At 42.3% G+C, this 144179-nt stretch overlaps 2 protein-coding genes across 2 annotated transcripts; one reads left to right on the top strand and one right to left on the bottom strand.

The window, feature by feature from the left end:
• The first annotated feature begins 26824 nt into the window (after positions 1-26824).
• LOC124802665 (apolipoprotein D-like) lies at positions 26825-51653 on the top strand. The gene is made up of 6 exons (XM_047263579.1): positions 26825-26869; positions 36604-36732; positions 36890-37020; positions 43246-43334; positions 49662-49757; positions 51363-51653. The coding sequence occupies exons 2-6, from the start codon at positions 36610-36612 to the stop codon at positions 51491-51493; spliced, it is 570 nt and encodes a 189-aa protein (XP_047119535.1). The 5' UTR covers positions 26825-26869; positions 36604-36609; the 3' UTR covers positions 51494-51653.
• A 17800-nt stretch (positions 51654-69453) lies between these two features.
• Positions 69454-119259, bottom strand: LOC124789958 (lazarillo protein-like). Its single transcript, XM_047257493.1, has 6 exons — positions 119217-119259; positions 110548-110721; positions 91669-91799; positions 81888-81976; positions 79877-79972; positions 69454-70350 (listed from the first exon to the last, which is right to left on the bottom strand). Exons 2-6 carry the CDS (start codon positions 110677-110679, stop codon positions 70220-70222), a joined length of 579 nt encoding a protein of 192 aa, XP_047113449.1. The 5' UTR covers positions 110680-110721; positions 119217-119259; the 3' UTR covers positions 69454-70219.
• Positions 119260-144179: the final 24920 nt, after the last annotated feature.

The raw sequence follows: 144179 nt of genomic DNA, 5'->3' as shown, positions 1-144179 counted from the left end.
ATGAGAGTCGCTTTTGCCTTGGTGCCAATGATGGTCGTATGCGTGTTTGGCGCCGTGCAGGTGAGCGCCACAATCAGGACTGCATACGACCGAGGCACACAGGGCCAACACCCGGCATCATGGCGTGGGGAGCGATCTCTTACACTGGCCGTACACCACTGGTGATCGTCGAGGGGACACTGAATAGTGCACGGTACATCCAAACTGTCATCGAACCCATCGTTCTACCATTCCTAGACCGGCAAGGGAACTTGCTGTTCCAACAGGACAATGCACGTCCGCATGTATCCCGTGCCACCCAACGTGCTCTAGAAGGTGTAAGTCAACTACCCTGGCCAGCAAGATCTCCGGATCTGTCCCCCATTGAGCATGTTTGGGACTGGATGAAGCGTCGTCTCACGCGGTCTGCACGTCCAGCACGAACGCTGGTCCAACTGAGGCGCCAGGTGGAAATGGCATGGCAAGCCGTTCCACAGGACTACATCCAGCATCTCTACGATCGTCTCCATGGGAGAATAGCAGCCTGCATTGCTGCGAAAGGTGGATATACACTGTACTAGTGCCGACATTGTGCATGCTCTGTTGCCTGTGTCTATGTGCCTGTGGTTCTGTCAGTGTGATCATGTGATGTATCTGACCCCAGGAATGTGTCAATAAAGTTTCCCCTTCCTGGGACAATGAATTCACGGTGTTCTTATTTCAATTTCCAGGAGTGTATTACTGTCGTCTGCAAAGAGAATTTTTTCCCGCGACTACCACTATTTGGAAAGTCATTGATGTATATCTGGAACAGTATTGTTCCTAACACGCTATCCTTGGAACTTCTATATTAACATAAACTTAGTGAGATTTAAAAATATGCCTTTGACACAATCATCTTTGTTAAGAGGATCAAGTTCCACCTTCTTGAATTCTGCTATTGCTGATTCTTTACGTCTGTCGCTTCAGAAACCAAACGATGATTTACTTAAATTGTGGGTTACGAGTGGTCATGAAACTTCTGAATTGCTGTAGCTTATTTGAAAACAAAAAAAAAAAAAAAAAGAAAAAGGTCACTACAACAAAGACGTGTGGCCCATAATAGCACCCGTTTGTTACGTTCTAAAAGGACCTAAATGATGATAGTCAACATTTTTAAAAAGCTGCTGATTTTTTTACTGTTTTTTTCCTCTTTATATCTAAACGACAACAGGAAGATGCAAGGAACTAGGTGCTAAATTCCAGGAACTTGTTTCACGCAACGTTCTTAAACACGTTATATTTCTCTCTCCACATAAACAATACGAAAGGCTCTTGTAGGCACAATCACAGAGATTATCTATGTCTGACACTAACGGACAAATAACAGCACGTGATAAGAGGTCCTCCTAAAGTACATAAGGTCCATGAAAAAGAACCATAATGAGGCAAAGTTCTTAAATTTCGGTCATGGATACGAAAAGAATTATAGGAAGGTACTGATTCCTCACGACCTACCAAACGATGTGAATGAGAATGTTTCAGGTATAACGAAGACGTTCCAACAAAAATTTCCAAAAGGCAGTGTATTACCTACAGGTATTGTGTACAACGAAGTTCCTATGAACTGTAAAGAATGAAGCCATTGAAACTATACAAAGCCTTGAAAAATAATAACTCAGCAGGCTACGATCAAGTACCAGTGGGTGTGCTAAAACAATGCATATAGAATAAAGAAGATCCCTTAACAAAGTTAATAAATTAATCCTGCACATCAGGGGAATTTCCAGAGTATTTAAAAGAGGTAAGACTTGAAACTGAGGAAAGGTAATGCGGATGACAAGAATATTACTGGCCCATTTCCTTGATGTCACCTTTCTGAAAAACAGTAGAATTAATTGTGAAAGGCAGATTAATGATTAAATGAACAACTATAAACTTTAAACACTAGGAGTACCACATCGGTCATTTTTAACCCATGTGGGTTTGTTAAGGGCCCTACCCCCTCCCCAAATATCACAGGTCCAAACGCTCTCGTGACTTTTAATCGCATATGGCATTGTACAACTCACCAAAATGCCATCCTCATCTTACATCTGAAATATCACTTGGGTCATGTTTGACTCATTCGAAGTTTAATGAAATTTGATGTCAATAACATCGGTTTACAGACACTAAATAGTTTCTGGCCGTGCCTCGACGTTATTCACGAGATCTTGGAGTGTATTACGATGATTTAGGACAAAATAGCCAGATTTTCAGAAATATGCGGTCAGCTTAGGTCTGATTCTATGTCATCGAGGAGATAACGGAAGGAAACTCATAAATTTTGCCTTGCTTCGGAAATATGGAATCTATTTACTGACAATTGCATTCCCTGCCAGGCGAAAACATGACGAGCAGCTGTATTCTTGCAAGTGCAGGTGCCCATTCGAATAGTGCATGCCGAGTAAACTGGATAAGTATGGGATAAAACTCTGCCTTTTGCGTGGTGCTGACAAGCGCTACTCCCTGAACGAATTCTCCTTCCGTGACAAACATAAAACTAGAGATCCAAGCAATGATCTTCGTCACCATGTAGTCATGAATTTGACACAACCAGTCATCAAATTTGGTCATAACTTCACGACTGACAACTTCTTCACTTCCGTTAAACTGCGGGGTGAGCTGAAGCAAAAAGGAACAAGTTTAGCTGGCACTCTGCAGAGATCACTCAAAACGGTCCTTCCTGCTGCGGGAAGCGGAACGACGCATTGGATGCAATACACGTGTACAAGTCGAGTGACATTCTTCTCACAGTTAACCAAGGCAAAAAAAGTCTTTGTTCTGAGTAACATGTATTCTGGATGTCAGGTGAACGAGAACACTGAGAAGAAACTTCCAAAAACAGTGAAATTTTATAAGTAAAGTAAGAGTGGAGTCAATATAGTTGACCAAATGACCAGACTCTTCAGTGTCCGATGACATACCTTTTACGACATTCTTGATCTTGCCATGATCAATGCTCACACAATTTTTGATTTACTTACTCTAAGAAGATTTCACAGCGAGATTTTATCCTCAGAGTAGTAGATGAGATTGCTGGCCCCTACAAACCACAGATTGGAGCCGATGTCCGGGTGCAGGCATTCAGTACCGGTTGTGGCAAACCTGGAAATAGAAAGCTTTGTCAAATTCAGGTTTCCTTCAGAGAATAAGAGGGAGGTAAAACATCAGACATTTGTTTCAAGTGCAACAAGTTTGTGTGGAAAAGATGCCAAGTCAAAGCTCTTGTCAAATGTCTGAACTATGAGCCCATTCCAGCTTAGACAATTTTGTCCACTCCTTTGTTGCTAAATAGTTCCAAATATTTATAGCTCTAGAATCTAACAGCTTGTTAATATGTCCTTCTTCCTTGATTGCAAGGTAGGATTCGACCACTAGCAATGACTGCAGCGTTCCTTAGATTTTCGGCCTCAGTTCTGCTCTTATGGTCTTATACCTTAAGGCCAGCTTCCTGACAGACAGGACACTTGTGATTTATTTGTCACCTTTGATCTGGTTTTGTTATTCACCAAGATCTCCTTTCACATTCTTTCTCTCTTATCGGCAAGAGTTTTGTTAGAGAATCTACAACTTTGTTTAAACATGTTCGGACATGACGTACCTTTTATTATTTAACAACGATTTTTGAACAAACTCACAGTGTCGACACAGGTAATTCCTTGTCATCCTCAGTGGCCAGTTTATTTATGCAGCACTTCGAATAAGAGACGCTGGAGTTTGCTACTGTAAAACTCACGGTATTTTAGAGATACATTGGTAACAATCTTGTAATGTAGCCCGATGGTGAGAATAAAACACGAATTTTCAAGTTATCGATATTTTGTCCGTGGAAAATATCTGTTTACTACTGAAATCTAAAACCAGAAATTTCTTCCATTCTTTAATGTTTTGCTTTTGTCGCCAATATAACGCACCTTGGAAAAGTGACGCCCATATGATACTTGTGTAGGGGGAGGCGACAGCTGAGGGTATGGAGTATTTTTGAATATTTTGGAAGACAGATGACGTCATTTAAGTAGCCATAAAAACGTTCCAGTTCCGATCCTGTTAAAACCTGCCTAATACCCGGCTTTTCAATCATTTTTTTGAACGAAAAACACCGAACTGCACTATATTTTTGCTTTCCCTGATAGTTGGTTGGGGGGAGGGGGAGCGAAGGGGAGAGAGAGGGGGAGGTATGGGTGCCCTTGCCTTGTAACATTCGCAAACCGACTGATACGTACTACTACATATATGCAAATAGGTGTCGAAGACGATGGGTGTACTTAAAATCAATAGCGTTAAGAGTTATTGTCTTAGTGGCAGGCACAAGCAAACCAATTCACAGTGTGTTGAGCGATGGAGGAGGGTGGGGGGAAGGACGGTCAAATAATCTAGTTCACAGCTTGTATATGAGAATGAGGGAGGGGCTCGCAGTCCTATTTACTGGTTTCGTATAATGCGGGTTAGACATGCATCTTGCAGCAATACCGTTAAGCAAATGTATTCAGTATTTCGATACTGTCTGAGTCAGTGCAATGCAGTAGTAGAAAGAAAACGTTTCGGTAATATTAAAAATCGTAAATATGGGTCCTTCTTCTTAAAAACAATTTCTTTCATTTAGATACAATCTAGTTACATACGAGCGCTGTATTTTGGCAGATCACTAACATGCAGTATGCTCCAATCTCCATCACCTTCGAAGGTCATTTTTCACTGTTCCTCTTTCCATCCAGATTTGAGCCTAGAAAGTGATGAGGAATGGATGAACGCAAATTTTTTTAGATACCTTGATTTTTTTGAGACACCTTTGGAATAAAGAGAAAATAGAACAATTTTTGGTGGAGAAAATGTAAATGATCTGGAATCATTCAACCTTATGCTTTTCCAAATTTTCTCATTTAAGTATGCATCTGTCACTTCCTGCAATGTAACAAAAATCATTTCCTGCATTAGAGAACGTCCCGGTAGACAAATGTATGAGCCTAAATGAGGAGAATTTGGTTTATTATTTATTTATCACGTGGCTTTTACTGACAGGGGTCTCCGAAAAGATGCTAGGCTTGTCTGCGATGCAGCTCTTTTCATTTAAACAGAGGGCTGCATCTTCAAGAGAATTTGGAAAGAAAGAACGGTATTAGAAAGGAAATGGCTATGGCTTACATTAAGGGACCAACCTCAGCATTTGCCTAAACTGAAAATGGGAAACCAAGAAAACTATTTTCAAGGATTCAAACCATCTCGCCTTCCGAATCCATGTATTGCTAGCTCAGCGGCTCAACACGGAGAGCTACCCGAAGTCGGTGGAGAATTTGGGAAATTTTTTTTTAAAGACATTATCTTTACGCCAGTGACTATTATAAATTTTTATTACACTATTGCAATTTCGTCCTTAGGCCATTATCAAGTGCCGATATTTTGGCTAAGGAACTATAGAAAGTTCACATACACCTTACGCTCTCCACAAAACCTTTCCCATTGTTCCGTATCGGAACTGGTTTTCATAAATGATTACCGCTCGAGTGACCAGATTGGCCGATATTTTGCCGTTTGGGCTACTAATGACATAGTCCTATGTCCTTTTTTTAAAGAAATGTCAGGAACACGATTTGGGCGATATTTTTGTTGATCAGTGCAACACAGATGTATCCAGGTTTTTATAGTAGTGCGTACATATTTTGACTTATCATAATTCTAGCGAATGAATGAAAATCAGTTTTCCTCTTCATTCTTGTTACAAAATTACTTATATTTCAAAATAGCACTTAGCACAAAAACAACAGACAGTAGTGCTCAAATTAAATTCATCTCCACGTAAGAACTGAATTGATTAAATAAACAACAATGAGCTGAATCAAAGCAGATAGTGCTTTTGATGTGTAGACCGTTTAGATCCATCATTGGCCTTACCGACTATTACTAATGCGGATCTCTGTTTCGTCGAATGATTGAAAATCATATTGTCTTTCAGTTTTATTACACGGCAACTAGGTCGTATGTAATTTTCATTTAAGTGATTTGGGGGTGGGTAGTTCTGGATCTACGGACCCCCTCCCCCCCGCCCCTTTGGCTGCGTCCTTCACAACAGTTTAGATTTACTGTTGACCACACTAACAACTGACCATTGAAACCCGATAATAATAATAATAATAATAATAATAATAATAATAATTAGTATTAATCTTGATTTTTTAATAACTGCCATACAAACCCTATACATCGCATCTTAATTGAAAAAAGAAAATGGTAACTTCTTTGAAAAAGAAGAAGGTACTGCGCTTTTGTTTCTTTTTGGACTCCAAAAATTTTATAAATGCTTTCCGAACATAGCTTTCCCTTCCAAAGTTCGGAAAACCATGTCTTACACGACATCCATAAAATATACGAGGCCTGTTCAGAAAGTAAGCTCCGATTGATTGCCAAATTGAAACCACAGTGAACATCAGAAATGTTTTACTTCTAACAATTAGCTACACCTTTCAGCTACTTCTCTACGTAGTCGCCGTTCTGACTTAGACTTCTGTCATAGCGTTGTACCAACTTTTCAATAGCCTCATCATAGAAGGCAGCCGCCAGTGCTTTCCGCCAATTCTCCACGCTGGCCTACACCTCGTTGTCTGTGTCAAAATGTTGTCTTCAAAGACAGCGGTTCATGTGACCAGAGATGAAACTCAGGGGGAGACAATTGCGGACTGTATTGTGGGTAATCTAACATTTCCATTTGTAAACGATGCAGGAGCATCTTCATTGCCCCTGCAGAATGCGGCTGAGAATTGTCTTGAAGAAGAAACAGCACGACAGTTATGTAATGTTAGCTGCATAGCTTCAGGCGAAATTTCTCACCAGGCCCTCGTACTTGGCGGCAGACACTATTTTCTAGACATCTTTACGCACTCACTGCGAGCTCAGAAATGAGAAGAGCGACGTGATGCTAACTGGGGTTATACTAGAGACACTACCCAACACATCTGTGCAAAGCTTTATCGGATTTTCATAGTCGTTTCCATTTCGCGACCGATCGGAGCTTACTTTCTGAACGCCCCTCGTATTTTCCCTGCACTGTCTTGATGAAAATGGAGGATTAGTAGTGGGTGTGTTTCGACTGTGATTGTTGATGTGACGATATGACTACGCGACGGTCAGAGTGTTGTAATTTTTATACACTTATGGTATGTGAAGTTCAGAGCTCAAATATTAGTCTACAAAAGCAGTTCAGTGCAACTCTAAAAAATTCTCGCGAAAATCGACCTTGAAGTATCTGTAATTCAGTAAAGCTGGATCAGTACGGAGGTAGCCCTTGTTGCTTTGTGCTAGAATCTTGTGTGCAACGTGGGCAGCCTGGGGTCGATTCTCTGCTGATGCAAATTTTTAAACAAAGGTGAAAATTCTGCCAGTGTTCCCGTGAAGTGTATAATACAAATATAAGAAAAAAATGATTTGTGATATTTTCTTAATTTAAACAATCTTTTACAAAAGATCAGTGACTAAGAATTGATATTTGCTGCGAAAAATAGAATTATGTGTGTGAAGGTAATAAGGAAACAGAAAAAAGTGACAATTAGATATGTCTTAAGTAACATATATTTGATGACTTTTATATTTAGATAAAGTAGATATTCTAACTGAATGAAAAAAAAACGAAAGAAAGACGGAAATGAGACTCGAACTAGAGATTGTCAGTCTCAAATCCAGCACCAGCCAGGAATCGAACCCACGCCTTCCACTTCACAGACGAGCATTCTGCCACAGAGCCACGTCCTCCGTCGAAAATGTTATAGCTACAGCGAATGGAAACCTCTCAGGAAACTTGAAAGTCGATTCTCCAGATTTTTTTTCAGTTACCACATTGACACCCAGCGAGTCAAAGCCTTTCGGATGCTGACGATACTGGAACTGTTATAATCAGAATGAGCAGGTGAATAACTTCCTTAGAAAGCTACTTAACCCTACTTAGATAGAGGACTTATTTAGGAGGACGTAGAAAGGTAGTATAGTCGATTTAAAATGGTTGAATGACCTACCAAAGTCATTCAGAAAGAGATAGAATTTGAAAGACACCTTTCTTAAATCTTCGTTCATGAGACAATTCTTCATGAACGGATGGTTTTTCTGCACGGTCCAATCTCGCTGGTATTTTTCTTCACTGTGTGATATTAGCATTTTTCAGATTGAGGTTCTTAGAATAATCTTTGGATTTCTCTGGCGGCATATCAAAGGCTTCAACAGTCCTAAGTTTCGCAAGAGCTCCTTCAAGAACGTCTACAGAACGTTTCAATCTGACTGCATTGAAATTCGGATTCTGCAGAGCTCTTGCCAGTTTTTCGCATGCACATACTTCCAAAGTGTTTGCCATATATGAAATAATCTGAAACTTTTCGATCCGCTTCGTTTCCCCACATGACTGGCGCGTCTTTCTTCTGTTGTGTATTAACAGTTCTTTGGCTGCTCTTGAAGAAGGATTTCATTCACACAGTTGTCCTACCCAGACATATGAGCTGTACGGTCGAGAAAATGGGCGCATAGGAACTCAGTTCCTGGTGAGAGTCTTAAAGAGATGTTATTTGTTGCCAACATTTTTGCCTTAGACTCCGACGGAATGTATAAACCCATTAACAGTTCCTTTACTTTGAGCGCCTCACGATCGACGGACCCTGCAGAGCAAATAAACTGGTATGGCCAGCCACATCCGCCGTTGACTCTTCAGTAATACCGTAAAATGGAGGTTTTTTCATATGCTGCAGAATGCCTGAAGAGAACCCTAATTTCCAAAATACCGTTTTGAATCACTGGCGCCAGGCAAGTGTCGCCTACATCGTTCGTCCGCTAATCGAGAAGTGTTATCAGGTTTCCAATGAATGTTTCATGACCTCTCAGTACGTTTCCTGTTCGATTCAGGAAACTGAGTGAACTGACAACTACTACTGAAGCGGTTCTAACTTTCTCCTGATCGGCCTGCAGATGTCACGAGAGTTGGTCGATCACAGGTGGGGTTTCCTCGCGTTATTGGGTAACTGAAACATATTGTCGATGACAATGGTCGTTTCCGCATGTTTTAAACATTTCTGTAGCTTTTTCCATTTCTAGAAACCTTCTTTTTTTTAAAAAAAAAAAAGCATATTTCTGAACTTTTTATTCCTTACTGTGTGGACAGACCTTTTGCAGTCTTAGCAGGAAACGCCGTCACTCTGTTCTACATAATCTAAATACAGATAAGATACAAACTATTCCGATTTACAAGACGTCTCGACTTACCATCTGAGGTCATCAGTTCCCAAGATTTAGAACTACTTAAACCTAACTAGCTTAAGGACACCACACACAGCCACACTCGAGGCAGGATTCGAACCTGCGATCGTAGCAGCAGTGCGGTTCCGGACTGAAACACCTTGAACCACTCGACCAAAGCGGCCAGCCTCATTTCTGCAGAGGAACTTAGAACAAGAGGCAATGTAGTTGGAAATATAAGTCGTTTAAAATGTCTGGATGTAATAACTTAGTGTGAATTAGTTATAAGCAAAAACTGCTGGAGAGCAGCATAATTTTTGTCGATGGCTCTGCCTTAGATCAGGTGCATCTGTAACAGAATTTTGCGGGCTAGAGAGCAAAAACCGTGTCTTGCCCAACTCCCAGACTTGAAGCGTGGGGCGAGTGTCCCCGAGGCGATGTCCCAATCTCCACCCCCACTCCCTCGTCCCCACTCCCTTCCATCTCTCCTGGTTGATACGTATTTGGTTGAAATTTTGGTTCATTGGGCGTACGCAGGACGTGAGAAAAGTAATGAGACTGAAACACTGCAGGCGATCTGGCAACGCTGTGTTGTTCTACTCAAGTAGAGCGGTGTGTTCATCCCTTCCAGATGCTCATCACGAGTTTCAGCTCCGTACGGGCATAGAGCGATTTTTGAGAGTGTCATAAGGGAAGTTGCATTTTGGTTGTGTGTTTCGAAAATAGAACTGCGAAATTTAGAACAAAGTTATCCCATCACGTTTCGTATTACACTTGGAGTATCCACGAGTGTGGCACTTCAAAAGTTGACACAGGGCTATGGGAAATATTCCATATCAAGAGCACAAGTTTTCCGCTGGCGCTAAACATTTTTAGAAGGTCGAGAACAAACTGAAGATGAACCTCAGCGAGATATTCAACTTCAAAAACGGACGAAAACGTCGAACGCGTGTGTGCTCTTTGGGGATCAGACCAACGTTTAACAACAAGCATGACAGATAGCATGTTAAATGAAAGACTTGCATTTTACAGAAGTTTTGCTTATGAGAAAATCGTACCGAAAATCCTCACAGCTGAGCAGGACAATAGAAGAAACGTGTGCGTTAATCTTCTTGAGGCGTTAGCCAGTGACCACTAATGGTTCAATCAAGTGATCACTAGTGATGAATCCTAGATTTTGCAGGACGATCCTGAGACAAAGAGGCAAACTAAGCAATAGGACACTGAGACATCTCCTCGACCGAGGACCAAAGATCAAAATAATGCTGATGTGCTTTTTTGACAGTAGGGGTATCGCACGTAAAGAATTTGTTCCTCCAGCACTGACTGTCAACTAAGTGTTTTACGAAGATGTTTTTGAAAAGCTCAGTAAAAGTGTGAATCGAGTGAGTCCAAATATTGCGGACAAGTGGATACTGCTTCATGAAAACGTCCCATGTCACATGGCTACTTCAGTCGTGAATTTTTGATATCAAAAGGCGTTCCCGTTGTTCACAGCCGGCCTATTCCCCTGACCTGTGTCCTTGAGACTTTTTTATTTTCTCGAAATAGAAAAATGTCTAGAGAGGACTCATTTTGGGATTCTGAAGAACATAGAAGATAGTGTGGACGGCATGTTGAAGGTCCCACTAGTTGAAGCGTCTTGGCGCAGCTACCAAGGATGGGAACAAGTACTCCGGCAGCGTATAACTGCCGAAGAGGACTCTTTTGAAGGGGAAAATATTGTTGTTTGAAGAAAAGATTGAAACTTTGGTGGATAAAAAATCAGTCTCATTACTTTTTCACACACCTCATATGTCACTGCTGAAGACAGCACTCTACAGGATGAGCCTTGAATTTTTTTTTTTTTGAAAAAGGTAGGTTCTCTCCACAACAGATACGCAACACGCTAAAGGATAAAATCTTAGGTGGACTTAAGAAATGACGATGGCTTTCCTGTAACCTTTCTGCAAAGCATTCCGTAACTGAACGTGCCCTTAAAATGGTTCAAATGGGTCTGAGCACTATGGGACTCAACTTCTGAGGTCATTAGTCCCCTAGAACTTAGAACTAGTTAAACCTAACTAACCTAAAGACATCACACACATCCATGCCCGAGGCAGGATTCGAACCTGCGACCGTAGCGGTCTAGCGGTTCCAGACTGCAGCGCCTAGAACCGCACGGCCACTTCGGCCGGCGAACGTGCCCTTCCCAAATTTATTGTATCATGAAAATCATCAACTATAAAAACTGCTGTTTTGTTTTCTACGTGATAGTAGTATCTATATATGAAATTTGATATTCTGTCGTGTTGTGTAATCGTTTTAATTTCCATGTGTATGCTTCCCAGTCTCTGCTGAGTCCTCTTTTTCATATTTAATTTTGACTGTATACTATGTTAAGAAACCTGAGCTATGTGGAAACTGTGAAACAACGTAAAGTCATTGTTCAAATTATTTTTATTGTGGTAGCTCTGTATATATGATTTTATGTTCGCACCAACCTGTTTGCAATGTGGTTCAATAAACTCAAGCACAACAAATTAATAAAAAATGAATACAAATAAACATAATAAAACAGAAAAAAATGTTACCCTCACTTCATCATTCTGGAACTTGGCGGTGAAGAAAACAGTGGAAATGAAGTTGGTTCAAATGGCTCTGAGCACTATGCGACTTAACTTCTGAGGTCATCAGTCGCCTAGAACTTAGAACTAAATAAACCTAACCAACCTAAGGACATCACACACGTCCATGCCCGAGGCAGGATTCGAACCTGCGACCGTAGCGGTCGCTCGGCTCCAGACTGTAGCGCCCAGAACCGCACGGCCACTCCGGCCGGCGAAATGAAGTTGGATAAGGATTTAATTAATATAGCTCTTTGAGTATGGACAAAAAAAGAAATCTGCCACTTTCTTTATTATCTCTCACTGACGTCGCTACAATGCAGCTCCTATTGATGCACTGATATATCAACGCGAATTAAGCGTCTAACGATGGATTCGGTTTGCCGTCGAACAACGTTTCTGGCCTTTGTGCATAATGTTGTTTCGAGAATAGTGAAACGACTCTCATGTTTAAAACAACGGATGCGAGTGCTGTGGGTGCGGTCTGCCAGTTCACTCGAAAGAAGACCGAGAGGTTTATGCTTGAAATATCAGTTGAAGCCTAGGAGCTTCTGAAACGGAATTTCTGCAGCTGCACGCCCGAAATCTAGTACGTGATCAATACGCCGCGAAAATAGGAAGACGCAATTATTCTAGTGGCTTGCTGTCGATGGGGCAGCGGAGAAATGTGCGAGGGTTGTCATTAAGTTTTAATTATCACACCGAAAAAAATAAATTTACGTAATTAATGTTTTCTTCGTTTGCAGGTATTTTTTGTGCATTTCCGGCACACACTGGATCCCCCCTCTCGCAAATCACAATATTGTAGTATGACCCAGAGGATCCAAATCAAAATGATATAGTATCAAAAAATGGAGTAATTTGTGTCCTGCAGCTGAAGTGGGACAACTCTGCAACAGTACGCGGTTGAGCTGATGTAAGCTTACGGACACAATGCACGGTCGTATGACACGATAATAAGACGGCGCAGACGCTTACAGTTCGGTCAGAGAAGTCTGGGTGGCGAAGACCGAAATGGCAGACGATTTCTGTGTGACGATTTGGGTATCAGAGGAGATGTGGGAACACTGATGCTTGAAGACCGCTGTAGCGCAATCGAAGAGATCGTGACAAACGGAAAAATTAGTCACATGAATCAGTTTTTAACATATTGCACGACATTTTGACAAACCATTAACTGACACCCAATCAGAAATCACTCCGTACCGAGGCAGCAGATAAAATTAGATAAAATGTTGCAAGTTTCCCAGATGATCCAGATAACTTCTTTATCCGCACTTTTTTTTATTTTTTATTTTATTTTTTAAATTTTTTTTATTTTTTATTTTATTTTATTTATTTAGTTATTTATTTATTTTGCTGTCATGGCGTTGTGCTAACAGATTATGCTCGTAAGGAGAAAAACGTCGCTGGCACATACTATCAAAATCTGCTGACGAGATTACAGATGGCTGTCAAAATGAAATATTGCGGAAAATTCTCCAACTCCCATTGTACAGTTTACCTCACTGCATTCCTTTTACATGGCATCCGGCGATGTCTTCCTCTTTCCTTGGATGTGCAAACCATTTCGTGGCATTCATCTTTAAAAAAACGATTACTAGGTGCTTTTACGGATGAAACTTTTCCTCAACAGCCAAAATGCGGATCTCCAAACAAGGTCTCCACCAAGTTATCCACGTTGGGAAAAATGTGTCACATTGAAATGCGAATATACAGAGTGAATTTTACGGTCTCTGAGGGACAGGTTGCTTTCTTCAAAACTAGAAACAAAGTTCAGACAAAAATGTGACCAAAAATCCTTCGTTTTAGAGTTACTAATGAAATTTGGCCTTCAACAGCTTTCCAGGAATAACCCAATAACTTCGCTAATCTACGCATCAGTTTGCACGACGAAAGTGCTCCGGTCAAACATGGGCGTGTACACATTTCGTGAGCTGGTAGACACCATTTTTATGTAGGGCCGCACGAATGGTACGAACACGAGGCTGCACGGCTGTATCAGACGCCGTTTCCAGACCGAAGACAGCCGAGTCATCCAATCTCCAGTGCTGTGTATCATCATGTTGCTGAGATAGGATCTGAAGCACCATAGACTACGGATCGAGGAAGACCACATGTTACTGGTGCGTCTGACCAGGAAGAACGCGTTCTACACGCTTCCGAAGAAGAGCCTGGTATCTGGGCAAGATAAGCAGCCCTGGCACGTGGCATATCACTAAGTTCAGCACAAAGGATACTTCACGAGCAACTCACGTATCCGTATCATCTCCTACGTGTGCAAGCCCTTACGCCTGCCGATCACCCACCAAGGGATAACTTTTACGAATGGTTTGTTTCACAAAGTGGCATTACAATGTTTGTCTCTTCAGTTCTATTTACAGCCGAGGCATAGTTCGGAAGAGGTGGAATAACATATTTCCACAACTCACACATACACTCCTGGAAATTGAAATAAGAACACCGTGAATTCATTGTCCCAGGAAGGGGAAACTTTATTGACACATTCCTGGGGTCAGATACATCACATGATCACACTGACAGAACCACAGGCACATAGACACAGGCAACAGAGCATGCACAATGTCGGCACTAGTACAGTGTATATCCACCTTTCGCAGCAATGCAGGCTGCTATTCTCCCATGGAGACGATCGTAGAGATGCTGGATGTAGTCCTGTGGAACGGCTTGCCATACCATTTCCACCTGGCGCCTCAGTTGGACCAGCGTTCGTGCTGGACGTGCAGACCGCGTGAGACGACGCTTCATCCAGTCCCAAACATGCTCAATGGGGGACAGATCCGGAGATCTTGCTGGCCAGGGTAGTTGACTTACACCTTCTAGAGCACGTTGGGTGGCACGGGATACATGCGGACGTGCATTGTCCTGTTGGAACAGCAAGTTCCCTTGCCGGTCTAGGAATGGTAGAACGATGGGTTCGATGACAGTTTGGATGTACCGTGCACTATTCAGTGTCCCCTCGACGATCACCAGTGGTGTACGGCCAGTGTAGGAGATCGCTCCCCACGCCATGATGCCGGGTGTTGGCCCTGTGTGCCTCGGTCGTATGCAGTCCTGATTGTGGCGCTCACCTGCACGGCGCCAAACACGCATACGACCATCATTGGCACCAAGGCAGAAGCGACTCTCATCGCTGAAGACGACACGTCTCCATTCGTCCCTCCATTCACGCCTGTCGCGACACCACTGGAGGCGGGCTGCACGATGTTGGGGCGTGAGCGGAAGACGGCCTAACGGTGTGCGGGACCGTAGCCCAGCTTCATGGAGACGGTTGCGAATGGTCCTCGCCGATACCCCAGGAGCAACAGTGTCCCTAATTTGCTGGGAAGTGGCGGTGCGGTCCTCTACGGCACTGCGTAGGATCCTACGGTCTTGGCGTGCATCCGTGCGTCGCTGTGGTCCGGTCCCAGGTCGACGGGCACGTGCACCTTCCGCCGACCACTGGCGACAACATCGATGAACTGTGGAGACCTCACGCCCCACGTGTTGAGCAATTCGGCGGTACGTCCACCCGGCCTCCCGCATGCCCACTATACGCCCTCGCTCAAAGTCCGTCAACTGCACATACGGTTCACGTCCACGCTGTCGCGGCATGCTACCAGTGTTAAAGACTGCGATGGAGCTCCGTATGCCACGGCAAACTGGCTGACACTGACGGCGGCGGTGCATAAATGCTGCGCAGCTAGCGCCATTCGACGGCCAACACCGCGGTTCCTGGTGTGTCCGCTGTGCCGTGCGTGTGATCATTGCTTGTACAGCCCTCTCGCAGTGTCCGGAGCAAGTATGGTGGGTCTGACACACCGGTGTCAATGTGTTCTTTTTTCCATTTCCAGGAGTGTATGTGCTGATCGCAGTCCTCATGCTACAGTAAAGGCTAGAAATCGGTATCAGTTTAACACCAATGTGAGGTGTGGAATAGTAGATGACTGTCTGGCAGGGTCACACGCTCTGCTACTCGTCTAACAGGTGCTGTCTACAGGGACTTTACTCAGAACAACCTCCAAGTTCTACTAGAAAGCGTGCCACTGGAAACAAGAGGAAACATGTGATCCATGCTTGATCGAGCTCTAACACATTTTAGTTTCAGTGTTCGAGATACTTTGGTAGGTATCTACCATGACAGGTGGGTAGGTAGAGGAAGACCAGTTGCATGGCTTGCATGATCCCCCAACATTATCTCTAAGGACACCTTAGACAATTGGTGTATGCAGCAGACCACTAGAACGCAGGAACTCTTCATCGACGTATCATGGAAGCTGGAAAACCATTTTAAACCGCCAGGGAGTATTTGAAAGTATGCGAGAATCCGTGGTTCGATGAGCTCATGCCTGTTTAGAAGCAAGAGGGAGACATTTCGAGCATTTAATAAGCGTTTCGAAATTGCCTGTCTGTCTACTGACTTGACAGAAAATCCTAAGAAGTTTTGATCTTATGTTAAATCAGTTAACTCATCGAAGGCATCAGGTCAGACAGTCTGTGGCTATAGTGGCGGTGAATCGGAGAAAGACAAAGAAATTGTCTTGATACTAAAAGCCCTTTTTTTCCAAAACTATTTTGTAAAGAAAGATCACACGGTAGTGCTTCTTTTAAACCGTCTCGAGAACGACAAAATGGCTGCTACAGAAATAAATGAGAATGGGATAGAAAAGCAATTGAAGTCGCTCAACAGAGGGAAGGCCACTGCACCAAACGGGATACCAGTACGATTCTACATAGCTATGAGAAAACACTTGCCAGTCTTCTAGCAACAGTGTACCGTAGGCCTTTGGAAGAGCTCAGTGTTCCTGGCGATTGAAAAAAATAAATAAACAAGCGCAGCACATTACCGTTCTCAAGGAGGACCATCGAACAGACACACAAAACTGTAGGCCTAAGTCTCTGACGTCAGTCATTTGTAGAATTTAGTAACGTGTTTTACGCTCACGTATTACAAAATTTCTGGAGGGCGAAAATCTCTTCTGTAGGAACCAACATGCATCGCGAAAACAGCGATCGTGTGAAACATATCTCGTCCTGTTCGTCCGCGGGATCCAGAAATCAGCAGATACAGGCGCCCAGGTAGACACCGTTTTAATTGACTTCCGGAAGACATTCGATACAGTTTCGCACAGCCGCCTAGTGAATAAAATACGAGCGTATGGAATATCGCACCAACTGTGTGACTGGGTTGATGGGTTTCTAGAAAAACGAACACAGCATATGTTCTGAACGGAGAGATGTCTTTAAACGTAAAAGCAAGTTCTGGCGAGTTACAGTGGAGTGTTATAGGAGCATTACTTTTCATATATATGACCTAGCAGATAACGTCGGAAGTTCTATGGCGCATTTCGCGGGTGATTCCGTTGTGTGCGGAGAAGTTGTGACGTTAAAAAATTGTGGTGAAATTCAGGAAAACCTGCAGAGGATCGACGGCTGGTGCAGGGAGTGGCAACTGACTGTCAACATTAGCAAATGCAGCATATTGAGAATATGTAGACAGAAAGACCCTTGGAAACTTCCTGGTAAATTAAATCCGTGTGCCGTACCGAGACACGAATTCGGGACCTTTGCCTTTCGCGGGCAAATGCTCTACCATCTGAGCTACCCAAGCACGTCTCACGACCCGTCCTCACAGCTTCAATTCTGCCAGTACCTCGTTTCCTACCCTCCAAACCCCAGATGGTAGAGCACTTGCCCGCGAAAGTCAAAGATCCCGAGTTCGAGTCTCAGTCCGGCACACAGTTTTAATCTGCCAGGAAGTTTCATATCGACGCACACTCCGCTGCAGAGTGAGAATCTCATTCTGGAAACATCCCCCAGGCTGTCGCTAAGCCATGTCTGCGCAATATCCTTTCTCCCAGGAGTGCTAGTTCTTCAAGATTCGCAGAAAAGCTTATGTGATGTTTGGAAGGTAGGAGACAAGGTACTGGCAGAATTGAAGCTGTGAGGACGGGTCTTGAGTCGTGCTTGGGTAGCTCAGATGGTAGAGCACTTGCCTGCGAAAGGCAAAGGTCCCGAGTTCGAGTCTCTGTCAGGCACACAGTTTTAATCTGCCAGGAAGTTTCATATAGGCGCACACTCCGCTGCAGAGTGAAAATCTCATTCTAGAAAGACCCTTTACTGTCTGATTACACAACTGCAACAATTATTGGCTGCTGTTACTTCCATAAAATACCTAGGAGTATAGGTGCGGCGCGATTTGGGATGGAACGAGCACATAAAATTAATCGCGAGTAAAGCATTGAAAGAATCTTCAGGAATTCCTACCAACAAAGTAAGTATCTTATAAAACACTCGTTCGACGAATAGTTGAATATTTCTCGTCAGTATGGGATCTGTGTGGGACAGAAGTGGTAGAGGAAATAAAAAAGATTCAAAGAAGAGTGGCGCGCTTCGTTTCAGGTTCATTTAGTAAGCACGAAAGCTTCACAGAGACGATCACCCAACTCCAATGCCAGACGCTGCAGAGCAGTGTTCTCTAGATAATGGTGTAGTTTTTTTGTTAAAGTTCCAAAAGCGTACGTTCCCAGAAGAGTCAACAAATACATTGCTTTCTCCTTCGCATGACTCGCAAAAGGACCATGAAGGTAAAATTCCAGAGATTCGAGGCCACACGGAGGCTTACCGGCAATCCTTCTTCCCACGAACTACTTGCGACCTGAACAGGAACGAGGGGAAGTGATAGTGTTGTACAAAATACCGTCTGCTACACTCCGCAGTGTGGTTTGCCGAGTATAGACGCAGATGTAGATGTGTGTGTTCATGAGCTCCACTCACCGAAATTGCAAACTTTCATTAATAACTCGAAAACGAAGAACTTTCCGACGTATGTTTCTATGTAATTTTTTTCTTGCTATGACGCACGGAACGTGTCTCCAAAGCTTGTATAGAGAAGAACAAACACTGTCACCGAGTTTCATGGTCTCAGCTTGATTTTTGGAGGTGGTAGTCTAAACTTTATGAAGCCCTTCATATACACAGGCCATTCTAAACTGCTGCATTCAAACACTTGCTTTCACTTGCAGAAGACTTGATTCACTGTTTACTTTGGAGGTTGTAATTCGTGATTTTCTTACAACTGTTCCGCCTTAACGATGTACAAACTATGTTTCTGTTATTGCCTGGCTACCGTCGGCATCATTAGAGGTAGAAGCAATATTAATCTTAGAATTATTACCTGTCTTAAGATCGCGCAGGCATTCTCCTTTGGCACTTCCAGCTAGGACCACAGTAGTGATGAGGACTGCGCTGTGGTCTCACTGTCAACGGAAGTTACTCGATGCTGTCAGCGAAATCACAGACAACTTTACGCACGATTTTTATTGTTGTTTCATGCGCTGTCTGTGCGTGCTGAAACTGTCATTTTCTCTTCGAGAAACGGAGCTGTTGTCGTGCTTAAATACTGAGATCCATTTCTAAAGAAGGCCCGCTTTAAAGTAAATATTTTTCGTTTATGAGTGAAAAACAAACTAATCCCATTCTCTTCCACTAACATTTCGTTACCGTGTACGGTTTTCAGATTATTACCCCTTCGTCGGCTAAGAACTGACTAAGATCCAGAAGATAGTGTAAAAGCAGCTTTGCAAACTAAAGGTAACTGCACAGAATCACACGTTACGCTATTCCGCAGGAACTGTCGTATGTTGGTTTATTCGGCATTGCCAGTAATTATGCACCACTGTGGCATATTTTAGAGTAAATAGTAAGCATATTCTTCCCGTTATACACTATGTTCCAAAGCATTGGCGATAAATATCAAGAGATGACAGACCATTTCATGGGGCACAAGTTTTGTTAGAGACAAAATGTTCGCTGACACTTCCTAGAGACACTAGGCATCTTTCAGTGTTCGCCCACCCTGGGACGATATTTCACCGAACTTTCTGTCTCAACTAATCAAGTGTGTTGCATCTGCATGCTACCTACACCAGTAAAACGATATAGTGATTTTTCTAAAAACATCCTGAAGAATGGTCATCTCTAAGCGGAGAGAGATACACCGCTCAATCGCATTAATGGGACCACCACGTGTGTTCGACGTCGTCGTGCAATAACGAGTCACAGACGGCAGGTGTCAGCATTAGCATTGGAGTGTATATAAAGTGTCGGGCGGACGCGGGGAATATTTTAGCCGCTTCATATGTGGAACCGGAGCGATTTATCTGACGACCAAAAGGACATGATCGTTGCCTGTCAGGCCAAGGGTGCAAGTACTTCCGAAACGGCAAAGTTTGTAAACCTTTCACATGACACCGTATAGCGTTCATCGCAAAATGGCGCTATCGAGAACTGGCACCGAGACAACGGTGGTGCACCACAGTCCACAGATGCCAGGGGAAACAACAGCTGTTGTAAGAACGAACAGACGTGCAACTGTAGAGCAACTGACCACCCAGATGGACCAAGGGCTACCAACATTGTCTCCTCAATGACGGTTCACCTAACATTGCTGCGTATGGGCCTTTGCAGCAGGCTCCTGGTTCATGCACCCATGCTGACTGCTGTTCATGGTCGACGACGGCTGTAATATGCATCCCCCTGCCGCAACTGGACGTCCAGGTGACCTTTTCAAATGAGTCACGTTTTATGCACCATTGGACAGATGGCCGTTGGCATATATGGCACTGCACCAATCGTTTGTAAGGATCCAGGCAGGAGGAGGGAGCGTTATGGGCTGGGGAATGTTTTCATGGTGTTCTCTGGGCGATCTCGTCATTCTGGAAGGCACAATGGATCAACACACGTCTGCATCTATCCTTGGGGGCCATGATCACCCCCAACATGCAGTTTGTTTTTTCCTCAACACGATGGCGTCTACTAGCAGGACAATGCACCGAGTCAACGGGTTACACAGCTCGCACTGTACTTTGTGGCTTGAAGAGAACCAGGATGAATTTACCGTACTCCCAGGGCCACAAGATCTCATAGTCCCTGGGACCACCTCGATCGGGCTGTTCGCGCCTTGGCTCCTCAACTGATAAAGCTAGCGTAGCCAGCCAAGGCACCCGAGTTTGCATGGCTCCACATCCCTGTTGGTACTTTCTAAAACGTCACTGACTCTCTTCTTGCATGTCCGCACTGCAAACCATGGCTATTCAGGCTTCTGACAGGTGGCCACATGAATGTCACTGGACCATGTAATGTAGAAGCTTGTTCTACCACCTCTCATGCAAGACAAATGACTGGCTTGTAGGCAACACTCATTACATCCAAACACAGCAGAGTGCTCACACCCTGCCACCTCTGAGGTGCCTAATCATGTGGAAACATATTCACCATACCACTCCGGAATGGAATGCCATAAATCATGGAACTTTCAGTATACCAGCTAGTTTGTCTACCCACTTGTGGGAACAGTGTCAATACTTTTAACTTTATGAAAGTAAGATAATCGAGTTACCGATCTCTACAAAATGACGAAATGTAATAAATACTATTCTGGTTTTAAGTAGGCAAAATTTTCAAATGCTAATAATGTAATTTTAGAAATGGGGCTCCCCTCCAAATAAAGCTACACCCTGTAGTGAGAAAAATACACTCTTGTTTACTCACACTTATTGCTGAAATCTGCAGCGTTGTCTGTATCAATTTACTCACAGAATAATTCAAGTGCTTATCTACTCAGTCTCAATTGATTCTCAACTGGCCTATATCACACTACTGCTGGAACATAAATTTGTGGCGTTCTTTTCTCCATTGAAATATTTTACAACATACAAGTTTTATCAATTATATCCATCTTATGTAGCACAACACACATAAGGTAAAAACAATTCTGCATTTGAGCATTGTTTATCTTTCCAAATTACCTGTTTTACTAATCGTATTTTGAATAAGGTTCTCATCACGAGATATTTTGCAACCTTGTTTGTCGAATTTTCGTAATATTGTTGAAATTTGGCAATGGATAACTTGATGTTATAAATAATACAAAAATACCAATTTTTCAGTACAGAGATTGTGATGCACTCGTTGTCTAATTGTGTGATTTATCTACTGTCTAATGCAATGCCTTACACGTTTCACATTGCATGTTTGCTGCTCCCTTATTTTTGTCTGTGCCTGATGGTGCAATATTTTCAAGGGAAGGTAATACTAGAAGGAAAATATAAATGAATTTCATTACATGTACGTCAGTGTGTGAAATTACTGCGAAATAATTACATGTATTTTTCTTGGTTATAGAACTTGAAAGCAAGATCCTGCCTTCCGGAAACATGTTGGATTTTTAAATGAAATAAATCTCACTTTTGTATATCTGGAGTCTCATTATCTCCATACTGAAATCGTGGTACAGTTGTATAACGACCTCACAACAGAGAATACCAACTTTTGTTTATAAAGACATAAAGAAACAGTATTTTTAAAAATATGCCATTTACATAGTTGAATAACTACATCAAATATTTCGACATATAAAAAATCTAGATGACAATTCTTAATCTTAATTATGCAAATTACTTGCTAATCTTATTCCTAATTCTTTTTAATCTGCTTTATCATTGCACCCTAGCGCCGTTGTCCGGAATTTCCTCTTAGTGTTAGCAACTACATAAATTTTAATTGTTTCAATAATCCATTTCCAAAAGCTGTTTAAATGATTATACGAATTTGAGGCCAATTTTATTGATAACGAGATTTCACGATCACTGCACTACTTTTATGTGATTACTTAGTGGTCATGATACTTTTATGACACATGCTAGCTATCAAAATTTGTTTCACCTTCAGCAGTGCTTAAGCAGATTCGCTCATTGTCTCTGTTGGATTATAGGTACCTTTAGTTCCATAGAAACCATAGTGAGGATATCCTAAAGGATGGTGAAATTGTCAGAAAAATGTCTAATACTGTTTACAGAAAAATTGATACGTTTATGTTTATTTCAAACATCCTAACTTATATGCTGTTATACTTAAATGCTACTGTCAAAAGAAAATTGTCTATAATGCCTATTTACTCAGACTGCTTTACTGTGATGAAAAAGTGCAAAAGCCAGATACTACAAGAAACTCATGAGATACTTTTTGCAATATAGAGATCAATGGCTTATAGTAACAAGTTCACCAGTGAAGTAGAAGGAGTTGGAAAATAATAAAGCATTTAGTTTCCTCTTGAAGTGTTCTTTATAAAGGGCTAAAATTTTTACAGAGAAGTGTATTCTTAACTGATGGGCACCATTCTAGATCAAAGCTATTAACCCTTGAGGTATTCAAGTTATATCCGATGTTTACTAGAATATTTTTCTAGCTTTGGTCCGTATTACCTCCTTCAACATACGGAAAGTAAAGACCTTGCAGGAGAAGAGATCCACTGTCAGTGATATTTGAACGCTTTTCACTTACAACTTTCGATTAGTTTGTTTACGGACCAGGGTCCATTTCCCAAAATTGTCAAGTTTACGCTTCTCCGTCAACCATGAAAGATTATAAGTCCATCACGGAATCACCTTTTATATGTTTTGTGAACAGTAATGATCCTATAACACGCCCTTGGGTTACGTTCAAATTTACGTTTACCACTGATGATCTCCCTCCATTAATGATCTTTAATAATAGATCTCCGTGATTTAGATGTTAATACTTTCTATACGGTCTTACCAAGATGGCAAATAATTGCCTGTTTGGAACAATAAGTGATAGATCGATATTGTGAAGACACACCAAAGGTTGAGAGGGGTTAGTGAAGAAGAGTTGGTCAGAAGGTTAGAAACCATTTGTGAGCGTCCACCCAAATGTCAAAAACAGCGCTTTATCCTCTAAATTAGTTTTTTTATTAATAAATAGTTACTAATCAATGATAATGTCAAAATTTACTGTCAGTTTACCCAAGAGACATTCCAGTATCAACTTGAATTTTCTTTCTTTTTTTGGCCTGATGGAACCACCTGCTCTTTGCATATTAACTTGCACTTCCCGCTAAACCTCACGACCAAGACCATAGAGAAAGGTCTAACTGTCTCTTGTCCACACCTGGTACAGCTGGTGTTTGGTCTGTATGGGACGTACTTTTCATTCTTGCACCTCTGCTTTGAAATGTTGCTCCTAAAGGTTCTGACATCGAGCGAATGAATGTGAGAAAATAACATCTGAATGAAGCAAAATAAAATAAATGAAATCTTGTGACAAAAGTGTCATAATACAGGGTGATTCAAAAAGGATACCACAACTTTAGGAATTTAAAACTCTGCAACGACAAAAGGCAGAGCTAAGCACTATCTGTCGGCGAATTAAGGGAGCTATAAAGTTTCATTTAGTTGTACATTTGTTCGCTTGAGGCGCTGTTGACTAGGCGTCAGCGTCAGTTGATGCTAAGATGGCGACAGCTCAACAGAAAGCTTTTTGTGTTATTGAGTACGGCAGAAGTGAATCGACGACAGTTGTTCAGCGTGCATTTCGAACGAAGTATGGTGTTAAACCTCCTGATAGGTGGTGTATTAAACGTTGGTATAAACAGTTTACAGAGAATGGGTGTTTGTGCAAAGGGAAAAGTTCTGGACGGCCGAGAACGAGTGATGAAAATGTAGCACGCATCCAGCAAGCATTTGTTCGCAGCCCAGGAAAATCGACTCGCAGAGCTAGCAGAGAGCTGCAAATTCCACAATCAACTGTATGGAGAGTCCTACGAAAAAGGTTAGTTATGAAACCTTATCGTCTGAAATTGGTTCAAGCACTGTCTGCAGCTGATAAGATTAAAAGAATCGATTTCTGTGATTTTATCCTTGCTCAAATGGAAACAGATGAATCTTTCGTTTCAAAGATTGTGTTTAGTGATGAAGCAACTTTCCACACTAACGGGAAAGTCAACCGTCACAATGTCTGTAAATGGGGCACTGAGAATCCGCGGGAAACAACTCAGTATGAACGTGACTCGCCTAAGGTGAACGTTTTCTGTGCCATTTCAGCCAATAAAGTTTTTGGTCCCTTTTTCTTCGAAGGTGCTACTGTAACTGGACTACAGTATCTGGAGATGTTAGAGAATTGGCTGTTCCCTCAGCTCAAACAAGAAGCACAACAATTCATATTTCAGCAGGATGGAGTGCCACCACATTGGCACTTATCTGTCCGTAACTACCTGAACGTCAACTACCCGAGGCGATGGATCGGCCGCCAGGCAGCCCGTGACAGAGCACTTCATCACTGGCCTCCAAGAAGCCCTGATCTTACCCCCTGCGATTTTTTCTTATGGGGGTATGTTAAGGATATGGTGTTTCGGCCACCTCTCCCAGCCACCATTGATGATTTGAAACGAGAAATAACAGCAGCTATCCAAACTGTTACGCCTGATATGCTACAGAGAGTATGGAACGAGTTGGAGTATCGGGTTGATATTGCTCGTGTGTCTGGAGGGGGCCATATTGAACATCTCTGAACTTGTTTTTGAGTGAAAAAAAAACCTTTTTAAATACTCTTTGTAATGATGTATAACAGAAGGTTATATTATGTTTCTTTCATTAAATACACATTTTTAAAGTTGTGGTATTCTTTTTGAATCACCCTGTAATTCAGAATGCTGTGAGTCCCTCTTGCTGACTTTTACTATTATCGTCGGCCGCTAAACAATTTATTTCACACTGCTAGTTATACTGTAATCAAAAACCTAGCTTAAAGGTTTTAGCGGACTTGAGAACTTCTTAAGAGACCAGTTGTTTAATGCATCATAACAGCCATGTTTTCCCGTCCACAATTCTGAGAAACTATCTGATGGATTCATTAGTAGATTTACCACTCCAATTACCAAAATGTCCTTGGCTATATCCCGACGCCTCGTGATATTAAAATATTTGCCCCTGGTCTTTTACCTGAGAGATGACAATATTTAATAAGAGCGATCTCCCATTCTTCGGCACTGCAGAATTTTTACAGGTTTCCTTATGTTATAGTCGATGTTGATTTACTTATCTCCAGAATTTTATCTGGTCTTGGTGCTTAGTTCAATAGATATGACAGAAACAGCATTACGATCTGTCTTTTTTAAGATGTGTAACGATAGCCTGAAAGTGCAGCATTAGATTTCTTTCCTCTTTCTTCTATCACAGTCTTCGACCCTGAAGAAAAGGGTGAACTATTCAAAGACTGAGGAGAGCATTTACATTGCTTTTCACTATTTTCCTCCATTGTAGACGTCCATTTACTTTTGTTTCTTGGCGATTGAATCTTTGTGGACGAGAGCTACCATGTGTTGCTTCTTCCAGATACGATTGTGACATTCAATACGATGTAGCATTAAATGTCTAGACGTACAGTCTGTTTGAGACTACAGCGATCACTTAATATGCTTTTACAATAAGTTTATAGTCCTAGAAGACCGCAATTTTAAATACCAAATAATACTGTGATATTATATGTCCTTACATATTGCCTGCTGCAGACTACAACCATCACTTATAGTTGTACAACCAATTTATTGTGTTCCTAGATAGAATTTTATATACCTTCGTGGTCAGTTTCGGCTACGAAATATGGCTCTGAGGTTGACTTTTATAGTTTTCGGGTTTATTGAGCTGGTTAGTGAAAATCCTAACGACATTTCACCCATGGAAGAATGAATAGTGTTGGAAAGGGAGTGAGATGTAACTTTAATCAAAAGTAACTGCTTTCAGTATCAAGTCGTTAAACTGTTCTGATGAGGTTTCAATCCTATTGAATGATTGAGATTGGGGGAGGGGTGTAGATAGGAAGGATATGACGTAAAAACAATCGAAAACGATGAATATTAGTGTTAGATTAATATTAGGCACGGTTGATTGGCTGGTGGGTAATCAGCTAGCTACAGAATAATTTGCCGAAGGACGAATCCGCCCTGACTGCGAAGGTGACCGACCTCGACAGAAGTTGAGAAACGTACGAAGCCAAACATGTTTTGGCATGGTTCGCACGCAATGCTTTGCTTTCTTTATCGCCAGGTGTGAGTGATCTCCCTCCAGGCCGTTGCCATTGGAGGCGAAGCTGAGCCGTGTGCGTCATATCAACTCCAAGTCTTATCATATAAAAGGGCGCCCCCGCGACTCACTGGCAGATTTTCAGTGGCCACGGTTATCCGCTGATCTGTTTCACAGGTGAGTTGACAGGCCGATAACCACTCAGCAATCTACTTAAGTAATTAACTGAGCTTATAAATAACTCTGATTTTAGAACGGAGGATTATAGACCTTTGCCCGAAGGTAGCTAATAGTAGAGAAATTCGTCGCTAAAAATACTGTTCTGCAAGTCTCTATATCTACATCAATATTCGGTAATCTACCTGTCGGTGTGTGGCGGAAGGTATTTCCTTCCCTGTTCCACTCACGAATGGCTCGTGGGATGGATGATTGTCGGTAAACCTCTGTGTCAGGTGTAATTTATCGAATTTTCTTATCATGGTCATTTTGTTAGATGTATATGGGAGGAAGTGATACACTCTCGAAATTTTAACAGTAAACCTCTCCGTGATGCGCAACGCCTCTCTTGTTGCGTCTGACACTGGAGTTTGTCGAGCATCTCTATAACTCTCTCGCGTCGACAATACAATCCAGTGACGAAATGCACCGCTTCCTTGTGTCTTCTCTACCTCTTCCAGCAGTCCTACCTGTTCAGGATCTCAGATTAATGAAAAATACTCAAGAATCGGTCGAACAAGCGTTTGGTAATCCAGTTATTTCGTGGATGAGACACGCTTCCTTAAGATTCTACCTTTGAATCCCAGTCTGGCATCTGCTTTTACTACTATTTATTTTACGTGTCGTTCCACTTAATGTCTCTCTGGCTAGTTAATCCTGGGCATTTTACGATAGATACTGCTTCCAGCATTTTGTCATAGCTGTATAGTAGTGGACTTCTTCTCCTACGTATGCTCGATTTATTACATTTATTAACATTCAGGTGCAACTGCCAGAGCCTCCACCATTCATCAGTCCTCTGAGGCCATTCTGCAAATCGATACTGTCTTCTGGCGTTGCTACTTTCTTGTACACACGCCAACTGCAGCATCTGCGAACACTCTTAAAGAGCTTCCAAGGTTTTCCACTAGATAATTTATCACATCGTAAACAGTAATGATTGTGTATCACACTTCCTTGTGGCACTCTAGAAATTACGTTCACGTCGGTCGATTTTGTTCTGTTAAGAGAGTCGTAATGATGATTTTACGAAAGTCCAAAGCCTCTTAGAGTTTTTAGTCAGATCGGTTGCCAAAATTTTACTTTCAAAGTCATTTAACCCTTACGGTCCGTGCAATCATTATGTATATCTCGACAAGACAGTCTTAAGAACTTTACGTAAAAATGTGACTTTTAAATCTGTACGTCATTAAGTGTCACTCACAACATTTGTGTCCCTATCGACTGAGCAGCTTCGCGAGCAGACAGCCTCATAGTGACGCGCTTTTCCCGGAAATCCTGTCCACTTTCTCCAACCTACGCTCACACACAGTTAAGCTTTGAATTCTCCTACTTATCAGATAAGGAAGCTAAAACACAGCAACCAAACTACATCCAGAAAGAATAAATATATCTGTGCGGAATGGGAGTGGCATCCGTCACGTTGGTAACAAATGGTTAGCTTTATGTTCAGTGCGATGCTTCTAAATAACTGTTGCAGTATATATGTTAGGAACGGTAGATTCTTGTGTATATTTAGATTCACGTGAATAAAAAGGGGACCAGTGATGTGAATCTTGAAAAGCCCGCGCTACACGTGGGAGACCAAGGTCGGTGTTCCTACACATCTGTCAAACAGCGTGGATTTTCAACTGAACAGTAGTGCATACTACGAAGATTTATTGGCGCAAGATTAATCCATAAAGTAAATCTTGCATCATTAAAGCCGCATCACTTTTCAGTTTTCGTAGACATCGTTCGGAGAACTATAACCAATTTTGAGGGTAAGTGTCGTGATGTTGTAAATGAAGCGAAATGCGGAAGTGGTCAAAAGCATTTGAACGCACACTGGTGTGCAAGACTTAATGACGAAAGTAGCTTCCGCGTCATGTAACACTGCCAAGTAACACAGCTCGATGATACTTGAACTAGACACAGAAAGAATTGCTACAGTACTGTACGGAAGGTAAGTGAAAGAAATACACAGCGAGACGAACAGAAAAGACACTTTTGTACAAGGCAGGACGTGGTTCTTAACGAGGTGTGACATAACCACGAGCGACGGAGCGTTCTGTACAACGTGCTGCCGGCCGGTGTGGCCGAGCGGTTCTAGGCGTTTCAGTCCGGAACTGTGCTGCTGCTACGGTCGCAGGTTCGAACCCTGCCTCGGGCATGGATTCCGTGATGTCCTTAGGTTGGTTAGGTTTAAGTAGTTCTATGTCTAGGGGACTGATAACCTCAGATGTTAAGTCCCATAGTGCTGAGAGCCATTTGTACAACGCGCTCCCATACCGGCCACAACGGTGGTAAGGAGTTCTTGTGATACGGTGTTTCATTCCTCCACCAGAGCGACCGGAAGGTCGTTGGTGCATTTGGAGATGTTGCAGTACGTCCCCCCCAAAGCATCCTACACATTCTAGGTGAGATTCATATCGGGAAATGACCAAGCCAGTCCATTCGCCGAGGTTCCTGCATGTGCGCTTTTTGGTGCGGTTACGCAAAGTCATCCGTAAAAATGAAGTCCCCATAGGAAAGGAGTACAGTGTCACAATAACGTCGACTGGTGTGTGACTGGTTTTCGAAGATTTAGATGCCAGCACGGCCACGCAATTATGTCTCCCCACACCATGATACCAGGACTACTTAATGATCATGTTCGACAGTGTTCCTGGGTTCATTACGTGTTCTCACCTATCGTCATGTGACGACACGTCCAGTATCCCTACCCAGACTCTCAGCAGAGAAGAGCACGGGATCCCATTCCTCTGTGGTCCAGTCCCTATGCTCGTGGTACTACCGCTAAAGTGGCGCCGATGCACGGGTACCAACGGTACACAATCTACAGGTCGTCGGGCAAAGAGACCACACACCTGCAGCTGCCGCGCCACTTTGGAGCGTGATATTGCGTGACTTACAGTCCTGGTAAAAGTGGTGCAGTTGTACTCGGTGTTTGACGTACGTCCTTTTTCATCTGGTGCTGCAACTAACCGTGGTCAACCACCTCCTGTCCATCGAGCAGCAGTGCCCGAGATAGGGAACGCTCCCAGTGCATCTGAAACAATGGCTCTGAGCGATATCAAACACTTGGCTACACTCGTCACACTTCAAACTTCTTCCAGTTTCCCTACGATTCTTCCCCGTGTGAAGTCATACCAATTTTGTCTCCAAGCACTGTTGTAACCAAGAACACTATCACAGTGCACTGTAACTGCTCGTTGATTGGCACACAACGTCTTTCCAGTTCCTTCAATTTCCTCGTGTTTCGAGGCCAGCCCGATTTGGCGATATAGTCACGCAAAACTGTGACGTCCCACTTCCTGAGCACGTCGGGGAGACCTCCGGCAAAATGCTCCCGCACTTTCAATCATTTCCACCCAGTAGTTAATATGTTATGCTGCTTTATCTAGCTCGTCCTAATGTTTTCCAGAGCAGTGTAGCATTCGTAGAATACTCATTGTGCTCATTCGACTCGCACTTTCAAGCTGCCTCGCACTGACACGTGGGTTGTACGTTAAGGTTGCTAAAGTGTTAGATGAATTTCTCTCATCACTTACTGCTGTATTTTTTTTTTATTCTTTGAAATTCCAGTGTGTTGGAAATGTATCACAATCTTTGCGAAGATAGATCGTTACGACATGGCACGTTCATCAGATATTTCGGGTCACAACTACAGTGCTATACCAACGATTTGGTGACATTCGCCTCAAACGAAAACCACACGCACTGTTTTGACAAGTGTATACACTGTGGAAGTCAGAACAGCTTGAAGAGCTACTATTTCACTGATAGCCACAACAACAGGGCAACAAGCTGATTGATTTCAAGCTCATTGGTAAACACTCGAACCGTAACCGGGTAACGTGTTTGTTTAAATTTGGTACAGCTGGGCAGGCGGTTGAGGGATCTCTTCTCCTGACAGCTAGACAGTTCTTTTTCGATGCTCTTATCTTATTATTACGTGATCACGCTCCGTACATGATAAGCCTTTTAAATCCTCTTCGAAGGTTCTCTGTAATTCTGCAGAAAAGAATATACTTTCATAATAAAATTAAGAAGACATCGGATCCATAGTTTGGCAGGTATACACATTATATTTACTTGCTTACGTCAGAACACAATACACTAGTCACACTCTCTGCTATAACTTAGTGGAAAACGCATCTCGATGAATTTAATAGCCCTGGGGGTAGTTGGGGTGCCCTGTGGTTTTACTTACCACTGTATACTGATAACTATAAGTACTGGAAGGGTTTATGGAAGTTCGCGTGCAAGTATGGCTCCTTCGATCGAAAAATATAAGATTTAAATTTCGTCAGCCAGATATTACAAGCAGAAACAAGCTATGTGGAAATTTGGAAATTTGTGGTAAGGTCTTATGGGACCAAACTGTTGGGGCCATCGCTCCCTAAGCTTACACACTACTTAATCTAACTTAAACTAACCTACGCTGAGGACGGAAAACACAAACACGCCGGTGGAAGGACTCGAACCTCCGACGGGGGGACAACTATACGGAAGTGACTGTTTTACAGAAGAGTTACGTAGTCGTTTTGGCAACATGAAATCTTATTTAGGTAGTTTTAATACTCAGGTATCTTTCATATTTCTACATGAAAGACACGTTTTCCAGTTGTGTATATGGCATAGAATTTTAGATAAGTCATTACCCTTCTCAGTAACTATTGCTAAACCTTCCACGAAAGCTGCAAAGTCGTCAACCTAGGGCTATTCGAGAATCGACCTTCCACACCCACATCCGTACTCAAGTCTATAGATGTACTGCGCATACCACTTTACGGTATGCGGCGGTGGGCACATCGTGTACCATTGCCACCTCCCCTCTTTACTATCGAGGTTTTCTCATCCCCTTAATTTATTCTCAGTCGTAACGATCGCAGAGTGACGTACGTTACCCAACAACCGGTAGAACCTGAGTTTGCCAACTGCCCTCTTCGTAGTGGATTATATTTCGCCGACCTGTGTGCCTGAGCGGTTCTAGACGCTTCAGTCTGGAACCGCGCGACCGCTACGGTTGCAGGTTCGAATCCTGTCTCGGACATGGATGTGTGTGATGTCCTTAGGTTAGAGGTTAGTTAGGTTTAAGTAGTTCAAAGTTCTAGGGGACTGATGACCTCAGATGTTAAGTCCCATAGTGCTCAGAGCCATTTGATTCTATTTCCTTAGGAATAGTTCAGTGTATCAGTCTAGCATCTGCTCTTCTTGTAAATAATTTTACAGTGTCGTCCCTCTTTAAATAGATCCACACAACCTTAGATATTTAACAGCTGTGATAATCTTTTCATCGCTATCTTTTTTTATGGAAGCAGCTGGTATCTGCGGTTTTTGGTCTTTTGGTGTTTTTATTAGTATGGTCAATACTTCGTAATATGTACATGACCTGTGTATGAACAATCAACGTGTTCAATTGGAAAACGAGAGTTCTGAGTACATCAATGGTGCTGTCAGAGAAATTTCTCTGGTGAAAGGGCTTGAACGGAGTCCACCAAGCTTTCAAATGGACATAGAGGTTTCATTACGTGTCACTCATTTTAGATAACAGTTTTTCATACGGAACACACGAAAATTTATTTCTTAACCAGGATGCTGTGTGAAGAATCAAATCCTGGTCTATGCTGTTGTCCTGTATGTTGACAACATTCTTGCATTTAGTTTGTTACGAGAAAAAGTTGTAAGGAGTAGTATTCATATGAAAATTTCTAGCATTATTTCTGAGTCAACTGGAACTTCAGCCGTTCATAACAAGACAAATACATGTAAAACTGTTTCTCAATCCAACGGTACTGAAGTTGAGATAGGCACATAACCATCGTGCGTGTCTCTGGAGACTAACAGCACTACAGGAAGTGTTCATTTGTGAGGAATGTTGGAGGGAGATTGTGGATTCCAGTGTTCCGTCAAGGACGTGATACTTACAGACGAAGAACACTCTCATTATGGTTGAGAATGGGTAAAGAAAGCCAGCCGTGTTGTTTAGGGCTCAGTGGATTTAAACCCACCCCTATGTCTTAACTCTGGCATCATTCGCCAGAGGTGTGATAATGTTCGGTTCGGAAGTAAATGGTTGAAAATTTGGTGGTGAAGTTGAGGGCGTTGACCATACTCAGCCGAAGAGAGGAGGAGATGTCATGAAACAAACTTTTGTAAGACCAAACTTTGGGCCAATGATAGTATGTGAATTTAATTACAAGGTCTGCCTCTTTGAATCAACGGTAGGACAGTAATGATGATGATTAGTATGCCGACAGAGCGCAGCACACGCTGTGCAGTGGCCGGCGACGCAGGTGCTTCCATCAGCGGCGATTCAACGCCATGTGGCCTCATATAGCCGCGACAGCGTGTGTTGTGCGTTGTGGTGCGACTCAGATACCCTATGCTATACAGAAGGCTGCAGCCTGGTGAAGTAATGGTAGTAATGTATTGTCCCCGAGTCGACGGCCGGCGAGCTGCTTTCGAGGCCAGTGCTGGCCAGTTGAGACGGCAGCTACAGATCCCGCGGTGTTTGGGCGGACTGCCCTGACGCAGAACGGTCCGTGAACAGCATTCCAGATGGTGGTCAAGTGAAACGGCCCCGTGACGATAGAGCTGCAGTACTAACAGAAGTGACTTTAGTATAAAATGGCTCGGTATTGTTCGCTTTCGGCCTGTGTTTGTTTGGGCTTTGCTATCCCTTCTGGCACGTATAGCAAACAAATCAGTGGCCGCCGGAGCTGGAAGGTGTAGGGAATCCACTGCTTGTGTACCGCTGTCTCAACTGTTACCGAACCCTACCACACCGACTCGATTCACAACATTGTGAAAGCTGTGTTGTATTGTATGAAACATAACACCCGCATTTGCCTTCGGTTGGTGCTGCTGCAGTTCACTTCCAACCTTGCGCATTTGTGACCAAATGTGGTCGGTGCACTACACAGACAACAATCCAGTACAGTTTATCTCATAACCAAAGTGCCCGTTTACTCGGTTTCAACTGACAATACTAATCGAAAGTGACAATGAAGATGTTCTATTAAAGCATCACCGTTTAAAATTGTTGTCATAGCTGGTAACTGCAAAAATTTCAATACTTGTTGAATAGAACACGGAAAAAGGACAAAAAAGCTCGTACAGTATTTTCTTTGTGACCACCAGCATGTACCTCCAGTACTTGCTTAATATTTGCAAAAGGTACTGAAAGTGTCTCAAAACAAGAACCTACACAAAATTTGACAAGGTAATCTGTGTCCCGAGTCCATTCAGTATCTTTTCTTTTTGGGACGTCCTGATGTGATACTGCGCCACTCTTATTGAAAAAGTAGCCCTTGTCGGGATCAACGATGTATAGAATGGGATAGAGGATGTCTTACTTCCGTCTACATTGCTACAGTGAAGATATCACAGAGATATCAAATAGAAATGGGCCAGAAGGGCCAGAAATACTTTATATTGCTCACTATAAAAGAAATATCTTTGATGGTAGCAGTCAAAACTTTCAGCCATAATTTGATCAAGAACCCAGTTCAGGTGGCAGAATGACACCAGGAGTCTCAGAAGAGTGCACGGCGGAGGGTAATAGAGAACGAAGAGCTCACTACAGGAATCACTGTCGATGCAGAACTCGTATTTTTGGTGCACTTCGAATAGTTTATGGTATATTCACTATCTTACACTACTTGATTCTTAACACACTATATGAATATCAATTCCGTGTCTACCCGTGTTGTTTCTCTTGAGCGTACACACGTGACTGCTTTTATAAGGCTCCTTCGACGTCAGAACGCATTAAACTGCCATAATGATTAGAATTCTATAAGCAGTTAGCGCCAGTTTTCAATGTAACTTGCTTACTGTTTTTGATTTCTTTGTTTAGCGCCATGTTGGACACTGCTTTAAGACAACAGAGTTCAGCAACAAAGAATATTTTCAGAAGACAAGAGTGTCTTCGATGACGTTAGTTGGCGAGTCTGTATAACGACACATGTGTTATGGAAAATGCACATTCAGTAAAGGGTACAACACATAGAAAAAACTGTTAAATTAATAGTGGAAACGCTAATACATTTTTAGAAAATTTCGCAGCTTATACAGAGCCGGCTCGAGAATATTTTGCTATACAAGCGACATACATATTGTCTACAATCCCATGTCCCTTCCCTCAGAGATTTGCACCACTCACCCCTCTTCCCCTATCAGATATTGTGCTCCTTCAACAATGACTCTTCGTTGATGGGTCGTTACACTTGCTTGTCAGATTCGTGGTTGATGACAGTGACTGGACTAAAAGTGACAGCTGCGTTCAAAAATTTAGCGTAAGACAGAAGAACGAGCATGTCCTGTCCAGATTGTGTGACACAATGTGCCACTTTCCTTTCTCAGTCGGCTGCAAGAAGAGGTTGCTAGTGATAAACCGTATGTTTTGAAACTTAAGTTGACGTTTTTATCCCGTGGATAGCCTTCCATTCCTTGCTACAGTGCAGTAGGTCCACTTAATTGATTTATAGGGGTGTAATTCACTAAAGTGGGAGAGTTAGTAAAAAAAAACATATTCGTCTTGGCATGAAAAGTAGTTACACATTTTGCTTACCCAGTCAACTTAATTTAAGTTTCGTATATCTCTTCCAAACCATTTGAGGCCAATACTGCGATGGTTTTCTGGATACGTCTTCGCTGAATTAACAACAGATCATTACAAGACTTTGTAAGATGAAGTACTTTCTCATATTATATGTTTATTTATTGTTTTGGCCTACTAAGGGCCACATGAAATAACTTCCGTCTTCTTTCTTTTCTCCTATCTTTCCTGCCAGCAGTTTTTCATTCCTTATCTACGTTTTTCTCTTCCTTTTCAAGTCTATAAAAGTCCTGTCTTTTTTTGTTTTCTCTGGGAAGTCTTTGAAACGTTTTACTTTTACTCGAACTTTTCTCTTTTTCCTATTTCTTCCTTCGCTATTTCCATTCCCAGCAGATGTGCTTTAACTTCTTTGGCCCACATTATTGATATTTTTGGGTTTCTGTCAAAAAAGTTAAAAATTCTTTTTTCATCTCGCCTTTTTTCTCTTCCTCGATGTGTCAAACATTCGTTATATTTATTCATAAACTTTTTTATTGCTTCTGAACTTCCATATCCCATTGGCATATTTTGCTCGCACAATTTTCCTGATTATTTTCCTGTCCTTCTTTCCTGTTTAACCTGATTGTTTGGTTGTATTCAACGCAAACTTTCTGATGCATTAAGGTATTTTGGTCTGATGACAGTGTAGCAGCGCCAGAGTTTTGCATTTATGGAAACAGATATTATAAAGGATTTTTTTTTAATTGGAGTGCCATTAATCGGAATACTACCTCCATTTTCTTTGGCCTATTTGTCTAAAGCATTTGGTTACATTATTTCTTCTAGATATTTGAATCTGGTATCCTATTTTATTCCTCCATAAACAGTTTCCATTTATTTCGGCGCCTCCCTCGTGTCTGTTAGATACACTGTTTTTTTTCCAAAAGTTATACATTCTCGTTGTTGTTATCGTCATTATGTTATTTATTATGTGTTATTTAGTGTTTCGCAGTTGATTGTTGTTCTGATTCTTCTTTTACAACTTTCTGCATACGCTACGACTTGTATTATGACCATATAGTAGTCATGTAGACATCCACTGAAACAACAATTAAATGAAGTTACATTGTCTCGGTAACCAGACAAAATATAACGTTGTTTCTTACAGAAATCAATGACTTCAGCAGTTTCTTTCGTAACCGTTCTGGCTCTGATAGCGACACCGTCGCTGGCCCAGATCGGCAGTACCGGACCCTGTCCCAACGTCACACTCGTCTCAAACTTCGACGCAGCTGCTGTGAGTACTGTAGTTTTGCTGTTAAGTTATTTTCGTCATAAAGAGTTGTACTGAGATTGTAATGATGCCAGTCATAAATTCTTAGTGTAACCTGGAATTTTGGCGGATAAAACATTCTTTGCTGCTTAGAATAACGAACTCTTACTCTCTCCCGCAGTACCTGGGGAAATGGTACGAGCAGTACCGCTTCTTCGCCATCTTCGAGGGGGACGGCGAGTGTGTGACCGCCACATACACTGACAATGGGGACGGCACCGTTGGAGTCGAAAACGCCATGATTGACCCAGAGTGAGTCGATATTTTCACACCGACAAGGGCAGCGAGTTAAGCGAACCAGTTCACATCCTTGTGGTCGACACATACATTTGGTGGACTTTTCCTGATCGTTGACAGAAGGGGGAGAGGAGAATGTAGGCGCAGGCTGTGCCTGGTACACAGACTTTTGTCAGGATGGGACTGGTGAAGTTGTGAAGAGATCCACCTACTCAACCAGGGCTAGCAGTAAAGTTGTTCTTTTTTCTTCGAACTGACATCTAAAAAAGAAGCAATGATACACGAACAAACAAACACTTAGAAAAAGTATATTTGTGTCATCAGCTCTACAGATAAGTTTATTCTCCACCGGTTTCGATTGTTCCAATGATCTTCACGGGACAAAACTGTAGATACAAAACAGACGAACATAGAATAAACAAAAGTATGATAGAAAATGGAGACATTAAAAAAAGTCATTTTAAAACTATGGTACTTACACATCCTACGTCAATAGATTAAACGTACACTTTTGTCGAATATGGCCGCAGCTCGTGGTCTTGCGGTAGCGTTCTCGCATAAGGAGCACGGAGTCCCGGTTTCGATTCCCGGCGGGGTCAGGTATTTTTCTCTGCCTCGTGATGACTGGGTGTTGTGTGTTCTTCATCATCATTTCATTATCATTGACTCGCAAGTAGCCGAAGTAGCGTCAACTAAAAGAACTTCCAATACTTCCCCGCATGGGGGCTCCCGGCCAACGGTGCCATACGATCATTTTTTTTTTTTGTCAAATATGACACAACCAATGAACAACATTATAATTGTCATAATAGCCTGACTTAACATAGTCGTTATAGATGTGCTATGCCTTGGCATAATTACAGCAATGCTGTAACTGTCAGAGGTACAAATACTACATGATCATCAAGTTCAAACACATACGAAGTATAAACACGTAAAATGTTACAAATGTTATTTGGTCTAGTCGAAGATTACAGTAACAGACATCCAGAAATAAACCGGCGACTTTTCTCTGAACAACAACATAAATATGTAACCTATTATAATACGACATATAGACTTTGGTTATACAGAAATTGTAAAGAAGGTATTTATCTGGACTAAACACTGTGAAAGAAGTCAATATAAAGGGCTGTTGTCGAATAGAACATTAAAAATTATTATGCTATGTGATGATTGCAGATGAAGTTATTATGTATATAGATCGATAAAGGCAACAAAAGTATGAGAAGCTTTCTGACCATGCGTCTTTAGTAATTATTCATAATAAAATCCAGAATAAACATACAATGATTGTACAGCTGATGGCACATGTATATTTTTTTCAAATTATCTAACAGCTGTAGACAGTCGCCCACAAAACGCCCTATAAGCGCTTAAAAGTATATTGAATACGGAGAGTGGAAACTATCGTTCACCGTGAGATCAGAATTCTTTTGTCCATTTTGAAACAAACAAACAGACAGCACAAAGTGATACTGCGTAATGGCTGCTAAAATAACGGTACGGTATAGTTATTGTTAGATGTGTAAGTCTGACAGTGACCAGGTTTGAATCACATCTTCGCAAAAGTTTTCTGGCATCTACCAATCCAAAGCTAGGGAGACGAGCTCTCAAGGAATTTGACGGATAGTACGTCTTATCCACTGCTGAGCAGAATACGTACGACAGTAACACGGCAGAGAGTCAGCTTTGCATTGCATTGTGACGAAATCTAAAAAAGAATAGTACAGGTCTTTCTAAAAACATTTTCATGAATGCAGTTACTTTAAGCTTGTATGTGTGAGTGATTCGAGGTTCGGACAACGTAAGTACATTAAATCGTCTCATCTTTTACACGTACTGATTACTTCCGGAATAATATGGGTCAACTTCATTTGTGTATCCGTGGTATCAGTAGCTGCTGCATAAATAGTTTATTAATACCGGTACTGTGTGAGCAACGTGTTTTGTAGTTATCATATGCGTTTCGTTTCATTCAGTTAAAATATCAACGAAGATATAGTTTTCAAATTTGTTTCTTTCTGACAAAGAGGACGTGATTCTATGTGTTCTTACTATACTAGAATTTCCTCCTTGTCACTAGAGCTTTAAGTAAAAAGGACTTCACCTTACACAATGAACAGCGAAACAGAAGAACGTCAATGAACCAATTTAGTAAGGCAATATGTCTCGGACGGTCAATAAGAAATACCATCGAAGGGAACGGGGGAAGGGTCTATTAATTCATTACAGGGGAGAAACGGTGATGACAGGTACACTGAATACTTTTTATTTATTTTATAAGCCACTGGATGTGACGCGACTGGTTTATTTACGTGTTTCGATTACAGTCATCATCAGAAAATATGAAAAGGTTACAAAAAAAAAGTAAAAACCAAGAGTAGCAAAATGAGGATGGCTAAGAGGCAAACAAGTAAATTCATACAATGAGACAACAAGTAAATACATAATAAGAGTGAATGAAAGTCTCATACCAATACAGGAAGAAGAACTTCATACAGACAGTATGGGATCATGTGAATGTGCCACATTCCAAAACGTTACTGAATAAGGTATGACATAGTTTCGAAGATAACGAAATAGCCGACAGTGGCACTAGTGGAAATATGTCGTGGCGTTAAATGCAAAGAAAAAAACACAAATTAAAATATGTGGAAATCATAAAATGGTTTTATATAAGACCAACACTTCTATATAAATGAAATGGAAAAATACGCTACCCCATGCATTGTTCACGCAATGTTGCTAAAATAATATGGTATGTAATTAAAAGTAGGGGAAGATAAGGGCGAGGGAGAAGTTATGGAGGGGGTGAACGGCAGGTAAAAAGGCTAAATTTTTTTGATTACAAAGTAAATAATAACAAAGCAAAGAAATAAAGAATGTATTTCACAAAAAATTACGTTCTGGAAGGAATATACAATCGTAGTAAATGTACAGACGTACCATCATCAACAAGTTAAAATAACGATCTTGAGATTTGTTGACGTTGTTTGACACTGGTGTTTGTGCAGAAGTAGCACGCTTACAGGCTGTACTTATGTCCCTATAAAATATTATATGTAAGCCTACTAGTTATGCACAGTCATCTACATCAAACACATATTACTACTTCTATGTGATCTTTTTGATGACAGTACATGTTTAGACTCACTACAATTGTATATTCTTTCAGAACATAGCTTTTTTGTTAAATATATTCTGTTTTTCTTTACTTTGTTATTGTTTACGTTTTAATCATATAAATTCAGCCTTTTTACCCTTGGTTTGCCCCATCCCTGTCTTCCCCCCCCCCCCTTATCTACCACCACTTTTAGTTAGGTACCATATTATTTTAGCAAGGCTACATGAACCTTTTCTGGGATAAATACTTACATATTTTATTTATGTATCTGTGGTTCTTTGTACATACGCCATTTCATGATTTCCATGCATTTTAATTATTGTTTTTTTCCCCTTGCGTTTAACACAGCGACATGATGCCACTAGTGCCACATGTTGGCCATTTCGTTATCTTTGATGCTATTTAATGCCTTTGCTAATATATTTACTTCTTTATGTCTCAGTCATCCTCACTGAGCTACTCATGTGTTTCTTTGTACCGTTTTCAGATTTTCCGATTATGATTGTAATCTAAACGCGTAAAATAAAATGGGCACATATCTCTTACTTGACCAAGTCACACCTTCTGTATATCATTTCAGTACGAGTTTGACAAAATACAGAAGGTATAATGAATATTGTAGTAGGTGTACTAAGAAGTCTCAGAATTATTTCGCCATATACTGTGAAATGAATATTGGTTACGGCAGTGACAGAGAAGTTTGCATACGTTTTTTGTTTTATGGATATGTTCACCTGCGATACTCGATAAGTGAGACTTAATCTCTGACGCAAATCTGCAAGGTATAAGGTTGCATGTGCACTGAGAAGCCGATGAAGAAGACACAGCTTATGGTAGTCATGTAGCTTGTATGGCCGCAACCAATCTAACTGGGCATGTGAGGGGCTGACAAGAAGCCTAGATGGATGTTGCAGATTTAACACACAAAAACACCAGTGGTTATTTCCAAATTTTCAGTGTTGTTACTTCTTGTGCCGTGTTGGACTACATGACAATAGTGAAGGGTCGGTAGAACGAGTATTTGCACAAGCTATCTTTTCACATCCTGTGGAAATATACTCCCACACGTAAATAGAGTATACAGGCGAGCAGCAATCTTGCTGTGTGTGGTGCAAGTACTTTCTGCTCAGCTTATGTGCTCATCCAAAGTTACATCAAATTTCTTCATGGTTTTTATTAATGTTTTGGAATTGTAGCGCCCATAAGTTTAATAACAATAAACATATTTCCTTGTGCGTCAAACCGGTTAGAATATACGTACAGTAATGGAAATAAGTATTCATACACGAGAGCGTGGAAAAGTAAACTGCCTTTATTGACAATACGAAACCAAAAACACTAATTGGATATGCACTATACACATTGGCCAGTCTCCAATGCAGCTATGCTGGTATATAGAACGAGAATGAACAAGCCTTCACAAAACAAAATACAAAAACGTCTGCCAAGTTCTCTACTGCGCTGGGAATTAAGTATTCATACACCAACAGAAAATGACACTTCTAACAACTCCACAAGTGTTCGATGGGATTCAGGTCCGGACTCTGAGCTGGTGTTTTAAGAGTGTGTGGAGTAGAGCAACCACAGCCGGACAATTTGCCCCGTATGTTTGGGATCATTGTCCTGTTGCAAGTAATAATTTCTAGGAAGAGCCAAGAGATCAACTCTCTGTTGGAAGTTCTGTTTGCCGGCCGCAGGTTCGAATCCTGCCTCGGGCATGGATGTGTGTGATGTCCTTAGGTTAGTTAGGTTTAAGTAGTTCTAAGTTCTAGGGGACTGATGACCACAGCTGTTAAGTCCCATAGTGCTCAGAGCCATTTGAACCATTTGAAGTTCTGTTTGAGAATGTTCATATACACAAATCTGTCCATGGTACCTTCCACAAACACTAATTTTCCGACACCGGAGGCTGACATACAGCCCCACACCATCCCTCCACCACCTCCATGCTTCACCGTGGGTTGAATGTTGTTTCGGTCGAGGTCTGTATTCGGTCTTCTCCAGACCAAGATCCTACCATCATTGTGCACGATATTAAATTTACTTTCATCACTAAACAATACAGTATCCCAGAAGTCTGCTGTCTTGGATACATGCTGTTTCGCGAATTCCATCCGCCACTTCCTGTTCTTTTTGCTGATGTAGGGCTTTCGTCTCGGGACCCTGGTTCTGTAGCCCGAACGATTGAGAATGGTACGAACTGCCCTCGGAGTGATGTCCTTTCGGAAGTGGTCATGCTGAGCGGTTCTAGGCGCTTCAGTCCGGAACCGCGCGAACGCTACGGTCGCAGGTTCGAATCCTGCCTCGGGCATGGGTGTGTGTGATGTCCTTAGGTTAGTTAGGCTTAAGTAGTTCTAAGTTCTAGGCGACTGATGACCTCAGATGTTCAGCCCCACAGTGCTCCGAGACATTTTTTTGAAGTGGTCATGTACATATGCGGATAGTGCCGACACTGTGGTTTTCGGGTTTTTCTTAATGATTCTTAGTAGCTCTCTGGTCTCTCTTGTTGTAAGCGTCTGTGGACGACCGTGTCGTTCACTGTTTATTACTACATGTCTGTCCTTATATCGCTTAATGATACATTGCACAGTCGCTCGGCTTCGTCCTATGATGTTCGCAATTTCGTCATACGACTTGTGTTGAAGGTATAGGGCGACAACGATGTTTCGTTCCTCAGTGGTCGTTTCCTTCCCCTTCCGGCGGCCCATTCTGCTGTCCCACGGTACCCACGTCCGATGTGCTGTTGCTTCACGGCCGCCACACGACTACACAAGTGTGGCATGCACTCCGTGGCTGCGTCAGCCGTTTGTTTGGTTAATATTAGTCCGCTGTATGAATACATTTTGCCTGTCGTAGACCGTGCGTAGTGTAACATATTTTATTTTCCCAGAATAGATTCATGGCATACGGGAAGCTTCATTACCAAGGACATGGTTAACAGACGCTACATCATCGTACTTATTCGTATCGGCGCTGTGGGTGATTTACTATCCCAACACACCATCGTAGTTTGTCACCACCTACTGTATGAATACGTATTTCCATGACTGTATTTAATGTCATTAGCCAGTGATTTCTTCAGGTCATTAATGACTTGATCCGTTGTCTTTCAGAACGGGCGATCCAGAAATCATCAATGGACAGGCCAGTGTGGATGGGAACACAACGGAAGGTCGCCTGATCGTTATCTTCCCACAGACCGGTGAGTGTTTACGAGCAAATCGCCTCAGAAACTTTAATATGTGTCAATGCTATCAGGCATTGACTCTTGTTCCACAATCTATTTCTTTTAAAAGTCATCAGTCTTGTGACTGCATTAGTAACGTTTCTGTCTTTTTCTTTCTTCTACTAATCTTTTCATCTTTGAATACCTACTTATCACAAAATTCTCTATAACATTATACTTCGTCTGCACTAATCAGTTACACAGTTTTAACGTTTTAAGCAAGTTTAGCATAATAATGTTCTTTCACTATCGCACACTCTGCTCCCCTGTAATACTAGTGCCCTCTCTTGGCAGAAGCTGTCCTTAGCGCAAACGCTGCGTACGCGATGCTAGTGCACTAGCTGGAGGTAGTACTAAATAACAACGTAGACTACACTCATTCCGTGTTTTATAATGAGAGCACTTAGCGACTGGCGACGAACTTTAAAGATAATTCATTTTTCTTGCTATAAAACATAAACAGCAAACATGACGTTTCGATGTAATGTATTATTTATTTACCCCCAAATCTAACGGCTACCCTCTTTTGGTTTTGACTTTTTCATTAGTCTGTGGGTAAATAATTCGGGGCTAATAAAACCAAATTAATTAAAGTTTTACCCTTCAACCATAAAGGTTTAACATGCTTCATGTCAAATATTTAATACGGACATTAACTCGTCTGTAAACAGACGTTTGAAGCTGTTTTGTACAAGGAAGTTCGATTCTTTAAAGAATCAGGAGTGAGTGGCTACTCGTATGTTCCTGTTTGTGGAAAGAATATTGTGTAGTTTCCTTTCCTCTCCTATACACGTACCTAGTACTTGTTCATTTTTTCCGTATTCATTCATTTAATTCTTAACTTTGTTTTGTGGCACCACATTTCAAGTGCTATCACTCATTTTTTAACTGTTTCTTCCACGATTTACGTTTCTCTTCTGGGTAAAACTATGCTCAAAATGAACATTTGTAGGAAATCCTTCATTAATTCTATGTCAATTTCTGTCTTACACTGATTTCATCTTTCTCCTAACATGTATTTTTAATATATTAATGCAAAAAAATACTATTTTACTTCCATATTTTGGTTTATTAGAACTGGCGTTTCTCTGTTGGTGTTAGTTATAACCTAACTTTGAATGGCAATGTCTTAGGTTGATTAGCAATTGGATGCGAATGTCGGAACATACCCAGTTTGTCAAAACAGTTTCGAGAATGGAATAATAAGAAAACAGATAAATGTTAAAAAGGTGGTTTTAATGCTTCCCGTGTTCTCGAAAGTCTTCTCCCACGAAACTACAACGCGCAGAACGTTCATAGATCCATATGAAAGTGTCAGAAAAGTCCTTCTTCGGGATGTTGTTAAACTCGTGCTTCACATTCACGCCTCAGAGACCCACTGCACACATTTTCTTTTTGTGGTAGCTCCGCATTGATAACACCAAATCCAGTCACCCATGGTGACTTATCCCAGCTAAGAACTGTTCACTCTTTTATTTTCAATCATGTTGTCGTTTTCTCTTCTTCAAAATATTCTGGAAGATGTCTTTAACACATGATTTGGAGATGTTCTGTTCTACATCTACATCTACATTTATACTCCGCAAGCCACCCAACGGTGTGTGGCGGAGGGCACTTTACGTGCCACTGTCATTACCTCCCTTTCCTGTTCCAGTCGCGTATGGTTCGCGGGAAGAACGACTGTCTGAAAGCCTCCGTGCGCGCTCTAATCTCTCTAATTTTACATTCGTGATCTCCTCGGGAGATGCGAATGTCGGAACATACCCAGTTAGTCAAAAAAGTTTCGAGAATGGAATAATAAGAAAACAGATAAATGTTAAAAAGACTTCCTAATAAATCTTGGGCTTGTGGAAAGTAAGGCAGATCGGTGTTTGTTCTATCGAGAAAACTGCAATGACAAGTTGATAGTAGTTCTGTATGTTGATGATGGATTAGTATCTGCACGTAAGAAGAATGATATTGAAGTTTTCCTAAAGGAAATTCAAGATGAGTTAAAAATTGCTGTTGAGCCAGTAGGGTATTTCTTAAATATTAATAATGTATGTCATGATAATGGATCAATAGAGATTAATCAAGACAGTTATGCTAAAGATATTCTTCACATGGCAGAGGCAAATCCTGTGTCAACTCCAACTGAACAGTATCTGCAGCCAAATGAGTTAACCAGTGATAAACCAACTAATGCTCCTGTTTTCATGGCTAGCATCATATTTTATACCCAATGAAACTGGACCTTTTATGTACTTTAGGATTCTTTTTACCACAGACCAATGATTTTCTCGAGGATTCTCTAAAATTTTTGACACATAGCTCACTGCAAATGCTATATCGGGCCTTGTACCAACAGCTAAATACGTAAGACAGCCAAATGCTTCTCGATATGGCGTCTGTTTACATTTGGCATGTTTGTTTAGTTGTTTCTGCAACAGTGTTCTAACCCGTTTTGTGTTCCAAGGAGTATCAGCTCCGTCGTTTGTTAATTTATTTGGTATAAATCTCTCAACTGCTGCTGATACTATTTCTTTGGATTCAAACCACATCTGGTTTACACTTACATAATTAATGTGGAAGGAGTGGAGATTCTCTCCGAGGAAGGTGTCAAGTGAATTATTATCTGCTTTCTTGAACAGTTATATTGTTCGGTTATTTTTGGTGAATTTGGGGGTTACAATACTCAATCTCGCTACGACAACCCTGTGTTCACTAATCTCTGAATCCATTTTGATGCTCGTTATTAACTGAGGATTATTTGTTGCTAAGAGGTCACGTGTGTTTTAACAACCGTTTACAATTCGCGTAGGCTCATGAACTAACTACTAGAAATAATTTTCAGAGAATGCGTTTAGCACAGTTTCGGATGATGTTCTATGCGTACCTGCAGAATTAAACATGTATTTTCGCGAACATATCGAGGTAAATTAAAGTCACCACCAACTATAATCGTATGAGTCGGGTACGTGTTTGAAATCAAACTCAAGTTTTCTTTGAACCTTTCAGCAACTGTATCATCTGAATTGAGAGGTCAGTAAAAGGATCCAATTATTATCTTATTCCGGTTGCCAACAATGCCCTCTGCCCATGATAACTCACAGGAACAATCTACTTCAATTTCGCAACATGCTAAGCTACTTCTAAGAGCAACAAACACGCCACCGAAAACCGCGTTTAGCCTATCCTTTCGGAACACCGTTCTTCGCAAAAATTTCGGCTGAGCTCATTTCCGGCTTTAGCCAGCTTTCAGTGCCTATAACATTTTGAGCATCAGTGCTTTCTATTAGCGCTTGCAGCTCTGGTACTTTCCCAACACAGCTTCGACAATTTACGATTGTTATACCGATGTTTCCTGTATCTACGTCAATCCAGTGTTCGGCCTGCACCCTTTGTGGCTGAAGCCCATATAGTATTTTCCATAGACCCTCTAACCTAAAAAGCCGCCCAGTCCACGCCACACAACCCCTGCTACCCGTGAAGCCGCCTCCTGACCTATTCAGTGGAACCCGAAACCCAACCACCCTTTGGATCGAGGAATCTGCAGCTTACAGGGTCGCAGAGCCGTCTCTGATTCAGACCCTCATCTCGGCTCTGTACCAGAGGTTCACAGTCGGTCCTGTCGAATATGCTGGAAATGGTCAGCTTTGCTTCCATCTTACAAGCAAGACTGGCAGCGTTTAGCACTTCTGTTCGTCGCTCGAAACCAACAAGAATCTCTTGTGATCCGAAGTGACACCCATCACTGGTACAGACGTGAGCCACCGCCTGCAGTTGGCTGCACCCTGTGCTCTTCATGGCATCTGGGAAGACCCGTTCCACATCTGGAATGACTCAACTCGGTATACACACGGAGTGTACACTAGTTTTCTTTCCCTTCTTGGCAGCCACGTCCCTAACGCTCCTAACGTTGGAGCTCCTAACTATCGTTAATCGCACCCTCTGTGATTGTCCGGATCTTGCAGGCTGAGAGGTTTCCTCTGAAACAGGACAGGCGAAAGCATCTGGCTCAGTGACAGTGTCAGCCACACTTGCAACCGGTTTGTCTGTCTGACAGACCCTACGTACGGCCGCTTGGGAAGTCTTTCGCCGCCTGCCACGCCCCGGGGCGACCTCCGACTCGACCACAGGGAAGGGGTCAACCTCAGTGCTAGCAGTAACTGGGCTGGCCACCGGTGAGGACCGATCGGAGGCCACTGACGTGCTGGACGTCCGTTGGATCCCCACTCCCGGCCCACAACAGTGGTGCCCATCCACTGCAGCCTCAGGCTGTGTAACCGAAGCCACCACAGTCTGAAGCTGAGAGCGAAGTGTCAACAACTTGGCTCGCATCCACACACAACAATCGTAGTAACCGAAGACATCACAGTCTGAAGCTGAGAGTGAAGTGTCACCAACTCGACTCGCATCCACACGCAACAATTGCAGTCCATGTCCGTACTAAAGAACGTGGAAAACTAAACTATGCAGATAAACGGATAATCGGCACGTGCCGCGCAACTCTACTGTAGACTCTGACGAAAACGCAGAAACTGTGTCTAGTAGATTAGATTAATACGCAGAGATTCAAAAACCTAACTACCGAAGCACTCAGGTGAAACTAAATAATTCGCCCCTGGTTAGGAACTTGTAATATGTCACAAAATCGGTTTACTTTTCGACGCAAACTAAAACACGAGAACTGTGGCTATTAGATGTTAAATAAACACGCAGAAACTCAAAAAGTAAACTATTAAAGCACAAAGATGATATTATAAAAATGGCTCCTTGTTAGGAACTCGTTAAAGTCACAAAATCGCTTACTTCCCTGTTGCTGCTTGTGTCTCTGCCGGCTACTGCTGCCTGACTGACTGGCTGACTAACGTCAGTGGATTTAGTGTCGCTATCCGAGTGACAGACTAGTTAGTACTAGACATGTCACAAGGTCTCGCATCGTGCAAGAGGTGTCTGTCACGGCCTCGAGCCCCAAGGTAGTACATACCACAAGGCTTTTCTCATTGGACGACAAGTTCTGGTGATCGAATTTCCTTCCTCCACCGGCATTTAAACCAACTACATCCACCTATTCACGGATGTTAGTACAGATGTGTATGAAGATACTTTGTTATTCAGCAGAACATGTAGTATTGTTTGTCTCTCGAAGATGATATCTAGAGCTTTCCGGTGAAGGTTGAATTGTGAAAAACATTGCAGCTGACACTCGAACGTCGCGGTCTCAATATTAGAGAAGACCCTGACAGATTAAAAAGCTCTGTATTGGTTGGTTGGCCAGATGCTTCCTCTTGATTATCTCAACAACACCTCTCATCTTCTGTACGATACAAGCTATGAAAGAATTCTATAGAAAATTTCATATTATAGTATTCTTACCGCAAAGACCAAAGAAGAAACTGTGAATACACAGTGTGAAAGCGATTCGTGCTCGAGTTATCAGTCAAACGGATCAGTATGGAACCAACTATACAAAACGAGTAATATTATTTTGACAGATCCATGTAGAATGAATGTCTTTCAATAAACAGACTTTTGTCGATGGTGGACTTGATTTGATTCGTCTCAGATTGCACCGTGTGTAATACAGTAAGGAACTATAGCTTCGAAACCAAAGAAAAACGGTGTAAATTTTACACGATATTTCCATATGGTACCGAGGTACACCAGATCGAAATATAATCATAATTTAATTTGATGTGGAGGCGAGCATCATAGGTGGCGTAAAGTAATGTTCTGATGCTGAAGTTAGGAACTGCAGGAGTCACCGTCGAACTACAGAGAAACTAACGTAGGAAACTCTTCGACGTCATTGCCGCCATTCCTTCGACAGTATCTTCCCTTGGCCCATGTATACGTCGTATTTTCTACTTCTGTACTAATTGTCTGTACAATAAGTAGAGTATTAGTAGTATCAATTATATTAATTATTCCTAGATATTATTTGTTAATGATTTACATCCATTATTTTCTATGTAACTGTTATCGCTGTACGATAATTAAACAAACAGAAAACGAGATGTATTTTAGTGCTACATTAATAATGGAAAATTCACAGTGAAAGAGCATTTTAGTGAGAAATGTGCTGTCAATAACGCTCCAAGCTTAGTAAGGTAGGTATCGCAGTAATTATGTAAGATACGGATACCTCACTTCCAATCATGAAAATATCCGTTAGTGACGTAGACTGAGTACGTTCGAAGCTTCTAGTGTATGAATTCTTGTTGTTTCACAACCTTTGTTGCAATATATCCCCCAAAAGAAATACAACGATTACAGTTAGAAGCTTGAATATCAAATCCGATTGCAAATTTTCCTCTCCAGGTTCATTTGAGGCGCCATACTGGATTCTCGACACGGACTACGGGAACTACTCCGTGGTCTGGTCGTGTATCGATATTGGAGGGGCGGCTAACATGCGTAAGTATCGCTGCTAGTTGTTCGGCAGCTTTTTGATCAATTTTTACGTAAGTGGTCGTAATAAACTTTGACTGTTACGCAAGATGCAGATGAAGTGAGACCTGAAGAACAAACAGATATCGGCGCAAACCAGACAAACACGTGGCAATGCTGAATTCTGTTGTTGGCGTCATACTGCTGTAACAAGCTACTGGTCAATTGGGAAATACTGTTTGTGGTTTTTTTTCTTTTCTTTTTATTTTATTTTTTTTATTTTTTTATTGCAGACTACGCTCTCTAACCGAGACCAACGAGAAACATACGCTCGCACTTAATTTCTCAGATACCTAGTCCTGAATCAGCAGAACCGAAAGATTTTCGGGAAATTATTTTTTTCATCAGCATATGCGATGAATACTACTAGAGTGACAAAATAAACACAGCACTATTATCGATCGTTGTGCTTCCATAGTGTGCTACATTTCAAATATGATACGGAGTAACGAATTCAGTATTATCATCACAGTCTCCTGCATAGAGAAGCAGTCTCACTTAAGATTATCTGTAACATTTAAATGTTCTTTGTTCTTACATGTAGCAAGTAGGTCCTCTGTACAAAATCATGCTGAATTTTCCTAACTGAAGACACAGTATGTAGGAGCTGGAGCTTACTGTGTCCCCTCTGCTAAACCTCGTTGTGATGGTGTAGGTTTCCTCCTCCACTCCCTGTATCAGCCTAGTAGTGGAAGCAATGACTAAGGACACTTTCATGCTAAAGCACCAGATATTATCAGCGCTAGAGCACTTTGTTTTTTTTTTTTCAAACCAGCCACCCACACGCCAGTATTCAGAGCTTCTCCAGGTAACAAATACACCCATTCTGCAAAAAAAAGTCTGCAGGCTTGTTTGTAGGAGCACACATTTAGAGCAAGACCACCACGTACTCTAGACTAATGTTTTTAGTATCTGTGCACATCAGCAGAGTTGTGACCACAGCCGCACATTTCCTATGATTCATTCCGTCAATACTACGCAATTAACATAGACAACATTTTCATGCCCGGTCAAACTGCCACTAACGCATACGGCTGAAGACTAGTAAATACTGGCTGCTGTCAACGACAACAGAGTAGTGAATATCTGGAAGAAATAGAAACAGTGTTCAGTGGTCATTTCGCTCATCGGACGCTAACAAATTGGGTTATTTCTTGCGAAGCAAAGCAAGTGTTTGGTTACTTTCATTCCAGTGAGCAGTGTGAATGATTAACTTCGTAGATTTGACAGGATTGTGGAATGTCAGTCAGAGAGGAATTTAAAGCAGTTATGTTTTGGGGTTTGTATTGAAATTGTCAGAATACATTTTAGGCATGTAATTTCATGCTACGTATGAAAGATGGACAGAAGTAGTATAGTTGAAGGAAATCAATTGCTCTTATCGAGATATTGAATAAGAAATTTGTATGTTAGTATTGATATCTTTTTGGTTTATCCAAATTTTGTACTGCTATTGACCTAATATGAGGAATGTGGAAACATCATATATTTCCTTTTAGCTTGTGTGCAGATCTTCAGCTGCAGCGTAAAATTTCAAAATCACTTGTTCAATGAAACTAATTCTTGTTTCAGAGTTCTCGTGGCTGCTCACAAGAGAAAAATACCCCACCGACGAACTCATCCAGAATATGTTCTCTGTTATGACAACGAATGGTCTGGACACTGAGAGACTGAGAAAAACAAACCAAACCTGTGAAAATTGATTACTGGTGATGAAGGTTCCTAGGATGATGAAGTACATTTAATCAGTGTTATAATCATTATATCTAATGTTTTGTAACGCCAGATAAATGTAATGAGACTATCACAGAATGTGAAAGTTGTTGTATGCGACATTAATTAAACGACATTTGATGAACAGAATGTGAAAGTTTTTGTATGTGACATTAATTAAATTACTTATAATGAGTATTGTTCTTTTTACTACGGTGGAGAGTAGTACTGTAATTATAAAACATCTGAGAGAAAAATTAGTAGGAAAATAGAATAATGTGAAGTATTCGAAAACTTCTTCAAGGTTCTGACAGCGTTGCTGTACTACATCAAATGGCTAATTCATACAGACGATCATAACTGACAAGTACATCACACACCGTTAAAAACACTGTTCCGTATATTGAGTTACTATATTCATTATCGCACTTCCGTTTTCCTCGACAGAGTAACTCCAACCTGATAGCAAACTACGTTACTCAGGCTAAATAAATAATTCTAAACTAACTGAAAAATAACGTGAAATTTGTCATGCTCTGCTTCAAAATTAGTGTCAGGACAGTGTGCTGTATCACTAGAGCCTTTGATGTTCTTCCATTATGTTTCATTTACACTCACGCATAGAACGACATTTGCTATACTGACGCTTTTTCGTTCGCAGTTCTTGTAACGTGAGCTCTAGACAATAGTACTTTGAGATGATGAAAAGGTGAAGCGTAAAACCTTCCCCGGAAACGTTTGACCAGCAATCCGACATGCTACCTAAGTGCTGCTAGGTAACGTAAACTTAAAGAACTCACAGGAGTAATAAAGTCACTGTTTTGTACCTTCAGAACACCCAGTCATAAATGCTACCAGCAGATGTGGAACAGTATGTTCACCAAATCACAACAGTAAATTAAAGCAATAACGCCTTTTCTCCACCATTATTAGTTCCTTGGTCCAGAGATCATATCCACTATAAAAGCTATGATGTGGAAGGTGTCAACAGAAAAATCATAGAACACTTATATACAAATTAAAAAATATGTGCACCGGGGCTGCTACACTGCGTGCAGCTTTTAGCAACCGTTGGCGCGACGAAAGATTGGAAATAAACATCACGAACCGTGTTTTATCTGTCGGTAGCGATTCAGAATCTTCGTTGATAATTTTCTATAGTTCGTAAGTAAAATTAGCTGATATTTTCTACTGTTAGGTTAGAATTTAACCACATCATAGGAGTATTCGGAGAACTTGGAAGTAAGACATAACAGTGCAATGATGAGTGTTATTCTCGGTCTACGCTACACAAAATTCTTATTAGGTCAATCGAATTCGTGTTGAGTTTCGTCGTTGTTCGAATACACGAAGTACATTGAACCATTTACACCCATTGCGAACATCTATTTGATTGTGTTATCTTCAAGGGTGTATTATGGCATTTGTTTTCTTTATTGTTATTTTAACACCTTACAAAAGGTAGGCCGGCAGCGGCCTATCTACACCGCTCTTTGGCCACAGAATAACAGATAAAAGACACGGAGAAAGAAAAACAGACATACATGAATGGTAAAAACAGGTGACATACATAAGAAACGAATAGAAGGCGTTCGCGAAAGTCACTGGTGGTACAAGTAACTTCAGCACTGCACACAAACGTAGACAAAAAGTTTCACACGCGAACGAAGGAGCACTGAAGAAGAAACACCGACGGACTTAGACACTGTAGCACATGGGTGACGATCTTCTGCACACTAAACACACTATTTCACAATAGAGGGTGGAGGAGGGGGTGCCATATGGAACAGGGGAGGGTAGGAGGGAGATAGGTAGGATGCCAGGGGGAGAGAAGAAGGGAGGGGGAGGGGAGAGGGTATGGTGGGATGTGGAAGCCCGGGGAGGGAGGAGAAGGACAGAAGAGGGGGAAGGAAGGAGGGAGTGAAGGGAAAGAGGGAGCCCAAGGAGGGAAATCTCAGGAGGAGGAAGTGGAGGATCAAATCTGGTGGGAGGGGTAGGTGGAGGGAACAAGGGCATCAACCAGGAGGGGGAGTTGGCGGAAGCCACCTTGAACCAGTGTGTGAAGTGTGGTAAGATGGAGAGCGGCTGGGATGCAGAAGTACAGGCATGACAGCAGATTGGGGTGAGAAAGGATGGGATCAAGTTTATGGGAGGTGTTAAGGATCCATATCTGTTCAAGGAAGTGGAGGAGGTGTGGGAAAGAAGTTAAGACGTAGAGGATCCGTGTGAGGAATGACAGACGGATGTGATAGGCAAGGTGGAGTGCAAGGCTTCCAGGATTTCAAGAGACTTGTAGTAGGTAGGAGGGGCGGAGATCTAGCTGCGGTGGGCATAACAAAGGATGTGGCTGATGAGAGATTTACAGACGTGGAGAATGGTGGAGGTGTCCAGACGCCATGTGCGGCCTGAGAGGAGTTTGAGGAAGCGGAGTCGGGAGCGTGTCTTGGCTTGGATTGTCCGGAGATGGGATGTCAGTTACCCAGTTGTCCTAATTATTACCCAATTTATCATAGAGGTGCTTGAAAGTGGAGCGCTGTAGTGCAGAAATCAATAGCAGATAAGGAAAGACTATTGAGCTTTCATAACCATCAGTCGGAAGAGGTCGAGTGGTGCTGCATCTGCAGGTTGGCAGTAATGGGTCAGTCGTACAAGCTTCATCTAAGAAAATGGGCTTTGGAGTCTTAATTCTTCCGTAAAGTAGAAGCTGAGGATTTTGAGCAGTTTTGGTCACTGACAGCAGAGCGTGCTGCTGAGGAAATCGCATCTCTACACATGGAATCTCTTTTAAAAATCTGAAAAGTTTTTAACGCAGCAATGAGGCGTGCAAACGACGTGCCTTTGTCAACATTGCATCTACCGTAACATTAGGTTACGAAGATGAAACTTTCACTCGAAAAATCTTGCAAATGGTTTTTATGAATAAAAGTGGTCAGTCAATTGAAGGCGACCCCAGATCTGCCTCAACGTGTTGCGTTTGCCTCAGTGTGTCATTTTATCTGGTGCGTTTCTCATAGTCTCAAATCTCCATTATTAATATAATAAAATTTTAAAAGAAAATTTCAGACGTTAACAAATTCCGAAGGAACATCAAATGAACTATTGAAGCAAACTGCTTGCCGACGATGACGAAACATTCATGGGAAGAGTCACCACAGGGAAGGAGTATTGTAACAAAAGATGCGACAAAAGTATCTTCACAGTGAGGTAGCAAATACTCTCCTCTCTCCAAAGCAACAAGAAATTTTGAATCTTATGTAAAATTATTGCCACAGTTCGTTTCGATGTAATTGGTTTCGTGGTTTTGGAATTTGTTGCCTCGGTATCAGTGAATAGGATTCAACATGCAAGCGTTTTGAAAAGGTACCGCGACAAAATTTGGCAAAAAGGAACCACAGTTTTGGCAGGAAAACTCGCAGTTTTATGTGCCATAAATCAAAATTATAACTTCACCAGAACCCTACTCACCTGCAATTGGTCCATGTAGCTTTTTCTTATTTTCATAATTAAAATTAGTGTTGCAAGAACGTCACTTCGCACCAATTCATAGCATTCATGACAATTCGTCATGAGAACTGACGAATGTACCGAAAGGAGCTTCCAAGGACTGCGCTGCGGAGTGGAAGTTCTGCTGGGATAATAGTGTGAATGTAAGAGAAGAATTCTTCGAACGAGACGAGGAATAAAAATTTCTAACACTAACGTGAATTACAGTACAATGCATTTACAAAGTGCAGTCAACTTTATAATAGAAGAAATAAAGAAAAAATAAAAAAGCTTTCAGGAGACTAAAAATTACCAAACGGGAAGTGAAGGAAACAAGGTTAAGGTAACAGGAAATATCGATGGTCCTGAAGATACCTTTTGCGGAAGAATTAAGAATGTCCTTGTTGGATATTCTCAACAAGATTAAAACGTTTTCCAAGGAGAACTTAGCTGACAAACGCAATGCTTCATAGTATGCAGGCAAGGAGAAAAGTTAACAACGAGAGTGACAAAGAAAGAAGGAGGACCTGAAAAAATGGCAATAAAATAGACAGAAGAGCCAAAGAAACTGGTACACCTGCCTAATTTCGCGTAGGGCCTCTGCGAGCACGCAAAAGTGCCGCAACACGACGTGGCATGGACTCTACTAACGTTTGAAGTACTGATGGATGGAATTGACTCTATGAATACTTCAGAGCTGGCCGTAAATCCGTAAGGGTACGAGGGAGTGGAGATCTCTTCTGCACAGCACATTGCAAGGCATCCCAGATATGCTCAATAATGTTCATGTATTGGGCGTTTGCTGGAGAGCGGAAGTTTTTAAACTCAGAAAAGTGTTCCTGGAACCACTCTTCTGCAATTCTAGACTGTGGGGTGTCGCATTGTCCTGCTGGAATTGCCCAAGTCCGTAGGAATGCACAAGGGCATGAATGGATGCAGGTGATCAGACAGGACGCCTACGTACTTGTCATCTGACTGAGTCGTATCTAGAGGTATCAGGAATCCCATACCACTCCAACTGCACACGCCCCACAGCGTTACAGAGCGTCTACCAACTTGAATAGTCCTCCGCTGACATGCATTATCCATAGATTCATGAGATTGTCAATTCTGGTGCCTGGTTCAAAAGCTATTTCCACAGAATCTCTCGTGAATCCAAACAAAATTGTTCTCCCTCCAAGCGTATAAATTCCCGACCCATGACAGCATTTGTTAAGGCTGTGCACAGGAATAAGCAGCATATCAGTATTTGTGTAAGAAGTATCCATGACTCAGCACAGAGGTTATAAAGGGGGATATTCATTGGTCCACAGATACACCAGCTGTTGGGGAATACACACTTTGCGTGCACTCTAACGCCTGATCCGCTGCATGCTTGGCATTGTTTTCGTAATGTGACACTCTCTTCTTAGAAAACAGGAGAGCTGAAAATTACAGGGATCCCGAAGACGATCTCATTCATGCTTATAAGGTTCTGACACGCCACTCCTTTTGCATTAGTCAGACATCAGCAAAAACACCCTGTGAGTTCGTTAATATCACTAGAATAAATGAATGGTGGAGGAATGGACTCTTATTCTATGACAGAGCACATCGACGTTTAGCTGTACAAAATTAGTTTATTTACTGTATTATTGTCAATGAAGCACACTATTTTACATTGAGTGTGACATAACAATTTCAGAACAATTGTCAAGATAACATATTACGTCTTGATTAGCAGAAATAACACCGAGCACAACAGTACAAAATTTGAATATTTTTTCTTACATCTAGACAGTAAAATACTGTATGAGTTAGCTAATATTACATGAAATTAATCGATTCCAGTTTGTAAGTTCGGTACTATTTAGAATGACAATCAAGTCTATGAAGGATGGTTAGTTTTTGTGGCAGGATAAGCAAAAGATTACTAAAGGTTACTTGTGTTCACAATGGACGCCAGCTGGTGATCCAGTATTTTTACATCTCTGCCTGCAGCATTTACCTTTAGCTGTAACGTGTTGTTGGCTGTATGGCTGCCCTCGCCATCTGAAAATCCTATAGAAAACTGAGCAAAATCATTGCTGATTTTATCAATTGAAACTGCCCTATGATTCTCGTCAGGCGAGAAAACATGACTCATTCTTAGTCTGGAAAATATGGCGATATACACGCTCATAGATGGAGCAGCGTGTATAATTTAATGCCAATGCCCTCTCAGTTCTCGTAAGAACAGTTAAATATGTGGCTGTTTCATTTCTCTGATATCAGAGCTCAACGACTCTTTAGCTAATTTCTAGCTGATGTCAGCCGAAGTTAACGCAGTGTTCACAAAAAATTCCTCTTTTCGCGTCGTGCAGAGCGTGATGCACTTTGTTCTACACTTGACACTGGTTCAGAGGAGAGTCCCCAAAGTTTTCAGTATTCTGTCTTTCGTAGCAAACTGTACCCCACCTGTGTCCTTTCGTGCTTCATGGCATGGCTTTTTAGACCAATGGAAGCGTTCCTTTCATCTCGTGCAAACTACACTGCCAATCGCAAAGGGCATACCTTCAAACTGTGCCGTAACCTCGCCACTTCTATTCCTCCCGAGTTTATTTCAGCCAATCGGACTTTTTTTGCCCACTCCTGACGACTAAAAATACACGCGTATATCACGAGAGCACCACAGGCCTTTCATGTAATCAGAAAATGCGACCGTATTTATCTGTATCTCAGGCCTGTTTGCATAAATCTGGAAATTCCCCAACGCAATTTTCTGGTTGTCACCTGCTCCCTTTGTTGGACCATCTGATTTGCTCACCGTCTCCTTCGACACAGTTCTCAACCTGCTAAAAGTCTTTTTTTTTCATCTTTTGCTCATTGACATGCAGATTTTGGTTTGGTGTGTTATTACCGTCGAATCAAGTTCACACCTTTTCGCATTACATATAGAACATTTCGATAGGCAAATATGCTGATTATGACCTGAGTAGGTCATGTTACATTTCAAAAATGGATCAAATGGCTCTGAGCACTATGGGACTTAACTTCTGAGGTCATCAGTCCCCTAGAACTTAGAACTACTTAAACCTAAGGACGTCACACACATCCATGCCCGAGGCAGGATTCGAACCTGCGACCGTAGCGGTCGCTCGGTTCCAGAATGTAGCGCCTAGAACCGCACGGCCACTCCGGCCGGCTGTTACATTTCAATCTACTTGTTACGATGTAGGGAATCTTGTGTAAGGTGCAAAACTATCATTTATTCAAGCTGTCACCTTACATATATGCCTCATTCAGTGTTCGATTTTGTGCTGGGACAATCAACGGATGAGAAATTGATTGAAGTAAGCTCAAAATTGTTCTCAAATGCTGAGTTGAAATATATTTACACTGACCAACGCTCTGTTTTAATTTGTCATAGTTGAAACAGATGTTCTTTCAGTCTCTTTTGTTTTTCCACCGTAATTGATTTACTATATACTACATGTCTGAGCAAAAAACGAATGTTTTTCCAAAATTTAATGTGTTTTAGTTTTCTGACTTAATAAATTTGGAAATAGTACGAAGCCTTTTCTTTCTAATCTATGATTGCCTATGCTTCAATTTTTAAATTGAAACAAAATAGATATTCTATTTCAATTTATGTACTAATTTGTCCCACTCATAATTTTTAAATTTGAGGCTGATTTTTATTTGACATCAAGACTTACATTAAATGATGATGTAGATATATTGAAGTTGAGGAAACCTTCATTTATGATTATCCTCCCCTTTTTCAATACTTATGTCTTATTCTCAACCTTAATTTCTATGTTTATTAGTAGCTTATATTGCTATTATAATTCAAGAAAGTTTCATTGCTTACAATAATTTATCAAATAATTTATCAAATCAATTCCCATAACTTTACAAGCATGATCCAATTAATTTTTACATTCAACATCACAAACATATTTATATCCCCCAAAACTCTTAAACTCATGCATTATAACTGACAGAAGAAATAAATTATCCATTGACTTTTAGAAAAATATTAAATTTCTAACCCTACTAATTACCCTGCAAACATCAAATCATCATCACCAAAATGCAAAATCCTTTTTTTGTACATGAGATATATACAACAAACATGTTACATACAAGAATCTTAGCATCAAAAGAAAATATCAACACATTGGTTTTCTTAATCTAGTTATGTTGTCAGAACATGACATACAAAAAATGTCATTTGTCTGTCAAGATAAACAAATACTTAAAAGAATTGTTAGCAAAAAATCTGCTTTGAACACAAAATTTTTCAAAAATAAAAAATATATTTACACAATAACAAACTCTTTGTGTCCACAATGTTTTCAATGTAACCAGATACACGTTATTCTGTCACAGACAGTCTTCTCTCTTATGTCTTCAATGTGGTTCATTAAAGTCATCATCCTCATCTTCATGTGCCTCAATGTGTCTTGTCTGAGAATGGAATTACAGACGGCAGAGAGAAAGATCGCAGAAGTTTTGTGTGTATTGTGAATGCTTGGTTGCCTTTATTACATTCCATGTACCCATGACGAAATTATATTGGAGATCTATCATTAGCAGCATAAAAACTTATATTCTTCATCAATACTCGAATCTTTAAGCCAGTCCTTTGTTGATTAATTCGTCTCCAGTTTCCTGTACGAGTAGTGGCCTCTCATCTCTCTGTGTCAGAATTGAAAGTCTTGCAATTTGCCATAAGGAATATATTGGACGTTTGTTTTGCTAGAACAGTTAAAAATGGACTTTTTGTTGGTAGGTAGACGCATTAATGGTCTTGTATAGGAAAGGATTTAGTAAGGTTTCTTTTTTTCTTCTGGTCCAGGTCTTCTTTCTTCCTAATCTTCTCGATTGAATCTTCTTTTATTGTTGCGTCTTGCTATCATCTAACTTCTATCTTTGTTCTTTTCTGAACTGGGAATTAGGATTTAAGACCTTCTTAACCTCGTTATTTAGTATTTTCTTTCAAATCGTTGTTTATCCTTTACTGTATTAGGTTGTTCTTCAGGTTACATTGGACATCCTTCGACCGTACTCTTGCTTACTCCCGTGAGTGTTCAGGGTATGTTCCGCAATTGCTGGTATCCATATGATATGGTGATAATTTCAGGTGTTCTGTATCTTGGGTTACAGACAATCTCCTCTTATTCTTCCAGTGATTTCAAACATTTGTTTGTCTTTGATGCAACAAGTCCACCTCCATTCCAGCTTGATGGAGATCCATCATAATTCCTTATGCTACTGTAATCAGTTTTCAACAGAAGTTGTAAGTATCTATCACTTTAGCAAAACTGTTGTTGTGAAGACTGCATGTGACTTCCGCTTGAATAAAGATTACCTCATGTCACATGTCAACTCTATCCAGGTTTCATTGCAGATTCCCGTACTGTCGATCATCTCGAAACGTAGTAGTTTCCTCATCTTCATCATGATGATTAGTAAGAGGAAAATTGACGGTGATGAACGTTTGTGTAATATTATGTCCTTTTTTTTTCTAACTACAGGTACATCATACTATAAAAACTCCGCACCTTGACTCTGACTGCAGCGTCTTTTTCTCTGCAATCTCTTCTTTTTGGCATAAGCTGTAACAGAACTTCAAAATACAATATACGTATGTCTACTTCTTGTTTCACTTTTAAAAACTTTCTCCACTGTCCAGTTCCTTTGTTGTAGAGTTTGTACTTTTATCAGTTGTAATTGTCTTTATCTCCCTCTCATAACATTTTTCCTGCCTCCACCTTACTCTCCCTTACTAAAATCATCCCAGTGTTAAACTCACGTCCCTTTATCTACATATTTCAAAGAAATGACATGTTTCTTGTTTCTTTTAATATTTCAATTCTCTCTCTCAATTCTTATCTCCTGACAATCTCTTCCAACCATTTCCCTAACATCTCCTTTTAACATCAACTTGTGGTAACTTCAACAAATCATAAATACTTCTCATACTCCCATAAATATCTCCTCAACAAACTGTTCACAAACGACAAATAAATACTTCCCTCTTACCCAGTACTTCGTACATATAATTTTGTGGCTTCCTCTCTTCCAAAAAATCAATTTCTTTCTATTTTATGCTAAGTTTTAAGAGAGAATCGACTACTATTTCGTCAGACTATCCACATACTAGTCTCTACCTTTCTCCTTTCTTTTCACTCATTTCCCATAGCTCAAAAATGGTTCAAATGGCTCCGAGCACTATGGGACTCAACAGCTGAGGTCATATGTCCCCTAGAACTTAGAACTACTTAAACCTAACTAACCTAAGGACATCACACACATCCATGCCCGAGACAGGTTTCGAACCTGCGACCGTAGCAGTCGCGTGGTTCCAGACTGAAGCGCCTAGAACCGCTCGGCCACTGTGGCCGGCCCCATAGCTCTTTTTCTCTTCGGATGATTACCTTTGTTCTTACTTTACTGTTCTTCCTTCACAGCTATCTTTATGATACACTGAGAAAGTTAACCAATTTGTTTTAATAAGTATAATTTAAAAAATTTTTTTTTTTCTTAGCTTTCCTAGTTTTTGGCTTCTACATTTTACTCTCATAGGAATTACACTACTGGCCATTAAAATTGCTACACCGCGAAGATGACGTGCTACAGACGTGAAATTTAACCGACAGGAAGAAGATGCTGTGAGATGCAAATGATTAGATTTTCAGAGCATTCACACAAGGTTGGCGAAGGTGGCGACACCTACAACGTGCTGACATGAGGAAAGTTTCCAACCGATTTCTCATACACAAACAGCAGTTGACCGGCATTGTCTGGTGAAACGTTGTTGTGATGCCTCGTGTAAGGAGCAGAAATGCGTACCATCACGTTTCAGAGTTTGATAAGGGTCTGATTGTAGCCTATCGAGATTGCGGTTTATCGTATCGCGACATTGCTGCTCGCGTTGGTCGAGATCCAATGACTGTTAGCAGAATATGGAATCGGTGGGTTCAGGAGGGTAATACGGAACGACGTGCTGAATCCCAACGTCCTCGTATCACTAGCAGTCGAGATGACAGGCATCTTATCCGCATGGCTATAACGGATCGTGCAGCCACGTCTCGATCCCTGAGTCAACAGATGGGGACGTTTGCAAGACAACAACCACCTGCACGAACAGTTCGACAACGTTTGCAGCAGCATGGACTATCAGCTCGGAGACCATGGCTGCGATTACCTTTGAAGCTGCATCACAGACAGGAGCGCCTGTGATGGTGTACTCAACGACGAAACTGGGTGCACGAATGGCAAAACATCATTTTTACGTATGAATCCAGATTCTGTTTACAGCATCATGATGGTCGCATCCGTGTTTGGAGACATCGTGTGGTGAACGCACATTGGAAGCGTGTATTCGTCATCTCCATACTGGCGTATCACCCCAGCGTGATGGTATGGGGTGCCATTGGCTACACGTTTCGGTCACCTCTTGTTCGCATTGATAGCACTTTGAGCAGTGGACGTTATATTTCAGATGTATTACGACCCGTGTCTCTACCATTCATTCGATTCCTGCGAAACCCTACATTTCAGCAGGATAATGCACTACCGCATGTTTCCGGTCCTGTACGGGCCTTTCTGGATACAGAAAATGTTCAACTGCTGCTCTGGCCAGCACATTCTCCAGGTCTCTCACCAATTGAAAACCTCTGGTCAATGATGGCCAAGCAACTGGCTCGTCGCAATACGCCAGTCACTACTCTTGATGAACTGTAGTATCGTGTTGAAGCTGCATGGCCACCTGTACCTGTACAAGCAATCCAAGCTCTGTTTGACTCAATGCCCAGGCGTATCAAGGCCGTTATTACGGCCAGAGGTGGTTGTTCTGGGTACTGATTTCTCAAGATCTATGCACCTAAATTGTGTGAAAATGTAATCACGTGTCAATTCTAGTATAATATATTTGTCCAAAGTATACCCGTTTATCATCTCAATTTCTTTTTGGTGTATCAATTTTAATGGCCAGTTGTGCATGATATCTGATACATCTAATTTTTCTTGGGGTGCTAAAATTTAATGTTTTACCCTTTATACACTTTCAACTGAATCACATGGTACAAGCCCAATGATTTTCCTGTCTTTAGGTTAATCAATTTGACTGCATTATCGTGAACCTCTTTACTTACTTCCAAAGGGCCTTTATATACCGAAAAGAATTTATGGATTTGATGCTTTCTTTTTTTTGTTAGGGAGATGGTGGGATTTCACAAGTGCTTTTTGTGCTAGTGCAAATACTAGTGAGGTTGCCGTTTTGTCCGCCTGGTTCAACGTCATAGCCTTCAAATTGTTGAGGGGCAATTTTACTAGATGCTGAAGTTTTCACTCTGGTTATTGGTGGGAATTTAATTATTTCCCGGATTTTTTCCAGTGCCGTTTTATTTTTCAGAACTGTTATTGGATGTAATAAAGTATTTCTATGTGGCATTTCATTTTGCACATCGTGGAATCCTTTATCCTTTGTACAGCCGGGTTGGTTGTATTTGGAAATACACTATGTGATCAAAAGTATCCGGACGCCCCCAAAAACACATGTTTTTCATATTACGTGCATTTTGCTGGCACCTACTGCCAGGTACCCCATTTCAGCGACCACAGACGTCGTCAGAGAGCAGAATGGGGCGCTCCGCGGAACTCACGGACTTCGAATGTGGTCAGGTTATTGGATGGCACTTGTGTCATACGTCTGTACACGAGATATCCACACTCCTAAACATTCCTACGTCCATTATTTCCAATTTGATAGTGAAATGGATACGTGAGGTGAAACGTACAGCACAAAAGTGTACAGGCCGACCTTGTCTGTTGACTGACAGAGACCGCCTGGAGTTGAAGAGGGTCATAAAGCGTGATAGGCACACACAGGAATTCCAGACTGCATCAGTATCCACTGCAAGTCAGGCGGGAGGTGAGAAAACTTAAATTTCATGGTCGAGCGGCTGCTCATAAGCGACACATCACGCTGGTAAGTACCAAACGACGCCTTGCTTGGTGTAAGGAGCGTAAACATTGGACAATTAAACAGTGGAAAAACGTTGTGTGGAGTGACCATTCACGGTACACAATTTGGCGGTCCGATGGCAGGGTGTGGGTATGGCGAATGCCTGGTGAACGTCATCTGCCAGCGTGTGTAGTGTCAACAGTAAAATACGGAGGAGGTGGTGTTATGGTGTGGTTGTGTTTTTCATGGAGGTGGCTTGTACCCGTTGTTGTTTTGTGTGGCACTATCACGGCAAAGGCCTACACTGATGTTTTAAGCACCTTCTTGTTTCCCACTGCTGAAGAGCAATTAAGTGATGGCAATTGCATCCTTCAACACGATCGAGCACTTCTTCGTAATGTAGCGCCTGTGGCGGAGTTTTTATACGACAATAACATCCCTGTAATGGACTGGCCTGCACAGAGTCCTGATAGAACGCCGACTTCGTGCCAGGCCTCACCGACCGACATCGATACCTCTCCTGAGCCCAGCACTCCGTGAAGAATGGGCTGCCATTCCCCAAGAAACCTTCCAGCACCTGATTGAACTTATACTTGCGAGAGTGGAAGCTGTCATCAGGGCTATGGGTGGGTCAACACCGTATTGAATTCCAGTATTACCGATGGAGGGTACCACGAACTTGTAAGCCACTTTTAGCCGGGTGCCTGGATGCTTTTGATCACATAGTGTATAAATGGGTTTAATCTCATGCCTTTGGAGACTGTTTTGCCATTGTGCTGAACGATATTGTGGCCCATTGTCCTACAGCATTTTATGCACATGACCAACCTGTCGAAGGAAATCCTTGTGTCAGAGTTTGGCTGATAATGTTCCAAGTCGCTTTCTTCAAGGCGGTAAATGTGTTATATTTCGACATTAATTCTAGGACAACAAAAATGAATACATGACTTCTCTGTGTATGAGATAATGGGCCCATGAGCTCTGTTGCTGCTATGTGTCTCAGTTTCTCCGGAGTGATAGGGAACATTGGTTGTCTCGTTTTAAAAGTTAAATGTTTTTCTCTTTGGCATTTCTTACGTTTGGCCAGAAACTGTCTGATTATTCGTCCCATATTTGTGAAGTGACAAGACATCTTTAATTTAAAAAAAAACATTCTTAGGACCACAATAACTGTTACTCAAATGAGTATACCAATAATCCCTATTTATGAGATCCTGTGGTATGCGCGCAACTATAAACTTGTACCTGTGTTACGTCTGTAGCACAAGGCATTGTCCTTTATGACATAGAACTGTCTAATGGCCCTTGATCCACAGTTTTCCCACTTAGTTTTAACTGTGGCGAGATATGGGTCTTTATCTGGTTCCCTGCCTAACTGTTTTAATGTATTGGTGACGTAATTTTCAAATGGCACATTTTTCACTCTGCTTTCGTTAACTCGTTCCGGCAATCTGGATGGGGTATGAGCTATGTTTAATGGACCACTCATGTAGGTGATCCAAAAATCATATTCCTGTAAAGTTAACATCCACCGACCTTATCGTCCTGGCAATAGCTTTGCACTTAACATAGATCCTATGTCCTTATGGTCAGTAAATACATTCGTTTTTCGACAAAACAGGAAGTAGCTGAACCTACGAAACCCACAAACTACTGCCAAGGCTTCCAAGTCAATGACTGAGTAATTTTTATCACATTTGGTAAGTACTCGATTAGCAAAAGCTATCGTTTTTCTTATTCACTTTGCCGCGCGAGGTACCCACGTGGTCTGAGGCGTATTGTCACGGTCCTCGCGGCTCACCTCGTCGGAGTTTCGAGTCCTGCCTCGGGCATGGGTGTGTGTGTCGTCCTTAGCGTAAGTTAAAGTTAGATGAAGTAGTGTGTAAGCTTAGGGACTGATGACCTCAGCAGTTCGGTCCCATAAGTCCTTACGACAAATTTCCAATTTTTTCTTATCCATTTTCCGTCTTCTTCGTATTGTTGAAAGAGCATCGCACCTAAGCCTGTTTTAGCACTGTCTGTTGCCACACAGAATTCATTCGTCATATCGGGATGCACTAAAATTGGAGCCTTTACAATGACTTTTTTAGTTGTTGGAACTCCTGTTCTGCTTGAGCATCCCACATCCAGGGCATCTTTTTACCAGTTAACGCGCGTGAACGTTGGGTAGCAAGAGTTTCTATCCGAATGAACTTATTGTAGAAGTTAATGAGCCCCAAGAATCCACGTAAATCTTTGTGCTGGACGGAGTGCCTAAATTTAGTATTGCTTTCAGTTTGCTAGGGTTTGGTTCAATTCCCTGTTCACTAATAATATGGTCTAAAAACTCAACCTTTTTATTCCCAGAATTGGACTTCAGTATGTTCACAGTTACTCCATATCCTTTTAATGTCCTTAGCAATTTATTGAGCACCTCATTATGAAGTTTCTATGATGGTTCAGCTACTAATATGTCATCGGCATAACAGATGAAATGAAATGAAATGTCGTGTGACGAGTGCCTCTCGTCGGGTAGACCGTTCGCCTGGTGCAAGTCTTTCGATTTGACGCCACTTCGGCGACTTGCGCGTCGATGGGGATGAAATGATGATGGTTAGGACAACACAACACCCAGTCCCTGAGCGGAGAAAATCTCCGACCCAGCCGGGAATCGAACCCAGGCCCTTTGGATTGACATTCTGTCGCGCTGACCACTCAGCTACCGGGGGCGGACGGCATAACAGATGAGACGCTGTTGGAGCTCTTTATCCAACATAGTTCCTAAACCTCTTATAAAGGCAGCAGAGGATATGTTCAATCCGAAAGGGAGCCTTTTGAACTGATAGCATCGTCCAAACGCGATAAAAGCCTTATAATTTCTACATTCAGGTGTTAGTTCTATTTGCCGCACGCTAGTACTCAAATCTAAGAAAGAGAAAATCTTGATCCCAAAGAACTTTTGTCAAAGCTCTACCAGGTTTTCTGGACGATCGGTTTCAAGAATCATAACGGAATTTATCTGTTGTGCATCAGTGGCCAACCTAATACTTCCATCCTTCTTATCCACAATCTACAGTGGGCTGTTGTACGTCCAAGTTGAAGTTTCAATAATATCATCATCTAGCATCTAGTGTAATTCTAAAAATGTTTGTCTTCGGTAACTCAACGGAATAGTATAAGGCGGTACTCTAAATGGCTTGAAATCTCTAATCTTAAATTCGTACTAAAAATTTCTAAGCCACCTAATTTTGATATAGATATCTAAGCATTTTATCGTAATACTACCTCTAATTCGGCTTTGTCTGTTTCTGAAATATACCTTACTTGTAGCAATTTGCTGTATATTTCTCGATGGATTTCCACCATTACTTCGTCATCTGCGGCTATTATTTCTTCTGTTCACCTTTACCGGGGATGTCCCTCATCCGATTGATACAGATCCATTCGCTAAGTCTATTGTTTGTAAACGCCTGGCAATTTTCATGTCTGAATTTTTCCTCAAAAGTAAGACGTACCTTCCAGAGCAACATATACCCTTCGTCCATATTAAGTGTAACACGATTTTGACACATGAAATCGGCTCCAATGAATATGGGCACAGACAGTTTCGACACAATTACCATGTTAGGCTCTATTTCACGCCCCTGACAGGAAAAAGTTACACACGTCAAGTAACTACCGTCGACGTAGAAGACGACGAGATGGGTGTGGTCGCACCACCCAGACCTCATTCGAATGGCGTTGCAGGACAGATCTGCGTCCTCCTCGACTCTGGCGCAAAGTGGAACAATGTAACCCGTCGTACACTATCAGGGGAGACAGTCCGTCGACGTTTATTATGTGGTACGGCTTACGTGCGCGTCATCCACTCCTACACCTACATTTGACGAATGTGCAGAAACGTGCTGCTCGGCACTGGCGTATGGAACGACATCACTGGGGACAGGAACGGCATCAGATAGTGTTTTCGGACGAATCCAGGATCTGTTTGTTTGAAAATGATGGCCGCAGTTTGGTTCGCCACAGACAGGCTGAGCGGCAGCACAGTGACTGCTTTCGCACAAGACATAAAGCGCCAGCTCGAGGCCTTATGATGTGGGGTGCTATTGGGCACAACCACAGGTCACAGCTGGTGCGTGTCCAGGGCGCTGTGGCCAGTGTGACCTATGTGAATGTCCTGCGACCCGTAGCCATATCGGTCCTGCACAACACTTCAGACGCCATTTTTCAGCAAGCTACTGCACGAGCACGTGTTGCTGCACGAAGACGTGCCTTCTTGATGTTACGGGATGTCAGCCTTTTGCCACGGCCCGCCACATCACCAGACATGTGGCCAATTGGAAATGTGTGTGTGGGGTATGGTGATCGACGGGTGAAGCGCTGTGACACAGAGCCGACCACCAAAGATAAACATTTTAACCAGGTGAATACGGCATGAATGACTACACCACAGGACGCCATTCGCGCCTTATACGCGTCGATGCCATCACGCATGGAACAAGTTATCTGGGCCCATGGTGGACCCTGTGCCTACTAGGCAACGGGGCACACGCTGAACCGATGTGACGAAAATGCTAATCATTTCTGCAGAACATACTAATGTACATGTCCTTTGGATATGAATGTCTTACCTCTAGTCGTTGAAGGTATTCTGTTGCTTCTATGAGTGTATGTAAGTGAATCATGGATAGTGAATCATGGGCAGTAGGAAAACCAGAAAAGAAGAGAATAGAAGACTTTTATATGTGGTGCTACAGAAGGATGTTAAAAACCTGGTGAACTGATAAGGTAAAGAATGAGGTTCTCCACAGCAACGCCGGAGAACAAGACAACAAGACGAACATGTTGGTACGACTTGAGCTGTAGAAGGTAAAAACAGTTGGAGACAACAGAGGCTGGAATATACCAAACAAATAATTGGGGACGTTGTGCTAAGCGCTATCTTGAAATGAAAAGATTAGCGCAGTAGAGGAATTCGTGGTGGGTCACGTCAAATCAGAGGGCTGGTGGAGAAAAAAATTGTGAAACGGCAAGTTCTTAGATATGTTCGCTGTCTTAAATACAGTTTGTAATAAAATATTGTAAATAGCAGCTGCCTCATTTATGTATCACTGTACCATCACGAGGTGGGTCTTCGAAGAACCTAAGATATAGGTACCCAGTAACCCAGAGCGACTGCATATTTCTTTGATGTAATAACGATGAAATTACGGTTTCTTTTTCAGAAGTTGGTATTGAGAGGTGACGTAAAGGCTAAGTGTCAAATCGAGTGATCTGAGGTTTTATACTCTATCTGTCCAAGGACTTTCCTCTGTCACATACCGCTTCCTTCACCGCTAATTGGTACGTACGAAAGATATCAAGTTGCAATGGTTTGGAGTCCACGTTTAAATGCTGATCCTACTTTAACGGCCAAAGTAATTCCGTTCAAAGTTCGGAGGATCGCTTTCTCATTGTAACCCATCTCGTCTTGTAAGAGAACATTACAACCAAAACTTCATTTTACTCACACTTATTTTCCAGAGGCTACTATCAAAAAATAAACGTAGCTAATTTAGTGTAATAATTGTATTTGAATATATTTCATTACACAGTACCTTTTCAAGGATTTGTGATGTAAACACTTTTCACTCCACATTGAAATAAAATGGTGACAGTTTACAAAAAAAGAAAAAAAATACATTTGGGTGTCTCACAGACACAAAAGTGATATAGGTAATTCAATTTTCTTAGCTACTTTTAGTGCCTGGAAGAGCTATTTCATGATATACACGGACGCAGATAATCAAAAAGAACTTTTAATACTCCTAGAAACTAGAATTACGATCTATGAGTTTCTTTTATTTTCTTTAGCTACAGATGAAACGTAGTTGCCGGAGGTGATGAGATACAGTTGTTAAAACAATCAGTCCAGATAAAAACAATCACCAATTCATGACTCGCTTACTATGTATAACTTTAACATTGTCCACAATTTTTCGATTTTTCACTTTTCAAAATACATATATTCACTCTGTGTGAGGCCATAAAGCGGTCTTGCACTTACGTTTACTTGCTCACGACCACTCTGAACATAGAAAGTAGAAATATATTGGATGCTTTGAAAATTTCTGCTAAAACTAAATCAGTGTCAACTACAATTCTATATAACAAACGAAGACATTAATTTGATTTGTTTCAAGGAATACATCTCTTATGAATACTTATTTTACATCGAAAAGTGTTATTGTAGCAATATTTTGTAAGAGACATAAAAATATGATTGCAGTGGCTATTAAGATAGTTTCAAACGGTCGATCTAGAGTTGGTTGGTCGACAGTTAATTGTTACAGTTTTGGTTTGTTTTGATGTATGACTTTGTTTCCAGGTTGTTTTTGTCTAAAACTGAGAACATCCGTTGGATTGTTTCACTGCTGGGATTCTTGTCTCTTGTGAGCAGCCATGAGAATTCTGGAAAAGACGTTGTGGAGATTAATTGAGGTACAAAACCAGGAAACTTCAAAATTTGCACAAATTTTATTAACAATGTGAGTAATATTAAATATTATGTAAGGGAACGCTCCTGCCTTTCATAACAACATATTTCACAACAGTTCAGGTACCAAAACTAGAATCATGGGAATAATCATACTGTGGCAAGAAACCAGTGTGGGAAATGGCTCTGATAAAGATTGATACGGAATTAATCATCCTTATTAACAATGATCAACGACATGAGGATGCAGAAGGCACTGGAAACCACTGCATTAAAGACACGTAACGTGTATCCACAGGACATGTGGCCTGTAATTGAAGAAGTGTCATGATGATCTCTCCATTGTCAAAAGATTCCGGAATAGTCCCCCATTCGGATCTCCGGGAGGGGACTGCCAAGGGGGAGGATACCATGAGAAAAAGATTGAATAATCAACGGAAGGATAACGTTCTACGAGTCGGTCAGAAGCTTGAACGTGGTAGGGAAACTAGAAAATCTGAAAAGGGAAATGCAAAGGCTCAATCTAGATATAGTAGGGGTCAGTGAAGTGAAGTGGAATGAAGACAAGGATTTATGGTCAGATGAGTATCGGCTAATATCAACAGCAGCAGAAAATGGTATAACAGGTGTAGGATTCGTTTTGAATAGGAAGGTAGGGCAGAGGGTGTGTTACTGTGAACAGTTCAGTGACCGGGTTATTCTAATCAGAATCGACAGCAGACCAACACCGACAACGATAGTTCAGGTATACATGCCGACGTCGCAAGCTGAAGATGAACAGATAGAGAAAGTGTATGAGGATATTGGAAGCGTAATGCAGTATGTAAAGGGAGACGAAAATCTAATAGTCATGGGCGACTGGAATGCAGTTGTAGGGGAAGGAGTAGAAGAAAAGATTACAGGAGAATATGGGCTTGGGACAAGGAATGAAAGAGGAGAAAGACTAATTGAGTTCTGTAACAAGTTTCAGCTAGTAATAGTGAATACCCTGTTCAAGAATCACAAGAGGAGGTATACTTGGAAAAGGCCGGGAGATACGGGAAGATTTCAATTAGATTACATCATGGTCAGACAGAGATTCCGAAATCAGATACTGGATTGTAAGGCGTACCCAGGAGCAGATATAGATTCAGATCACAATATAGTAGTGGTGAAGAGTAGGCTAAAGTTCAAGACATTAGTCAGGAAGTATCAATACGCAAAGAAGTGGGATACGGAAGTACTAAGAAAGACGAGATACGTTTGAAGTTCTCTAACGCTATAGATACAGCAATAAGGAATAGTGCAGTAGGCAGTACAGTTGAAGAGGAATGGACATCTCTAAAAAGGGCTATCAGAGAAGTTGGGAAGGAAAACATCGGTGCAAAGAAGGTAGCTGCAAAGAAACCATGGGTAACAGAAGAAATACTTCAGTTGATTGATGAAAGGAGGAAGTACAAACATGTTCCGGGAAAATCAGGAATACAGAAATACAAGTCGCTGAGGAATGAAATAAATAGGAAGCGCAGGGAAGCTAAGACGAAATGGCTGCAGGAAAAATGGGAAGACATCGAAAAAGATATGATTGTCGGAAGAACAGACTCAGCATACAGGAAAGTCAAAACAACCTTTGGTGACATGAAAAGCAACGGTGGTAACATTAAGAGTGCAACGGGAATTTCACTGTTAAATGCAGAGGAGAGAGCAGATAGGTGGAAAGAATACATTGAAAGCCTCTATGAGGGTGAAGAGTTGTCTGATGTGATAGAAGAAGAAAAAGGAGTCGATTGAGAAGAGATAGGGGATCCAGTATTAGAATCGGAATTTCAAAGAGCTTTGGAGGACTTACGGTCAAATAAGGCAGAAGGGATAGATAACATTCCATCAGAATTTCTAAAATCATTGGCGGAAGTGGAAACAAAACGACTATTCACGTTGGTGTGTAGAGTATATGAGTCTGGCGATATACCATCTGACTTTCGGAAAAGCATCATCCACAAAATTCCGAAGACGGCAAGGGCTGACAAGTGCGAGAATTATCGCACAATCAGCTTAACAGCTCATGCATCGAAGCTGCTTACAAGAATAATATACAGCAGAATGGAAAAGAAAATTGAGAATGCGCTAGGTGACGATCAGTTTGGCTTTAGGAAAAGTAAAGGCACGAGAGAGGCAATTCTGACGTTACGGCTAATAATGGAAGCTAGGCTAAAGAAAATTCAAGACATTTTCATAGGATTTGTCGATCTGGAAAAAGCGTTCTACAGTATAAAATGGTGCAAGCTGTTCGAGATTCTGAAAAAAGTAGGGGTAAGCTATAGGGAGAGACGGGTCATATACAATATGTACAACAACCAAGAGGGAATAATAAGAGTGGACGATCAAGAACGAAGTGATCGTATTAAGAAGGGTGTAAGACAAGGCTGTAGCCTTTCGCCCCTACTCTTCAATATGTACATCGAGGAAGCAATGATGGAAATAAAAGAAAGGTTCAGGAGTGGAATTAAAATACGAGGTGAAAGGATATCAATGATACGATTCGCTGATGACATTGCTATCCTGAGTGAAAGTGAAGAAGAATTAAATGATCTGCTGAACGGAATGAACAGTCTAATGAGTACACAGTATGGTTTGAGAGTAAATCGGAGAAAGACGAAGGTAATGAGAAGTAGTAGAAATGAGAACAGCGAGAAACTTAACATCAGGATTGATGGTCACGAAGTCAATGAAGTTAAGGAATTCTGTTACCTAGGCAGTAAAATAACTAATGACGGACGGAGCAAGGAGGACATCAAAAGCAGACTCGCTATGGCAAAATAGGCATTTCTGGCCAAGAGAAGTCTACTAATATCAAATACCGGCCTTAATTTGAGGAAGAAATTTCTGAGGATGTACGTCTGGAGTACAGCATTGCATGGTAGTGAAACATGGACTGTGGGAAAACCGGAACAGAAGAGAATCGAAGCATTTGAGATGTGGTGCTATAGACGAATGTTGAAAATTAGGTGGACTGATAAGGTAAGGAATGAGGAGGTTCTACGCAGAATCGGAGAGGGAAGGAATATGTGGAAAACACTGATAAGGAGAAGGGACAGGATGATAGGACATCTGCTAAGACATGAGGGAATGACTTTCATGGTACTAGAGGAAGCTGTAGAGGGCAAAAACTGTAGAGGAAGACAGAGATTGGAATACGTCAAGCAAATAACTGAGGACGTAGGTTGCAAGTGCTACTCTGAGATGAAGAGGTTAGCACAGAAAAGGAATTCGTGGCGGGCCGCATCAAACCAGTCAGTAGACTGATGACAAAAAAAAATTAACAACTACCTTAGCATGTATTATGCTAAGTATTTTAAATTGCGATTTACAACTGTATTCGGTTTCTATGTGATCTTGATAACCAGAATCTTACTGTGACATCTCTATACCTTACTAAAAATGAAATGAGCATGATAATGCAAAATATGATGATGTAAACACGCCTACATTGTGAATTAAAAAAAACACGATAGGTGGTTCATAAGAGTTTTTGACAAACTGACAATTATATATTTCAGTGAGATGCAGACGCTGAATTAAAAAAAACTAGGGAAGAATTGAGAAGAATATTATGAAAAAATGTAAGAATAATTCTGTTTCCGAAACCTAATGGAACAATAAAGAAACATTGGGGAATGTTATGTAGTCATGGGTGTTGCAAGTACTGTTTTAGAAATATTAAGACTGAAATTAAGAAAAAATGAAAATTAATTAGTACTCATCGTGCGATTTTCTCATGGCATTATATTTTCCAGTATGGAAGTGAGATATTCTACCCACTCGGATAGCCACACGCGTTCGCACGCCGCTTTCGATTTTCTAGAAGGAGCGGCCAGCCTGGATGTGGCTTTTTGGCAGCTTCCCGCATCCTACTAGGTGGATACCGCGCTGGTACCACATAACGCACCAGTTGCACGATACGCAAACATTCACAATGTTCGCAGACATTCACATGGATAACATTAGATGCAGTTGGTTGGGTACACATATTCCGTCCTGCAGGTAAAGGGATGGGGAGGGCATCTGGCCGGCGTCTACATTAAAAATCTCAGTTCTGACAATTAACGTGCCGACTCCGTGTAGATACGAAATTAAGGCAAAAGCAAAAGAAGACTGAACAGAGAAACATGATTTTACTGCTATGTAAGTCAGGGAATTTTGAAATCTGGATGTTGGCCGGCATCATACGATATTAAATCATTTTTAAACTTCTTGTTCCATTCAGTGTCGATGCCTATGACACATCTCATGGGACAGAACTTTTACTAAAAACGATCTGCTATAGTTACCACCATAAAACCTGGTGAACATCCTAAAGACACGAATGCTGAGGATCCCATGAAACGTCAAATCGTACGTAACAGAAGCATAACAATGCCTAAGAGAGGCATATGTTTAATAAGAAATTCATGCACGCTAAGAAATCAGATTACTGTTGCTAGAACAAATAATTATGTATACAACTACTGGAAAGAATTTAAAAATGCAGTGCGGTTGCTTAAAAACAGACACAATTTTTTTCTGAACTCTCATGACATGCTTAGCGTTTAAGGGTGGTAGTATGTCAAACGGGCTTACTTGGAGCAGGACAGACACCACAGGACATTTTAATTTCCACTATCTATATTTTTACAAATAAATTCGTAAAACTTTGTCAGCATAACCAGGAAGGATTCAGGATTCACATTCGTAGCAGTGGAAGTTCAAAAACATAACAAAAAATTTTCTACATGTGAAATTTCATAATTTTTTCACTTACTATTGGCCGCATTTGTTGCTATAGGTACACTTTTCATCATAAGTAACAGAGATTCTTCGATGAATTTTGCACAGCATACAAACCATACGTACAGGTAAAACTTCCTGGCAGATTAAAACTGTGTGCCGGACCGAGACTCGAATTTCGCAGGAGAGCTTCTGTGAAGTTTGGAAGGTAGGAGACGAGGTGCTGGCGGAATTAAAGCTGTGAGGACGGGGCGTGAGTCGTGCTAGAGTAGCTCAGTCGCCGGCACGGTAGCTCAGCGTGTTCGGTCAGAGGGTTAGCAGCCCTCCGTAATAAATAAACTGAGATAACCGATCAAAGACGAACTTAAACGGATGTCTTACGACGTCCGCCCCGTGCACATACAACGAACGAAAACGAACAAAATGAGAATTAAAAAAAAAAAAAAAGTTGGTGGAGCACTTGCCCGCGGAAGGCAAAGGTCCCGAGTTCGAGTCTTGGTCCGACACACAGTTTTAATCTGCGAGGAAGTTTCATATCAGCGCACGCTCCGCTGTAGAATGAAAATTTCATTCTACATACTTCCAGATGTATGAAGCTCAAAAATTCATTTACTTTACGAAAAAAATGGATGAGCTGCTACATTTTAAACTTCATGTTTAGAAAAAACTCAAGTTTTATAGTTAATTGTCTGAATTTTTACAACAGTTTTTAATAGATTTGGAAAATTCTAGCTCTCTTACTTATGAAGAAAAGTGTACCTATAGCAACAAATGCAGCAATAGTAAGTGAAAAAATTATGAAATTTCACATGTAAAATAAAATATTTTGCTATGTTTTTGAACCTCCACTGCTATGAGTGTGGATCCTGAATCCTTCCTGGTCATGCTGACAAAGTTTTATAACTCATTTGTAAAAGTATACACAGTGGAAATTAAAATGTCCGCGGTGGCTCTCCTGCTCCAAGTTGGCCCGTTTGACATCCTACGCCCTTTAATTCAAAATCTGTTAATCTGTTACAAATAGACAAAAGTAGCACATGTTATGTAACGGGTTTCACAGATTTCTTTTTTTTTCTTTATTGAGTTTAAATTACCCCAAAAGGGGGCGGGATGGCAGCAGCTTAATACGCCGCTCTTCAGCCTACAGAATTTGTTTTAAAAAGATAAAGACAATAAATAATAAAAGCTGGCGATAAAATCGGTGACTTAAATGGTAAAATGGCGGAAAATTGTGGAACTTAAAACATAAAACAAAGAGTTGATGGTGCTAATAAAATACACAGGAAGCAGAAAAACAATAGACAACTAAAAACACGGGACAGTCTGGTTTCTGACAGTCTGGAAACATCCCCCAGGCTGTGGCTAAGCCATGTCTCCGCAATATCCTTTCTTTCAGGAGTGCTAGTTCTGCAAGGTTCGCAGAAGAGCTTCTGTAAAGTTTGGAAGGTAGGAGACGAGATACTGGCAGAAGTAAAGCTGTGAGACCGGGCGTGAGTCGTGCTTCGGTAGCTCAGATGATCAGCCGGCACGGTAGCGTGTTCGGTCAGAGAGCCGGTTGGCCTCTGTAATAAAAAAACTGAGTGGAAGGATCAACCATCGAACTTGAACAGGATGTCTTGTAACGTCCGCAACGACCAAACACAAAGATTTAAAAAAAAAAAAAATGTAGAGCACTTGCCCGCGAAAGGCAAAGTTCCGGGTTTCACAGCCATACAAATTTCTTATAAATGTCGAACAAGATTCAAGAATAGAAAGGTTTTTGGTGCTGATATACATATCATTTCAGATACTAATACATGCGACTTGGATGTATACATCAAATACTGTCATGAATAACTCACAGAATAAAAGGTAGCACCGTTACCTGCACAGTTCGACCTCGACTGTTGCAAGTACCATACAACCAACGCCCAGCGCCGCCGCGTGAGCTGGAAGGAAGGCTCTGTCATGCTAGGTGGCGTAACCATGTCGGTGCATGTTTCAAGAGCGCCATACAACTTCGTATCCATAGCATTACATTTAAATTGTTAAGGAAGAATTGCAAAAGATGCGTGTCAATATAAAGAACATTTAAAATACTGCTTGCCCTATTTGGGCAGAAATCCTATCTTACTTATAAAAGTGCAAGTGATATATTACGTAAAACCAGCGTATAAAAATCTTTATAAGGCTTTTTTTATTTGTATGCGTATGTAAAATTATCAAGTTATTGTCAGCTGAAATCCGTTACAGTGCAGACTGCCCATGTAACTTAACATAACAATACATTTTCATTTTTATTGCAAAGCAAAAGTCCTAGGGTCGTTATTCATAGAACGAAGTGCAAAACGGTACAACATTGGATACAGTTAAAACTTCACAAATGAATTTGCAACTTCATTTGTACAACAGAACAAAGACTCATGCGTCATCATTTACCTGATCCAGAGCAAAATAGGTGTAACATTAGGCGACTTTAAAATTCCAATAGTGAAATGTTGTCAGTATAGCAGATAATGGGATAAGTAAAAACAAGATGGAATGGAAATGAAGTCCCATGCTTCTTGACAGAGCGTAGGGGAAGGATGCGCGAGACCCGCACAGCCGTATTAGGTAAGGTCCTAATGGAAGTGGTTTGCCGTTGCCTTCCTCCGACCTTAATGCGGATGAATGATGATGATGACACAGCACCCAGTCGTCTCGGGGCAGGTGAAAATCCCTGAGCCCGCTGGGAATCGAACCCGGGACCACGTGCTCGGGAAGCGAGAACGCTACTGCGAGACCACGAGCGGCGGACAGAAACGGGGTACTATATTATTTTATTTTAATTCGATGGAAGATTCTAGGTTTTTTGAATACTGTTTGGAACTGACTTTTACAAGAAATGTGCGTTTCTGTAAAATATCTGTTACTTTTGTCTGCTTATAATAGATCAACCATGAAGGGTTAAATGCAAAACGTGTCATGATAGTTACTAAACAAGTTCAGAAAAAAAGCAGCAGCTGTTTTTAAGAAATTACACAGCCTTACTGAATTCTTTCCAATAATAACACTCCTAATGGTTGCAAGCCTCTACAAGGACTTTTAGTCTGAATTAAAATCACTACGCATTTTGAATAAAGTCTCATTAATCTGGAGAAGTCGATAGCACAATCTTCCGCTAAGGGGATTGCTTTAGAAAGCAATTTTATTTCTCTCAGTTACTATACAGTCCATTTCTTGGTCCATTTCCGTTCGCTGAGAGGTTCGCCCCAGAATGACCGACCCTGGATGTATTTGAACGATTGGTAATCCCGTACGTCATTGCAAACGGAGTGCCATGGTGTCTTTTTGCAACTATAAGAGCCCCACGGAGTACGTATGCAAACATGCGGGAGTATGTGAAATGGAAAAAAAAACGAGTGAACAGAAGATCTAAAAAGTTCCAAATTCCTTCGATGCACAAGTTGCTAAGATATTGTATTTACGCCTAGCACTAGCCTGAACAGATTGGAATTATCAAATGAATGCAACTGAGAATCAGAAACTTGTACAATAAATGCCAGAATTGTGTGTTACAATATACGGCAAAACATAAGATTCGTTTATAACGGACAGAAAGATTGCGTGAGGAAGGTGTGCTATAACAAGCGCTTTTTAATGTAGGCATGGTCAACATCATAAGGGAAGATGGCCAAGAGTCAACAGCAGATGACGTGAAAATCGTAGCGTATGCAGTCACTGTCAAGATTTGGGAAGAAAATGAGCAAAAATTGAAAGAACAAGTAAATACGAGTATTTGAAGAAGCGACCATGGACACGATGAATAAAGAAATTATGAAAAGCAGCATGAAAAATGAAAAAAATGAGAGGTGTAAGTTGAAATGGAAAACTTATTAAAGTAGTTAACGCTTTCAAATATGTAGGAAGTAAATTAACCAAGGAAGGAAACATAAAGGACGAAATTTTATTATTTTATATCGGAAATAATTAGAAATTAGAAAACACTTGAGAAAGCAACGATCATGACATACAAGTCGTAGTATCTGCCAATTTTGACATGTGGCGAAAATGTTGGACCTGGACAAAGAAAGATCTGAGTAGAATATAAGCAAAAGAGTTCCGCTTTCTACGAGGAATCCTAGGTAAGACGAGACGGGTCAAGATAGGGAATGAAACAATATGCAACACCCTGCAGATCAAGCCCCAAAAAGAAAGTAGGCAGAAAAATAGGGTTAAATGGTTTGACCACATTAAAAGAATGGAACCAGAGAGACTTCCAAGGAGAGAACTCGAATGGACAAACCATGGACGAAGACCAATTTGAAGACCATAAACAAGATGGAGATAGCAGGTGAAGGATGGTGTGAACCGAAGGGGACTGCAATGGGAGAATATGCTTAAAGATAGACTGAGGGAGGAAAAGAAAACTTGAAAGACGCTCTGAACGAGCTGCATAGGCAGGAACGTTTCACGAAGAAGACGACTGGTGAATATGTGGCTTTATTAAATTTACTGCATTATATTGGTGAGTATGTCGCTTCATGAAATCGTTCAATGGTCTGTCTGTATAATAATGTCTCTGTTCAACACGTATGTTCAGGAACTGGCAGGTAGGAGATTAAATGATAATGATGACAAACTATTTAAATTTTAAGCGGCTCAGTTATAAAGAAGGAGTGTGTCTACTCATTTATGATGGTAAGCTGGAGATATTTTTTCTTCCAATGAAACCAAAACATAATTGTCTTAAATTGTAGCTGTGCTGAAATTGCATGGGCTGTCAGAGGCGAAACTTACGTGCGTTAGCGATGTTTGCGAGGCTGCTACACGACCATACTACGGAGTAGCTGTCGTAGTCCGTGTCCAGAATCCAGTAGGGCGCCTTGAGAGAACCTGTAAGTGAAACACATTTAGCATCCGAGTTTACGAAGAAGTTAGTAACTTAATTTTTGCAGTTTTGTAGTTATGAGAATGTAAGAAAACCTTTTGTTTAATGGTGATCTAATGTATCCAAAATGTGGATTGTAATAAATAAATTCGCACACACACACACACACACACACACACACGCACACACACATTCACGCGCATAAACTGTAATATACACAAAACGACAAATTAGTTTAAATCTGCTTCACAATCGCTGAAACAACCGAAGATTTATTAGTGTACTTCACAGCAGAACCTGCTTCTGTAACGTTATCTCTTCAAAAAGGAGAACCGTCATTAGAGCGAAGTAACGCTTTATGCAAGTCAGTAGTGCAGCATTACAGGCTGTTTCAAAATTCCGATCCAAATGTATTATGTTTTAATGCTATTAACCAGAACTGTATAGAGGGGATACCGATGTATTTCTCCCCCAAGAGTGCAGTCACAGAGGGAGCGAAAAACTGACCGAAAAGAAAGAAATAAAGATAGTTTAAGAATATCTCTCGACCCGTAACCGCATGCTATTGTCACAGTGTCATTTCTAGAGTGTCATTTCGTCCAAGAGCTTCACAAAGAAACGGCTGCTACTGACGAGACATCTATCACTGCCGCGCGGAAAAGCCGAGTGGTCGGCTCCCCCCTCCCCCCCCCCCCCCCTCCCCCCCCGTCGGAGGTTCCAATCCTCCCTCGGGCATGGGTCTGTGTATTTCTCTTAGCGTAAGTTAAAGTTACATCGAGTAGTGTGTAAACTTAGTGACCGACGACCTCAGCACTTTGGTCCCATAAGGTCTAACCACAAATTTCCAATTTTTTACACCGCCTACATGATTTACGCAACGGCAGTGCACTGGGTTAAGGCTGGTGCTGCCTGCTGCCTGCACAGCTCGAGCACGTTCAACAGTGGAGCTCTTTCTTCTATCTGGGTACTGTATGCTAAGATTTCCAAGGGTCGAAGTAGGTTTTTGACAGGCCACTTTGGCCAAGGCCTTATGTGTGCCACCATACTGCTTCTTTTATTTTTTTTTATTTTCATCATTTCTGTAGTGCTTTTCTTTACATTATGTATATTTTTGTATTCTCATAATTTTGGATAATTTTGAGCAGTGCATATCTGTTTATTTTACGTGTATAAGTAATTTCGTTATAATTCTAGACCTCAGCCCGAAAGGAGAATTAATATCGGTGCATGATGGTGAGAGAGAGAGACAGTTGTAGGGCAGTGTGGGGTTTTCGCGAAGAACGAATTACAAGACGAGATTGTATAATCGAAAAAGGTGACAAACTTTAGCGAGAAGAGAACTGTTTATTGGTAAGAGATCAAAGGAAAATTTCCATTCATTGTGATTTGTTGAAGACATGAGACGAGGAAAGTAATATTGAGATATAAGGCGACATCTATATTGCTGGTATATCTATTCTGAGGCCTGCAATAACCAATAATGTAGAGAGGAAGACGAATTCGCAAGAGGAGAACCTCGTAAGAAGAGGAAGAAGCAGAGAAAATAAGATTTGGAAAAGAGAAGAGATTGGAGAAGATTCATCGTAGAAGACGACACAATATATATGGCCTACATCCAAGTTCCCCAGCTGCTTGACTGCTAAGAATGTCACTAACGCGGTGGTCGTATTCTTTTGGCGGGTGTCGATTATTTTCGACCCCCTTAATTGCCGTTCCACGTTAGTGCGAAATTCACAATGATACACGAACAGCTCTTGCAGTTTTGGGAATAAGTGAGCCAGCGTTAAGTACTTGTAAATACCCAAAATACTGCAATGCTATTTTAATATATGAGAGAATCAGAGGTTGCTGGCGAATGCGGCGCAGTGTTTGAGGTGTGCACGAGTACAGTGTGTGTTGTCTATGTGAGGGCCCACTCACCTGTGAGAGGAAAAGACACGAGCAGCCGGCCGTCGCTCCCGTCACTCGCCAGGTTCGCCGTTCCCTTGATTGTTTCCGTGATGCCAGTGCTGTAAAAATCACGGTTTCTCGACAAAAATCTGTTACGTGCTACAAATATACTCACATGCAATGAAAGTGATGTTATAAATCTTCTGTATATTGCGCAATTTGTATCTACCATAGCAAAATATTCAAACAATGGGAATTCCAGGATGGAATGTAACAATAACAGAGAAGGAAAGTTGCAACTTACCATATAGCGGAGATGCTGAGTCGCGATAGGCACAATAAAAAGATACCAACCATTTCCTCGACCGACTCTCCACAGTTCCTTTTCCTTCACTACACAGTGCCCTCCTCGTCACTATTGATGCCGCCTCCCTGTACACTAACATTCCTAATGCCCATGGCATTACTGCTATCAAATACTGCCTTTCCAGACACCCTATGGATTCCAAACCAACAACCTCCTTCCTAATCTCCATGACCAACTACATCCTCCCCCACAACTACTTCTCCTCTCAAGGCATTACCTACAAACAAATACGCAGTACGAATATGGGCACCTGCATGGCACCATCCTATGCTAACCTATTCATGGGCCATCTAGAGGAATCCTTCCTAAAAACCCAGAATTCTAAACCCCTCATCTGGTTCAGAGTCATTGATGACATCTTTGCTATCTGGATTGAAGGTGAGGACATCTTATTCACATTCCTTAACAATTTCTCCCCCATTTGCTCCACCTGGTCCTACTCAACCCAACAAGCCACTTCCGGCCGGCCGGTGTGGCCGTGCGGTTCTAGGCGCTTCAGTCTGGAACCGCGCGATCACTACGGTCGCACGCTCGAATCCTGCCTCGGGCATGGATGTGTGTGATGTCCTTAGGTTAGTTAGGTTTGAGTAGTTCTAAGTTCTAGGGGACTAATGACCACAGATGTTAAGTCCTTTAGCGCTCAGAGCCATTTGAAACATTTTTGTTGACCTCCACCTCAGAATGGCTACATCAGTACCTCTGTCCATATCATACCTACTAACCACCAGCAATACCTCCACTTCGACAGCTGCCACCCATTCCATACCAAGAAGTCCCTTCCGTACAGCATAGCCACCCATTGTCCTCGCATCTGCAGTGACGAGGAGTCCCTCTCTAAATATACCAAGGGTCTCAGTGACGCCTACAAGGACTGTAATTATCCTCCCATCCTTATACAAAAACAAATCTCTCGTGCCTTATCTTTCCAGCCTTCCACAGCCTCCAAGTACCACAGTCCGGCCACAGAGGAGAATTACCCTCGTAACTCAGTACCATCCGGGACTGGAGCAACTGAATTACATTCTCTGCCAGGGTTTCAAATACCTCTCGTCGTACACTGAAATGAGAAATGTCCTACACACTATCCTTCCCACTCCTCCTACTGTGGTATTCCACCATCCACTGAACCTATACGATATACTCGTCCATCCTTACACAACCCCTGCTCCCAATCCCTTACCTCAAGGCTCATATCCCTGTAATAGACCTAGATGCAAGACATGTCCCATACATCCTCCTACCACCACCTACTCCAGTCTGGTCACTAACATCACCTATCCCACCATAGGCAGGGCTACCTGTGAAGCCAGTCATGTGATTTACAAGCTAAGTTGCAACCAATGTACTGCATTCTATGTAGGCATGACACCCAACAAGCTGTCTGTCTGCATGAACGGCCACCGACAAACTGTGGCCAAAAAACAAGTGGACCACCCTGTTGCTGAACACGCTGCCAAACAAATCCCTCATCTCAATGACTGCTCCGCAGCCTGTGCCATATGGAGCCTTCCCACCAACACCAGCTTTTCTCAATTGCGCGGGTGGGAACTTTCCCTGCAATACATCCTACGTTCCCGTAACCCTCCCGGCCTCAACCTTCGTTAGTCACTGTCCTCAGCCATCCAGCCCCCTCCCTGTTTCCATTCCAGCACTACACAGCCGTCATTTCACCGCCACACCCAGTCTTTTAATTTAGTTTTATTTTTTTATTTCTCTCCTTTCCACTACTTACCCCCTCCCCCCGCCTCACTTTCTGTCCTGCCCTCCGTCTAAACTGCAACACTTCACTGTCCGCCGGCCGCGGTGGTCTAGCGGTTCTAGGCGCTCAGTCCGGAACCGCGCGACTGCTACGGTCGCAGGTCCGAATCCTGCCTCGGGCATGGATGTGTGTAATGTCCTTAGGTTAGTTAGGTTTAAGTAGTTCTAAGTTCTAGGGGACTGATGACCACAGATGTTAAGTCCCACAGTGCTCAGAGCCATTTTTGAACTTCACTGTCCGCCACTCCCATCATACTATCCCTCCCCCCTCCCCACCCCAGCCTCCTCCTTACCCCCACCCAGTCGCCACTACCATCATGCACTGGTGCTGCTGCTCGCACTGTAGTTTCAGCTCTCTGAGACAGCAGACGTGTGTGCAAGTTGTGTTTGCGTGAGTGTGTGGGTGCGTGTGTGTATGTGTGTCTACTGTTGACAAAGGCCTTAATGGCCGAAAGCTATGATTGTGTGACTCTTTTTATTGTGCCTAACGCGACTCAGCATCTCGGCTATATGGTGAGTTATAGCAAAATAATAATAGTCTAGGTATCTTCCGTTCCTTCAGCCCGGGCCAAGGCAGGAAAGCTGGAGCCGACCTGCTATACAGCCAGTGCTGACGCTGCGATACGATGGGACTAGAAGTGACTTGTACAACACGTCAGCCAACGACTCTTAGAGAACTATGTGAACATGTCGAGCAGGCGTGGCATAATGTATCCCATTCTCCTTCTGTACGATCGACTGGATGCCGGAGTCAGCACCTGCATTGCCTTCTGTGGAGGCTACTCCACACACTCATATGGATGTTTCAACATGGATCGATATCTGCCGGCCGGGGTGGCCGAGCGGTTCTAGGCGCTACACTCTGGAACCGCGCAACCACTACGGTCGCAGGTTTGAATCCTGCCTCGGGCATGGATGTGTGTGATGTCGTTAGGTTAGTTAGGTTTAAGTAGTTCTAAGTTCTGGGGGGCTGATGACCTCAGAAGTTAGGTCCCATAGTGCTCAGAGCCATTTGAACCATTTTTGATCGATATCTGGTACCTTAGAAACGCTTGTGCTACGGATCTGTGAATGTAATAATGTACTCCATATGCACTGTTGCAACAAATATTAAGTGAATGGGAAACCTCTAAAAGGATGTACTAATTCTTTTTCCGACAGTGTAAAATGTCTCATAGAGAGCAGAGAAATTTTCAAATGTAGAATAAAAATGTTTTTCCAGAACAGTACATTCTGAGTCAAAGAAGGAATTCCCGGACTGAAATCGTCATTCAGTTAGAAACCTGTAAAGGGTCAACATATTTCTACTTTTATCCGCAGTGTTTTATTCTGCTACATCATAACATTTATCGCGAATGTGAAATAACTAACCTCGTAGGTTGCTTGGGTTGTGAGCGTGTTACGACGTTACAGTGGGTGGCTCAGTGAAGCCTAAAAGTCTCCGAGATTATCTGTACAAGTAAAGTGTGGTGTGTGTGTGTGTGTGTGTGTGTGTGTGTGTGTGTGTGTGTATGTGAGAGAGAGAGAGAGAGAGAGAGAGAGAGAAAGAGAGAGAAAATGTTCATGTGGTCACGATATGACAGTTTTGTGAATATACGTTCTAACCAACAGGAGTAATTTTGAAACACCTGAGATGGTTTTATGATAGTCAAATCAACGTCAATTTAAAAAAAAAAGGAAAACCTCTGGCAGTTTTCACTACAGTATTTCCAGCCTCGACACGAAACAAAATATCCTTATCAGTTATGTATTGCTTATACGCTTGAAAATGATGACCTGGCGAAATTGCATGACTCAGCGTAATCCCTAAGGAGGTAAACAAGGGGATGAAGCGCTTTTTTTTTCTTTTTTTTTTAAGTGTCGCCAGTAAGGCAATTTTGAAGCTACACCTACGAAAATAAAGAAATATGCGTTTCAGTATTTTTGGATATTTGACCTTATGGGTGGTTAATGCATTTTATTATCATTAAAGAACTACTGAAGTGTTTTTAAAGGTACATCTATGAACAGTGGTATTTGACTTCTCGGTTACAAATAAAGACATACGAATTGAACTCCTTTGCAGGTGAAATAGGAAATCAAATTTTTTACGAAAATGTTCTATTCTGAAAGTGTTTTTAAACCTAAGTCAATGAAAATTTAAATTTGGTTTCTAAGCTAGAAATGAAAAATATATGTTTCACTGTTTTTTGGGAATTCAACCCCTATGGGGGTGAAATGGGGGATATAAGTATTTATGGAAATATTTCCTTGCACAAGCATTTTGAAGCTAAATTTATGGAAATTTGTATTTGGCTTCTCTGTCATAAATAAAATATATGCATGGCACTGTTTTTCGAAATTCAGCTCCTAACGGGGTGAGACAGTGTCAGACTCATTGCCTGACTCGTCACCGTCCAGCCCAAACCACTAAGGATAGAAACAGGAAGTTTGGAGAGGGCATCGATTAAGAAAGGATTGTCCGAAATTACTCTCGTAAGCGCGTGAAACAGGCTTTTTACAAGTATGTCGCTATTAACGAAATTCTGAATATTTTTTTCAATCATTAGTCTTCTGACTGGATTGATGCGGCCCGCCATAAATTCCTCTCCTGTGCCATACTCTTCATCTCAGAGAAGCACTTGCAACGTACGTCTTCAATTATTTGCTGGATGTATTCCAATTCTGTATTCCTCTACAGTTTTTGCCCTCTGCAGCTCCCTCCAGTACCATGGAAGTCATTCCCTGATGTTTTAATAGACGTCCTATCATTCTGTCCCTTCTCCGTGTCAGTGTTTTCCACATATTACTTTCCTCTCAGATTCTGCGCAGAAACTCCTCATTACTTACCTTATCAGTCCACCTAATTTTCAACATTCGTCTGTAGCACCACATACCAAATGCTTCGATTCTATTCTGTTCTGATTTTCCCACAGTCCATTTTTCACTACCATACAGTGCTGTGCTAAACAAACATATATTCTCAGGAATGTCTTCCTCAAATTAAGTCCTATGTTTGGTACTAGTAAAATTCTCTTGGCTACGAATTCCCTTTTTGCCAGTGCTAGTCGGCTTTTAATGTCCTCTTGCTCCCTCCGTCATTGGTTATTTTGCTGCCTACTTTGACCGTCCCCACAATCTTGTTGCGTATGTTGATGTATTAATGTTTGGACTCAATTAGTAACTTGGGTGGCTCGTCACATTTTCACAGTGCTTGTCACGCTGAAACAGTGACACTCTGCAACAAGAGACAGGGGCAGTCGAATATAAATAAACAGATCTGTTAGTAATGAAACTACTCATCTTTCTTGTTGCTCTACTTTGTAGTTCTTTGATGACTCATTATGCATTTCCTTTCTGAGGTTTTTCTTTCTGTTATCATCTAGAGGATGGTCGGGTTGCTGTTCCAATAATAATGTTAAACCTGGTGGACTTTCTGTAGAATTACATATATACTTTCAGTCATTTCATTTCATAATACAAATCAATAAAATACACATAACTCGTTCTCTATCCTCGCACTTCAAACACGTACAACCAACTGCACTAAAGTACAAAGATTTACTTCTAAGAACACGTATCAAATAAATGAGTCATATATCCATTAATTTATGCAAAACAAGCTTTGAAATATAAATTTCATAAATAAATTGTAATTAATTATCTCTCTTTCTTGAGAAGTCCATAATCGTCGTTGTAATTACATTAAGTATTTATAAACATTGACATCGAAATACTTTTGCACAGCTGTGTGTTAGTGGGTTTTTCGGTCTTATGTCTACGGTGCGGTACCGTTCACTTCATATGATACAAGGTCGGTTATTACATTTATCTCATCATAACCAGTTTTATTACACTAGACACTTCATTTACTTCCTGACCATCTGTCCTGATGTTAAGCTTCTCGCTGTTCTCATTTCTGCTGTTTCTGCTGCTTCTCATTAGTTTTATCTTTCTTATTTATACTCTCAGTCCATATTCTGTACTCATTAGACGGTTCATTCCATTCACGAGATCATGTATTTGTTCTTCACTTTCACTCAGGATAGTAATGTCATCGGCGACCTGTATCATTGATATCCTTTCACCTTGAATTTTAATTCCACTCTAGAACCTTTCTTTTTATTTCCATCATTACTTCTTCGATGTACAGATTGAACAGTAGAGGCGAAAGGCTACATCCCTGTCTTAGACCCTTTTTACTCCGAGCTCTTTGTTCTTCGTCGTCCACCGTTGTTATTCCCTCTTGGCTCTTGTATATATCGTACATCACCCGTCTATCTCTATAGCTTACCCTACTTTTCTCAGAATTTCGAACATCTTGCACCATTTTACGTTGTCGAACACTTTTTCCAGGTGTACAAATCCTATGAACGTGTCTTGATTTTTCTTTAGTCTTGCTTCCATTATCAACCGCAACGTCAGCATTGACTCCCTGGTGCCTTTGTCTTTCATAAAGCCAAACTGATCGTCATCTAACACATTTTCAATTTTATTTCCCAGTCTTCTGTATATTATCCTTCTACGTAACTTTGACGCATGAGCTGTTAAGCTGACTGTGTGACAATTCTCGCACTTGTCAGCCTTTAAAGTCTTCGAAGTTGTGTGATTGGTATTTTTCCGAAACTGTGAATAGTCATTATGTTGCCACTTCCCCTTTTATTTTAGAAATTCTGATGGAATGTTATGTATCCCTTCAGCCTTATTTGATCTTAAGCCCTACAAAGATGTCTTAAATTCTGATTCTAGTACTGAAGTACCTATCTCCCCTAAACCGACTCTTGTCTCTTCTATCGCATCAGATAAATCCTCCCCCCCCCTTTCCACCCACCTTCCTTCCTCCCGCAATAAGGTCTTCGATATACTCTTTCCATCTATCCACTCTCTCCTCTGCATTTAACAGTGGGATTCCCGTTGCACTCCTAATATTACCAGCCTTGCTTTTAATTTCACCGAAGATTGTTTTGACTTTCGTACACGCTGAGTCACTCCTTCCGACAAGCATTTCTTTTTCGATTTCTTCACATGTATTATGCAGCCACTCCGTCTCAACTTCCCTGTACTTCCTATTTACTTCATTCTTCAGCGACTTGTATTTCTGTATTGCTGAATTTCCTTGAACATTTTTGTACTTCCATCATTCATCGATCAACTGAAGTATTTCTTCTGTTTCCCATGGTGTCTTCGCAGTTACCTTCTTTATACCTTCGTTTTTATTCCAATTTCTGTGTTTGCCCCTTTTGGAGATGTACATTCCTCTCTAACTGTAGTGCTTACTGACGTTTCTCCTTATTGTTGAATCTATATCCTATGAGAACTTCAAGCATATCTCGTCGTTCCTTAGTACTTCAGCATCCCACTTCTATTCGTATTGATTGTTCCTGACTGATCCCTTAAACTTCAGCCTACTCTTCGTCACTACTACATTGTGATCTGAGTATATCTGCCCCGCGGTACAGCTTACAGTCTAATATCTGATTTCGGAATCTATGTCTGTAAAGTAACTGAAATCTTCCCATATCACCTGGCATTTTCCACGTATACCGCCTCCTCTTATGATTCTTGAACAAAGTATTCACTGTCACTAGCTGAAATTTGTTACAGAACTCAATTAGTCTTTCTCTGCTCTCATTCCTTGTACCTAGTCCACATTCTCCTGTAACATTTTCTTCTACTCCTTCCCCTACAACTGCATCCCAGTCCCCCACGGCTATTATATTTTCATCACCCCTTACGTACTGTATTACCCATTCAATATCCTCATATAAATTCTCTATCTCTTCATCTTCAGCTTGAGACGTCTGTATGTACATCTGAACCATCGTTGACGAAGTTAGTTTACTGTCGATTCCGACAAGAACAACCCTATCACAGAACTGTTCACAGTAACACACTCTCTGCCCCACTTTCCTACTCATAACGAAAAATACTCCCATTATATCATTCTCTGCTGCTGTTCATATTACCCTATACTTATCTGACCAGAGATCCTTGTCTTCTTTCAGGTTCACTTCAGTGACCCATAATATATCTAGATTAAGCCTTTGCATTTCACTTTTCAGATTTTCTAGCTTCTCTACCGCGTTCAAGCTCCTGACATTTCATGTCCCGACTGGTAAAACGTTATCCTTTTGTTCGTTATTCAATCTTTTTCTCTTCCCTTGGCAGTCCACTTCTAGAATCAGAATGGGTGACTATTACTAAATCTTTTGCCAACGGAGAGATCAACATGTCCTGTGAATACATATTATGTATGTTTAACGCAGTGATTTCCATTGCCGTCTGCATCCTTACGCCGTTGGCTATTGCTCATTCTTTCACCTTTCTGGGCAGTTTCCCACCCCAAGGACAAGAGAGCATCCTGAATCTCTTGCTCCTCCGCTCTCTTTGACAAGGCTGTTGGCAGAATGAGGGTGACTTCGTATGTAGGAAGTATTCAGCTGCCAATTCTGATTATTAATACAAATTTAAGCGGTGACAGGTTTCGAACGCGGGACCAAAGACATTCTGATTACCAACCAACCCAGTTACCACGGGTGCAATTTCGGAGATGTAACTACGAAAAGTGATGTTTGGTTTCTCAGTCAGAAAATAAAAAAATCGTGTTACAGCAGTTTTTGGAAATTCAATCACTAAGGGGATAGTTACTAAAAAACTACTTAAAGACTTTTAAGGTTATATCTATGGCAATAGGAATTTGTCTTCTAGGTTACGAGTAAAAAATAAGAAAAAGAGATGTGTTTCAGTATTTCTGAAAATTCACCCCCTAAGCAAGTGCAATAGGGGATAAAAATATTTAAGAATATATTTCCCTACATTAAAAGAATGTAAAGCTAAATTTATGAAAATTGATATTTCACTTCTCGGTTGAATATAAGCAAATCTTTGTTAGAGAATGAAAGTTGCTATTGAAATATCACCATAGGAATGCAAAAGGCATGATTAACAAACACTTTGGACTCCAGCTACCAGAATGGGTTTTTGGTCAGAAGTACATTCGGAAAAGACCATGCTTATATGTCCTTAATTGGTGTGAAACGCTTAAAACATGTTGCAGTTTCTGAACAACATAAATATTCAATTAAATAAAAACAGAAAACAAAAATCTCTCCATGCCTTACAGTCATACGCCAGCGAAGCAGCGGACTCTAAGCAATTAGTTATATAACTTCAGATAGTAAGTGAACGTATGAATAAGGGCTGTAACTCACTTACTACAAAGTCATGCGTTGTAACGCAATTACCGCCTAAAAATGACCTATGTTGCAGGCAAAATAATAAAGGAATTCTAAACAGTAGGACGTACCTCATAGATGTGATTTGAGCTACAAGAAAGCAATAATAATGTTAAAAAGATCCATAGAAGTTTCTGGTACAATCAGAGAGTGCTTGAGAATACATGCATGAACGAAAATTAGCCGCATTTCTGAAGAAATATTATTCGGAACGAGGCATATGACCCTGAACTTCTACCTTTAATGGCTACTACCACATCACTTCCAGCGCTCACATCTCCAACAAACCCATGATCCCATGCATTTCACAGTCTTACAGTTTTCCAAGAGTTTGATTCTTTTGGGACTTACCTCATCTTTCTAATCCAAAGAAAAAAAATGAGAAAACTCGTAGCAAAACTGGAAAATTTATTCTCAATGTAATGCTTGCTGCATACATGTAGCAATCGGTTGTCATTTAATGGTTACTCACTTTGGATTATTCGCGGAATTCTCGACGGTGACAACACCGTCCCCGTTGTCAGAGTACGTAGCCGTGACACAGTCGCCTTGTCCTTCGAAGATGGCGAAGTAACGGTACTGCTCGTACCATTTTCCCAGGTACTGAAAGTGAAAACATGCAATAGATAATATTCAAGCTATATTAATGACAAACATACAGTGTATAAAGACAATAATTTGATGTACTGGGAACAAATGAAAGGTTGCATAATAAATAAATAAATGATTCAATGTTATTTTATCCATGATGGAGCTTGTGATCTCCTCGGTGGTTAATGGTAGTTGTTGATTGACGCAACCAGCCACATACTTTTTGAATGTTTCCTTTTACTGCCATAACGGGATTCGGGCTTCCATGTCCATCTTCAGATAGCTAATATTTTTCGTTACATGGATGTTTTGGTCAACAGCGTGTCATCTGCTCCATACGGCACAAGAATATTTGAGTGTTTAGTTTCCAGTGGATGGTGGTTCGTTTTGTTGTGGAACTAAATACTCAAATATTCTTGGGCAGTGTGGAGCAGACGACATGCTGTTGACCAAAACATCTATGTAACGAAAAATATTAGCCATCTGAAGATGGGCATCGTAGTCAGAAACCGGTTATTGCAATACAATAAAATATTGAAATAGTATTTGTAGCTGGTTGCGTCATTAATCAACTAAAAAATGATTCTTCACGGTGTCGCAGCAACCGTTTTTGTTGATATGTGAAGTCGTATACAGACTTCGTGCAGAGAGATTTCTAAGAATCATATACTGATCCTCTTTAACTCTGTGCCATGACGTTTGAAAGCCCTGACTGCAGCAGGGGGAACTATACACCATGCTGGGTCCTTAGCTAGAAATCATGCACTGTACTGTAAGTCTGTAAATCTGATGTTTAGCGGGCGATGTTGTACCGCAGTTAGTAAATTAGATTTGCGTCTAGGAGGATCACGACTGAAACGCCGTCCGGCCATTCAGAGGTAGGTTCTCTGTAGTTCCCTTTCTCTACCTATCGTAAGGATAATGATCTCCTTTGGTAAGGCAACTGCCGATTTCCTTTACCTTCCTTGCTCAGTCCAAACTTTCTACCTCCGTCAAATGGCCTCTTTCCCATTGAACGTTAATCTAAAGTTCCTTCATTGTGTATGTAGTTATGTCGCAACTAATGGGGTACGGCTCATTTCACTCACATCTGTCTGTTTTGTTTTATTATTTTCGCAGATATGAGTGTATCATCAATGAGATACACATTTGTTATTGTACAATGAGTGATTTATGATTCAGTAACTTTTTCTTTTAAGGTGATATCATTTTCCAATTTGCAAGCCAGACATTTAAATTTTAGAAGAGTACTGAAAAAGGGAGCATTGCGAAATTGATGTCAATAATTGGACTGAATAATTTATCACATCTGTACTAACGAGCCTAGCCTTTTCACAGATTATATAATTATTTTAATGGAGACTGCCTCACGTGCAATGCATAACACACAACGACCAGTAAGGCGACACAAGTTTCTGAAATAGCTCGTTTAGGAATGCAGCGGTGTTTTATAAATTCGAAAAAATCAGACAGAAAAATGTCTAATAAATTGGACATTTGTAGACTTTTTGAAACAACTTTTAGTTCGGAAAATTATTACAAAAATAATAATTTATGCTAATCATCGTTGTAATTGTAAGAGTTAATGTTAAATGAAGAATGGGGAAAATGAAGAATGGGGAAAATGAAGAATGGGGAAAAACAGTTTGCTGTTTTCGCAGACATGAGTATATCATCAGAGGGAATAATCTTCAATTTCCCTGACATTCTAAACAAACACAATTTGTTTAGTACTCAGAAGCGTGACCCCACTTTACAGTTAAATCAAACAGTATGTGTACTTTGGGTAAGCCTTTCGAGCAAAGGTGTCGTTTGAACCGTATTTTCGAAGGTCCTGCACCCCAATAATTTGGACTTCAGCACCTTGAAAACCGACATACCACGTTTACCAACACTGGAATGAAGGCTCATACACTACTGGCCATTAAAATTGCTACACCAAGAAGAAATGCAGATGATAAACGGGCAATCATTGGACAAATATATTTTACTAGAACTGAAATGTGGTTACATTTTCACGCAATTTGGGTGCATAGATCCCCCGAACAACCACCTCTGGCCGTAATAACGGCCTTGTTACGCCTGGGCATTGGGTCTTTAACATTCTGCGTGGTGTCTGTTTGTTCTAAGTCGTGTCTCCCTACCACTTTCGCGCAACGACGCTATGAGCGTGTTTCTTAGGGAATTGACTAGTTTGAACCTGGGCCCTGTTGCTGGTAAGGAGACGCCAGACCACACATGACATGTAGAGTTCAGAAGAGTTCAGTGAGACTAGCGATGATATAATCAAGTACTTAATGATTTCAGTGTCAGCTCTACTGCGCTCCCTGTAAAAGAATCTTAATACTAACTAAATTTAGTGGAAGGGGTTCAAGGCTTTTCTATTTTTAGTTAGCTGGTAAAATAACGTCGAAAAAGCAGTTAAGTTTGCCTTTGGAAATTTTATTCTACTCACAAAACATTGTTTATAAATTGCACTATTGATAAAAGGAAATATTTTAATACAGGATGATAAAAACCAACTGCATTCAACAAAAATGTGAACGAACACTCCCTGAATGGGTTTCCAAGTTCTACAATGGATCGAAGGATGACCTATGCCATATCACATCTATAATCTAGATTTAAGTTAAGTATCTATCAAAATGGTCTACAGTGACCCTCAATTATCTTTAATTACTTATTTAACTTGTCGTAAATTACAGTGGCTGTTGTGGCTTCTCAATAATTATATAACAGAAAAATCATCGCGTTTCAGATTTTAACTTCACGTAGCAAATGTGAACACCATGAGATTTAATTGACGATAGACACTAGTATTGCGTAAAAAGGGGATGTAACAGATGAGGCTTCTGCAGTTCTGAGTCAAGCCTTATGCGCTCAAAAATGCAGCATCGCGTGCGTTCATTACCTTGTCGGTGTTTAGGCAGCATCAGGGGGCAGCGGGCGGCACATCTCCACACACCTCGCCTTCTTGGAAGCAACTCTCTCCTAACTTCTCCTTACTACAATTTACTGAAGTTGGTTTAAAATAGCTATCTGCCTGTGTTTCCAACTGACCAATCAGGGTCTCAATGTTAACCTTAAGCTCCACCTCCAAAATTCTGTCTATCCAATGAGAAACATTATACTTTTCGTGGTGGGGCAATGTTTTTAACGTTTGCAACGTAACAGAGACGCGAAAAAGTCTCACGCTAAAACTTGCAGCTGGTGTGGCTCTTTTAGTGTTATTGGAAGATCTATACTGTTCTTCTGGAGGGCTCTATCTTTTAACATGGGCTGGGGAGGGGGGGGTGGTGGTCATGGCGGTCAGCCAGAGATGTGTGTGTCCGTCCCTTATCGTAGGGCCTTCTAGCTTAACACGGTTCTGCTCTCGGCTTCTGTTCTCATTTCTTCCCTCGGAACTGCGTCTGTTTAACGGTGGGAACGTATGACATGCATTTGGGCGTTCTTGTGTTAGTCTGTGGTATTCCATTTGCTCACTCGTTGATCGTATTACTTTGGTTAATTTAATGTCAGGATTTATTCGAAGCTATGTGACATACTGCCGGATTTGCTTATCATGTCAGGGTTTTCATGGAAGGTGTTGGATTACAAGTCAAACAGAGCTTGGATGGCGTGTACAGGTACAGCTGCCCATGCAGATTCAACACGATACCACAGTTCGTCAAGAGTAGTGACTGGCGTATTGTGACGAGCCAGCTGCTCGGCCACCATTAACCAGACGTTTACAATTGGTGAGAGATCGGGAGAATGTGCTGGCCAGAGCAGCAGTCGAACATTTTCTGTATCGAGAAAGGCCCGTGCAGGACATGCCACATGCGGTCGTGCATTATGCTGCTGAAATGTGGGGTTTCACAGAGATCGAATGAAGGGTAGAGCCACGGGTTGTAACAAATCTGACATGTTACGTCCACTGTTCAAAGTGCCGTCAATGCGAACAAGAGGTGACCGAGATGTGTAACCAATGGCACCCCATACCATCATGCCGGGTGATACGACAGTATGGCGATGACGAATACACGCTTCCAATGTGAGTTCACCGCGATGTCGCCAAACACGGATGCGGCCATGATGATGCTGTAAACAGAACTGGATTCACCCGAAAAAATGACGTTTTGCCATTCGTGCACCCAGGTTCGTCGTTGAGTACACCACCGCAGGCGCTCCTGTCTGTGATGCAAGGGTAACCGCAGCCATGGACTCCGAGCTGATAGTCCATGCTGCTGCAAACGCCGTCGAACTGTTCGTGCAGATGGTTGTCTTGCAAACGTCCTCATCTGTTGACTCAGGGATCGAGACGTGGCTGCACGATCCGTACAGCCATGCGGATAAGATGCCTGTCATCTTGACTGCTATTGATACGAGGCCGTTGGGATCCAGCACGGCGTTCCGTATTACACTCCTGAACCCACCGATTCCATATTCTGCTAACAGACATTGGATGTCGACCAACGAGAGCAGCAATGTCGCGATAAACCACAATCACGATAGGCTACAATCCGACCTTTATCAAAGTCGGAAACGTGACGGTATGCATTTCTCCTCCTTACACGAGGCATCACAACAACGTTTCACGAGGCAACGCCGGTCAACTGCTGTTTGTGTATGAGAAGTCGGTTGGAAACTTTCCTCATGTCAGCACGTTGTAGGTGTCGCCACCGGCGCCAACCTTGTGTGAATGCTCTGAAAAGCTAATCATTTACATATCACAGCATCTTTTTCCTGTCGGTTAAATTTCGCGTCTGTAGCACGTCAACTTCGTTGTGTAGCAATTTTAATGGCCAGTAGTGTAATTTCAACAATATGAGTTAGCTGCCCATTAAATGCCACCACCCATTTAATGCCGTTAAAAGTCAAGTATTTGTGTTAGCACGAGGAAGCTGCTTCCTGACTTTCCACCGACCACCATCTTGTGTGGTCCCAACCCATGGTCCTGTTGAATAAACAACTTGGAAAGACATCTGGACCCAGCCACTCCATATCATCGACATCAGGAAAAACGTCCTGGGACGCCTCTGCAACCTCTGCCCTCATCTCAACCTGGAATTGATGCTTCTTGTCTACTTAGGTATAACATCTCCCTTCGAGAGGGCGCAGAAGCGGCATGAAGAAAACACATGAATTGTATGACAATTTAGCGAATATGCAAGAAGGTTATTGGAAGGGCAGTGGAATACGACACTGGAGCTAAGGAACAAACCTGCAGCGTGGGGAGCGAACGAAATGGATGGTCTGGAGATGTTGCTGTTAATCCTGATGTTTGCTGCAGAGCACGTAGGAGTGCCTCTGAAATAAGTAAGCCCAGTGTTATTCTCAATCAGCTTCCATCCAACCATTGTCACTTCACCAGCAGATTAACCAGTGGTATTGAAGGAGATACATGGAATTCTGTCGCTCGGTTCTGATGCAGCATCAGGAGAATTTCGCTCATTTACTGGGACTACAGTCTGGAGATAAGATTAATCTCGCTATTGCTCACGCCTTAATCAAAGGGAGCGGATGGAAAGCCTGCTGCTTTCGAGGAGAGTGGCTGGCTGGATGGTAGTTTCTGGCGACGGAGAGGATGACCGTCCGCCCACTCACATTCAGTGACGAGAATCCTGAGAATACCGGACACAGACAATTCGTCCCGTTCTCGGAAATGCTTGTCAAGACGCCTTGCAACCCCTAGAGTTGCTGTGGAACCATGTCGGCTCTGGGAACTCCGGGGCTGGTTTGCAAACGTAGAACTGAGTTCTTTCGGAAGCTGCCAAATGCTGGACATGGCCAGGTTTGGCCGTTCTCGGAAGTGTTTGTCACGATACCTTCCAACCCCTGGAGTCGCTGTAGAACCATGGCGGCTGTGAGGACACTGAGGCTGTTTTGTAAACCGGAATGGAGGTTTGTTGGCGGATACCAAATGTTGCTTTCCCTTGAACACTAATAGCTGTTGTTGCCAGTCCACCTTTATACAGGGAAATTCATGTGGAAGAAGCGAGAGAGGCAGTGGGATAACATGGAACAGAGTGACCAGTGACAGCTCGTCATTGAGGTTGTTTATGAGATAGCCAATCATAAGAGGGCGGAGGCCAAGAGTGATGTAGTGGAGTACAAGTGGGGAAAGAGTAGTGAAGGCAGTGAGTTTTGGTCTGGAGTTCGGGCCGGCAGTGTAATTGTGAAGTGGTGACAGCGGCGTGAAGAACTGGAGGCAACCCAGAGGACGTGAGGACACTTCAGCAAGGACCGGTGGAGATCAGAGAGGCGCAGCACTCACTGCCGAAGGTAAAGCGCCAAGTAAACTTACTGTAGTCTTAATTACGAGTGGGAACAGGTTACTCTGATCGGTCAAGATTGGAGGACGGGTAATTTGTGGATTCTACTTGCTGTCAGCAAGGATTGGAAGTATCTATGGGTGTAACAAATGCTAGATTATATCTTATTTGTCATAGTGTAAAGAAGGAGCGTTTATTGGGTCATATAAATACAGAGACTAGAGGAAATCTTACTTGTGAAAGGGTAAAATGATGGAAACGGATATTAAAGGATGTGATTAGAAAAACTTTCGCGTTTAATTTATACTGCCATATCCTTTTAACAGTTAGTCTCTCCACTTGTAAGTACTAAACGGCCTATGTGCTGTTATTTCATCTTCAGCGTCCACCATAGTCTTTGTTTGACGATAGACTAGGTTTTTGTATGTTGTCTGTATTTCAACATTGGTTTCCATACGTTTTGACAATCCTTAGAACAGACGCGGGGTCTTCGTGATTGTTAGATGGGCCACTGATTTCTGTTTAGAATAATTCACCTAGTCTCAGACGGTGAACCTTTTATAGTGGGGCTGGGGACCCAAAATAATGAAAGTTATCGGCGTTGGGAGAGTTTGGTTTTGAAAGCTGCCGGAAGCAGTTGACTTTGAGGAAGGGAACATTGCAAATCATGGAAAGCTGAATGTACGAAATGTCCACTGCTGGACGCTGATAACACGTACTGGCTGACACAGGTGGAATATCAGAGGCAGTGGAATGTGAATATTTGGTACAGCATTATTGCCGACTAAGTTGTTGCTTCTTACTTCATTGAAGGAATCTTAACAGGTAAAATATGCGCACAATCTCTTACCGAAATGCTAATGGCTCTCCTAAAAGGAAGGAGGATTAGGGTTTAACATCCTGTCGACATCGAGTTCATTGAAAATAGAGGACAAGCTCTGGAAGCTTCAGAAAGGGGAAGGATATCGGTTGTGCCCTTTCAAAGCAATCATCCAGGAATTTGCCTGGAGCGATTTAGGGGGCACACTGAAAACCCAACTCTGGATGATTGTACCCAGACTGAAAACGTCATCCTTGAGAATGCGAGTCCAGTGGTCTAACCAGTTCGCCATCACTTTAAATATGTATTTGGTAGCAACATGATGGGTGCCCGGCTCACTATTTACTTGTGGCCAGCAAAATGCGCTCACTTAGTTTTCTTCTGATTTTTGGATAGGACGTAAAGGCGTTATCAGTTGGCCTGCAAGTTCGTCTGATTTGAGACTCCTAGACACTGCTATATGGGGTAAACTTAATATGAAATTTATCCACAGGTACCAACGATCCGAGGGTATTTAAAACATCACAATGTTGCAGTAGCGGCAATGATAACATAGGATTCTCCTCAGTTTGACCAGAGGTCCGTAACACTTGCGATTGCAAACGCGTATTGAACTACACGGTGCACATTTCCAAAACTAGGTGTCATAAATGAAATTTTGACACATACAGCACTATGCTAGTACGCCATATGGGCCCACATGGATCGGCCGTATGGACAGCGGCCGCGTACCGTACGGGCGCTGGTTTTCCATTACCCGAATCATTTTTCCCTGTGCTACACGGCTGCCGGCTGAAGGATAGCCGTAGAAGTTGATATTTTGACCTCAAGATGCAGCAGGCATCAATTTACAATTTTCTAAACAAGGACGCTCAAGCAGCATGATATTTTCTTTAGGGAGGCATCGGTTCTAGCGCTCAAATGGAAAAATAAACGTGTTGCGGGATGCCTCTCCACAAAATATTAGGAGGTTTCCGTACGCTGGTAAGGTGGTATTATGACAAAGATAAAGCGAAACACTATCATAAATTATAAAATGAACAGGGCTGGTGCAACCACGTCAATGAGCTTTAAAGCTACTATCCATTCGCAAGCAGAACAGTGAACTGACCAAGAAAACTATGCTTCCACGTTTTCCTAATGTCCACTGTTTATGGTTTTATCTTGGACAAGGATTTCACCAAGCAAATACACACTACAGAGTCAAACAAATGGTACACTTGGCTAATATTGTGAAGGGCCCCCGCGAGTACGCTGAAATGACCCGGCACGAACTAATACACAAATACTGTCAATATACAAATACGTAAACAAGCATATTTTCCAATCTATAAGGTATGGGATTTTAAAATGATGCTAGATGTGTGGCTCTAAGATGCTTGGCTATTTTGTAATTCTCTAAATTTCTTAGATGATCCCCAAGACATCCATGCAATCGAGAGAGAGCAGTCTTGAACGTTTCAAGCAAGAGTTCATGACATTCTTTTACGATTTCCTTTCCGTTGCCGGTGCTGCTGATTTCATTTTCAAATCTAATTGTGTATCTTTGACATTAAACTCATCCGCTATGTTGCTCTTTAACAATGTTTGCACCTCAGTTCCTGTTTTGCAAACCTATTCGAATTTTAGTTTACAGATCACATTTCTTTCAAGTTTGCGGCAGATACTAGAACAGAAATTTGCAGTTAACTTGCGAATCGTCATTAGACATCAATCCTTTGTCTTCCATATAGAGTGTAGGTCCAACCACATACAGCCAGGTGTGATTAATGTCGGCTTTAAATTAAACTTTTCTCCACTATTCCGCTTCTGTAAATAGATTCTGTTAGTGCGTCAGTCGGGAGCAACCCATCGATCTGGCACGACAGTCCTACTGAAGAATAAGAAATTTTCGCATAAGACAGCAATCGCATTCATTTTGGAAACACGTTAATACAAAGTTCTAAATATTGTAATTTCTTCGAAACTACTTATCGGATTTGGAAGAGTGAAAGCCGTTGAATTCGTCTGGTTTGGAACTACAATACTAGCAGCAGAAATTACTAAAGTTCTATCTGAAAAAGTGAAGCTGATAGCGATATCTATGTAATATGAAAAGGGACTACACGTCATTTAGTGAGGACTTTACGCAGTTAATCTTGGTGAAAACAGAATTAAAAAATGTGAGGCTTCACGTAGTATTTCAGGTGAACAGATAACCTGAATCATGCTGTATACTTTTGCATCACCAGGTATAGCCAACTTTTCTTAAAACTGCTCAATGCATTAGGGTTCACCAAATTCAGACTAGCAGCTCTAGGTTAAAAATAAAGAAATAGTTTCTTTTTTTCAGAGCTACTCCCCTAACCGTCGCTAAACCAGAAACAGGCATTACCAATTATATAAAATCGAACAGGCTTTTATCATAGTATATGACTTCCTCTCGTCTCCAAACTCCCCAGACATGAGCTTTATTGAGCATATCTGGGATGCCTTGCACCGTGCTGTTCAGAAGAGATCTCCAGCCCTTCGCACTCTTACGGATTTATGTATAGCCCGGCAGGATTCATGGTGTTAGTTCGCTCCAGCACTACTTCAGACATTAGTCGAGTCCATTCTACAACGTGTTGCTGCACTTCTGCGTGCTCGCGGGACCCTACACGACATTAGGCAAGTGTACCAGTTTCTTTAGCCCTTCAATGTACGTTCCGTGCGCATACTCCTCAGTGTTAGACAAAATGGCGAAGGCTGCAAATGTTTGTAACAGTTTGAGCGGTAAAAACGATATATTAAAAGAGAAGGTACTGTAGCAGAAGGAAGGAAAAAGTTGAAAAATGGAGAGAATGAATACATTAAGTTCAAGCAATAAATTTATTCCCGCAAAAGCTCGTCCAGCACAGGAGATAAGTCTCATTACTGATCACTAAACTACACCAAATCTGGGCAAAATGGTTGTTCTTGAGTTACCAAATATGTTGTTCCACAAGATGTAAAGGACCTGATACGGGAATCAAGGCAATTTAAGCTATTTATCGTCAGCAATATGAATGCATCTGACTTCTTAGATTTCAAGAAAGCAGCAGTTTGTAATATAAACACATCAAAAGTACAGTGGTTGTGGTTAGACAGAAATAGCCGTAATGTAGTTAAGAGCAGGAGAAGAGGACAACAAGAAAATGCTACTACCTGCCACGAAAATTACAAGCCACATCTATGAAGAAAAGAAGCAATACTTACGTGACAAATAATGACCACATACATTTAATGATTTTTACGTACCCACGCTGGATTACATCTTTGTCTTATGTGCCGCATGTACCGCTGCTATGCTTTGCTTTGCGCTGAATTTAAGTATTTTACTGTTTTTGGAACAGACTTTAAAAATGTTAATTTTATTGTACTGTTATTATGTCGTGATTTGGCGACTGGACAAAACTGTAATAAATACGAAAGGTATTTCCTAAATCCTGTTATGGCACTCTCTTCCCGAGGTTTCCTTACGCAGCTGGAGGAGTAAATTTCCAGTTGTCTGTATGCTCTGCAACTGTATATTTGCACTTTGTTACTCGCATATGTTTATCTTCATATGATTCTTATATTTTAGGAAATGCCATATTGACTGCCAGGTCAAACGATAAGTTCTGCGTTTTTGACGTGCGGTTAATCATTTGGTAACACCTGTATTGTCCATGATTGTAATTTTTATTTTATGTCCTGTAGGATGATTTGAAGATGGGTCCCGACTCGAAACTATTCATCAAATATTTAAAATTGAAATTTGCACCTTTGGCTTTGTTCCATGTTGTAGAATGAACTTTTACTACCTTTTTGCCGAGTACTAAACTGTGGCACATAGGGTTTTTCATTCCACTTTCACTAAGTTTTTCATGTTGTTATAACACAATGTTCGTAATTTCGTTTGGAAACTAAATCCATACTATGCTTAACTTGCGACTAAAACACATTAATAGTACAATTATGACCATTAATTACCTAGTATATTTAAAAATCATCATCATCAAATTCATGATTTTGGCATATAAAGCCTATTTGTTTCAAAACTTCAGGTGCTACGCATAGGGCTCAGAGTATATAGTTACATTTGAGTAAGTTACGGTCGCCATAGAAAAACAATAAATTTTCAGTTTCAGTAATACGAGCCGCATTCTGTTACTCTGACGGCAGTGCATGTTATGACTTAGGTATAATGCGTTCCATGTCGACGGTTCCTTCGTGACTCTGTCTGTTAATGACAGGCAGATTGTGACTGTAGGTCACGTAACACGCACTCATCATACGTGAAACAGGAAGTTCGTTCTTTAAAAGCTCACTCGACCTTGAGAGAACTTAAGCAGCGATATAAATGCCACACAGATATTACGTACGTGTGTCTCTATGATCACGCTGCTACTCTCGCCAGAGCTTCTACACAGAAGAGCCAAAGAAACACCTGCCTGATATCTACAGGACCCCCCGCGAGCACGCAGAAGGGACCCAGCACGACGTGGCACGTACTCGACTAATGTCTGATGTAGCGCTGGAGGGAACTGCCATCATGAATCCTGCAGGGCTGTTCATAAATCCGTAAGAGTACGAAGCGGAGAACATCTCTTCTGGACAGCACGTTGCAAAGCATGCCAGATATGCTCAATGATGTTCATGTTGGGAAGTCTGGTGGCCAGCGGAAGTGTTTAAACTCAGAAGAGTGTTCCCGCAGCCACTCTGGACGTGTGGGTGGTCGCATTGTCCTGCTGGAGTCCGGGGGAATGCACAATGGACATGAATGGACGCATGTGATCAGACAGGATGCGTACGTACTTGACATCTCTCACAGTCGTATCTAGACGTATCAGGGGTCCCATAGCACTCCAACTGCACACGCCCCACGCCATAACAGAGCTTACAGCAGCTTGAAGAGTCCTCTGCTGACGTGCAGGGTCCACGGACTCATGAGGTTGTCTCCATACCCGTATACGTCCATCCACTTAATACAATTTGAAACTAGACTCGTCCGACCAGGCAACATGTTTCCAGTCATCGGTGTCGGTGCTGACGGGCCCAGCGGAGGCGTAAAGCTCTGTGTCGTGAAGTCATCAAGGGTACACGAGTGGGCGTTCCGCTCCGAAAGCCCACATCGATGATTTTTCGTTGAATGGTTCGCACGCTGACACTTGTTGATGGTGCAGCAGTGAAATCTATACCGATTTTCGGAAAGGCTGCACTTCTATCACGTTGAGCGATTCTCTTCAGTCGTCGTTGGTCCCGTTCTTGCAGGATCTTTTTCCGGCCGCCAGCAATGTCCGAGATTTGATGTTTTATCGGATTCCTTATATTCACGATACACTCGTGAAATGGTCGTATGGGAAAATCCCCATTTTATCGCCACCTCGGAGATGCCGTGTCTCAACGCACATGCGCCGACTATAACACCACGTTCAGACTCACTTAAATCTTGATAACCTGCCATTGTAGGAGCAGTAACCGACACTGCGCCAGACACTCGTTGTCTTATATAGACGTTGCCGACCGTAGCGCCGTATTTTGCGTGTTTACATGTCTCTGTGTTTGGATACGCATGCCTATACCAGTTTCTTTGGAGCTTCAGTGAAGGTCATGATATTTGTATCATTTGCAGTTTTTGTAGGAAGTAAGATTTTCCGCCTTCCCCTTGGTTTTTACCGAAGTACCCCATTTGTATCTGAGGCTACTTCGTAGCAGGCAAACGCAACTGTCTTATTTCCGAATTTCGTAGTACATACACTCCTGGAAATTGAAATAAGAACTCCGTGAATTCATTGTCCCAGGAAGGGGAAACTTTATTGACACATTCCTGGGGTCAGATACATCACATGATCACACTGACAGAACCACAGGCACATAGACACAGGCAACAGAGCATGCACAATGTCGGCACTAGTACAGTGTATATCCACCTTTCGCAGCAATGCAGGCTGCTATTCTCCCATGGAGACGATCGTAGAGATGCTGGATGTAGTCCTGTGGAACGGCTTGCCATGCCATTTCCACCTGGCGCCTCAGTTGGACCAGCGTTCGTGCTGGACGTGCAGACCGCGTGAGACGACGCTTCATCCAGTCCCAAACATGCTCAATGGGGGACAGATCCGGAGATCTTGCTGGCCAGGGTAGTTGACTTACACCTTCTAGAGCACGTTGGGTGGCACGGGATACATGCGGACGTGCATTGTCCTGTTGGAACAGCAAGTTCCCTTGCCGGTCTAGGAATGGTAGAACGATGGGTTCGATGACGGTTTGGATGTACCGTGCACTATTCAGTGTCCCCTCGACGATCACCAGTGGTGTACGGCCAGTGTAGGAGATCGCTCCCCACACCATGATGCCGGGTGTTGGCCCTGTGTGCCTCGGTCGTATGCAGTCCTGATTGTGGCGCTCACCTGCACGGCGCCAAACACGCATACGACCATCATTGGCACCAAGGCAGAAGCGACTCTCATCGCTGAAGACGACACGTCTCCATTCGTCCCTCCATTCACGCCTGTCGCGACACCACTGGAGGCGGGCTGCACGATGTTGGGGCGTGAGCGGAAGACGGCCTAACGGTGTGTGGGACCGTAGCCCAGCTTCATGGAGACGGTTCCGAATGGTCCTCGCCGATACCCCAGGAGCAACAGTGTCCCTAATTTGCTGGGAAGTGGCGGTGCGGTCCCCTACGGCACTGCGTAGGATCCTACGGTCTTGGCGTGCATCCGTGCGTCGCTGCGGTCCGGTCCCAGGTCGACGGGCACGTGCACCTTCCGCCGACCACTGGCGACAACATCGATGTACTGTGGAGACCTCACGCCCCACGTGTTGAGCAATTCGGCAGTACGTCCACCCGGCCTCCCGCATGCCCACTATACGCCCTCGCTCAAAGTCCGTCAACTGCACATACGGTTCACGTCCAAGCTGTCGCGGCATGCTACCAGTGTTAAAGACTGCGATGGAGCTCCGTATGCCACGGCAAACTGGCTGACACTGACGGCGGCGGTGCGCAAATGCTGCGCAGCTAGCGCCATTCGACGGCCAACACCGCGGTTCCTGGTGTGTCCGCTGTGCCGTGCGTGTGATCATTGCTTGTACAGCCCTCTCGCAGTGTCCGGAACAAGTATGGTGGGTCTGACACACCGGTGTCAATGTGTTCTTTTTTCCATTTCCGGGAGTGTAGATTTCTAGAGTTATCACGGAACGCCTGGTGTCTGTTGTGTAGCGATGTAATGTGTGACTGCTACAATTATGTTATTCTGTATAGGCTACACAAGTACCGAAAAAGGAGACTGGTGTAAATATGGCAGATGGGCGGAAACGTTGGTACTGAGTGAGATGGTGTAGAGCTTAAGATAACATGGAATCATGTCCGGGGAGATAGATGTATGCTAGGCCATAAGTGATCCAGATTAAGCCTTCATAAACTTCCTGAAGTCTCTTCAGGTTTGTACTCGGCTGGTATTGTCACTTCGAACAAGCTGTTACCGATTTTGTTCCCCATCCTTCCTGAAATGAGATCTTTTTCCTTTCGAGATGGTGAAAAAATTATTGTCTTGCTTTTCAGATAATGCTTTTCAGCAAACACAAATACTACCATTAGTTTTGATTATGGGATTAACCATCTACAACTGGGATCAAGCATATAATCTCACTTTCCCACAGTAGCACGTGCAAACAGCGTCCTCATTAATTTGCTATACATTTTCTAGTCTCTGTATGCTATAATTCTGTGCTGTACAACTTCATCCAGAAACATGGAACCCATTCCTTGATGTTTTAACCCACCATATCATCCTGTCCAGTACTCCAGCTACAGTTTTCCACACCTTCCTTTCATTGCCACTTTTGGGGAGAAACTCTTCATTTATCTTAACAGACCATTTCATTAGGTATCTGTAGACATATGCCTTAAGCAAGATTCCATTTGTGTTGCTAAAAAATAAATTTTAAAACGCAGACTTCGTGGAAAATTCTTGACTTTTACGTGAGAATCGTGCTGGGTCTGAGACATTTCAGTGGTTTCTAGGAAACTGATTAGAACTCTCCTCTGATGATGCTGATTTCTTTTTTCCACTGGGACCGTAAATCGTTTCATGGAAATGTTGGATTAATTCCTTCAACAAAGTCTTGGCTAATACCCTGCCGTCTCTCTGTCTATTTCGACAACCGTTTTACTACCCAAATAGCAAAACTCATCTAACACTTTTATTGTCTCATTTCCTAACACCATCGCCTTATTTAATTTGTTTGCATGGCATTACGCTTAATTTACTTATTAGTGTTTTATCCATCTTCAGCAACTGTTTTTGTATTTATTGAAATAATCAACAACCAGTTGCACAAAAGAATTTTATTTTCTTAACCGGTTTCGGGCTCGTCTCCAGAAGGTTTTAATTATCGCATTATTTGCGAGTGTCAGTGCGATAGTTATAACCTTCTGAAGAAGGGCACTAAATGCCTAAAGCCGGTTAAGATACTGAAATTTCTTTCAGGCACTTTTCCAGAAGATTTTAAATATCACATTATTTTCCACTATCAATGCAATAATTATAATATTCTGAAGATGGGTACTGCCTGAAGCCGGTTAAGAAAAGTAAATTTCTTTTGTGCACCTGGTTACTGATTATTTCAATAAATAATTTACTTTTGATGATGTTCATCTTTTACTCTATTTTCAAGACGCCGTCCATTCTGTTCAACTGATCTTCATAGGTTTTTGATTTTTCCGACAATGTCGTCGGGAAAACAATGATTTTTATTTCTCCTGCCTGAAATTTTATTCCTTTTACAACGTTCTCCTTGGTTTACTTCATAGCTTGCTCAAGGAACAATCTGAATAACATCGGGACTAGACTGCAGACCTGTCTGCCGCCACTGCCCACCTTTCAAGTCCTGCACCTCGCTGTGTACTTACTGTACGAATTGTGGAAATAATCCATAGATCTTCGCATTTTATACCTGATACCTTAGAAATTCGTAGAGTGTATTCCACTCAACGCTGTGGAAAACTTTCTCTAAATTTAGAAATGCCATAAATGTAGTTTCACCTTCTTTCAGTATATTCTGCACGATAAGTCGTAAGGTCAGTACTGCCTCGTGTGTTCCTATTTTTCCCCGGAGCCCAAACAGATGTTCGCTATAAATTCTGCAAATAATTCGTTTCGGTATCTTGGAACCATGACTTATTAAATAGGTGGCTCATCTACAGACTTTCAGGGCATAATTATTATTATGCTCTAGTGTAATGATTTTTCTTTGATAGCATTTAGGAATTGTCCATCGACGTCCATCCAAGACTGTTGAAACACAAACTTCGAGAAGTTCTTTATAACATTTACTTACTTGTTTCACGTAATCTTAGCCACATTGATATCTAGGAAGATTAGAAATTAAAATAACGCCTCATAGATGGCTGAGTGAAGCGACGCAGCAATGTATAGGAGAAGGACATTGTAGTCGCCTATGTGTTTGCTTTCGGAATTATTCAAGAAATCAGTGCGGAGAGAAAGGCAGGCCACGGGCAACTTGGATCAGGATGGTTGGATGCTCTGAAGCGTTACGCCACGTCGCCCTATTGAGGAACCTACTACAGAGTTCGTGAAACAAAAAAAAAAGTTGAAATTTATAGACAGATTGTGTTAAAGTGACAAATAAATGATAAACGATTTATGAGCCAAGAGTGCACCTGCATATTACAATTCATAACTGTACTAAAATGTAGTTTGCACTACGGCTTCTGCATGTTATGGGTGGTTTAAGAAATGTTTGTAAGGTACTGATGGAGGAAAAGCATCCCGAGTGATTTACCTAACGCAAAATTCTCAGAGTTAAACTTTGTGTTAACTGAAATCTTAATTAGAACACAGATCTTTGAGTGGACTGAGGCAAACTTTCTTTAGCTGCTGTATCCAAAACTAATGTAAATGTTATTATCGGATAATCTTGACCGCCTCTTGTAGTTTTCTTAAGTAATGTTAAATACGGGGTAGGAGAGCGATGATGATCTTAGCGAAACTGTTTGGTGCAAAGGAAGTATTTTCAGTTCCTCTAGCACTGTAAACGGTCGCTTCTTTGATTATCACACGAAAAAATTCCCACACGTTACAACTAAAGGGAACGAATTATTATTTTATTATCTATTTTTTGTTTGTCTTATGATTGGTTCCATAATGCCCAACATGACTTTCTCTCCTGTACCAACCTCTTCATCCTCAATTATTTCTTGGATATTATTCAGTCTCAGTCTCCTCCTGCACTTTCTAACCGTTGCAGCTCCCTCCAGTGCTATGGAAGATATTTCCTGATATCTCATTATATGCCGTATCACTCCGAATATACTCCTTGTCAGTGTTTTCCATATTTTTCTTTCCCCGCCGAGTCTGTGGAGAACCTGATCATTTCTTATCTTATCAGTTCATCCAACTTTCAACATCCCTCAAGAACACCACATCTAAAACGCTCTGATTGTTTTCCGGTTTACTCAGACTCCATGATTCACTACTTTAAAATGTTGCGCTCCAAACGTACATTATCAGAAATTTCTTCTTCATGTTAAAACTGCTTTTATTTTGATCAGAATGCGTTCCTTGACTGTGCTAGTCTTCTTTTTACATCCTCCCTGCTACTTCCGTCATATATTACTCTGCTTCCAACGTAGTAGAACTCCATCACTTTGTCCATTTGTTGTCCCCACTTTTGATGTTAAATTTTTTACTAATATCACTTTTGATACTCCTCGTCTTTCTTCGATTTACTCTCATTTCATACCCCGTTTTCAGTATTGTATTCATTTCATATAATATGTCCAGTACTTCTTCCCCACTTTCACAGACGCTAGCAACGTCATCAGCGAATCTTATCATTGATACGTCCGCCCCTGGTAGCTGAGTGGTCAGCGTGATGGAATGCTAATCTAAAGGGCCCGAGTTCGATTCCCAGCTGGGTCGGAGATTTTCTCCGCTGAGGGACTGGGTGTTGTGTTGTCCCAATCATCATCATTTCATCCCCATCGACACGCAAGTCGCCGAAGTGGCGTCAAATCGAAAGACTTGCACCAGGCGTACGGTCTACCCGACGGGAGGCCCTCGTCACACGACATTTCCATTTTATCATTGATATTGTTTCATCTTGAATTTTAATCCCACTCCGAAACCTGTATTTCTTTCCTTTGTTGCTTCTTCGATACACGTATTGAACAGTAAGGGAAAAATATTGCTTCAGTAGTTTTTTTCTGCGTCGTATCGATATTCCGTTCTAACGCTATGCTAACGAGTCTAGAAACACATTTTGAGCTATCCTTCAGTGGAAACGAGTCTCGAGTTATTCTTTAGACTGGTGAGTACTTGTTCTTAACTCTCGTCAGAACTCGAGGTCAGGAACATACACCTTTCATTGTTGGTTGTGAGTCGATCAAAAGAATGATTAAACAATCATATGCACCAGATCTCAATACATACATACGATGCTAACTAGACCAGAAACCTCAAAGAATGTGGCAATGCATGTAGTTTCGTGAAGCGAGACGTACATTAAAAATTCTATGAAATACTTAATCTGCAATGGAACGAGCGAAATTAGTGAAGTATTTTACATATTTTCTTGCATCTGTAGTTGAAACGACCGAGTGATTAAGTGTATACTGAAATCGGGCGAAATGTACTAGAGCTTGTGGCGCTAGCTCTGCGGTACTATTTGGGATACTCACGGCAGACACGTTGAAATTGGGCATGACGTCGACCTCCGGACAAGGGCCCAGGCCAGCTTTCTGAGACAGAGAAGGTGCCGCCAGCAAAGCCAGAGCCAGGACGGCTACATGGTACGTCGCAGCTGCAGCCATTTCTTCCCGTCCGAAGCGAAGTGTCTCGTATATCACTCTCGGCTGGAATTTTAAAGTTCGCAAATGAATCAGCAGGTAAATAAAGGGCATTCAGTCAGAGTAGCCAAGCATGTACGTCTGAGAGGAGTATCATTAGCAAACTCAGGATAGACTTTTCGCTCTGCTGCCGACTGTGTACTGATATGAAGCTTGCTGACAGATTAAAACTGTGTACCAGACCAGGATTCGAACCTGTGACTTTCATATTTCCCTGGCAAATGTATTACGAAGTGAACCAGCCAAACAAGACTGACGACACGTCCTCGCAGCATTACTTCCACAAGGTCCCGGCTTCGATGTCCGATCCAACCCACAGTCTTAATCTACCATGAAGTATCAACGCACACAGAGGTGACGCAAGTCATGGGATAACGATATGCACGTATATAGATCTCGGTAGTATCGCATTCACAAGGTATGAAAGGGCAGTGCATTGGCGGAGCTGTCATTTATACTCATGTGATTCATGTGAAAAGGTTTCAGGCGCGATTACGGCCGCACAACGAGAATGGTTGTTGGGAATGGTTGTTGGAGCTAGACGCATGGGATATTCCATTTCGGAAATCGTTAGGATATTTGATTTTCCGAGATGCACGGTGTCAAGAATGTGCCGAGAGTACGAAATTTCAGACATTACCTCTCACCACGGACAACGCAGTGACCGATGGCCTTCACTTAACGACCGAGAGCAGCCGTGTTTGCGTATAGTCGTCAGTGCTAACAGATAACAACGCTGCGTGAAATATCAAGACATACGAAGGACTTACCCGCTAGGACAGTGCGGTTAAATTTGTCATTAATGTGCTGTGGCAGCAGACGACCGACGCGGGTGCCTTTGCTATCAGCACTAAATCGAATGGAGCGCCTCTCCTAGGCTCGTGACAATCTCTATTGGTCCCTAGTCGACTGGAAAACCGTGTCCTGGTCAGATGAGTTCCGATTTCATTTCGTAAGAGTAGACGGTGCGGGCGTGGCGCAGATCCCAACTTGTCAATAAGGCATTGTGCAAGCTGGTGCTGGCTCCATGATGACGTGGGTTGTGTTTACATGGAATGCACTGGGTCCTCTTACCCAATTGAGCCGACCATTGACGGGAAATGGTTACGTTCGTGTATATGGAGATCTTTTGCAGTCATTCGTTGACTTCATGCTCCCAAACAACGATGCCGCGTCAGTGGGCACAGTTGTTCGCAATCGGTTTCAAGAACATTCTGGACAGTTCGAGCGATCCACTCGAATCGCTGAACTCTTATTGGACGTCCAGAGAACAGTTCGTGCACAACATCCTGCACCGGCAACACTTTCGCAATTTTTGGACGGCTCCGGAGGCAGCATGGCTCAGTATTTCTGCAGGTGACCTCCAACGACTTGCTGAGTCTATGGCACGTCGAACTGCTGCCGGGTGAAAGGTGGTCCGATACAATATTAGGAGGCATCCCATGATTTATGTCACCTCAGGGTAAGCAAAAGCTTAATTTTAGTTATTAGTAAGAGACGAAATGAGTCTGCGAAACTCTTCCGAAATTTGTAAATACAAGGACTAGCAGCACACGTATGGTTTTAATTGTCACCTCGAATAAGTTGGTTGGAGGTTGTTTTGGGGAAGGAGACCAGACAGCGAGGTCATCGGTCACCTCGAATGAGTTACGATATTATTATTATTTATTTATTTTCGTGTCTATATGCGCAGGCCTGTTTATCAATGAAATCCACGTGCCACAGTACCGAAGCGTGTCACTAGAGAGGTCAATACGGAACGGTGCACCCTCATTGGTAAATTTGAGCACTGAGTTCTAGGTAACTAGTTTTCTGCATTTGAAGAGAAACGACGACATAACACTCCATGATGAGTTGGTAGATGTGTGCGGCAACAATGCGTTACCATATGACTCACTGTTACTTGGAGCAACCAGTGTAGTCAAGTAAAAAATGTGAATGACGAAGAACCGAATAGCGGAGCACCTCTCTGTGAAGAGCCGTGATTAGCAACGGAAGTGAGGCCCTGGTGCTAGATGGGGGGCGTATCACATTCCAGACGACAATGGAAAAAGAGAAAACAGTTACCTTGCACGACTTTTAGAGGATGACGAAACTCACCACCTGCTGGATTCTCCATTGCTCACACTTACTGAAAAACGCCCTTCGAACCTAGGTAGCAGTGGAAACGTGGCAGCTGTGTCAGGCCCATATTTTTTAGCTACCCAGTCACTATGAACGAGTATTACACGTATTCCCATGACCCAGAGACAAAGTAGCAAACCAAACAGTGGAAACTTGTAAATCCATCACACTCGAATAGGGTGAAGACCCGACTATGATATGAAAAGTTGGTTCACAGTAGTTTTTGTGATTGTCTCATTGCCGTGCCAACAGATTCCGGTCATAAGGAGCACCCGTCACAGGAGCATACTGTCGGAATCTCCTGAGGCCGATGCGGGAGGCTGTAAAGACAAAGCTTTCGGCAGGGGTTTACCTCCACGAGAACGAATTCCTCATTCATGCTTTCTACCCCCCCCCCCCTTTCTCCCCACCACTCTCCGCATTCTCGTGATATGGCACCCATTGACTTGTTCCTCTTTCCTCAGAAGGAGAAATTGTTGGTGGAACACGTGTTTAGAATGACGACGAATGGATTTTCGATGAGGAACATTTTGCGGAATAGCCAAAATTGACCCAGCCTACAACCAAGATCTCCACCAGTCATCCACTGTTGTCAAAAATGTGTAGCATTAACCGATGAACATACAGAGAAGGATTAACATTGTCGCCAAATTTCGTGTTCCGGTCTTTGGTGATCGGCAAAATGAAGAGTATAACATTTGGTCATGTATGGGGAACACAGAAGTGCTTGCGAAATCAAGCCATCCTGATTTGCATTCTCCGTTGTTCCCTAAATTATTCCAAGTAAATGTCATGATATTTATACTAATGAGCAGTGGCTGACACTCTCCCAGTTCTTGTGTATCTTAAGATATGCATGAAGTAAATTATTAGTATTAGTAGTAGTATTGGTACTTTTATTCCAGAATATCGAATTTCAACCTTACATCACTAAGTTATTTTTTTCTTCTAAAAATTTGTTGATATTTTATGGCCTATTCAATACCTTCTTTCAATTGAATATAATAGAAATATATACAGGGTGGTCCATTGACAGTGACCGGGCCAAATATCTCACGAAATAAGCATCACACGAAAAAACTACAACGAACGAGACTCATCTAGCTTGAAGGGGGAAACCAGATGGCGCTATGGTTGGCCCGCTAGATGGCACTGCCCTAGGTCAAACGGATATCAACTGCGTTTTTTAAAATAGGAACCCCCATTTTTTATTACATATTCGTGTAGTACGTAAATAAATATGAATGTTTTAGTTGGACCACTTTTTTTGCTTTGTGACAGATGGCGCTGTAATAGTCACAAACGTATAGGTACGTGGTATCACGTAACATTCCGCCAGTGCCGACGGTATTTGCTTTGTGATACATTACCCGTCTTAAAATGGACCGTTTACCAATTGCGGAAAAGGTCGATATCGTGTTGATGTATGGCTATTGTGATCAAAATGCCCAACGGGCGTGTGCTATGTACGCTGCTCGGTATCCTGGACGACATCATCCAAGTGTCCGGACCGTTCGCCGGATAGTTATGTTATTTAAGGAAACAGGAAGTGTTCAGCCACATGTGAAACGCCAACCATGACCTGCAACAAATGATGATGCCCAAGTAGGTGTTTTAGATGCTGTCGCGGCTAATCCGCACATCAGTAGCAGACAAACTGCTCGAGAATCGGAAATCTCAAAAACGTCGGTCTTGAGAATGCTACATCAACATAGATTGCACCCGTACCACATTTCTATGCACCAGGAATTGCATGGCGACGATTTTGAACGTCGTGCACAGTTCTGCCACTGGGCACAAGAGAAATTACGGGACCATGACAGATTTTTTGCACGCGTTCTATTTAGCGACGAAGCGTTATTCGCCAACAGCGGTAACGTAAACCGGCATAATATTCACTATTGGGCAACGAAAAATCCACGATGGTTGCGACAAGTGGAACATCAGCGACCTTGGTGGGTTAATGTGTAGTGCGGTATTATGGGAGGAAGGATAATTGGCCCCCAACTGTAACACCCCACCCGTCACTTATCTGGTTTTGGCGTGTGTTCACCCCAGCTAATTGACTAACAGATCAACAAAGAGTGCAAAACTGCCACAATATCGGATTTCGCAAAGAAAGTAATAAGACCCTGTGACTCCTGATTGAAATGCGGTGGCAGTGTTGACATTAATTGATTCAGAATTGATCACTTTTAATTAAAAAGGGGTGCACATTGATGTCATATTCAGCTATTGAACACCAGATGCAAATGTTGAACATAAAATTAATTAAGAAAGTGACTTGGAATTTCAACTACTTGACTGAAAACAGATGCAGTCGACTAGCACCAATTTATTTAACTCCCAACCTTCAATCATCACATTACATGACTCTCCTAATAGGCAATTGTAACAAATTGCGTTTGTGTGGAGTAAAGCGCGATAAATCAAAAGTAATGCCTATCGACTGACCCAGGCATAATGCAAAGAACGAGAAGAATTCTACAATACACGGCCCATGAAACCCTCATGGAACCTTTGCTGACGTGATCCAACAAATTAATCAATGGTCTAACTCAAGCCGGAGCGGGCGCAGTGTCCCAGAATTCAGCATGGTGGGGCGTCGTCGTTGTGTGGACGTCAGCCGACCTTGTGGTGCTGCAAGGCTGTGCTCGTCTGTTCACTCCTAGCTATCTTGCTCAGTACATAGCTGTACGAAAACTTTCTATCTCCAAGCTCAATTGTTCCGTTTGCTAAGTCCTAAACTGCAGAGATGCTCAATCTCTCTCAGGCAAGCTGAGTAAAGAACGCCACGTCTGCGCTCTAGGCAACCTGGGAATGGAAGACCTCTACGGGGTCTTCTACCAGTCCGCTCTTTGCCTCGGTTCCCCCTCCAGGAAAATCACTTACACCAATTGCAGCGCAAGTCGCATTAATTATGCATCGCTTCCCAGTGCTGGCCAATGCCTGCTCTGGGAAGTGAACAAATTCCCACAAAATTTCCCTTCCTTTCAACTTCTGCTATTTAGCTCCTCCCAGGCCACCCATCAAGGTTAGCGTCTGCACAAAACACCAGTTTCTCCGGAATTCTGACTCCCAGAAGCGCACTTCAAATTCCTTGGTCCTACATTCCCATCGGAGGCTGGCGTATTTCATTCTGTCACTCTTCACCTGATTTACTTCAGACTCTGCGGACCGTGAATTCAGCGTGAAGTTGCTATAGTCATGAACACGCATATTTTGGCATCTGTTGACCACTTGTAACGGAACATATTAAAGGCTTTACTTTAATGAAGTATGTGATACCCTCCACATTCAACCAGTTTAACGAGTATTTATGATTATAGAAGAGTTATTGTGTATGTTAACAATGATTGCACAACATGTCTCCATAAACAGTCAACCCATTAAATTATACTGAATAACTGACCCACACAAAAGTTAATATCACTTGATCACTGATACAGCAAATGTCATCATGCAAAAACACTAAGTTTATCTGAAATAATTAATATGAAGTACGAAAAATGGTAGCCAACTTAGGTATTTTGGATCCCCTTAAATAAAAATCACCCAGTGAAACCTATTTGTTCACTAGGAGCGTTTTCACTCAGTATTCACGTAATCAATCCTATTTTAGACGAAAACCAATGTAATTCTTAATAATTCATGTTACTTACTTATTTATGCAAATTAGAGAAGTCAATTGACAAACTTCTAAAAAATGGCCTTTTTGTAACAGAGAATTATTCTGTCAAGTCAACAAATCTGTCTGTCATTTTCATAACATGTTAAATTATGTCACTCGATGCAAATTAATAACTTATCTGCACAAATTATGATAACAGATGTTCCTGTGACTTATAAACTATATCTCTTTTAGTAGTTCTTTGACAATGTTATAAATACAAGCAGCAAGAAGGGTCGAGGAGGCAGTCGGAATGTCACTTTGGTAGAGTGTGTTTGTGTGTTATTGTTTGAGGTGGATAAACAATGCAAAGAACATGCAACGGAAATACTACTTTGTCTTGTGTCATGGTCTTTGGTGGACAGTGGAATTAAGATGGCCACCTGAGTAATAAATATTTGAGGTTTACATATTTGTTGGTTTCGCTCGTTCTTTATCATCAAAAGCACATAAAAAACACGGGACCTCATGTTTTTAACCCTAGACAACCAGATTTAGAGCCAGCATCAGCATCGAGACACAGCAGCGATCCAGCAAGCAGCAGCGATTACTACAACGCATTTTAATGGCGCCAACCAAACATCAAGTGCTAACAAGCTCCGTAAACGGGAGTGAAATAGTGCGATTACAGCAATTAGCTATATCAACGACTAGGCGACCATTACACACTCCACCATAGCTTTGTGCGGCTTTCTCACATGTTTCACTGAAAATGGACATTTATCAACAGGCGTACAAGTTCTCGATCTGCTTCCCGGTACACCAGCATGGGTTCAACCACCCACTCACTGTCACTCATCTGAAGGCAGCTGGAGGCCGCGCCCCGTTACCGCTTTCTCAGAGTTTGAGCCGCCCTAAGCCGCCTATTGTCGCTTCCCTTCGTGCGCCCCACCCGTCCGCCAATGTCAACTCTGAATACTTCCCTGGGATGTACTAGCCTCCAGTAAATCGACGCGTTTCCACAAAGTTTTCACGTCGTGTGAATTACTTTAAAACCATCACCCAACATTAATTATTCCAATACGTCCATACTATACCCTCTACAGAATGCATTGTGCCTTGTCAGTCATTTTTGTTCGGCCCTAACTGTTCGCTCAACGTGAGTTCGGTGATCTTTGATGACTTCGTGTAAGGGGCATAGTTCTTGCCATCTTACACATTTTTCGATGGTAATCTAAATGGTACAATGTAAGCTGATTTCCTACGTAATGTTCTACTGATATTACTACAAGATGTTTCACTGCATGACAGAATGGCGATGTACTTCCAACTTGATGGACGTCCGGCACATAGCTCACATACGGTTGAACCGGTATTGAATAGCATATTTCATGACAGGTGGATTGGTCATCGAAGCACCATACCATGGACCGCATGTACACCAGATCTGATGTCCCCGGATTTCTTTCTGTGGGGAAAGTTGAAGGACATTTGCTATCGTGATCCAATGACTAAGCCTGACGACATACGTCAGCACATTGTCAATGCATGTGTGAACATTATGGAAGGCGAACTACTCGCTGTTGAGAGGAATGTCATTACACGTATTGCCAAATGCATTGAGGTTGACGAATATCATTTTGAGTATTTATTGCATTAATGTGGTATTTACAGGTAATCACGGTGTAACAGCATGCGTCCTCAGAAATGATAAGTTCACTAATGTACATGTATCACATTGGAACAACTGAAATAAAATGTTCAAACGTACCTATGTTCCGTATTTTAATTTAAAAAAGCTACCTGTTACCACCTGTTTGTCTAAAATTGTGGGCCATATTTTTGTGACTATTACAGCGCCATCTATCATGAAGTGAAAAAAGTGGTCCAACTAAAACATTCATATTTCTTTTCGTACTACATGAACATGTAATAAAAATGGGGGTTCCTATTTTTAAAAAAACGCAGTTGATATCTGTTTGACCTATGGCAGCGCCATCTAGTGGGCCAACCAAAGCATCATCTGGTTTCCCCCTTCAAGCTGGACAAGTTTCGTTCTTTGTAGTTTTTTCGTTTGACGCTTATTTCGTGAGATATTTGGTCCGGTCAGAGGAAAATAAAATTAAATATCACGAAATACACAAATAAAAAATTACATCATAGTGAAACCAGAATTCCTCTATACAAGTAAACACTTAACAGATAATTATAAATTATAGTAACTAGAATTATTTAAGAGAAGAAAAATGATAGAAAAATTTAGTTCCAATAAGAAGGGGAGAGGCCTGGAAAATATGAAGGAACGTTGGAAAACATAAAACTCTTAAGGAAAATAAGATAAACAATAAGGATTAGAAGGTTTATAGTTTTTGGTCATTTGTGCAGGCTACAAAACAAATCTTCAAGTGTCTCTGGCAAGATAAACTACAAGAAGGAAGCGAGAAGATAAGTAAGGTTTAGAAATGCAGAATACAAAAGCAAAAGAAATAACAGAAGGAGCTATTTTCAGAAGGAAGATGCTACTTTTAGAAGGGTTCCGAGAGAGGAGCATTAAGAGAAAAGGTGTGAAGTGGTCGGAGCAGAGAAAAGAAGTGGTGAGAGGATGAAACAATGTTTGAGAAAAAACTAAAAATATCGAAGGAGAAGTAGCTGAAATGGTAACACTGTCCCTAGTTGGCAAAAACGGGGGGGGGGGGGGGGGCAGGTGGAACGTTAGAAGTGGAAATACTGTTGATTCAAGTAGAGACTAAGAGTGGAGAGCGCTTACCACCCACGCGGCAGCTGACCCGCGTGCTGTCAGATGTCAGCGAGGCAGTGGGTGCCGCGCTAGGCGGCGGCGGCTTTTATGTGGGGAGGCGAGGGCGTGTGTGACGCACGCGGATCCCCGCCGCTTCCGCCGACGCCTCCCAGCCGCAGCTCGCCACAGGTGATTACGGCTACACTCACCACGTGCGGGGGCCGCCTCAACCAAAATGGACCCGTCGCATCGCCTAAACGGGCGCTCTGCTGGTTGACTCACTTTACAGTCTTCCCAATAGAGATATTCTGTCCTTCAGTTCTTATTTTACAAGGTACCGATAAACAGTTCGTTAAATTGATCGTTACCTGAGTGGCAACGAGCGCTAGAAACGTGTGCCGAGACAGAGGTCGAGGAGAGGCGTAAAGTATCGGACACACAAAACTGTAACAGATTTGTCTCCTGTAGCCAAATAAAAGTCGTGAGTGTGAATATGGAGCAACCAACGAATATAAAATATCGTTCCAAACTGAGAAAAACACCAGCTGAGACTACACCAATGAGGTCAAATATTATGACCGTTGTACCGCGAGACTGAATAAAGGAACTATATAAGTGGGTGCAAGACGGAAATGGAGACATTCTAGCGACGATACGGGCCGCAAATGAGGAAATCCAATGACAAATGAGATGCTGACAAGAGACAGATTAAGATGGCCAGACGCCGAGCAACGAGCGTCTCGGAGATGACGTAGCTGATCGGTAGTTCCAGCGTGCTACTGTCGTGAGTGACTATGGAAAGTGGGCAAAGGACGGCAGGCGTCAAGGTACTGGACGTCACTCAACACAGAACGTCCAGGTTGGAGGCTTGCCTGCACTGTAACGCAGGCTAAGCAGCTATCTGTAGTGGATCTCATGACAGAGTTCAATAGGATCAATAACGTGCGCTGTACGGTGTGCTCCGAAACACTTGCTCCTGCGCCAGCATTATACCCTGTCGTCAAGTCTGCCACAGAGTAGGCTAGCCTCCGACATCAATGTTCTGTAGCGAGACGTTGTCGCCTATACGGGGTTTCACCAGCCTTCAAACACTTTCCATAGATGCTCACGACAGTAGCTCGTGAACAACTGACCATCTTTCCCGGTTCCGAAATACCCAATGCCAGGCGCTGCGCCGTATCATCTATCCTTTGTCAAAGTCGTTAATATCAGTGAATTTGCCATTTGTGACCCACATCGTGGCTAGAATAATTCCCCACTCGTCTCTACTCCGCTTGTACACCGAAGCGCCAAAGAAACTGGTATAGGCATGCGCATTCAAATACAGATATATGCAAACATTTGGAATACGGCGCTGCGGTCGGCAGTGCCTATATAAGATGGTTCAAATGGCTCTGAGCACTATGAGACTTAACATCTGAGGTCATCTGTCGCCTAGAACTTATAACTACTTAAACCTAACTAACCTAAGGACGTCACACACATCCATGCCCGAGGCAGGAGTCGAACCTGCGACCGTAGCGGTCGCGCGGTTCCAGACTGAAGCGCCTAGAACCGCTCGGCCACATTGGCCGGCTGCCTATATATGACAACGCGTGTCTCGTGCAGTTGTTAGATCGGTTACTGCTGCTGCAATTGCAGGTTATCACGATTTATGCGAGTTTGAACGTGGTGTTATAGTCGGCTCACAAGCGATGGTTCAAAAATGGTTCAAATGGCTCTGAGCACTATGGGACTTAACTGCTGTGGTCATCAGTCCCCTAGAACTTAGAACTACTTAAACCTAACTAACCTAAGGACATCACACACATCCATGCCCGAGGCAGGATTCGAACTTGCGTCCGTAGCGGTCGCGCGGTTCCACACTGTACCGCCTAGAACCGCTCGGCCACCGTGGCCGGCCACAAGCGATGGGACACAGCGTCTCCGAGGTTTCGATAAAGTGGGGATTTTCACTTACGACAAATTCACAAGTGCACGGTGAATATCAGGAATCCGGAAAAACATCAAATCTCCGACACTGCTACGGTCGGAAAAAAATCTTGCAAGAATGGGATCAACGACGACTGAAGAGAATCGTTCAACGTGACAGAAGTGCAACCCTTTCGAAAATTGCTGCAGATTTCAGTGCTGGGTCATCAACAAGTGTCAGCATGCGAAATATTCATCGTAACATCATCGATATTCGTGTAACCTTGATGACTGCACAACCCAAAGCTTTACGCGTTGCCTGGGTCCGTCAGCACCGATATTAGACTGTTGATGACTGGAAACATGTTTCCTGGTCGAACGAGTCTCGTTTCAAATTTTTTCGAGCGGATGGACACGTATGGGTATGGAGACAGCCACATGAATCCATGGATCCTGCACGTCAGCAGGGGACTGTTCTTGGTGGTGGAGGCTCTTTAATGATGTGATGCGTATGTAGTTGGAGTGATGTGGGACCTCCGATATGTCTGGATACGACTCTGCCAGGTGACACGTATGTAAGGATCCTGTCTGATCACCTGCATCCATTCATGCCCATTGTGCGTTCCGACGGACGTTAGCGATTCCAGGAGGACAATGCGACACCCCACACGTTCAGAACAGCTACAGAGTGGCTCCAGGATCACTCTTATGAGTTTAAACACTTCCGCTCGCCAGTCAACTTCGAAGACATGAACATTATTGAGTATATGTGGAGTGCCTTTCAACGTGCTGTTCAGAAGAAATATCTACCCGCTTGAACTTTTACGGATTTATGGACAGTCCTGCAGGATTCGTGGCGTCAGTTCCCTCCAGTACTACGTGAGACATTAGTCGAGACCGTGCCACGTCGTGTTGGGGCACTTCTGCGTGCTCGCGGGGGCCCTACACGGTATTAGGCAGGTGCACCAGTTTCTTCGGCTCTTCAGTGTATGCTTTCCTTACCGCGTCACGTGGCCTAACGTTATCAGGCAGCATTTATTCTTTCTGTAGGCGGTGGTCACAATCTTCTGCCTCATCAGTGTAAGGCATCACATGTACCGTGAGCAGGTAGGTTCTCCACAACATCGTATTAAACTGCATCAGAATGGTTTCAAAACTACTCCAGAGATGTGAGCATCCTTCTGCAGTTCCCCATGTCGCATGACCTTCGTCCTGTCGAGTACATATGGAAGACAATCGGGCGAGATACACGGTATGTGTCAGGACAAGTATCAGATAATATTATACGCAGAAATTTCGCCCGTACTCGCATTCAGTTTCTAACCATCTTTGCACTTTCCTACAGGCTGTACGGACTTGTTCTACATCTTTAGAAGTATTCGTTCCTCGTGGGTTGCGCAGAACACGATGTATGTGTGAATGAATGAAGACATAGAAGTACGGCAAAAGTGGTTTTAATATGCAGTTATGGAAAATAGAAAACACGATAGAAATAAAAGTTGGATCGCGTCAAATACGTCTATGGAGGGAAAAACAGAAACTGATCAAAAGAGAGATAACTTTGTATGAAATTTTTTCCATTGGCCCTAAAAAGTTTTCTTTATTGTCTTTCGTTTTCTCTACCCTTTAAATCTTTTACATTTGATGTTTCAGTCCCATACATAAGGTTTCCTTATAGACTAGTGTGCAGAACTTTAAAAAAAGGAACTTCCGAATGATGCGTCATTCCCAAGTAGAATAGCTTGACGAAACTAGAGCCATACTCAGAACGATATGCCACAAGATAGTAAAGAAGATAACAGAAAGAAATACGCAATGAGAAGAAAGGAAATGACACTTCTACTCAAATACAATAATTAAACTGAAATCACTACGGTTTATGATTGTCTCCTGGAGATACGAAAAGGCGGGGCGTGATTCTTAACAGGGTGTGTGATCAAAGCAAATTTTATGCCATTGCACAACTGGCATTATTCAAGGCAAGATCTCATTAAGTAAACACCAGGGCCAAAAGTTATTATTTCAGTACCATCTTAATGCAATTGCATAAACGGTATTATTCTCTTAAACTTGATTGGTGAGTCAAATACATGTTTCATTACTGGCAAGATGGAGGAGTGCAAGAAACAACTTCGCAGACGCAGTCAGATGCAGGTTTGTTGAACAATTTATTTGGAACAATCTTATCATTGATGGTTTCACTAATTAAAAAGGAAACAATTTTGGTTAGATACTTTCAACTTCAGTACTTAAGTGTCTTTCTGTTTAAACAATTTTATTTCAGACTTTCTCTTATGATTCTGCTACAGCAGTGATGCAGTGCCGCTTCTATCACCTTACGTTAATGATTGTGAGATGATGATTTTTTTCTCTTGTCATTAAGTAATACTGAGCTCAAGAGAAATTATATGCTTCATCTTTCAGCTACTACTGAACAGTTCGAGGATGAATCTTATTGTGTTGCATCTTAGAGTAAGTTATGTCATTATTAGTTGCTTTATAAGATACATGGTATTTATTTTGCTGTTGTGTGATGATCTGTGTTTGGGCCATACGATTTTGAGTCCTTCAAATTAAGACTCCATTCGATTTTGGCCCATTGTAGCTCTTACTCCACACACAGACAAATTGACATCTAATATCTGACGATATTGACGTTGTGATACTACTCAATATTTTCTATTCGAGGAACATCATGTAAACATTACTATGATTTTTAAAAAATGAAATGATTATGTTGTAATAATAAGTAAGTAATTGCGATAATCACAGACCCATTACTCAATTATCGAATGTGTAGTAAGTCATGAGAACTAAACTGAATATGCGGTCATAAGAACCGACATTCTTTACTAACTTACACTGACTGGAGCTCAAGTCACTTATACTGTATAAGAAGATAATGTGTATATACTCACATATAATTTTCTTATATACACTCCCGGAAATTGAAATAAGAACACCGTGAATTCATTGTCCCAGGAAGGGGAAACTTTATTGACACATTCCTGGGGTCAGATACATCACATGATCACACTGACAGAACCACAGGCACATAGACACAGGCAACAGAGCATGCACAATGTCGGCACTAGTACAGTGTATATCCACCTTTCGCAGCAATGCAGGCTGCTATTCTCCCATGGAGACGATCGTAGAGATGCTGGATGTAGTCCTGTGGAACGGCTTGCCATGCCATTTCCACCTGGCGCCTCAGTTGGACCAGCGTTCGTGCTGGACGTGCAGACCGCGTGAGACGACGCTTCATCCAGTCCCAAACATGCTCAATGGGGGACAGATCCGGAGATCTTGCTGGCCAGGGTAGTTGACTTACACCTTCTAGAGCACGTTGGGTGGCACGGGATACATGCGGACGTGCATTGTCCTGTTGGAACAGCAAGTTCCCTTGCCGGTCTAGGTATGGTAGAACGATGGGTTCGATGACGGTTTGGATGTACCGTGCACTATTCAGTGTCCCCTCGACGATCACCAGTGGTGTACGGCCAGTGTAGGAGATCGCTCCCCACACCATGATGCCGGGTGTTGGCCCTGTGTGCCTCGGTCGTATGCAGTCCTGATTGTGGCGCTCACCTGCACGGCGCCAAACACGCATACGACCATCATTGGCACCAAGGCAGAAGCGACTCTCATCGCTGAAGACGACACGTCTCCATTCGTCCCTCCATTCACGCCTGTCGCGACACCACTGGAGGCGGGCTGCACGATGTTGGGGCGTCAGCGGAAGACGGCCTAACGGTGTGCTGGACCGTAGCCCAGCTTCATGGAGACGGTTGCGAATGGTCCTCCCGATACCCCAGGAGCAACAGTGTCCCTAATTTGCTGGGAAGTGGCGGTGCGGTCCCCTACGGCACTGCGTAGGATCCTACGGTCTTGGCGTGCATCCGTGCTTCGCTGCAGTCCGGTCCCAGGTCGACGGGCACGTGCACCTTCCGCCGACCACTGGCGACAACATCGATGTACTGTGGAGACCTCACGCCCCACGTGTTGAGCAATTCGGCGGTACGTCCACCCGGCCTCCCGCATGCCCACTATACGCCCTCGCTCAAAGTCCGTCAACTGCACATACGGTTCACGTCCACGCTGTCGCGGCATGCTACCAGTGTTAAAGACTGCGATGGAGCTCCGTATGCCACGGCAAACTGGCTGACACTGACGGCGGCGGTGCACAAATGCTGCGCAGCTAGCGCCATTCGACGGCCAACACCGCGGTTCCTGGTGTGTCCGCTGTGCCGTGCGTGTGATCATTGCTTGTACAGCCCTCTCGCAGTGTCCGGAGCAAGTATGGTGGGTCTGACACACCGGTGTCAATGTGTTCTTTTTTCCATTTCCAGGAGTGTATATACCACAGAAACTGGATTATTTGAACATCACATTCTGATTGCTTGCCTGTAATTTTAATGTGTATATGAATGTGTATTCGAGGAATGCTGATTTTCTATTGTAGGATAATTTATATCACAGGTAATTACTAAGTGTACATCGACTCTGGCCTCCCATGAACCATGGACCTTGTCGTCGGTGCAGGAGGCTTGCATGCCTCAGCGATACACATAATTGTACCACAGGTGCAACCAGAATGGAGGGCTATTTGTTGAGAGGCCAGACAAACGTGTCGTTCCTGAAGAGGGGCGGCAGAATTTTCAGTAGTTGCAGGGGCAACAGACTGGATTATTGAATGATCTGGCCTTGTAACGTCAACCAAAACGGTCCTGCTGTGCTGGTACTACGAGCGGCTGAAAGCAAGGGGAAACTATAGCCGTAATGTTAATTTTTCCCAAGTGCATGCAGCTCTACTGTATGGTTAAAGAATGATGACATCCTCTTGGGTAAAATAATCCCCCATTTGGATCTCCAGGCGGGGATTATTCAAGAGGACGTCGTTATCAGGAGAAGCGAAACTGGCGTCTTACGGATCCTAGCGTAGATTGTCAGAATTCTTAATATGGTTGGTAGGTTAGAAAATTTAAAAAAGATAATGCGTACATTAAAGCTAGATATTGTGGGACTTAGTGAAGTTCGGTGGCAGGAGGAATTGTACTTCTGGTAAGGTGAATAGTGTCATCAATGCAAAATGAAATAGGAGTAATGCAGGAGTAGGTTTAATACTGAACAAAAAAGTAGGAACGCAGATAAGCTGCTATGAACAGCGTAGTGAACGCACTATTGTAGCCGAGATAGACACTAAGGCCACACTCACCACAGCAGTACACGCTTAAATGCCAACTAGCGCTGCAGATGAGGAGGAGATACAGGAAATGTACGATGAGATAAAATAAATTATTGAAATAGTTAAGGGAGCCGAAAATGTGTAGTCATATGGGACTGGAATTCGATAGTAGAAAAAGGAAGATAAGGAAAAGTAGTAGGTGAATATGGACTAGGAGAAAGGAAGGAAATAGGAAGCTTCCTGGTAGAATTTTGCACAGAGCGTAATTTAATTATAGCTAACACTTGGTTTACGAATCATGAACGAAGGTTGTACACTTGGAAGAGACTTGGAGACGCCGGAAGGTTTCAGTCTGATTATATTATGGTAAGATAGAGATTTCGGAACAAGGTTTTAAATTGTATGATATTTAGGGGCACATGCGGACTGTGACCGTAATTTATGGTTATGCCCTGCAGATTAAAACTGAAAGAACTGCAAAAAGGCAGGAATTTAAGAAGATGGGCGCCCCCAGGGGCTCAGCGTTCATTTGCTGAGTGCGGGCTTGGCGACCCCGGGGTCCTGAGCTGGGGACTGGTCAGCGCCGCCAGTCTCCTGTCACCGTAACCCCCGGACATGCTTCAGCGACCACCGTATGGTGCGGCGGTGGAATGTTGTGTGCTGCGGGGAATGGTAATCTTGGCTTGACCGCCTGGATTGCGAGGAAGGTAAACCTCTATAAAAACCCCTCAATCTTACGGTGTGCTGCGCGCCTATAAGATGCATGGCTGTTGGGGTGGAACAGTCGCAAGCGGGCAACCTCTGGGGCACCTGCCGCACCCCAGTTGTATAAGGCTTACTCAGGCACGCGGGGCTCTGTCTGAGCGGACCTTTAGTTCCCTAGCTGCTCGTGGGACGGCAATGGACCCTTCGACCTCTACATTTCCCCCTACCAGTGGATTGGGTGGGCCACTGGTAGGAAAACACACCCCATCGAAAAAGCGACTTCGTGCTGCGAGTCCTCCAGCTCCTGGTGTTGCTAGAGATTTATCAGACTGTCGTAACAGAGCACATGCTGAAAATCAGAATGTGTTTTTGGTTATTAAACGGAAGGAGGGTAGCTTTGAGAGGGTTTCTCCCTTTTACATCCACAAGGGTCTTGAGGGAATTGCAGGTACACTGAAATCTGTTAAGCGACTGCGCAATGGTACTCTCTTCGTTGAGACTTCTAGTTCCCGCCAAGTCGCTTCTCTTCGGAAAGCACCCAGTCTCGGAGAGTACGCTATCGAGACCGAGCTCCACTCCACACTCAACTATAGTAAGGGTGTTGTGACATGTAGGGACTTGGTGGATATCTCCACAGACGAGTTGAAATCTGAGTGGGCTGACGAAGGTATTGTTGACGTGCAGAATATTATGAACCGAGTCGATGGGGACCTAGTAAAATCCGACTCGTTTATTCTCACGTTCAGTTGCCCGAGACTTCCAGAGCATGTTAAAGCGGGATTCTTAAGTTTGCCAGTACGGCCATATTTCCCCAACCCAATGCGCTGTTTTAAATGTCAGCGCTTTGGGCATACTACATTGGGGTGCAATGGGATAGCCACTTGTGGTAAATGTGGTCAGCCTGCCCATGAAGGAGCTGATTGTTCATCGCCTGTGAAGTGCGTGAATTGCTTTGGGAGTCACCCTGTCTGGAGCCGGGTCTGCCCCATCTATCTCGAGGAACGGAAGATACAGGAGATAAAAACATCTAAGCGCATCCCCTACGGTGAGGCCAAGAAGCTCTTTAAGGCCATGCAACCTCCTGTGTTTACGACATCTTTCGCTTCCGCCCTGAAAAAACCAGTACAAATGGCCACTGTTGCTACGCAAACGGAGGTTGCTAGTGTTAGCAGTAATACCTGCGTTTGCCAGTGCACTTGTGCTGCTGCGGTTGTTTTGCAACCTGCGGCTCTCCCCGCAACGTCGGACAAGGCCGTGGTTGCTGACATTGGGGTACTTCCTGCCTCTTCCCCTATGGCGCCTTCTGCCCAGGCGAGTAAAGCTCCAACTGCTGACAAGGCTCTGCATTCTAAGCTCCCTAAGACAAAGACGCCGAAGGTGAAGATTTTGCCACCTGAGGAGACTGGTCAGGGTCGGTCCGATGACGAGGCCATCGTACTGTCTGACATCTCCCGTGGGCCGTCATCGGAGCTGATGGACATTGATGTCGACCGGGGGCGATCTTCTCGCCCCAGGAATAAATCTCCGACCAGTACGGGCTCTCCTCCAAAACACAGAGGCAGGGTGAAAGTTCAGCCACCCTGATCACTGGCTCCCATATTACAGTGGAACCTGAATGGGTTCAGGACGCATGTGGCCGAATTACATCTCCTTGTACGTGAGTTCCCTTTGTGCTTATGTCTCCAAGAGACACATTTTCGGGCCACTGATGCTCCTTCTTTACGGCGCTATACCGTCTATCGGAAAGGTGATCTGACTGGGGAAAGGGCAAAGGGTGGTGTTGCGGTTTTTGTCCGTGACATGCACCCCTCATCTGAGCTCCCTCTCGTTACAGACTTGCAAGCAGTTGCAGTTGACCTTCTTGTGGGTCGGAGGCTCACAGTCTGTTCACTTTACTTACCCCCTCAGGATGCGATAGACTCTGAGGCGCTCACAGACCTTATTAGCCAACTTCCCCTCCCATTTCTTCTTCTGGGGGACTTCAATGCTCATAATGTCTTATGGGGCTCTTCGACTACTTGCCCCAGCGGTCGCATTCTGGAAAGCCTCATGATGTCTGAAGAACTGTGCATCCTCAACTCTGGTGCTCCCACTCATTTCTGTACTGCTTCTGGGTCGTCATCAGCTATTGACCTTTCCTTTTGCTCTCCAGCACTCGCGGATTCTGCTCTGTAGGAAGTTGCTGCTGACCTCCATTCTAGTGACCACTTCCCCCTTTGGATTCGCCTCCTGGATGAGGCTATGGCATTTCCGGTACCGCCCCGGTGGCACCTCTGCAGGGCTGACTGGACACTTTTCAGCCAACTGGCTGTTTTGGAACACCGTGCCAGCGTCCACGAATGGGTAGACCATGTTACAGCCGTGATCTCCCATGCTGCTGAATAGTCAATCCCACGGTCATCCGGTCATCCCAAGAGGCGTCCTGTCCCTTGGTGGACCACTGAGTGCCGCTCAGCTATCCGACCCCGCCGTGCAGCTCTGCGCCGCTTCAAGTGCCGTCCCTCAGCTGACAATCTTGCGGCCTTTCGGGTGGCAAGGGCCAAGGCGCGGCGAGTGATTAAAGAGAGCAAACGACGGTCATGGCAATCGTTCTTGAACTCCTTCTCCCGCTCCACTAGTTCTACGAAAGTATGGGAAGCCATCAGGAGGATTTCCGGGAAACTCGGCCAGCTACCTGTCACGGCATTGCTGCATCAGGGAAGTCTTCTCACGGCGCCGAGAGACATTGCCCAGACACTGGCCATGCATTTTGCGGAATCTACCGCCACTATTAACTGTGATCCAGATTTCTGCCGCTACCGCACTGCCATCGAGAGGGGTCACTTGGACTTCCGGTCTCCTAATTCTGAGCCCTACAACTGCCCCTTCACAATGTGGGAACTGGGTTCGGCGCTGTCTGTGGCTCATGATACTGCGCCTGGTCATGATCAAATCCGGTATAGCATGCTGCAGCACTTGTTACTGCCTTCCAAGGAAGTTCTCCTGAATTGTTTTAATATGATATGGTTATCAGGCACGTACCCTGACTCGTGGAGGGAGGCGATTTTGATACCCCTCCTCAAACCAGGGAAGGACCAAACGCTTCCCAGTAGTTATCGAAGTATCGCCTTGACGAGCTGTGTCGGGAAGACGTTGGAACGCATGGTCAATCGTCGCCTGGTTTGGCTGCTCGGGACCAGGCAGCTCCTTAGCCCCTCTCAGTGTGGCTTTCGGAGATGTCGTTCCACTATAGACAACTTGACCCTGCTTGAGGCGGCCATCCAGCAGGCCTTCCTGCGTAACCAGCATTGTCTAGGTGTCTTCTTTGACATTCATAAGGCGTATGACACTACTTGGCGCCGCCATATCCTCAATCAACTCCATGAGTGGGGCTTTCGTGGCCGTCTCCCCATCTTCATTCGGTCCTTTCTTTCCCACCGCCTCTTTCGCTATAGGGTTGGCAATGTGCTATCTGATTTGTATGTGCAGGAGAATGGTGTTCCTCAGGGAAGCGTTTTAAGTGTCACCCTCTTTGCCGTCGCCATTAACAGTATCACGTCCACTATCCGGAGTCCTGCCCAATGCTCCTTGTTTGTGGACGATTTTGCCGTTTTCTGTTCTTCCTCCAGTCTTGTCACTGCTAGTCGGCAGTTGCAGCTTACGATAAAGCGGTTAGAGGCACGGACTGCGAAGACGGGTTTTACCTTTTCTGCAGACAAATGTGTGTGTGTTCATTTTAATCGTTCTCGACGTCTTTTTACCTCCCCTGAATTGCGTCTGAGGGACACCATTCTTCCTTTTAGCGACACTGTGCGGTTCCTGGGCCTCGCTTTTGATTCAAAGTTGTCGTGGTTGCCTCACCTTAAAGACCTCAAGGTGCGGGCCCTGAAGGCACTGAATATTTTGAAGTGTCTGAGCCATCGGTCCTGGGGAGCAGATCGGGCGCGTCTGCTGCAGTTTTATAGGGCTTTCGTCCGATCGCGTCTTGACTATGGTTGCACCGTGTATGGGTCAGCAAGGCCTTCGCATCTGAAGATTCTTGACGCAGTACACCATGAGGGTATCAGGCTGGCCACTGGTGCCTTCCGTACTAGCCCCATCCCCAGCCTGTGTGCTGAGGCAGGGAAACCGCCGCTCGCCATCCGGCGGAAACTCCTCATGGTGCGACGGGTGTGTCAATTCCTTGCCTGTCCTACCTCCCCTGCGTACCCTACCGTTGCCCGACCGCCTATGGAACGTCTCTTTTCCAGTCGTCCCAGGGCAACGAGACCATTTGGGATTCGTGCCAAGCATTTGCTTGAGTCCCTTGGTGTGGAGCGTGTGGCCCCCCAACGACAAGGCTTTACTCGCCTGCCTCCCTGGTTGCTCCAGAGGCCCAGCGTCCTTTTAGACTTGTCGGAGTACCGGAGGAGCTGCACTCCTGCGTTTGTTTTTACCTCCTTATTTTACGATATTTTAAACCAGCATCCCGACCATGTACCAGTATTTACGGATGGCTCTAAACAGGGGGACTCTGTTGGTTGTGCTGTTGTTTTCCCTGATCGACTCGTCAAGTTACGGCTTCCTGCGGCGTTTACCATCTTTGATGCCGAATTGTTTGCGATCTTGCGGGCATTGGAGCAGATGAGATGTGTTCCCAGTCGTAAGTTCCTCATCTGTTCTGACTCCCTGAGTGCCCTTCAGACCATGCAACACTTGTACCCAGCGGATACGGTCGTCCAGAACATCCATGATGCCCTACTCCACCTGCAGCGGCAGGGGAAGGAGGTTTCCTTCTTCTGGGTGCCGGGGCACGTGGGTATTAGGGGAAACGAACTGGCGGATGTGGCTGCCAAAGATGCATGTTCCCTCCCTTACGTTGTTGACTGTGCCGTCCCCCTCCATGCTGTTACCTCCCTCCTGCGTTTTCGCGTTATGCGTCAGTGGGAAGAGGAGTGGCTGGCAGTCGGTGAAAATAAGCTGCGTCTGGTCAAGGCCACCACGCGGCCATGGCGTACGTCCTACCAGTCATGCAGGCGGGATGAAGTTCTCCTCACTCGCCTCCGCATCGGGCACAGTCCCCTCACACATAGTTTTTTACTCCGGCGGGAGGATCCCCCAATATGCAGTGCTTGTGGCGTTCAGATTGCTGTCTGCCACATTTTACTTGACTGTCTTTTATTCTCTGACCAGAGGGCGGTGGTTTCTTTGCCACCGGATTTGCCCTCTATTTTGAAAGACGACGCAACGTCTGTGGTTAAGGTTTTACGGTTTTGTGTCCTGTCCAATTTGTTGCTACGGATTTTAGGGAGAGGGTTTTAATGTGCTGCTGGATGACTGGCTCACCCAGATTTTAGGTAAGAGGTCCGCCAGTCACGAATCCTCCCCTGTTTCCCTTCGGTTTCTGTCCTCCCTTCCTTCTGTTTCCTTTCCTTTTTTAGTGCACTCCTTCTCCTCTTGTTTTGCCTCTGTATGTGAGGATTTGGAACTGCGTCAGGTCTGTGTCTTTTAGCTGTTCCCCTTGTTCGCTGTTCGTCTTAGTCCCTTCACTGCATGTGTTCCTGTTTTTCTGCGTTTGGGCGCTGATGACCCCGCTGTTTAGCGCCCGTAAACCTCAAACACACCCACCCACAAGAAGATGGGCCTTGGATGAAATGAAAGAATCAGAGGTTCTAGAGACTTTCAGAGGGAGCATTAGGGAACGACTGACAAGAACAGAGGAAAGGAATACGGTAGAAGAAGAATAGGTATCTTTGAGAGATGAAATAATGTAGGCAGCATTAGACCAAGTACTTAAAAAGACGAGGGCTAGTGGAAATAATTGGGAACGCAAGAGATATTGAATTTAACTGTTGAAACGATAATACATAAAAGTACAATAAATGAAGCAGCCGAAAAAGAATAGAAACGTCTAAAACATGAGATCGACAGGAAGTGTAAAATGGCTAAGCGCGAATCGCGAATGGCTAACGGACAAATATAAGGATGTAGAAACATATATCACTAGGGGTAAGATAGATGCTGCCTACAGGAAAATTAAAGAGATCTTTGGCGAAAAGAGAACCACCTGTATAAATATCAAGAGCTCAGATGGGAAACCAGTCCTAAACAAAGAAGGGAAAGCTAGAAGGCGGAAGTATTATACAGAGAGTCTTTACAAGGGAGAAGTACTTCAGGACAACATTATGGAAATAGAAGCGAATGTAGACGAAGTTGAGAAGGGACATATAATACTGCGTGAAGGATTCGATAAATCACTGAAGGACTTAAGTCAAAACAAGGCCCCGGGGGTAGACATCATTCTGTTGGAGCTACTGATAGCCTTCGGAGAGCCAGCCATCACAAAACTCTTCCATCTGGTTAGATTAGATTAGATTAATTACGCATTCCATAGACCCACAAAGGTGGGGATCCTCCTGGGTGTGCAAAATATCAGATAAACACATTACAAAAATGTAATTCGAAAAACTTGAGTTTCATTAATTTTAATGATCCTCAGTCAATAAACAGTAAAATTATGTACATGAATTAAAATTAAACTTCTAATATTTACAGGTTTAATACTTACATCTGCTTTCATTAAATCCATCATTCACATATTAGCTGGTTACTTGGCTATTACAACCAAGTGTTGTAAAAAATTAAACGATAAATAACATTTAGAGTTATCGTTATCTTCGTATTTCTTCTTGAAAAATGGAAAGCAGCACGAAGGTGAAACAGCTTTGAAATATTTGTAATCGTCTTACGAAGAGATCATATACGTCATAGACAATAGAGCAATGAAAGTAAAAAAAACTGATCGCGCATATCCTAATATGTGTAATATATTACGAAGCTTTATGTTTGCAAATAAATAGGTGAGTTGCCAAGAAAATACATATTGGGATGAAGATATTGTGATTACCAAGAAATAGTCTAAAATATACGGCAGTGTGTTATAATGTAAAATCTTCACCATGTAGCATCTTGATATGTGAAAGGGATGCTTGGCAACGCACGTGGCTTGAACTAGAAGCTATTCGTCGGTATCAAGGTTATTGGGCACCTGAGTGAACAGATGTTGTACAAGCGAAAAAACCGAAGTACGGAAGGAGATTAACTGATAAACATTACGAAACCACTTGCCCGTTTCAACTCTCGTAATGTTAACTCCGCATTTTGCTTGTATAAAGTACATTGTCAACGTGATGCAGCACCTAGAATGTAAATAATACGTAAACGCAACTCCGGAATTCCTGCTATTAGTCAGTCTGTTGTAGCGGCGTGGGCGCATGGCCGTGGGAACCGCGAGACACCATTACTCTCCGGAAATGATGTCGTCTGGCAGTGTCGAACTACATTGCACAGCTGTTGCGTGTCTATGAATAGACACCTCTTCACACAAAGGATGCAGAATAAACCTTGGTACACGAAAATTGTTTTGTAACTGGCTGCTTGCTGTTTCTCTCCAACTAAGCAACTGTGAATAGAGAGAACACATCTTTTCCGCTGGATCTTATTGTCTCTGCATCAAAATTCCCGTCCTATAGTTATCAGAAACCCACATATCATTACCCAAGTACGTCATAAAGCAATCGTACAACATTATCGTATCATCAAATGTAACGTCACTGTCATGTTTTAAAAAGAAACAAATAACTTGTCAATTTCTATATATTAGCTTTGTAGAGGATTTCCGCCTTATGCAAGACACCTTTGCAGTTTTCACCCAGACATGTTTCAGCACTTTTCGTGCACTCTTCAGTGGGTTTGTTTCTTTATTTTCCTTATGCAGAATTATTGTTACATGCAAGTCTTTATAGAAACTTGTTTTACAAAATACATACACTTGTAATATGAGCGATTATTGTCGACTATTTTACATTGGTTTGTATATTGTCCTGACATGAGACATGTACCTCTGACTTGAGGCATGCTGTGTTGTTTATTTACGTTATGTCTAAAGCTTCTAGTTTGATAGTAGTCCTACTTTGGAAATAAAGTGGATATGTGCATTTGTTTACGTACTTCACATGAAGGTTTTGGATTTTATGCTAGTTGCTTTAGGCTTAATACGCAATCTGCAGCTTGTCGTCTGCAAACAGCAAAATTTTATTTTGTTTTTTATTATGCATGTTCAACTGAGAATCGCTAGGTATCGTGTTGTTTTACGTCTTACTTGCAGTTTTTTATGTTGAGTGTTTTTTTTATTTTTGTCGAAATAACATAATTATTTATTACGCTTTTGTCGCCACACATGCATTTTCTACGTTTCATTCGTCAACCACAAAGTTTCGGCACCATTTCGTGTTATTGTTGCTGTTTAATGTTCATTTGTTTCGTGACATGTTTGTTTGGGATGTGGCGCACGGATTTGATGTGTTGCTGACATTTGTGGTGCTTACTTAATGTGTGTGTGTGTGTGTGTGTGTGTGTCCAAGAGAGGGAGATGGAGACAGAGAGAGAGAGGTGGATAGATATAGGAGAGAACTAGACATAGGGAATGAGGGAGTTGTGAAGCGTATGAGTGAAAACAAAACTATAAATCTGTCTTCCATAAGGCGAAATTCCTCTCAAATTTTCGTATCAAGTGGAGTAGTAGCAGTAACTGCAACTGTAGTAGTTGGTGTTAGAGCAGCACCTTTTTTAGATTGAAGTCAGCTTATAGGTATACGTGCTTAAATGAAGTTCCTCAAACTAAGGGCTCTCCTTCAGAGGATGCAATGTTTCCGAGTAGAGAAGGAATTAGCATATTTCATCAAAATATAAGAGGTATTAGAGATACAGTTAGTGAACTGCTTATAGATGTTGACTCTGAAATTATTGATATATTGGAGCATCACTTAAAATTATTTGACAATTCAGAGGCTTCCTTTACCAGGATACAGATTAGCTGGCTGTTTTTCAAAGTGTTCCTTGCGGGGTGGAAACAGTAAGAACAGTATTCCATTTGAGTCCATAGACGCATCACGGCACTGCACTGAACAGATATTTGAATGTTGTGTAGGGGCAGTTGAAATTAGTGACACTAAACTTCTAATTGTTGTTGTTTATAGGTGCCCTAACTCCGACTTCAGAGCATTTCTGATAAAGCTAGAGAGGATTCTTGATCCACTTTGCAGGAAGTACCAGAAATTAGTTATATGTGGTGACTTCAATATAAATTTTGTATATGATGGTGCAAGAAGAAGGATGTTGGTAGATCTCATAAATTCATATGATATGATGCAGACTGTGTTTTTTACAACTAGGGTTTGCAGGGGAACAGTAGCACAGTCATAGACAATATTTTTATTCACTCTTCATTACTAGATGGGCATTCTGTTAGTAAAAGGGTGAATGCCCTTTCAGACCATGATGCTCAAATTTTAACACTAAAAGGGTTCAGTACTCAAACAAATGCCGCATTTAATTACAAACTCTGTAGAAGAGTTAATCCAACAGCAATAGAGAGTTTTTTAACCCTTGTCAAGGAACAAGAATGGCAGGATGTTTATTGTGCCGATAACATATATGATAAATACTGTATAATGCTTTCCTTAACACATCTCTCTTTCTCTTTGAGAGTTGCTTTCCATTAGAACATTCTAAAAGGGTACTAGCAGTAATAGGTAACCCGGGTCGGTGACTAGTGGGATAAGGATATTATGTAGAACAAAGCGGGAATTATAACAAAATGTTAGAAGTAGTCACAATCAAGCTACACTAGAACATTACAGACAGTATTGTAAGGTGCTTATAAATGTTATTAAAAAAGCAGAGAGTATGTGGTATGCAAATAGAATAGCTAATTCACAGGATAAAATTAAAACCAATGGTCAGTTGTGAAGGAAGTATTTTGACAGCAGCACAAGGTCGACGATATAAAGTCAGTTCGCAGTGAAAATACTTTTGTTACTGATAAATCAGATATATATACAGTATTTAACAATCATTTTCTGAGCAGTCCTGGTGAATTAAATAAAAATTTTGTTCCTGCAGGTAATCATATAGCTTTCTTGGCATATGAATTTCCGAGATTGATGTCTGAAATACTCCACTGTGATGCAGACAACAGGGAGATTGAGTCAATAATTAAATCACTGAAGACTAGGACTCTCTTGGTTATGATGGAGTGCCTAGCAGAGTATTTAAGTACTGTGCTGCACATGTTAGTCCTGTATTTAGCCATATTTGTAATTTTTCCTTTTGGAATGAACGGTTTCCTGAACGATTAAAGTACTCAGTAGTAAAGCCGCTTTATGAAAAGAGATAAAGGGATAATGTAGATAATTTCAGACCTATTTATGCCATCAATATTTGCTAAAGTTATTGAAAAGACTTTGTATGTAAGGATAATTTTATGTCACGCGATTTGCTATCAAACGTACAGTTCGGCTTTAGAAGTCGTTTAACAACTGAAAATGCTATATTTTCTTTTCTCTGTGAGGTACTGGATGGCTTAAACAAAAGGTTTCCAACCCTAGGCGTATTTTTTGATTTAACTAAGGCATTTCATTGTGTTGATCACAAAATATTGCTCCAGAAGCTGGACCACTGTGAATTACTGGGAGCAGCTCACAATTGGTTCACCTCTTACTTTAGCAACAGACAGCAAAAGGTGTTTATTCACAAAGTTGAGAATGGCTGTGATGTGGAGTCTGAGTAGAGTACGATCAAGAAGGGGGTGCCCCAGGGCCACTCCTGTTCCTTATTTATATAAACGATATGCCCTCTAGTATTACGGGTAACTCTAAAATATTTCTTTTTGCTGATGACAATAGAGGATGTTGTGTACAACATTGGCTCGGTTTCAAGTAGTGCAGTTCATGAGCTAATTTCATGGCTTGAAGAAAATAAACTAACGCTAAATCACAGTAAGACTCAGTTTTTACAGTTTCTAACACACAATTCAACAAAATCTGACGTTTTAAATTCACGCAGTGGGCATACGATTAGTGAAACTGAGCAGTTCAATTTTGTAGGTGTTCAGATAGGTAGTAAGCTGTCGTGGAAAGCCCACGTTCAGTATCTTGTTCAAAGAGTTAATGCTGCCATTTTTACTATTCGAACGGTACCTGAAGTGAGTGATCGTTCGAAACGAAAATTAGTCCACTTTGCTTATTTTCATTCGCTTATGTCGTATGGTATTATATTTTGGGGTAACACTTCCTATTCTAAAAAAATATTTTTGGCTCAGAAACGTGTGGTTCGGGCAATAAATAGTGGAAGTTCACGAACCTGTTGTCGACCCCTGTTCACGAGTCTGGGTATTTTGTCATTGGTCTCTCAATATATATATTTGTTACTTTCCTTGTTAACAATATTATCTTATTTCTTAAAACAAGCAGTTTTCACTCAATTAATACTCCGCAGAAATCAAACCTGCATTTGGATCGAACTTCCTTAAGTCTTGTGCAGAAAGGTGTGCAGTATACTGCTACATCCATTTTCAATAAGCTACCACTCGAATTCAAAAATCTTAGCAGTAATACACGCGCTTTCAAATCGAAACTGAAGAGTTTCCTCATGGGTCACTCCTATTCTGTCGAGGAGTTCCTTGAAAAATTAAGCTGATTCTTGTTGTATGACTGCGTTTACTTACACTTATGGGCTGACTTTTTTCGAGTTTATGAACATTTATTTTTATCTGTTATTACTTTTATGTTGTAATTTCATGTACTGACACGTTCCATGGCCTTGGAGATTTGCTCCTCAATTTGAGCCTACGGAACTAGATGTGTAAATAAATAAAAAAAAAAATTCACAAGATATCTCAGTGCTTAACAGTGACATGTTGGACAATTGCCGTCCCACAAAAAGGAAAAAAGTTCTTAAGGTCGCCTTGGGTCTGAAGTAATTACAGACCTATAAATTTCCCGCCGAATAGTTGGCACTGCAGTGGAAACCTGAGTTGATATTGTTTTTAAAAACTACTAGTACGTTCTCTTGATATTATTTACACAAGAAACAGCAAATACGTAGCGAGAGAATTATACAACGGTGTTCCCACTGACATATAGAGTCCTGATAATGCGTAGACTCGATAAAAACACAGAATGCCTTCTGAAGACATGACAGTGTCCAGTAACGAGAAATGTTTAAGTACGTCAGAATCGAAGTGAAAATGTAGTAGTACTAGGGTTAGTTGCCGTACCGTAAGAGACAAATCAGACTCTTATACGTAGCATATGGATGTCCATTGTGGTAAAAAACAGGAACTGGCAGAAAATAAGGGAAGATACACTAGTTTTGTAAATAAAATCGCCCTTTCTTGCTGCGATTTAATTTATTTTTCCCAGACACTTTTCGCCTTTTTCCTGCTCTAAGGCATCTTCAGTGGGATAGTTTGCTGTCATTTGCGTTGTCTCTCATCTGGTCTGGAGGTCGCACTAACCCTTTATTTGGGAAGCATCAGCACAATTTTGTATTCCGAACTTTTTCATACTGTTCACCATGTTTCTCCTTCTTTTTTGAGGTGCACTATTGTTTTTTTGAAACTAGACAAAGCTAGTTGTTCGAACACCGTGATTTTACCATCGTAAATATTGTAGCTCATTACGTGTTTCCTATTTTGTGGTTTTAAGGGAAGATAGTAGCAACATCAGTAAAAGCAGGAGAGCGTCTATGAAGTTAGAAAAATAGTAGCGAGGTACTGGAATAAGTAGAGATGTGAGAGCGCGTTATTAGTCTTGTCTGGTAGCTCAGTTGATGAGAGCTCCGCCTGTTAACGGCAAGCTACCGGCTTCGAGCTCCGGTCCCGAACATAATTTTAATCTGCCAGGAAGTCCATAAGCACGAGAGTTAATTCAATGAAATAAATTTCCGACATAACTGTCCGTATTGTATCTGCATGTAGATACATGCTCCGTAAATCGCTTTATGGAACGTGGTGTAGCACTTACAATCTACGCCATCCAATCATTTGCTGGATGTATTCCAATCTCTGTCTTTCTCTACAGTTTTTGAGCTCTACAGCTCCGTCTAGTACCATGTAAGTCATTCCCTCTTGTCTTAACAGATGTCCTATCATCATGTCCCCTTTCCTGGTCAGTGTTCTGCACATATTCCTTTCCTCTCCGACTCTGCGCAGAACATCCTCATTCTTTACCTTATCAGCCCAACTAATTTTCAACATTCGTCTGTAGCGCCACATCTCAAATGCTTCGATTCTCTTCTGTTTCGGTTTTCCCACAGTCCACGTTTCACTACCATACAATGCTGTACTCCAGACGTAAATTCTCAGAAATTTTTTCCTTAAATTAATGCCGATATTTGACCTTAGTAGACTTCTCTTGGCCAGGAACTCCCTTTTTGCCATTGCTAGTCTGCTTTTGATGTCCTCCTTGCTCCGTCAGTTATTGGTTATTTTACTGCCTAGGTAGCAGAATTCCTACTTCGTGACCATCAATCCTGATCTAAAGTTTCTCGCTGTTCTCGTTTCTACTACTTATCATTAAATTGATCTTTCTTCGATTTGCTCTCTATCTATACACGGTACTCATTAGACTGTTCATTCCGTTCAGCAGATCATGTAATTCTTCTTCACTTTCACTCAGGATAGCAAAACGTATCACTGATATCGTTTCACCTTGAATTTTAATTCCAGTGCTGAACCTTTATTATATTTCCATCATTGCTTCCTCGATGTACAGATTGAACAGTAGGGGCGAAAGGATATCCTTGTCTTACACTCTTTTTAATACGAGCACTTCGTTCTTGGTCGCCCACTCTTATTATTTCCTCTTTGCTGTTGTACATATTTATATGACACTTCTCTCCCTATAGCCTCCGTATGCGCCCTAATTTCTCTTATATTCGTGGTCCTTACAAGAAATTTACGTTGGCGGCAGCAGAATATTTGTGCAGTCAGCTGCAAATGCTTCTTTTCTAAATTTTCTCAGTACTTTTCGATGGAAGAACATTGTCTTCTCCAGGAATTCCCACTTGTGTACACGGAGCATCTCCGTAATACTCGCGTGTTGCTCTAAGCTACTGGTAACGAGTTAAGCAGCCCGTCTTTGAATTCCATATCCTCCTTTAATTCGATCTGGTGGGAACGCGAAACAAGTGCTCTATACGTGATCTCTTTCACAGACGAACCACACATTCCTAAAATTCTCGCAATAACACAAAGTCGGCTATTCCCCTTCCATTTCACACCGCCATATAAAGTTACATCTAGATATTTAATTGATTAGACTGTGTTATGCAGTACACTACAAATGAAAGAAATATATTCCCCAATCGCTCACCTAAAGTGGAAAATCCGGTTCTAGTCCCAGTGACATACAAATTTTCGTTGTCACCAATACATCGTGCCGCTGGAGTTTGCCACAATCCGCAATTGCAAATACATTTCTTGTAATTCATTCAGCTGTCGACCGCAGAAGTGTCTGTTCTTTCAGACATGCATTCATGTCTGAAGGACGTTGCACAGTACTTAGTAAAAATACAGGCGCTGCAGTATAGTGTAACCCTACAAATGCTGTATTCTAACATTAACGGGACTGTTTCTGTTGCTCTTCTGCATTAACTTACACTTTTTCTCATTTAGAGCTAACTGCCAACTATCACAGCAACTAGAAATTTTGCCTAAGTCATCTTCTATCCTCGTACAGTTATATAACGGCGACCCTTTCGTACACTACAGCATCATCAGCAAACAGCCGCAGGTCGCTGCTCACCCTCTCCGTCAGATCATTTTGGGTATAAACGTTTGTGGCACTCCTGATGATACACTTGTCTCTGATGAGTACTCGCGTCGTGGACTACGTACTGGCTTCTATTATTTAAGAGGTCTTCGAGCCACTGACATATCCAGGAATCTGTTCCGTATACCAGTACCATCGTTAACAGTTTGCAGGCGGGCAGTGTATTAAATGCATTCCGGAAATCTAGGAATATGGAGTCTGCCCGTTTCCTTTGATCCAGGGTTCGCCATGGCATCATTTGAGGGAAGGGAAGGCTGAGTGATGCTACAGTGGGCAATGGTTTAGCAGTTACAGAAATAGGAGAGAGAGATGTGGGAACAGCACCTAGTGGCGATGGAAGATCGTCATTCTCAGTAAAGGGCCGTTTGTATGACAGTACTTGCTATATTTCTGAACCAGATCACTGTCAAATTATCAAGCAAATGTGGGAAGTACCAGGTTCATTCATGAGATCAGCGACAAACTGGAAATTTCTTTGGATTCCTGGTAAACAGTTGGTGCTGACGTCTTACTACAACCTATGGATGTTGCTAGGATGTGGATCAAATTTACGTGTTATTGGACAGAGCATTGTTTTCCTTGCGTTTATGTGGATGGGTACGGAAAGAAAAGGATGGCGAGGATGAAATTAGCTTGCAGCACTTCGTTTACCCCTGTCAGAAGGCGCCAGACCATAGGTCTCCTGTTTGACGTACAGAGAATCAGAAGCAGCTTCCTCAGCTGTCATTCGATTAGACAACGCAGAAATTCAGGAGCGAAGACATTGTTGTAAAATACGGCAATCAGGAACTGTCCCCACCATATCTTGTCCCAAGTAACCCAAAAAGATGCCGCTCACAGTTCCTTCCATGGGCGAGTACTGTACTAGTTTACCTGTTGATACAGCCCCACCACATCATCACGATTTTCTGACCTTGGCTGCATTTATGGGTGAGAAAAATCGTGGCTGATTCCGTGTTTCTATACTCTCACATACCACGTCATGAAACAAAGCTAACCTAGGTTCTGAATATAATAATGTTGTGTGTAGAGGTATTACAGTCAAGCATGACTTTCAATAAGCGCAATGATAGTTATGAAATCGAATTAGAAACTTCTACAGTGCTGATCGTCTAACAGGAAACGAAGCAGCCGAGGCACCAGAAAGAGCGTCGGTAGTGACACGTGGGCGGAACAACGTAAATCAGAGGTGAATAGCCCACGGCTTAACAGTATTTTCAAAGCACGCTTTGGTTTATTTTTCCATCTCCCTTTACTGTGGACAGCATGGATATTTTGGATCCGTTAGGATTTTCGTTGCACTGTTCCAGAAAATTCTGTGCTAAATGAAACTGCATCCGATCCACATACACGGTAATTCAGCTACGCTGTTCATCTCAAACATTTACTGAACTATTTGAGATGTCGTAATTCGGTTTTCACTTACATGAGTTGTGGGAAAGTCGTCACTAAATGACTTATAGTCTTTTCCATAGCTATATCAGCCACAGAGATTTCGGTATCAGCTTCGATTTTTGAAATAGACCTGTAGTAATTTCTGTTGCCAGTATCGTGTTTCAGAATCTAACCCGTAGTTTCGGAGAAATTACAGTATTTAGAACATAGGAATCATGTGATTTGAGAATGAAACCTATTGTTGTCTTGTAGTGAATTCCATGATTTCATACCCAACTAAAAAATACGTCACGCCAGATAATGAGGAAACACTGTGTTCCACCGCCGCGATACTGGTACAACGTGGCACAGAGGAAACATAACTTTCATTTTGCCTGTATCTTTCACATGTATCGAGTGCTGGTAAGTTGTAAAAAATGAATGTCCTTTACAAACTAACAGGGAAACATCACCAACGTAGCATCATATTTTAAGGTGAAAACAGTACACTTGCAAGATATCAGCCCTAGCAATCGATCTCGCGTGATAATTTGTTCCATGACTGTGATAGCACGAAGCTGTGACCTGAGTGTACAGCTTGCAAACTTCGCGCTCACCGGTTGTTTGTCAGTCGCTCCGCCCCCGTACTGGCGCTTAATGCACCAGACCGAAGTACTGTGCACTGGCGTGTATAAGAGCCTGTCTTTCATGATGTCGGTGAACCAACAAGCCAGGGTGCGGCACATGCAGGAGGGTACAGAATGATGGTCACACTGCAACGTTTAAATCTCAAAGAAAGAGAGATCCTGAGCACTGTCACTGTTAGGCATTATTATACGCGACTATTTGACTAAATTTTGTACATGGCAAACGAAAGTGTTCGGGGCTTTCTTTGGGCTGTTATTTATTTCTTTCAGTTTCGTTGCAGCAATCATAGGCAACTGCACGAATCAGACTAATCACGAAGTGTTCGATATAAAGCAAAATAGTGGATTGAGGTTCGACGCTTCTTCACGTGACGATGACGATGACGATATAGATAATGTGGCTGCCGTTACACCACAGTCACGTTAATTGAACAGCTTCTTTGATACAACGGGGCAGGGATGTAAACACGGGGAAGTAAGTTATAATGATGCCTGCTGTGAAGACGTAATACATTCCTGGAAATTGAAATAAGAA

The sequence above is a fragment of the Schistocerca piceifrons genome, chromosome 1 (genome assembly GCF_021461385.2).
Source record: "Schistocerca piceifrons isolate TAMUIC-IGC-003096 chromosome 1, iqSchPice1.1, whole genome shotgun sequence".
Taxonomy (NCBI): Eukaryota; Metazoa; Arthropoda; class Insecta; order Orthoptera; family Acrididae; genus Schistocerca; species Schistocerca piceifrons.
This window is presented reverse-complemented; position numbering and strand designations above follow the sequence as displayed.

What these genes read in the sequence shown, in the direction of transcription:
- LOC124802665 (XM_047263579.1), top strand. Translation starts at nt 36,610, where the DNA reads ATGACTTCAGCAGTTTCTTTCGTAACCGTTCTGGCTCTGATAGCGACA. An exon ending in CGTTATCTTCCCACAGACCG is followed by an intron (nt 43,335 to 49,661) that starts GTGAGTGTTTAC and finishes TTTCCTCTCCAG; the next exon opens with GTTCATTTGAGGCGCCATAC. An exon ending in TGGAGGGGCGGCTAACATGC is followed by an intron (nt 49,758 to 51,362) that starts GTAAGTATCGCT and finishes TTCTTGTTTCAG; the next exon opens with AGTTCTCGTGGCTGCTCACA.
- LOC124789958 (XM_047257493.1), bottom strand. Translation starts at nt 110,679, where the DNA reads ATGGCTGCAGCTGCGACGTACCATGTAGCCGTCCTGGCTCTGGCTTTG. An exon ending in CCAATTTCAACGTGTCTGCC is followed by an intron (nt 91,800 to 110,547) that starts GTGAGTATCCCA and finishes TTTCACTTTCAG; the next exon opens with TACCTGGGAAAATGGTACGA. An exon ending in CGTGTCTTTTCCTCTCACAG is followed by an intron (nt 79,973 to 81,887) that starts GTGAGTGGGCCC and finishes TTTCACTTACAG; the next exon opens with GTTCTCTCAAGGCGCCCTAC.